General features: G+C 50.0%; 1 protein-coding gene across 1 annotated transcript; it reads left to right on the plus strand.

The window, feature by feature from the left end:
* The first annotated feature begins 17,676 nt into the window (after positions 1-17,676).
* Positions 17,677-105,779, plus strand: LOC128833097 (serine/threonine-protein phosphatase 6 regulatory ankyrin repeat subunit B-like). The gene is made up of 28 exons (XM_054021012.1): positions 17,677-17,949; positions 21,476-21,577; positions 33,326-33,424; positions 48,377-48,490; positions 48,725-48,829; positions 50,462-50,560; positions 55,575-55,676; positions 57,025-57,126; positions 58,011-58,109; positions 60,000-60,200; positions 63,731-63,832; positions 63,925-64,023; positions 66,298-66,426; positions 67,496-67,624; positions 68,359-68,475; positions 69,679-69,777; positions 72,865-73,065; positions 75,825-75,923; positions 82,496-82,702; positions 89,639-89,740; positions 90,930-91,028; positions 91,997-92,143; positions 93,809-93,916; positions 94,779-94,976; positions 95,390-95,596; positions 96,994-98,359; positions 102,645-102,797; positions 105,428-105,779. The coding sequence occupies exons 1-28, from the start codon at positions 17,797-17,799 to the stop codon at positions 105,634-105,636; spliced, it is 4,947 nt and encodes a 1,648-aa protein (XP_053876987.1). The 5' UTR covers positions 17,677-17,796; the 3' UTR covers positions 105,637-105,779.
* Positions 105,780-143,161: the final 37,382 nt, after the last annotated feature.

Consider the following 143,161-nt stretch of genomic DNA (forward strand, 5'->3'; position numbering starts at 1 on the left):
GCTGAAGGAGAGGAAAACGTTTCAGCGGCAAGAGTGGAAAACACGTCCGTGGAGACCTGAAGAGATGAGTCATTATTCTGGCTAGCACGAGCTGCACGGGAGAAGGCGCTTGCGCTGAACTGCTCCCTCTGAATCGTCTTCCTGGCATTCCTAAAAAACTAAGTGCAAATGATGAAGAGAATATTCTTCTTTCTCCAGTACAGTTTCCTGTGGCCACACTGGCTCATCTCTCTACCAGAACGGGGTGAGGTGTCAGCATCGGACCCTGACCGTCCAACTATTGGCGAAAAGTTCTGTGATTGCTGTGTAACGAAGCTGACAAAGTACCCGTGCCAGGTTCTGCCGCAAACTGCTTAGTGCCGTTAGTGACAGCCCATCGCTGAGAGTTACGGATGGCTCTCGTAGTGAGGGAGTTCCCTGCAAAGAGTAGCAGCCATTAAACGCTTCCTCTCGTCCCTCCCTGACTGCATGTGTCTTCGTTTGCAACATCTCCCTGTGGGATTGCTGGGCATGGGGGCCTGTGCACACCTCCACAGAGAGCATGCAGGCTTCAGCCTTGTGTCTGGCCCAGTCAGAGCTTGGTGAAATGATTGGGGGTGGAAGATGCTCGGGGACCTGGCATCTCTAACCTTTGATGAGCTGAATGCAAGAGCTGCCTCCAGCCTATGATGATAATCCCATTGTTCTCGACGGGCTTGAGTCAATGGCACCGTTGAGTCATCGGTGTGAATGAATCTCACGTCCGTGGAGGCTCTGGGCGTGGAATGAAGAGCAGTGCGTTTTATGTGGGCAGTGATCGGTAAAATGAATAGAGAGGAGGATCCTGTGTGTGAGTGAAAAACCTCTCCGCACCTCTGAGATGCTGGTGGTAACAGGTCGGGACTGTGAGATTTTTCAGCAGTATCTAGTGATGTTTGGGTGCCCAAATAGAGACAATTGAAGGGGCCTGGCTCTCAGAAGGCAGCTTCTCAGCCCTTTCTGTACCTCAGGCCCCTTTAAGGTGTTTCAAGTAGGACACCAGAAATTGCAAGAACACTTTTTGGCAAATCATGGCCAAAGATCAGAGGAGCTGCATTTGGGCCGGAGCGCTGCTTGACACGCGACACAATGTCTTAGAACCGGGAGGGATGTACGCAGTATCCAAGTGAAACCACAGTGGGGAATTCTGACAGGACAATGTGACTAGCTGACCTGGAGCTAGGCTAAGACACCAAGTTTAGTGCCTGCCACTGAAGTGTTGTAGGTTCTTGAAGGGCCACGACTGCTTAGGGTGTTGTTACAGCTCATCTGAAGATGACCCACCTGCCAGCATGGTGGATACAAAACAATAGGTTGCGACATTGGTTCACTACTGACTGGGCTGGAAGAAAGAAACCCATTGGATCACCCAACAGATCGTCCCACTGAGCCTAGCTGTTCTTGGACTTTGCCCTAGCAAGCCCAAATCTGCTTAGCTTGAGGGGCTTTGTCAGGCCAACAGCTTGGAGAGGTTCGGCTGCAGGCCAGAAGGGACCGTTCTTCTTGGAGCGCTTGCATATGTCCATTACACTGTAGGTGTGTGCACATGTGCACTGGTGCCAGAGTTTCCCCTAGCGGTACCTGGAGGGGTGGCCCTGCCCACTGCCAAGTTTGTGCTGGTATAAAGGGCAGAGACTGGCTACTCATCCTGTTCCTTCGTACTGTCCGTGGTTAGTGGTGGAAGCATTCAAGTAGCTATTCACCAGGAACACCAACTACCTAATGGTACTCAAAAAGCTCTTCAGATCTTTCTTTTCTTTTATTGTTGTATAATTTGAAGTTTATTTCTTTCGATTTAGCCCTTCTTTGAGGGCTTTTCCAGTCCAGCGGCTCGCCGGACCCCGCCGGTATTGGCAGAATCTACACCAGGAACCCTGGGCTTCAAACCTGATGCAGGCTGTAGGAAGCTCTGCCTGTCAGTGGCCCTTCCTCCCCAGCCTTGCATGTTTGGTAGAAGGCCGACATCAGAGCTAGGGGCTCTATCTGTTGTGGCATCAAGACTAGGACGAAGAAGCTGGGCAAGGAGCACCTCCGATATATCGTCATGTTAGGATGCCATTCGACCAGTGTCAGAGCCCCCTCCATCATCTAAAAGGAAGCTCTTCAAAGACTCCTTCCCAAAGTGTTCCACTGGCTAAATCAGCTGAAAAAGGCCTCAGAAGATCCCTGTCTCCAGGACCATCTTCTTTGAGGCCCAGGGAATCAGGGCCACCAGCCTCAGAAACACAAGCATAGAAATCTGCATCTGGCTCCTCAGAGTTTAGGGTGCAGGTCTCTTCCACAGAGGGTCCTTCAGGTACCAAAGATAGAGCACCTTCTTTGGCTCACTCCTCCCTGGTGCCAACTCACTCAGAGAGACCTGAGCTGTGGACTCCAGTTCCCCCTCAGGGACTGCTGGGCCCAGCTACTTCTCCAGTCGTGGCAGAACAGTCTTCCCCGACCACTGCAGTCAGCAGCCCATGTTGGTACCTACCACGCCGGAGGCTTAGGCCATGGCTAGACACTTGTTATGCCCATTGGTATCACCATCACCTTTGCTTCAGCGTGAAGAACATCACTCGGCACTGATGCAGTCTTCTAGATTGTCGGCATCAGTTCATCCATGGCACCACCTGCCTTTGGCTCAGTACTCGCCCCTTCCAAGGGGCCAGTTCAGGATCCCCCCCATACTGAATATTTCCAGCAGCTAGAAAGCCGTCCATGCTGCCCCCAATAACGCATCCAGACATAGGTCTTGACTGAAGCCCCTGAGGACTTCTCCCGGCACCACATCTCCCTGGTCCTCAAGGGACTCCAAGTTGTCATTGGATTCTAAAGTCGACTCTCAGGTTTCCTGGTATCAATAGTCTAGAACTCACTCTTGTCTTTGTTCTTGTCGCCGGGGCTCGGAGAAGGGTCCATCCAGGGATTGGGCCACTTGGGCCAAGCACACTTGGGGCCCAATACTGTGCCAGTTCCCCCTTGTGGGATTCCTCTGGCTTCCAGATCTACAGCACCTTGTCTGAGTAAATCCCCCAGGAGGCATATTTCCCCAACAGCTCTGAAAGGCTTGTTGGTATGGAACAGCCGCCCAACTCCTGTGCATTTGATTGACCATTGCTAGCTCCGTAACAACCACCAGCACTGCAGCCCATACACGTACTGTTTCCTGATCTACTGATTACGTATTAATGACATTGATTACTTTAAAATTCCCAGTTAATGCTCTGATGCTTGGTAGGTTCTTATCCCAAGATCAGGCTCAGGAGTGTTAGAATTCCTGTTTAATGGGGAACCCTGATGTGCACAGTTGCAACGCACACACGTAGGAAAAGCCTTCTGTATTTGTAATAGTGTTATTAACACAATTAGTAAAGTTACAAACATTCCAACCCAGCCAGGCAGAGATAATACAGAATGTCCCTCGCAGAACAACCTGAAGTGTTAGTTATCATCTTCCCCCTCATCATCACCAGTGGTTGTCATTCTGGCATCTCCCAGGGCACGCGGGCCGGGACACAACTTTTATAATGTGTTATGCTGATGCCATTGTGCCTAATGCATATTCAGTGGGGGATTCTCTCCTTTTCCTAATTTGTTGTTCCTCACCCTACTAATGTCTGTGTGCTCTTTTCCCATAGGTTGCTAGTCCTTTTCTTTCAAGCTTATTAGCATATATGTCAATTAGTTAGCGGGACACTCTTGTGTTCAGACACCTGCTGATGTTCCTAACTTAAAATATCCCAAGCAGGTATAAACGAGCATCTTGTGGTTACCTGTCAGCAGTTTAGTCATTCCAGCGTTCTTTCTTGGGATAGTTTAAGATCAAGGGTTACTCCTGGCTAACTACTTATGCTAAGGTTTTGAGGCTTTATGCCTTGATGAGTTCAGCAAAGCTATTGTCTTACAGGCCTTGAGGCTTGTAGGCTCATTGCATTACTGCCTTAACTTATGCCTATGCTTACCTAGCAAATACCTACAGGCTACGGTACTGCAAGACCAACCCAGGGAGCCATCTCCCTTGCCTCTGCTTCTAGCCTTTTCCTCTTCTTTGGATCAGGCCCTGGTATTGGAGGCATTTGCTCCAGGATTGGATGACTTTAAAGTCTATCAGGAGCTACTCAGGAAAATGGCAGCCTCTCTGGACATCCAAGAGGAGCCTGGAGAAGAGACCACACACAAGGTCATCGCCTTTCTCCATCCCACTGTGGCCGGGAAGGTGGCCCTGCCTAAGAATGAAACTCATTCAGCCAGTCAAAATGATCTGGCAAACCCCTTCCTGCACTCCTCCACTGGCCAAACAAATGAACTGGAAATCCCAGGTTCTATCCCAGGGGTTTACATGGTTCCATTTACATCCTACCCATGCTCATTAGCTGTGGCTGCAGTGAACGAGAGAAGTCATCAGGGCTGTGCTTAGACTACCCCCAACAACAAAGACACTAAAAGGCTTGATTGGGGGGGGGGGGCGGGAAGCAGAATTCCATGGCAAATCTACAATTCCAGATTGCCAAACATCATGCCCTGTTATTGCTGTCTGACTTCTCCAGTGGGGAGATCCTATCCTGCTTTGTCACCAGGTTGCCTGAAGATTGAAGGGACGCACTTTCAGTTGCTGGTGCAGCACAGCCGGTTTCCCTGGACGTAGCGGACTCTGCAGCCAGGACCACGGTGACAGCTGTAACGCTGCCCCGCTCCTCCTGGGTTGCAATCCTTGGGAATTCCTACAGTAATGCAACACACAGCTGAGGACCTCTCTCTCTTTTGAAGGGTTCTCCTCCAAAACAGATGAGGCTTTGCACATCCTAAAGGACTTGAGAGCTGTTCTGAAGTCCTTGTGCCTCTCCCCCCTCATAACAAAGAGGACAAAATATGGTGCCCCATAGCAGCCTAGACAGTAGTAATACCCCGTCTGTCAGGCTGACCAATGTAAGGGGAGGCAAAGATCACAGAGGAAGAGGCAGATGCATTCCACTTCCTCTGGTCTGAGGCCTCCCCAGGCCTTAAAACAGCAGATCTGACTTCTGTGTTAAGGACAGCATGCCACCTGACCCGGATCTATCTGGCCTTTCCCTGCCTTTCTGGGATAGATTGTCCCATTTCTTATATGCCCAGCAGTTCATCTCCTTAGACAAGTGGGTGCTAAGCACGGTGGAACCAGGATATACCTTCCACTTCCCTACTATCCCCTCTTCCTTATCCCACTCCCTCTCCACACACCTCTTCAGAGACCCCTCTCATGAGTCTGTGCTAATCCAAGAAGTGTAGACTCTACATTCCTTGGGAGAGATAGAAGAAGAGCCTCCTCTCTATTGGGGCAGGAGGTTCTATTCCCGATACTGTCTAATTCGCAAGGCCACAGGAGGTCTCAGACCCATCCTAGACCTTAAGAATCTGAACAGATACATGAGGAAGATAAAGTTCCAGATGGTTTCTCTGGCCATGATTATCCCTTCCCTAGATCTGAGAGGCTGGTCTGCTGCCCTCGACTTAAAGGACATTCCTTCTGCATGGCAATCCAACCTGGCTACAGGAATGTCCTGAGGTTCATAGTAGGACACAACCAAAATTCACAGTAACGCCATTCTGCCTGTCATAAGCCCTGGGGGGGTTTACCATGTGCATGGCAGTGCTAGCGACTTATGGGGGTAGTTTGGGGCCGCTCCAGATACCAGGTTCAGGCCAATGTTCATTGTGTGTCTTCAACGTACTGGGCCTGCAACTAAATGGAGAGAAGTCAGTCTTATTGCCTGTCCAAAGGATAGAATTCATTGGGGCACTTCTGGATTTGACAGTCCAGGTTTTCACCAACACCACCCCAGCAGCATTTCATGTGAACGAACAAAGTGCTGCCATGTCCAACAGCCTTTGCCAGAAGGTAGTCAAGTTATGGAACTGATGTATTCAGAACTCGGTCCCTCAAAAAGCCTTTTACCTGCCCTGAGTTCGAAATGGATTAACGGATCTGAGCAGATCCTTCAACTTAGATCACCGGTGGTGTCTCAACGTGAATGTTTCGTCTTGAGTGTTTTGCACAGGGGGTTTTGCGCCCATGGACCTACTCGCGCCCTGGCAGAACAGGAAGCGTCCCCATTTCTGTTCCAGAGCAAGTCACAGCCCTGGATCAATAATGGACGCTTTTCTGTTCCCGTGGGGCAAGGACCTCCTTTATGCTTTCCCTCCAGTGTCCTTGATTCCCAGAATCACTAGCAAACTCCAGCAAAACTGTGGCAGAATGCTCCTGATTGCTCCTACCTGGCCGAGACAGACATGGTATTCAGACCTCCACATTCTGTCCTCTCAGGACCCCTTACCATTGCCAGGAACCAAAGACCTCCTGGCACAGAACCATGGATGAGTGCGACCCCCCAAATCTTCCAATGCTGCTCCTCACAGCATGGCTCATCAGTGCCAAAGTGCGGCGAAAGCGCATTTCTCAACAGCCGTCCAGAACGTTCTGCTTAATAGTAGAAAACCTTCCACCAGAGTTACTTATACCTAGATCCTTTTCAGAGTCACGGCTTTCCAGGAAACAGCCCTCACCTGTAGGTACAGCCTGCACTCCTTGTTCCTAGTTGTATAATGTTGCATTTAGCTGTATTAAAATGCATTGTTTGAATGGACCCAGCTTACCATGTGACCCAGATCGTTTTAGATGACTGCCCTGCCCTCAGAGTTATTTACTCTCAGAAAAAGTTTGACTAAACATTTTTGTTGGAATTTGCTGGTCCGTCAAAAACTAAAGGTTGTGCAGAGGTGATTTGATGTTTGACAAAATTCTCCAACAGAATGCTGCTTGCCAGGCATCTTTCGAACCCAGCCTGATTTCTTGCCAGCTCCCACACCCGACTCCTTTGCTGCCTGGCTGGTGGGTTTATTTCAATAGGAGGGTGGTGAAGCACTGGAATGGGTTACCTAGGGAGGTGGTGGTATCTCCGTCCTTAGAGGTTTTTAGGGCCCAGCTTGACAAAGCCCTGGCTGGGATGATTTAGTTGGTGTTGGTCCTGCTTTGAGCAGGGGATCGGACTAGATGATCTCCTGATGTCTCTTCCAACCCTAATATTCTATGATTCTATGATGAGCATGGGAGATGATCAATTTTATAGCCGCTTTGGTTTCAAATTTACAAACTTTAAGGCTGGTCTCTCTCCTTGCTGAGGATCTTCCCCCAGCCTCCATCCCACTAAGCACTGGCTGGCTTAGACAGCCATGCAAGGTGCTGTTTCTTTTATCCACACAGCGTTAGAGCTGGAAAAGTAGGCTGGGGTGGAATACCAACTTCTTCGCTCCTTTCCTTTTGCGAGCATAAAATGCCCCAACAGGTAACACTAGCGAAATCTAGGAGTGAAGACCACCGTGTCTGTGGTTATTTCATATGTATGTTACAGTCACAGGTCGTACAGCAGCCAGTACTGGGGCCCTTTGTACTAGGCCCGATACACAAGCATAGGGAACTCTCCCTGCTCCTACCAGCTAAAATGACCGACGGTTATTAACATATTAAATACCTCAAAAAACTTGACGACAGTTAGCCTGCCGGTGTGCAGAGGCGGCTGCCTATCATGCAGATGAATATTGTCTCTGTTTCCTTGTATTCCCCCATTGGTCTGTCTATAGCCACCAGCTGTCTCTTACGTTAGCTTGGAAGCTGTTTGGGGTAGGGACTGTCTTTTTGTTCTGTGTTTGTACAGCGCCTCCCACAGTGGGGCATCTACGAACTACAACACTACAACTATAATAAATAATAAAAATCTGAAGCTCAAAAGGGGCGAGACACGCAGCGCCAGAGCTGGGATCAGTGCTCTTCCGCCTTTCGTCCGTTTCCACCACGGGTCCATCCTGGATTCCCACCCCCGGCAGCTTGGGTTAAAGCAAAGCGATTTGCATGCTAAGTCCTGCTGTAACAAAGACCCGCTTGCCCACCCATGCTGCTAGCTCTCCACCGGGGTAGAGGATCTGTGTCCTCGAGGACGCAGCCTTGAACAAAAGCCATGGAACAGACCAAAAAAAAAAGGGACACCGCAATCTGACCTTTGATTGTCCACAGAGAGCTGCCAAACTAAATTGCACTCTAGGCTCCGGTTCTTCCCACTCATTACATCAGGAATGGCTTGTCAGAGATTCTTTTCTGGCTTAGTCAGAGAGCTCACGACCCCGGTGAATCTCATTCAGTCACGGCTCCGTCTGTGTCATTAGCTCTCCCCGGCCGTGAAAGGGGCAATGCACTGACACTCAGCACTACTCCTGGCAGCCAGAAACAATAGCCGGGGTGTGTTACTCCCATCCTGAGCGGGGTCCAGCCACCCGATCAAACAGGGTGGGAATTGGCCTCTCCGGGCAATCGAAGGAGGAGCAATGCTTTAATACCAGCTCGCACGTGGGGCCTGCTGGCCATGGAAGGGTCAGGAGGGCAAACGGCTGGTTTCTCATTCCTGTCCCTTGGCCAGTTGGGCCACTTGAAAATGGAGAGTGTCTGGCGTGCCGTCGTCCGGTTCCACATGAAAAGCTTGGCTCCGTGCTGTGTTTACGGTTTTTGATGTCTGCCTCGCTCCTGCTACTGTCGGGTTTTCTCCTTCCCCCTTCTAACACCAGCCAGCAAAGGAGAATGGGAACTGCACTTGAATTCCCCAGAGCCCCTTTTCTGGACAGCTGGGCGCGGAACACGGGCCGTACCCTTCCTGCCTTCAAGGATGCAGCCAGGAGATCTCCGCACCAGACAATGCTTGTTTGGCTTTGGATGCTCAACAGAGGGATGGAGGCGATGAATAACTGAGCCCAAACCTGCTGTGATCATTCTTGCAGTAGGAGAGCTCACTGCGCTGTCTGTGTCTCACCCCACTCTGCCCAACCTTCTGCGCTTCCCCTTTCATTCTGCTCAGTCCCTTCTGCCTGGGTTCAGGGTCACCCCGTAACCCAACGTTTGCAAAGAGGCTTGACGTGCTCACCTGTGCTCCGTAAGTGCAAAGCATTTACAATATGATGGCCGGTGTGTCTGAGTGCCACTGCCCTCTGCTGGATGGAATCAGAACGGCGCAGCTGGGTATCTGAGGCCTCACATTGCTAACAGGGCTTCTCCTTAATTATTCACTGTTCGTACTACTGAAGCATATGGGAGCCCTCGTCAGGATCCCATCGCGCTAGGCGCTGTACAAACACAGAACAAAAACCCCGCCCCTGCCCAAAGAGCTGACAATCTAGCTCCAGTGTTGGAGGTCTGTGCTCCCAGAGCAGGAGAATCAGTTCGGTCTACAAGGAGACATGCAATCCTACTGTGGGTGCGTTACAGCATTAGTAACAGAAACAGAATAGCATGAGACTTCTACTCTGCCCCTAAGCCAGGATCTTTCTCTCTCTCATTCCCCCTCTGCAAGGTCTGATCAGTCTGAGCTGAACAGGCCCTGTTACTTCGGAAAGCCAGTGTAACGGGGGCCAGGCCGAGCCACCCCACTGCCAGTGCGAAGGAGAGGGGTAGGCAGGGGAAGAATTCAGAGTGACAGCTGATAGTACTGGGGCCAGCTCATGCAGGGATGCCCACCACGGCCCATGGGGCTGTGGGAAGGATCACAACTACATGCTGCCCTTAGACTGTGCCTATGAACCAACCTTGTGCCAGCTGCCTGGCTTCACCTGAAATATCCTCCCTGTTGCACCAAAGCATGGAGGCTGCAAGCCACGATCCCCAGGCTGGACCCAGCGCTGTTCTCTCCTCCCTAACCTGTTTGTCACGTTCATGGTTCTGGTCCCTCCGTGCCCATCAGCGCCCACAGGAGGGGCAGCAGGCCCGCTGTCTGCTCTGTGCATGTTTGCTCTCCGGTGGCAGCCACAAACTGCCTGAATGCCCTTGCACCCCACAGGGGAGCGGGAGACTCCGAGTCACTGCAGGAGCAGACAGGGAGTGGCTGTACTGTCAGATGGCCGCTGCTGCTTTCCTCCGCCGCTGACCCACTGCCACCTGCTGGCACCCACACTGCTGTCCCCAGCCGAGGCCTGGCCAAAGGGCGGCCCCACGCTGCCGGCTCGTTGTGGCTGGCGTTACAAGGCCGCGTTGGGCAGAGCGAGAGCAGGCAGCAGGGAAAGCTCTTGACTCAGCCAGCCAGGAGGAGCGCAGACCGGGCGGGGCCGGGAACAGCTAGCCTGCCGCTTCTTGCACTGCTGAGTTGGTAACAGAGGCAGCTCCGCCTCCAGCCATTGCAAACACCTTCATCTGGGCCCAAGTGCTGAGCTCATGCCTTCCAGGGGCAGGAACTGGATGTGTTATACAACCCCTTTCATCTGCGCCGGGGCACAGAGCAATCGCCAGTGGATGCAGATGCACAGGGGAGAGCGTCACCTACTGGATCAGCAGTACCTGGGCTTTTCGGGGAGAGGGGGTGGGTCTCCCATCCAAGTCCTATTCTGCCTTGAGCCTGCTTATGTTACAGGTCCTGACAGCTTGGCTTCAGGCCATCAGCATCAGCTGTAAGGTGAAAGTGGCGTGGCGTTGCAAGTAAAGGCGCAATGAACTTTCCTTGCAGCACCGCTTCCATCCAAGAAAACTGCATGTGGTTATTTCCATCAAATGAGTTTTCTAAATCTCTGCCTGCCCCGAAGAGATTGGATGAGCCTTCCCCAGTGACGTGCCAAACTATCCGCTCAGAAATTACTGCGATTCTTCAATCCACGATGCAACCACAACCACTCTGACCCATCAGCCGGCTGGCTTCCCGAGACACCTCTCCTGGGACTAGACCGTCACTACTGGGGCAGAATGCTGTTGGGGTTACCCCACCAAGATGAGGCTGAAGGAAAATGGGGGGGTCCCCTTAGTCTGCTTCTCTTTGTGACTGAGCCTAATCCCCCCACCCCATTCCTGTCCAGTGTGTTAAATCTCACGTTCGCCATTCGGTTAACATGAGTTTAACACCCAGAAAGTGCGGCCTGTTAACTGCTCTGTGCGATCTCAGCTTTGCCCTCTTGTATGCAGTGTCCAAATGACAATAGGGTGTTTTGTTATATTGCCACTTGGCTGGTGAAGCTTACTGTTTGCTAATGGTGAATTTCATACCTATGGGCGCTGGGCTCATCCAAACACATACCAGTGAGCAATGTTGTGGTGTTTGCCACTGGCCATTTTTTCTGTGGGACAAGACAAGTGCCAGGCACGAGAGGTCTCTGATTTCAAGACAAGCAGAAGGAGCTTAGGGAAGGGAGAGGGACTCGGCTGCATCCAGCAAGGAGCGGACAGGTACGTGCTTGAATCTGAACGGGAAGGTGTGTGGGGAACGGAATGTTTATTGTGTACGTGCCTAGTTCTACAAAGCAAAGTGATCTTCTCTTCCAGAGCTGCAAGCACCTTGCCCCGTTTCTGATGTTACAGTCCCATCACCCACGGTTGTATCACTGCCCTCTAATTAAATAGTGAATGTAAAACCAAGTTTAAAAAAAGTTCAAGACCTCTCTCACTCACCCACCCTACCTTCCTTCACTGTGATGCTGAGCATTATAGTGCATGGATGCCATCTTCAGGAACTGCGTGGGAATTACACAGATACGAAAACACTTAGCTAGATATCTGCAGTCACCACAAAGATATCCATGGCAGGAGTGGGAACTCAGTAGTTTCAGAGTAACAGCCGTGTTAGTCTGTATCCGCAAAAAGAAGAACAGGAGTACTTGTGGCACCTTAGAGACTAACAAATTTATTAGAGCATAAGCTTTCGTGGACTACAACCCACTGATATGCATCCGAAGAAGTGGGCTGTAGTCCACGAAAGCTTATGCTCTAATAAATTTGTTAGTCTCTAAGGTGCCACAAGTACTCCTGTTCTTCTTTTTGCGGAACTCAGTAGGTTAGTCCCTAATGGGGACTGCACCCCAAATGGGAACCAGCACAAATTTGCTGGCTGTTTTCCTTCTGCTGAGTTAGGATGCTCTGAGCATCAGAGGTGTAAATGAATATCAACCTCCAAGACAGACGCCGCATTTTAGAACATAAGAGCGGCCCTACTGGGTCAGACCCAGGGTCCCTCTAGCCCAGTATCCTGTCTTCTGACAATGGCCAATGCCATGTGCCCCAGAGGGAATGAACAGAAAAGGGAATCATCAAGTGATCCATCCCCTGTCGCTCATTTCCAGCTTCTGGCAAACAGAGGCTAGGGATGCTCAGAGCATGGTGTTGTATCCCTGCCCATCCTGGCTAATAGCCACTGATGGACCTATCCTCCATAAACTTATCTAGTTATTTTTGAACCCTGTTATAGTCTTGGCCTTCACAACATCCTTTGGCAAAGAGTGCCACAGATTGATTTTTTATTATCTTTGTTCTTCTTTTCTCTCCCTCTTTTGTGTGTGTCCAACTTGTTTTGTCTTTTAAGGAACAGGAACAGGATGAGACTGTAACAACAACAGCTCCAGCCCATCTCAACTAACAGTCTCCTCCCTCCCACCCCGCGCCCCCCACACACAAAAGGACAATTATTAACATCTAAAAGACTGGCAAACAAAGGAGTTGCTTTCTAAAAACTTCCTTCAGCTAAAAGGAAAGGAAGCAAGGGATGTTAAAATGAAAACATTTTGAATGCTTCAACTGTTTTCCCTTCTTTTCTGTATCTTTACAAAAAGGTTAAAAGGATTTTCAATGGTGGGTTTGCCATGGAGCTAAGCAGGCAGAGGTCTCTGTATGCCAAACCCCAAAGCCAGTTAACGCTGTTTAATGATGGACAGTAACTGGGTTATCTTAAACCTTTGACCCCATCTATTCTAAATTGATACAACATCACACAGGAAGTCAGTGATACAGCAGGGAATTGAAGCAGGGTGTCTCACATCCTAGACTAGGACGATCCTTCCCCTCTGAGTCGCGTACTTATTGGACAGTGTATGTGTCAGTGCCTTTTAATGGATGAAATCAGGAGTGCTCAACAATGTGACATGGGCCATGTAATGAATATAAAGAGAAGGGTAGCATAAAAGCCCTCCTTGGCAGCTGTTCTAAATTGCTTTATCTGTAAGGGGTTAAAAAGCTCAAATAACCTAGTTGGCACCTGACCAGAAGGACCAATGAGGAAAGAAGATACTTTCAAATCTGGGGGGGGGGGGTTGTTTGTGGCTCCCTTTGTTGTTCCCTTTCCGGATGGAGAGAAAGACCAGGCAGATACCACATCTCCTGAAAACCTACCTGAAATGATCCATTTAAGATTACAAAAATTGTAAGTAAGGCAAGGAAATGCATTAGATTATCTTTTGTTTTAGCTTGTGACATTTCCTTATGCTAAGAGGTAGTTTTATTCCTGTTTTTGTAACTGCGAAGCTGAATCCAGAGGGGAGTCCTCTGTGTTTTAAATCTTTTTATTACCCTGTAAAGTTACCTTCCATCCTGATTTTGCAGGTGTGATTCTTTTACTTTTTTCTTTATAATAAAGTTCTTCTTTTAAGAATCTGATTGATTTTAGTGTCCTAAAGATAAGAATCTGGTCTGTGCTCACGTTGCTAAGGCAGTTAGTCTATATATTATTCTCAAGCCTCCCCAGGAAAGGGGGTGAAGGGGATTGGGGGGATATTTTGGGGGAATAGGGATTCCAAGTGACCCATCCCTGAATTTTTGTTTAAATCACTTGGTGGTGGCAGCAATACTGTCCAAGGACAAGGAAAGGAATTTGTGCCTTGGGGAAGTTTTTAACCTAAGCTGCTAGAATATAAGCTTTGGGGGTCTTTCATGTGAGTCCCCACATCTGTACCCCAGAGTTCAGAGTGGGGGGGGGGAACCCTGACAGGCCATATACTGCTAACAGCTAACGACGAATCTCCTCATATCTAATGTGTTGGGGCCTCCCTTTGGGAGCAGAAAACAATCTGAGTTCTACCCTGCGCTGTGAAGTTCCTCGTGGCCATGGTGTGCAGCATGGGGACGGTCATGAAGTCCTCAGTGGCTGGGAATTTGTCACGGGTGCTGTTCCTATTTATACAGAATCATCAACGGAGGTAGAAGGAAGCTAAAGGCAATTGGGACTAGAACCCAATAAATGTTTGTTTTAGCCGCATGCTCTCGTAACTGTCAGCAATCCTTGCCCAGTCTTAGACTACAAAGCATCAGAAATGTGCAAAGAGTTTCTCAAATGAGCTTCTACTCCACTTCTCCTAAGCAAGAAAATTGTGTGTGCAGCTTATGAAAATCTCAGTTTTTCTCAGTTGCGATGGTGTCACAACTTGGCAGGCCAGATGAACTGATTTGTTGACTGCAATTGAAAAAGCAATTCAGTTGGCACTTCTGACAGAACAGAGGGTTCTGTTTTGCCTCATGTTTTAAGTGTAGCGTGAGTGGGAAATGGAATTTGTTCTAAGTTTTCCTTCTGAAGACCATAAGCACCTTCTGTAAACCTCCAATTAGGGTTGCCAGGCGTCCGGTTTTCGACTGGAACGCCTGGTCGAAAAGGGACCCTGGCGTCTCCCATCAGCACTGCTGACCAGGCCGTTAAAAGTCTGGTTGGTGGCACAGCGGGGCTAAGGCAGGCTCCCTGCCTGCCCTGGCTTTGCACAGCTCCCTGGAAGCAGCCGGCATGTCCAGCCCCTAAGTGCAGGGGCAATCAGGGAAGCTCTGCATGCTGCCCCCGCCCCCAGCGCTGGCTCCGCAGCTCCCATTGGCCAGAAACTGTAGCCAATGGGAGCTGCGGGGACGGTGCCTGTGGTTGCCGGTACCGCGCAAAGCCACCTGGCTGCGCTTCCCCTTAGGGGCCAGACATGCTGGCCACTTCCGGGACCAGCATGGAGCCAGAGCAGGCAAGGAGCCTGCCTTAACCCCACCGCACCACCGACCGGGAGCCACCTGAGGTAAGCGCCACCCAGCCAGAGCCCGCACCCCGAACCTCCTGCCCCAGGTCAGAACCCTCTCCTGCACCCTAACTCCCTCCCAGACCCCCCACCCCCATCTGTTGGGTTTCCAACACTGCAGGGAAGCGTTAAAATATTGATTAGAGCTGGGTGAAATATGTTGACGTTTTGATTGAAAAATGAGCGGGGCAATGTTGATAAAATTGTTTCCTGTTTGCTGACCAGCTCTAATAAGAGTCTCGCTGAATTTTTGCAGTATCATCATAACTTTGCTGTTCTGTTGGGTTTTGCAACCTCTGGTCTTTTGTCCCTTTGGAAAACTCCAGAGCAGGAGCTGGGAGTGTGAAGGAAGGGGTGTGATATTTGTAATGGGTTCCATTGGTGCTAGTACATGGATCGCTGCCATGTGACCAGGGAATAAAGTCTGTTTCTTGCAAACACAGCTGTGTATCAGATGCTTATTCCAGTTCTCTGTTCCAGTTCTTCCCACCATCCCATTATACCTGGAGGTTTCTCCTAAAAGGCCCAGTACTGAAACAGTTAACACAGTTGCTATTTACATAGTCACAGTCGCTAAAACTTCTGTCGTTAAGGGGGGGAGGGCTTTACACCCCTGAGTGACAAAAGTTTTAACGACGGAAGTGCCAGTGTAGACACAGGCTGTGTCATGGACCCAAAACAACAAAAGGATCAACCTTCAAATCCTCCCCTTTAATCACAGTCACCTGTTCTGAACATCCCTTCAAACAAAGAAATGTAACGTAACTTCCTCTTGACCCAGTCTTCTGCTCTGTCCAAGGACTGGCCAGCACGGTTCAATAATCAATAGTATTTTCCACTAATTCCCAGGGATGCCACCAGAGGTCACTGGAACATTTTCTTTTTGAAGGCAACTAGTGTCAATCGTTATTTTCAGTGGAGGAGAACCGAGTCGGGAAATCAATGTGTGACTAAGCTCTCCTGGGGCCTGGTCAGGAAAGAAGAGAATGAAAACCCATTGGATGGGTGTGATCTATAGAAAATCAGCAATTTGGCTGACCGCTAGGAGAGAAGTAGGATCAGGGTCTAGATTGATGATGTAGTAGTATGTGCTCCAGACATAAGACCCCACTAACCTAGTTCCCGCACTGGCTCTCGGTTTACAGGAAATTTAACCTGGCCTCCCATGCCAGCGAGTGGCTGGAGGGAGGTGGAGTGACACCTCTACATTCGGTGCAAATGCCATTATTGGGGTGAATGTACGTAAAGCTAGCGCTCCACTCCTCAGCCCCCCTCCCATCAGTCCCGCCTTTTGGGTCTGCCTCTCTGACCATTCCTGCTTGATCACTTGCCTTCAACCTGAACTCGCGGTGTATCCGAAGCCCTCTCCTTGCTCCTGCCGCTGTCTGTGACTAGAGCTGGCCGGGGAACTAAGTTTCACTTCTGCAAACTGTTTTGACGTTTTGGAAATATTTTCCTCCCCAGGCAGGATGCAAAGCTGATGCTCCAGCATCTTTCCTGGAAGTGAAATCCTGCCCCCATTTCATGTCAGAAACACCAAAACTGTCCCCCAGCTATAGTTTGGTGTTTCCAAAATCAACCGTGCTCCCTGAACGCCCTCTGAATGGAAAGATGTTGCATCCGGAAATTTCTGACCAGCTCTCTCTGTTACTAGTGGCAGCATTGGCATCCTCCATTCCACAGCCCGGGTGCCATCTGCCTGCCTTGCCAAATGTTCTCATGGGTTTAACCCATCCACCCTTCCCCTCCTGCCCCCCCCCCCCCCCAATCCCACTATGCCATGCCTGGTTTATCTGTAACAGCCGGAAATCTAGTGCTACCTCCTGACTCGTATCCAAAATTCTTTTTATTCTTCCCCTTCCCAGATCTCCACATCCTTATATCATGAGCTCCTCCAGGCAGGGACCATCCCTTGTATGTCTAGAAAGCACCTGGTAAATGTGGCTGTTGCCACGGACAGATAACTACTAATAGATACATGCAGCGGGTCCTGGGCTAACTGCCCAGAAACATGCCGCTCATCATGGCAGGTCAGACAGCAGCTCCTGTCTCGCTCGGCAGGGCCCTCTCTCTGTCCCTCTGGAGGAAGGCGAAGCGGATCTACTTGCCATAAGCAAAGAAGGGAGGTGTGAAAAAGATATTGATCGACTGCAAACTGCACTCAGCATTTACTGCCCGCAACAGCTGTGAACACGGATATGCTTTTCTAACTAGTTTTACAATGGAGCTGGATACGTTTATTAACAAGTTTATGTGGGCGGGGTTGCCTGACAGGATGTCCTTTCTAGTCCTATGGCCTGAATTCCTGCCTCCCCCCATTGGAATTAGAAGGCCTGGGAGAATCTGCTGCTGTTAGATCACTTGGGATCATGGCAGCTTTTTCAACAACAAAAAATGCCCAAGAAAATGGTTGGCGGGAAATGGCTTAAAACCCTGGACTCTGAACCCAAGTGCACGTGGGCGAGTTCAGCTCTTGGAGGGTGACCTCTTGTTGGGCCTGTCTTGAGCAAGAAAGGCCAAGCAGCAGCAGTAATTCTTCAAATCCGGCTCACTGCAGGATGGCGATGTTACGCAATCCTCATTAGAATGAGTTGCATTTTTCATGCCCCAGGCCCGTGAACTGGACTGAATTAAGCTCCTGTAGGAAAATCGATAAAGGCAGAAAACCCAACCCCCACCTCGCCCCCCTGCAGGAGGCTGATGTCAAGGTAACCGGGACACAAAGGAGGAGTTAGAAAAGTTTAACTGGAGCCTGAGCTGAAAGGCCCCTCTGATTGGAAGAGTCTGAATCAATAGAGAATAGGGGAAAGGGGGGGGCAATCTGCTGCCCTTACCTCCTACCAAGAGAGAGCAAAAGAACGAGAAATTGACATCGGTCACTGCCTGAGCCGGCTTCTCTCAGCACAGCCGAGGAGAGAAGAAATATGATTCCCTACAAGGAGCCGTGCAAGGACTGACCTTGAAAAGGATCCGATTTGGGGGAAGAGAAGGAAAATGTCCGAGAACAGTGCGTCTCTGAGCCCCCCAGGATTGTTCGCATCTGGCAGCAGAGTGCTGCAGCTGGCCACCAAAGGGGAGTGGATCACCCTGGAGCAGACCCTGAGAGGCATGGACAAGGGGGACCTGGCCGTCTCCCAGACTGACCAAGTAAGTAGCCAACAACCAGGAAGCTGTTTTAGCGTCGGCTTGTGTTATGACAGATACAAAAGAATAAATGGTGCTATGATGATTGCCGGGGGGGGGGGGGGGGGGGGGGAGCAGGGGAAGGCAGTGAGGCTGGAGTCACCGGGGCTAATCATGGTTCTTTCCACTGCATAAATGGCTAGGTGCCTTGGGAGCAGTGGTTTGCCTTTGTCTGCGTCATCTCGTATTCACCTCTGCTGGAGGCAGAGTATTCCACTAGTTGGAACAGGCGGGTAAATCCTGTATTACCAGCATGAACTGACGACCCTGCTCCCATTCTCCTTCCCAGTTGTGGTTCGCACTGAATGGCTTCTCCGTGTTAAGAACAGGGATGTTTCAGCCAGTGGTTTCACTACTATTGTGTGCATTACAATAGCAGGACCACCATGGAGATCCCGGCCCCATTGTGCGAGGCGCTGTGCAAACACATAGTGAGGTGGTCCCTGCCTGGAAGAGTTTCCCATCTAAATAGACACGGCAGATAAAGGAAGCGTTACCGCCCCCGGTTAGAAATGGAGAACCCAGGTGAAGAGCGGTGAGGTGACTTGCCCGAAGTCACACACAATGTCTGATTGAGAGACAGGGATTGAACTCCGATTTACAGAGCCCTAACCCAGAGATTTAGCCACAAAGCCAGCCTTCAGTACGGACAGAGGAGTAGGAATCATTTAATGGGATAGCATTTGTGGATTTAATCTGATGAGGTTCAACAAGGACAAGTGCAGAGTCCTACACTTAGGACGGAAGAATCCCATGCACTGCTACAGACTAGGGACCGACTGGCTAGGCAGCAGTTCTACAGAAAAGGACCTAGGGGTTACAGTGGACGAGAAGCTGGATATGAGTCGACAGTGTGCCCTTGTTGCCAAGAAGGCTAACGGCATTTTGGGCTGTATAAGTAGGGGCATTGCCAGCAGATTGAGGGACGTGATCATTCCCCTCTATTTGACGTGGGTGAGGCCTCATCTGGAGTACTGTGTCCAGTTTTGGGCCCCACACTACAAGAAGGATGTGGAAAAATTAGAAAGAGTCCAACGGAGGGCAACAAAAATGATTAGGGGGCTGGAGCACAAGACTTATGAGGAGAGGCTGAGGGAACTGGGATTGTTTAGTCTGCAGACGAGAAGAATGAGGGGGGATTTAATAGCTGCTTTCAACTACTTGAAAGGGGGTTCCAAAGAGGATGGAGCTCGGCTGTTCTCAGTGGTGGCAGATGACAGAACAAGGAGCAATGGTCTCAAGTTGCAGTAGAGGAGGTTTAGGTTGGATATTAGGAAAAACTTTTTCACTAGGAGGGTGGTGAAGCACTGGAATGGGTTACCTAGGGAGGTGGTGGAATCTCCTTCCTTAGAGGTTTTTAAGGTCAGGCTTGACAAAGCCCTGGCTGGGATGATTTAGTTGGGGATTGGTCCTGCTTTGAGCAGGGGGTTGGACTAGATGACCTCCTGAGGTCCCTTCCAACCCTGATATTCTATTCTATGACCATCCCATCCAAAGGGGGCTGTCTGTTGGAGTGCTCCACATGTGGGGAGCTGCACTGTCTGAGCTACAGAGCATGGAAAAGTGCTGGAGTCTTGAACCCATGTTGCTAACTGGTGCCACTACCTGTAGAGGGCATTTAGCCATTCAGGGTCAAGAGCTTTGGACTTGCATTTAATCTTTATCAACCTGGTTTTCTGAGTGTCACTGCCTGCCCTGTAACCTTGGGTGCCTCACACTGCTTTGCTCTTGGAACTCCCAACCTGGGCCACTCACAGCCAGCCGACAAGCATGCAGGTCACACCCTGAGGGACCTGTGTGCTAGACCGCCCTGGTACAGCAGTTCTGATTCCAGCAGCCTGTCTGCAGCTTCCAGCAGCCTTGGTTACTACTTGCAGGGTGACCCCCAACACACTCCCAGCCCTGAATTGTCCCCAAACGATGTGCTCTGTAATGCCCCCCCTTCTTCAGGACAGTTCAGAGAAATAATATGATTCATTTGCTCCTCTAACCAGACACAACACTCCAGTTAGCCACATTAACTGGAGTTGACACCCACTGGAGTACAAACACAATGCTGTTGGTTTAGATTAACAGCAAAACAAGTTTATGAACAAAAGAAGATGGGGTTTTAAGTGAATTCAAGTATGAGAGAGAAAGTTAGAAATGGTTACCAGCAACTGAAAGGGAAAACACGCCTCTAAAAGTCTCAAACTTAATCTAGCAAGTTTTGGTTCCAGGGTTTGGCAAGATGGTCTTCGAGGCCTGCAAGATGGTGATGGACCCTTGCCTTGCTCAGGATCTCTTCCAGAGGCATAACAGCACAGGTGCCTTTGTCGTCTTAGGTGAAAGAGAAAACATGGGATTCTCTGGCCCTTTCTTCGATAGTCTGGTGAACCTTGGAGTCTTCTGAAGGTTACGCCTCGAAGTAAAGTTTATTCAAGCAGTGAGGAAAGCAGCATGGAGTCTGGTGGTGAAGGAGGCTCTGTGCCCTTTCTTCCCCCTTTATGTTTGCTGAAATGCAAATTATTCTGTTTCCTACCATCTCCTCCCCCTGCTGCCTTGGTGATCCTGTTTGCTACTTATATGTAAATTGGGGTAAACACGCATCCCTTTGTTTATGCTAGACCTGCTTTAAAAACTTTTGCCTAGGCAGGGCTGTCTGGTTTTGAACATGTGCTAATACAGGGGAATTCATAACTTTATGTATAATGTTGCTACCTGCTTTTCACCATGATATTATTCACTAGTGCGTTGTTAGTTTTCAGTTGACACCTCACAAGGCATATTTCGGACAAAGATGATTACTAGGGTGACCAGATAGCAACTGTGAAAAAACGGGACGGGGGGGGGGGGGTGTGGGGGGTAATAGGCGCTTATATAAGAAAAAGTCCCCAAAAACGGGACTGTCCCTTTAAAAACGGGACATCTGGTCACCCTAATTATTACAGTAGTGTGTGGGGCATGAATACAGGGGTGCTTTGGGTCACACAGGGTTTACAGACCTGGCTTAAGAAAAGAAAAGCCCCCAGAGACACATGAGGCAGGCCTGAGGCAGAGTGCTCCCTCAGGACGGGACAGCATGGCTGAGCTGTTCCAGCTGTAAAACAGCTGCCATCTAATGAAACGCCATGCCCGGGAAAGGACACACCCAGCAGTTCTTACAGTCCTGATGGACTCGGCTCTAATCTCAAACTGGACTGAAAAGAATTGTGCTTGAGTCGTTCCATTTTCATCTCTTGGAAAGGTCTCGGAAGGTGGGTTTTGAGGGTAATTGACCGTGTTTAGACAGCACAGTGTGGGCTGGGACCCTTGCTACCTGAGATCTTAGCCTCCCTCCCCATGCACCAGCATAGCAGCTGGGATCAAGTGCTGAAGTGGGGGTTGCCTGAAAGGAGACCTTTCTAAGGAAGAAATGAGCAGCAATAGCCCATGATGACACGGGCACCTGTGAGGGCCAACCTCAGACATCTAGGTGCTCAGTCAGCAATGCCTGTCTTGTCTCCTCCAGGAGTCGGGCCTGACCCCCTTCATGATCGCGGTGAGAGAGAACAGGCTGTCCATTGTCGAGAGGTTGCTGGAGCTGGGAGTGAATCTTTCAGACCAAACTAAGGTAAGAGACCACTTACTATCCAGCTGTCTAGAGCCCTGATGGGAATAAGTGGAGCAGGGAGAGAGAGACTCATGTTAAAGGACTCCATATAGTATGGAGTTATCGGCTACATGACCACTTGGAGGGGATATGATAACTGTCTGGCGATAGTATTCTCATTCATTGTTTGTATTATGATAGCACCAAAGTGAGGTCAGGGCTCCATTGTCCTGGGCGCTGTACAAACCCCTAGTGAGAGACAGTCCCTGCTCAGCGAGCTGAGTAGCTACATAGGCATGACAAAGGAAGAATTGCAATCCCCATTTTAGAAGTGGGGAACTGAGGCCTGGAGAGATAGTGAGTTGCCCAAGGGCACACTGCGAGCTTGTGGCAGAGTTGGGATTTGAACCCCTGTTTTCTGAGAACTTCCCCAGTGCCTTAACAACAAGCCCAGCCTTTCATCTGACCGCATGTGAATGAAATAGACATGGAGGAGGGAGAGGAATTGTTTATGCCAAAAAGCAAGGGACTGAACCTGAGCTTAGGAAAGCATGTGAGGAGCATCAGGAAATGTTTCCTAGCGTTAAGGTCTATTAGGCGTTGGAAGAATCTCCTAAGGAAAACTCCATGGTATGAATCATCTAGGACTGGACTGGATGGAGCAGGGAGGCGTGTTTGTGATGGGAATAATCCTGTAGTAGCAGAGATGTGAGTAAGCAATAGGTCATTTTCATCTCTAAAACCTATGATTAAAGAGTCTGGCAGCTTGTGCCAGCTGGGGGTCATCTGGTCCAAGGCACACTGGCCTTTATTTGTTATGTATTTGTGCACAGAAACAAACATCTGTGTACATCTGTAGACATGCCGGGGAGGAGAGGAGGTAAGGGTCCATGATAAATATTGCGTGGCTCTGCGATTTGTTACATGGGACTCCTCTCCACTGCAGTGGGGTGTCTGTGTCTTTTTAAGTCCAGATCATGTCTGATAATGTTTTGGGTATTTCGTTTTTCAAATGTTTTTGTGAAAAGCCTGCAGTTCACCTGCTCAGAGGGAGAGGGCACTATGGTTTGGCAAGCCGGTGGACATTGTAAGTCTGGCCCTTTGTTTCTAAGGTATTTAAGCACCTAAAGATGTGGATGGGTGGTGTGACGCTTTGGAGGTCCACCCAGACCAGTAAGGGGTTGTGTCTCCACCTGCCCTGTGACCCTGGGGGCTTCTATGCTGGGAAGCTTCGGCTCAGGGCCCTGCCACTAGAAGCTTGCTACTAGCGCAGTGACCTCACCCTGGATTCCATCAGCCTGGTTGCTCCTTGTAAGGTGACACCTACAACCCTTCCAGTCTGGAGTCTCCACCAAGTCGTCCCCTCTGCGTTGTCCAGCCCCTGTCACTGGGCTCTCTCAGAGGCTACCCAGTTCACTGCCTCCAAAGAGCCAGAGCTCACGCCAGCCTGAGAGTTCGGCTCTGGATGTTACCCTTCACTTTCATACATAGCACTGAGATGGGTTTGTAAGAAAATAAACACAGGGTGGCTAACACAGAACATAGGCAGAAGGGCTCCCACGGAAGAGGGACAGAGAGAGGAAAGGTTACAAATAAAACCAACAAAATGTGCTTTCTAGTGACTCAAACTTAATTCTAGCAAGTTGAAACCGTTGCCTAAGCAGTTTCCTTATCAGTCACAATCCCTAGGCCCCAAACCAGGGCACCCAACTGTCCCAGGCTCGATGCGTGCTGTAGCCTATCATCCCCTCAGTGATGGAGGCTGAAATGGCTTTTTGCTTCTGCTCATGTTGCCTAAAACTCATTGTTTTGTCCCTAGAGTCAGGCTGATCTGCTGTTCTTCTCTTCCCATCCCCCGCTGATTCGTATGTTAATTGGGCTTCCATTGTTTTGATTCCATAATGCTTTATTTCCATTGGGGGCTGGCAGATAGCTGCCTTCCCTCGTCTCTTGGTGAAAACCTGTTCCTCCCTTTGTTTGGTCCCAGACTTTAAAGCATAATATGAGTGTCCAGAGTTCCTCATATAATGTAAATAGACTCACTTCCCAATTACATTAATCACCCATGTGTCACCGGCTTTCCTAAAAGACCTTACCCGATACACTTTTATAGTACAGGAATAGTGTGTACAATCAGTTAATTCAATTGCATATTCTTTGGGGTTCAGCCCCCCTGTTCTCCCCCTGGTGTGTCTGGGCCCCGATTGTCACAGCTGCCTAGAGGTATTTTCAAAAGTGCCTGGGCATCTCCTGCTAGGCATCTGTAGGTGCCCAAATAGCTTTACTGCTCTGGCCCAGGTCATGGCAGACTTTGCCCTAATTATGTGTCCTGCTGGATGTGGGTTGTGATCCCCTGTCATCGGCCATGTCAGCACACACTCCCAACAGCCACTGGCCAGGGTCCGGTCTGCGTATGAGGTAACTGCAAGGCCACCCTTTCCCATCCCGCCCCACCCCGGGCCAGGAGTTCCACTTTCCTGGAAGTGCTCATGAAATGCCTTGAGCAGCTAATCTGGACCCATGCTGGGAATGCAAACCCAATGGCTCTCCTCAGCGCTGAAAGGGGCCCCAGGAGTGAGGCGGGCAGAGCCAGCCCCCTGCGTCAGCTGTTGACCTTCCAAGCCTCCCCACTGAGATGCCTCCGGCTGCTTGGCAAGGACTCCAAGGACTTCCAAACAGCAGCAGCATCCCCCAGGGCACGGCTTTCAGTGGCCGGGGGAGAGGGGAGCTGCCTCCACCAGTGCACAGGATGGAGCAACGCATGTCTGCCCTGCCCTGCAGACACCAGACAAAGCTGGGAGCCTCTTCAGATTCAAATGGAGTCCTATTGACCTGCTTAGTGCCTCAGTGACCTGTACAGTTAGCGGCTGTGGAGAGCTGACCCGGGGGGAAGCTCAGAGTCAGTGCAGCTGGAGCAAGGACTGCAGAAACTCCATGCATTAAAAACCAGTGTCTGGTGAGCATCTCTGCTGCCCTCCAGGAGGTGATTTTCATGAAGATTACCGCTCCTGAGCTGTCACTGGGAGGTGGAAAGAGCTAATTAATCCCTGGCATAGGTTGTCCCATGTGCTTGTAGACCCAGCCAAAAACTGAGACCCCTTTGAGGTGGGCTGGCTGCTGCAGTGGGAGCATTCTGAAGGTGCAACATGCACACAAGTTGTCCGAGCGCTAAAGCAACGTTAGGAGCGGATGAAATTCCATTGCGGGAATGACCAGCCCTCTGGGTGTGCTAGGCTAATATTGCTAACCTGGATCTTTGTAGGGGAACTGAGATGCTACGTGACTTATCCCAGGTCACAGCAGGAGTTGGGGCTCGAGTCTGTTCTTGTGACATTAACGTTACTCCTGTGAAGTTATGCTGGATTGACACCACTAGTCTAATTGAGATCAGAATCTGGCCCTCGGTTTCAGAATGAGGATTAGAAGCCAGGCCTGGCTTCTAGGCCTGGTCTCTCACCACTAGGTCAGCCCAGAGACACCCTCCAGAGAAGCCCCAGTAAGAACAGTGCAATTCCTTCACCTGCCAAGCCCCTCTCCTCTTTGGTGTGAAGATTCCTTTGGGGATCCATGTTAAAGCAAGGTTTTTAAGCATTTACTAGTGAGGAAGGATTTTCCCATGTGGGTTTCAATGAGAAGTTTAAAATCTCTCTTTTTTTTAACCCTTCCTTTGTCACAGTTTAAGACAATCTCCTTCAACTCAGGTTCAACTGATGAGGACCATGGTTTGGGGTAGATCTGAGTGGCTTTGGTGGGGTACCTCTCTTGTACGATTATACCCCCCTGCTCCCTTTGACTTTGTCCTGGGACAGGATCTGAGAGTGAAGGGTTTGGTTTGCACCAGTAGCCCATGGAAGTGAGTCTGGGAGGAGAGACCTCAAAGAATATTCCAGCCCCAATGGCTTTGATTTTGCTCTTTCCTGGAGACAAACTTTTCTGAAAGTGGGTTTTCCAAATGTTAGTCTCTTACATTAGGAATCTTGGGTCCTCACTTCACTTCTCTTTGCTGGGAGACCTGGGGAGATTTGAATGGGACTTTGGCAGATGCAAATTCACTCAAAACTCCCTGTTGTGCAGGTCTATGGATTTCACCTATGAGTGTTCCCAGAAAGAGTCATTTCAGTTCATACACCCCGGTATTCACCCTAAAAGCACTCTTGCATTCTTCCAGTCATGGAGCAGAAACAATATCATGTGACTTTATCTGACCAATTGCAACTTGGCAACACAGATTAACATTTGAATACTTGTGGAAAACAGAAATTATTAATCTTTTATAACATTGTGCTACCTAGTGACCACAACCTCAACTAAGACCTCAGTGTGCTTGGGGCTGTACAAGCGTATGTAGTCAGAGCCAGTTCCGCCCCAAGAAGCTTATAACTGAAGAGCTTGTCCACATACAGAGTTACACCAGATTAATTTAAGTGTGATTTTAAAGTGAGTAGGGTTACCATATTTCAGCAAGAAAAAAAGAGGACGGGAGGAGCCCCGCCCTAGCCCCGCCCCTGCCCCTCCCACTTCCCGCCCCCCCAGAACCCCCAACCCTCCCCCCGTTCCTTGTCCCCTGACTGCCCCCTCCTGGGACCCCTGCCCCTAACTGCCCCCCAGGACTCCACTCCCTATCTAAGCCTCCCTGCCTCTTGTCCCCTGACTGCCCCAACCCTTATCCACACCCCCACCCCCAGACAGACCCCTGGGACTCCCACGCCCCATCCAACCACTCCCCACCCCCTGACAGCCCCCCCCCAGAACTCCCAACCCATCTAAACCCCTCTGCTCCCTGTCCCCTGACTGCTCCGATCCCTCTCCCCACTCCTGCCCCCTGACAGCCCCCCCCAGAACTCCCAACCCATCTAAACCCCTCTGCTCCCTGTCCCCTGACTGCTCCGATCCCTCTCCCCACCCCTGCCCCCTGACAGCCCCCCCCAGAACTCCCGACCCATCTAAACCTCTCTGCTCCCTGTCCCCTGACTGCTCCGATCCCTCTCCCCACTCCTGCCCCCTGACAGCCCCCCCCAGAACTCCCGACCCATCTAAACCTCTCTGCTCCCTGTCCCCTGACTGCTCCGATCCCTCTCCCCACTCCTGCCCCCTGACAGCCCCCCCCAGAACTCCCAAACACTCCCCCCGCTCCTTGTCCCCTGACTGCCCCCTCCTGGGACCCCTGCTCCTAACTGCCCTCCAGAACCCCACCCCCTACCTAAGACTCCCTGTTCCTTGTCCCCTAACTGCCCCCTCCTAAGACCCCCCCCAACTGCCCCCCAGGACCCTACCCCCTACCTGTACCCTGACTGCCCAAAACTTTCTCCACTCCCCCCAAAAAGCCCCCCCCCGTTTCTTGACTGCCACCTCCAGAACCTTCCTGCCCCCTGACCTCCTTACCCTGCTGCTCAGAACAGGGTGTTGGGCTCTGTGCAGCCGAGCCGGACACGTGGCTGAGCTCCCCAGCACAACAAAACCCGGTCCCTGGCCCTGCACAACAAAACCCGGTCTGGCCCTGCACAGTGCTGCCGGACTGGGCTGCAAGGGAGCTGCCGGCTCAGAATGCAGGGCGGATCCGGCTCCTCTCCAGCTGCTCCTGAGTCCAGCCCGGGACTTCCCTGCAGCCCTCCCAGCCGCTCGCTCTGCTCTGCGGGGGGGAAATCCCGGACATTGTGAGTGCTTTACAAATTCCCCCCGGACGCTATTTTTAGCACAAAAAGGAGGACATGTCCGGGTAAATCCGGACGAATGGTAACCCTAAAAGTGAGGTGCAAAAGGCTTCCTGGACACTCCTATAGCAGTCCAACTAGGGTCAGTTGAGTTCAATTAAAATCCATTAGGAACCATAAGCAAAACTGAAGTACAGCGTTCTTAAATCAAAATTGCTGCAAGTTTGTGTGTTGACAAGACAGACAATGGTGGGAAGGGGAAAGCGAAGTGACTTGCACAGGACCGCTTAGCAGGTCAGTAGCAGAGCGGGGACTAGAGAATCAGAACTCCTGACTCCCACACCTGTGCTCTATCCACTGGACTACGCAGCCGCCAATAAACAAGCTCAGAAATAAAAATGTCCGAGAAATATGAGTGCATAATAAATAGGCGGCTCCCTGCCCTGACCTATTGCAGGGACAGAGAGACGAGGTGTATGTCAGGGAAATGACATGCTGTGCCTCACTCAGGCAGATCTAGCACCAGGTTGAAGAATAACGGCAAGCGTTTACCAAGCTTGATCTGTGTGTAATAACGTCACAGCCTGTTGAGCAGAGGGCAGCTAGACAAATCCCCTCTCAGCTGACGTTTGTCAGGATCAGCCCGAGCGATCATTCAGAGCTGCTCCGGCGAGAGTCCTTCATGCCTAAGGACAAGATTATTACTGCAGCAGCACGGAAGATGCATTGGAGGCATTTCTTCTGCCACGAGGACCTTCAAGTGCCACAACAGGCCTGCGAGCGGCTGCTTTTGCAGCAACAGTAAATCTCACAGTCCAGCCTTAAGTGCTGCCTTGGAAGGAGATTTCTCTTGAGGTTTGCACAACCTTGGTAGGGGAGGGGTGTGTCAAGAGCCATTTCTTGTAGGATGGGAGGTCTAAGGGAGGGCTGATGGTAACGGACTACAGGAACTGTCGTGTTGGATACAGTCCAGGTCGGAAGCCTTTCTCGGTCGCTGCGAGAAACACCCCCATCCTTGTCATTCAGGCCTGTAACCTGGACGTCCTCTTCAGCTCTTCTCTCTCTAGGGCCTCACATCCAGGCCATGTCTAATTCCTCATGCTTCTTTCTGCATCACATGTCTAGGGTCCAGCCTTTCCTCTCTGTCCACACAGCTAGAGCCATTGTCTAGGCCCTCCTCATCTTACGACTCATCTACGGCGACATCCTCCCCTCTGGCCGTCACAAATCTCATGAGAGATGATGGGTAGGGTGGGGACAGGCCAGGGAGGGCCTTGACCGTGAGGACACTCAAATGCCTGTCACAAAGATCCTTTTCCCAGTTTGTTGCTTTGACCATATCACCCCTTTGCCCGTGAGGCCTACAAAGCACTTGACAGGCCACTGCTCTACTGAGATCGCTGCCCGTCATGCCAGCCACTGTGGTCTCATTGTTTCCCTCATCTGTCTGCCTGTCTCCACCTGTTCTCTATAGTTGTACATTTAGACTGTAAGCTCTCTTGGGTGGGGAATGTCTATCTGTTCTGTGATTGTGCAGCCCCTAGAGCCAGGGGGCGCTGGTTCTTAGGTGCTATCATAATATACATAATAAATAATGGCAGCCAACATGCTTTTACTGCCCAGAGTTGTGCTAGTCCTTGGCCACTCGCCAGTAAACAACAAAATGCAGCCAGCCCTGTGGAGTAGGAAGCAGAGGCTCGCTTCAGAGCCAAGGTTCCCCTGGGCCAGCCTGAGGATCGGGGCTCCCCCTACTAAGGGCCCCATTATTGAGCCCAGGCCTGCCAGGTCCTTAGGCAACAACCGTAGTGGCTGTATTACGGTAGTGCACTGAACCCGCTACTCCTCCCCAACAACCTTAGTGCTAAAGGCCTACCGACCACAGCCATGATTGGATGGACAGGCAGCACTCTCATTGGGTACCTGGACCATATAAAGGCTCCAACAGGAAGAGGAGGCTGTCTAAGCAACAGACCATTGCCTGCTGATTAGACTGTCTCCCTGACCCTACTTTGTTGCCCCTGCTGACTTGCCTGACTTCCCCTTCCCAACCCACTGCCCCTGCCCCTCAGACAGGATCTTCCAGCTACTGACCGCTGCGAGAACTCTGACCATTGCCCCCGTCTGCTTCTGAGCCCAATCAACAGCCCAACTACCCCAGCGCCCACGCACACTTGACTACTGATCCAGGTGGTCCCCTAGCCGTCCTCAGCCACTGGGCATGACATGAGGTTATTCCTGGAGTGTCTCCCTCAGTTTCTCCTTGCTTTCCCTGCTCTCCGTTTGCTCCCTCACTCTGTCACCACCTTTCCTCTTTCCCACCCAGAACCACTCAACTTCCCATTGCCCCATTCCTGACATAGAATCAAAGAAGCGCCGGGCTGGACGGGACCTCAAGAAGTCATCCAGTCCAGCCTCCTGCACTGAGGCAGGACCAAGGTAACCTAGATCATCCCCCACTGGTGTCTGTCCAACATGTTCTTAAAAACCTCCAATGACGGGGATTCCACAACCTCCCGTTGAAGCCTCTTCCAGAGCTTAACTCCTTTTATAGTTAGAAAGTTTTTCCTAATATTTAACCTAAATCTCCCTTGCTGCAGCCTAATCCCATTATTTCTTGTCCTACCTTGAATGGAGAGCAATTGATCACCATCTTCTTTATAACAGCCCTTAATGTATTTGAAGACTGTTATCAGGGCCCCCCTCAATCTTCTTTTCTCAGGGGTCAGGTTTTATAAACGTTTTATCTTTTGTGCTGCTCTCCTCTGGACGCTCCACATCTTTCTTAAAATGCGACACCCAGAATTGGACACAGTGCTCCAGCTGAGGCCTCATCAGCGCAGAGTGGAGCGGGGCAGCTACTGCCCATGTCTTACACACGGCATTCCTGCTAATACGTCCCCAGGTGATAGTCACCTTTTTTGCAGTTGCATGGCATTCTGGGCTCCTGTTTCAATTTGCGATCCACTATGACCCCCAGAACTTTTTCACCAGTGCTACTGCCCAGCTAGATAGTCCCCGTGCTGCAGTTCTGTAGTTGATGTTTCCTGCCTCATATAGTACTTTACATTTGTCTAGCTTGAATTTCCTGACCTGGCTGTCTCGGTGCCCGGTTCTCACCTTCCCCTGGGTTTGGGAGCAGCAACGTGCAGGCAGGGCACAGCTCCTGAGGCTAGCCCAGAGTTGGCTGGTGGTGGGAGCAGGCAAAGGGGCTGGTGGCAGAGAAGGAGGAGGCTAGAAGAAAAAGTGAAGCTCCCTCAGGGAAGATGGGTTTTTTTCCAGTGAATGCTTGCACTGGGGGAAAGCAGTGGGAGGCTATGGAGACAGTTAAGGCTGTGTCCTGTTCAGAGGGAGGGAGAGAGAGATGATTTTGGGAGTCCCGAGGATGAGGGTTAATAGGCCATTTTTCTGTCACACTCTGCCTTTGAGTATATAGAAAACGCCTTCTCATGCCTGGCATGCTCCTCAGAGCACTGAACTGGGATCCAGACCTAGGTTCTAATCCCAGTTCTGCCACTGGTCTGCTGGGCGACGTTGGGCATGCTACTTTAACCTCTCAGTGCCTCAGTTTCCCCATCTGTAAATGGGGGTCATGATACTGACTTCTTTAGTACAGCGCTTTGAGATCTAGGGATGAAACGCCCTGTATAAGAGTTAGATGTTGTTGTTGTTAGTGCAGATTCATCCCAAGGGCCTGAGCTTGCCCTGCAAACCTAATGCAGCAAAATTGTCCTTTCCATTGAGGAGACCTGATGGTTCCCTGCCAGGCTGTTTTGAACAACCCTGGCTCCTCAAGCTGAGAGACAGCCTGACTTCCCTGGCTCTCGTATTGCAGCTGCAATTACAAAACATTACTATATTAAGGAGAGAAGAGTCAAGCTCCATGCAGCCAGATGGCCAGTGGAGGGACAAAACGCTTAATACCGAGGCCTTGTCTACACTTATCCTGTAAGTCGATGTCAGTTACGCTAGTTAAGGTGCGTAAGTTACATAACTTATGTCGATGTCGCTTACGTCGACATCAAGCGGTACCTACATCAGTCTATGTCAATGGAAGATGCTCTCCCATTGACATAGCTGCCGCCTCTCATTGAGGTGGATTAATTAAGTCGACAGGAGAGCGCTCGCCCATCGACTTATTGAGTCTGCACCAGACCCACTGAATCGATTCCGCTGCATGAATCGCAGGGGCGCCGATTTAGCCCGTAGTGAAGACAAGCCCTACATTTGGCAGATACAGGGATTGGATGGCTCCCATGGTCTGAGGATCTAGGAAATGCTCCGATTGGACGATGAGATCTGAAACCCTTGCGCTTATGTAGACCGTTGGCCCAGACCCTTTATTCTGTAAGTAATTTAGCGACCTTAATAAGGTATTTTAATTTGGGGGTTGGCAACAGCAATAAACAAAAATGGCCATCGTCTCAGGATAGTTGGTAGTTTTGGGGTGAGGAGCATTGATTTATTTGATATTCATGTGACGGTTGTCAGGTGAATTTCTTTTCTCTTTGGTTGTCCCATTGTGAGTTAGACAGGGAAGGTTAAGTAAGTTTAGAGGTAGTTATCTGATGATGTGTTTTGTGATTGTATTAGTTATTAGCTATTGGAGGTGGTTAATAAAGCCCATACATTAGAAAAGTGGTTTTGAATCCATTTTCTTTAGCTAAGCGACAAGGAGGGGCCATCGGACTACCTAGAATCTTGGGTAGGTTAGAAACAGAACAAATCATCTTTTATGCTTGCAATCTTTGTATTCATTGTTCTCATAGGCTAAATCAGTGAATGTTTGAGTGCATAGGCCCCGATTCAGCAAAGCACTCAAGCGTGTGCTTCGATCTCGCTGCCTTCAATGGGTCTTAATGCTTAAGTGATTTGCTAAATTCAGGGGCCTTGGAGATCCTTGGGTGAAGGGTGGTATAAAAGGGCAACGTATGTTTATTATTTATGTATTGCAGTGTGGAGATTTGCCCAGATGATCTTTGTCTAGCAGCTCAGTTCTTGATATAGTTTTCCATCAAAGAGATTTTCCCCTCTGTTAGCTGGTTGGCCACCAGCTAATTATTTTAGTAGCAATGGCTATGATTGGTGGAGAGACTGTGGGTTGGGATTGGGTTTTTGTTGTTTTGTTGCGGGGGAAGGGCATTGTATTCAGGACATTGATTGGCATCAACTCTATTGGTAGAATTGCCAGTTATGGAACGAATCTCTCTGGGAGTCTGATATCACTGTTAACAGCTGAGATGCTTGGCTGGCGAAACCACTGTAGAGAGTTCCTGGACCTGTAACTTAGGGTTTTAATGCAGTTCTGGTGATGGCGATGAAAACTGGGAGGCTGCCAGTAAGCATGCACTGCAAGTTGCTTTTTTGTAAGTAGGGCTCAGGACTTAAGCCTCTAGGTGGTTGAAATCTGTCCTAGCTCAGAACTGACCCAAACTAGTTTCCATCTGCCAACTGTTTGAGCTTGGAGCTCTCTGGCTTATTCCCTGTTAACAGGTGTCCCCACTGCACAATTTGTGATCCTCAACTGGCCCCCTAATTGATAGAGACTTCAATACTTGCCCTCCCTGCATAGGTGTGGAGACTAAACTACCCTTCCATCCCGAGGTACAATGTCAGATGCTCAGATATCACAGTGATGACTGCGACATAAATGCCTAGAGAGACAGTCAAGGTGGGTGAGGTAATACCTGTGATTGGACCAACTTCTGATGGTGAGAGGGACCAGCTTTCAAGCTACACAGAGCTCTTCTTCAGGTCCGGGGAAGGTTTCAAAGCTAAACACAAGGTGGAACAGACTTAAGCATAAGGAGTTAACACATATTGCAAGAGACCATTCAAGGTTGACGCACGGACACAGCGTGACAGATGGTCCCTCCAGGCCAGTGTTGAGGCAGGTTAGCAGAGCTGGGTAGGAAAGATGTCTCTATACTGAGTCTTTTCAGTAGATAAACAGAGCTCTTCATGCTGGTGGGCTGCCCATCTGGTGCCTTTCAGCACCTGTTGGTTGAGAGAGGAAACCCATCCCGGCAGGACTGAGCAGTTGAAACTACGCTGGTGATGTCAGCTGCTGCTGAGGTTTTTAAGGTGTGTTGCTAACTGCTCTTTCTCCGACCCCTTCCAGAATGGCCGAAATGCTTTACATGTGGCTGCTGCCCACTCGAAGGAGGAGATCATCCGGCTGCTGCTGGCTGGAAAGGCAGATCCCAACGTCCCTGGAGGGGTATGTGCACGTATGGGGGCATGGTAGGGAGGAGCGTCGTTGCCCTTGAAGTCTCCGCTTCCATTTCTTCAGCCGAATGGTCATTCCCAATGGGGATGCGCCTGAGACTGGTTCTTGCCCCACTGCCACCATTTGTTTAAAACAGATACTGGCAAAAATATTGGGGGATAGCTCAGTGGTTTGAGCATTGGCCTGCTAGACCCAGGGTTGTGAGTTCAATCCTTGAGGGGGCCATTTAGGGATCTTAGGCAAAAATCTGGGGTAAAAATCTGTCTGGGGATTGGTCCTGCTTTGAGCAGGGGGTGGGACTAGATGACCTCCTGAGGTCCCTTCCAGCCCTGAGATTCTATGATTCTATGAAAACAAAGCGCCCACGACACATTAGACTTGGAGTGAGTCTGCTGCATTGCTATTGTGCTGCTCGCTGTTCATACACCGGAACCACTTTGCCCTTCTATAGCATTTCCCACTGTGGATCCCAGAGACGCTGTGATCCACTCTGTGAAATACGTGGGGAATTCCTGCTTCAGACCACATTCCTCTCCAGCCAGGCTTCTTCCCTACAGGGTATTCTCCAGGCTGTTTCAACTGTCCCAAGCAATGGGGTTCCTGTCGCTTCTCTAGGCAGGACCATTTCGCAGCCAAATAGATCTCAAGATTGAGAACTTCTTGCCCACCCCTCTTCCCCCCCCCCCCATTCAGTCCCCTCCCTTCCCCAATCATTCAGCCTTTGCTCAGTTGGAGCCCATTAGTGCTCTCCTTATGCAGGGTTTTCTGCTCCAGGCTGGCCTGGTGGGCCGAGCTTCCGTCTTCCGTCCACCTGACTGCAGGGGAATTTTTTCCACTCCAACAATAGGGGAAACACATCCAAGAAAAATGACTCTTGTGTGCAGGCAGCTGTTTGCATGGACTGGATTCCAGCTTCCAGAGGACGGGTGCTTTCCTCCTCGATTGTGTCTGCTGTCGGTTGTGACGGGAGGGAAACGCTCCTCTGCTCTGTTATCTTCCCTCTGGCAGCGCGGTCAGAGGTGTTCCAGATGCAGCCCAGAGAGCTCTTTTGCGCTGTTTCCAGGCAATCGTTACATTGGCCCTGTCATAACTATAAAGGGAAGGGTAACAGCTGTCCTGTGTACAATACTATAAAATCCCTCCTGGCCAGAGACTCCAAAATCCTTTTCCCTGTAAAGGGTTAAGAAGCTCAGGTAACCTGGCTGGCATCTGACCTAAAGGACCAATAAGGGGACAAGATACTTTCAAATCTTGGGGGGGAAGGTTTTTGTTTGTGTTCTTTGTTTGGGAGTGTGTTCGTTCTCGGGACTGAGAGGGACCAGACATCAATCCAGGTTCTCCACATCTTTCTAAACAAGTCTCTCCTATTTCAAACTTGTAAGTAAATAGCCAGGCAAGGCGTGTTAGTTTTCCTTTGTTTTTCTCAACTTGTAAATGTACCTTTTACTAGAGTGTTTATCTTTGTTTGCTGTACTTTGAACCTGAGACTAGAGGGGAGTCCTCTGAGCTCTTTAAGTTTGATTACCCTGTAAGGTTAATTTCCATACTGATTTTACAGAGATGATTTTTACCTTTTTCTTTAATTAAAAGCCTTCTTTTTAAGAACCTGATTGATTTTTCCTTGTTTTTAGATCCAAGGGGGTTGGATCTGTATTCACCAGGAGTTGGTGAAGGGAAGGAGGGGGAAAGGTTAATTTCTCCTTGTTTTAGATCCAAGGGGATTGGATCTGTGTTCACCAGGAGTTGGTGGGAGGAAGGCGGGGGGATGGTTAATTTCTCCTTGTTTTAGATCCAAGGGGATTGGATCTGTGTTCACCAGGGAATTGGTGAAAGGTTTTCTCAGGGCTTCCCAGGGTGGGAATCTAGAATTGGGAAATGGTGGCAGCCGAACCAGAGCTAAGCTGGTAGTTAAGCTTAGAAGTTTTCATGCAGGCCCCTACATTTGTACCCTAAAGTTCAAAGTGGGGATCCAGCCTTGACAGGCCCCTGTAAAGGTCTGTGGTACTAATATATATAAATAAAAACCTGTAAAATTGGCTCAGGTCTTAAACAGCCAGGGATGCTCTGCTCACCCTCTGATTGACAAGGTCTCTCTGGCCCTGTCTCTGGTTGAGTGTGGGATGACTCAGAGAGAAATACAACTACTAGATACTCTCCTAGCACTGATTGCAGTACTGGGAATTAATCTGATATCATGGATCTTTAAGCCCTGAGTGCAGGGGCAAGAGAACTGGCCAGCCCTCCTTCCCTTCCTGAAGACCGCCTTTCCCTCCTCAGCACTCATTCACTCCTTCCCCCAGCCTGCTTCGCTCGCCCGTTCTGTCTGCTCTGGCTTCTGGGTGCTTAACTTGCTGCCCCTCCTCCTAGTTGCGGACTAGGCAAAAGACACAGGAGTACATTGCAGTGACTGGGGGTGGGAGGCGGTTCCAGCCATGGGGAATGGGATTTGCCTGGGCTCTGCCTGCCAGGGGTTCTGGCAACGGGGAAACAGGTTGCATGGGGGAGTGCATGGCAGGGTTTGGCAGCAGGCAGCAGGTTGCATTGGCAGTACATGGAGAAAAAAAATGTAAGTGGAAATCAAGACATGAACTGGGAAGCCAGACTCCATGTCTCTTGGTAACTGGCCTAAAGACAAAATAAACTCAAGCACCACTCCCCCACCTCCTGTCAGACCTCTCTCTGGCCCACTCTGTGCCTCTGTATTTTCCATGGCTGCCTGCAGCCTGCTGAAGTGCTTTAGAATTTGTTCAACCAGGAGACCCATGGGAGTTTCCATAACACATGCACAAAGCCAGACTCAGTGTGTGCAGAAGGGTCCCAGAGGGAGTTCATCCAGAAGTCCCTCTCTAGCACCTGCGCTCTCCTTAAAGAGAGAGAAGTTCCCCCATTTCTTCAATGGGCAGCAAGTCCTAGCCCCAGAGCACTGAGCTATTTATCAGGCACCCTTGGCACATGCTGGTCACCGGCTGTAGCTATCTCGGTGAGTGTTTTCGGTGTCCAATAGATGGAAGAGCATTGTGCCAACCCCACAGTTATCAGCTTCCTTCCTTCGTGAAGCTCCTTCAGGGAGGGCCACCAGCTGCTATTCTACTCACTGAGATGGTGGCTTCCTGCTGGCATTTACTCTTCCATCAGTCCTGATAATCCCGATCCTCATCTAGTGGCGAACATTGACTTCAGCCACTTCTTTTCTGCCCGCTGATTTCTGAGCCGTCTGCCTCGTTTCCAAGTTTCCTTTCTCTGGCCCTCCTAGTCTGTCCTGCCTCTTCTCTCCTCCGTGTTACAATCCACCCACAGAGCTCTGGCTAGTTCCATCTTCTCCAGGAGACGGGGCACTTCTGTTGGCTCTGTTCAATGGTTCCTAGTGTTCTCCCTTTCATGTTGGTCCTATGCTTAGGTCTGTCCCTGCAGATATGTCCCAAGGTATGTCTACACGGCAAGCTGAAGTATGGTGCAGTACAGGCAGATGCACTGGCACTAGCTTCCCCTGGGCTAGTAATAGCAGTTAAAACACAGGCCCTGGGCTTCAGCACAGGTTAGCCGCTTGACTATGAGTCTGGGGTCCCCAAAGGCCCTGGATAGACATACCCACATCCAGTCCAGCCTCCTGCACTGAGGCAGAACCAAGGAAACCTAGACATACCCCAAAGGCCCTAGACCAAATGAGGCCCGAGGCGAGGAGGGTCTCTGGCACCCCTCCTCCATTTGTTAAACTTTTGAACATCTTACAGCACCCCGAGCCCAGGCCCCCCGAGCCTGGCATGCCAGGCGGTCACCTGGGTCATCTGCGCCTAAATCCAGTCCTGTGTCTATCCATGCTGCTATCACACCTCAGACTGCAGTGTGGGCATATCCCCGAGTCATGGTAGCCTGGGATTCACGTACCGTGGAAAGAACTATTCTGTCTTTTGAGAACTCCTAGGTGGGCTGGACATGAACAAAGAGAATTTCTGAAACCTCGGGAAGCCCTGTCTAGAGCTGGTTGAAGCCTTTTTGATGGAAGAGTTTTCTGTCGGAAAATGTAATTTTGTCAAAATCTCAACCTTTCATGGGAAGGTAGCAATTTCCACTATGTTTTTGACTGAAAAAAATTGAAATGATTCATTTGGACTTTGTTTCATTTTAATAATGTCAAAACATTTTATGTAGACTTCTATATTATATTATAATATTTCAATGTTACATGTATAATATTTTGTATTGTTTTGACATTATTGAGATGAAATGTTTTGATTGTGAACTGAAATTTTTTTGGAATATTTTTTTCTTCATAATATTTGGAATTTTGACTTTTCATCCCCATTCCAGATTTTTTTTTTTTTTAAATTCTGCTTTCCAGCCAGTTCTTCCTTTCCCAGCCCTCCCTGGGGCTTCATATACAAACTAGGATGGATTTTGCTTTCTCTTTCAACCTTGTGGTATCCCAGTTCTGTGTAGATATGACAGTGATTGGCTCTTTGTAAATATCTAATGCATAGATTGGATTGCTAGTGAGTCTACCACAAAGGGTAAGGACAAAGGCTGTCTCTTGGACAAGGCAACACCAGACAAATAGGTTTCAAACCTCCCTAGAGCATTCATATAACAGCATAACCTAAGGGCTGAATTCTGCATCTTTCCCAACCACACATGGATGCTTCTTTCTCATCGCTCCCTTTAACTGTAAACAACAAGAGCTCTTCTCTTCCTTGGGCTCACTTGGAGGGGAAGAGTTAATACATGAGGGAAGAAGGGGGTTGTGCTTTTGGTTTTTTAGGGTGCTCAGCTGGGACTCTCCGGTTGAGGTTAGAAGGCCAAGAGCCACGTTTGTTGTTCTCCTTGAAGCCCTGTAACTCCCAGTGGAGCAGAGGACTTTCTTCCTGCTCTCCAGCCGACACATGGCCGACTGCCCCAGGCTCTGTTGCCTTTGCTGACCGTGAGTGAGTTCAAAGCCTACACATCCCAGCTGTCTGCGATTAGAACAGTGATTAGTTCAATAACACAGAGGGTCCCAGGATGCTTCTCTCAAGTGGAACAGGGGGAGGAGGACCCAGTTCCTAAATCTGGAGCGAGAGAGAGAGAGAGAGGTAAGCAGAGTCAGAATGAGCTCTCTCCTGACATCTGGTGGTGAGCTGTGGAAAAGGACTTCAGGGGCTGATCTCGTTTGCATGGACACACCCACCCTGCCTAGTATGATGGGACTGCTGGCCCAAATGGTCACTTTGGCTGCTGTGGGATCCCCAGTATCTTCGTTATTGGGGCAGGAGTAGTAAAGTGTTGTTATCCTGGTTATGTGAATCAAGGACAGTAGAACTGTACTTGGTATTTTATAATGGAGGGACTTGCACTCAACTAAGTAGCACTCGCTAGGCAAGGGGCATGGGTTCCAAAACCCAGTGAATTGAGAGAGGCTGGGGACAGGTATTTGTACCAGTCAGTGTGGGCCCCTTCTGAGGGCCTTAAACACCATTTTGACTCTGCCTATATCCAGTGTGCAATAACAGAGCTAATTTTGACTCCATGAGGAGTCTTGTTACATGCTGCAGAGCTGAAATCACTGATATCTGGGTCTAAACATTAAATCTACTTTGAGCTAGTAGTGTACTAGCACCAAGGCTCCCCTACTACCACCTAAAATCACCTAGAGCTGAAGTCACTAAAAAGCCGAGATTGCTGAGAGCTGTGTTAAGTGCAGTGGGACTGAAGACAAGTTGGTGAGCGGCTAGCAGAGAGGAGCGGATAGCGGAGAGGTGAGGCGGGCGAGCGGAGCGTATAGCAGGCCAGCTGGTGGAGCAGTTTGGAGAGGTGTGGTGAACGGAGTGGATAGCAGGGCGGCTGGTGGAGTGGCGCGGAGAGGCGGGCGAGCAGAGCATATAGCAGACTGGCTGGTGGAGCAGTTCGGAGAGATGTGGTGAGTGGGAGCGGATAGAAGGGTGGCTGGTGGAGCAGCGCGGAGAGGAGAGGTGAGGCGTGACGAGCGGAGAGGATAGCAGGGTGGCTGGTGGAGCGGCGCAGAGAGACGTAGCGAGCAGAGCGGATAGCAGGCGGCTAATGGAGCGGCTCAGAGAGGTGGGGCGTGGTGAGCGGAGTGGATAGCAGGGTGGCTAGTGGAGTGGTGCGGAGAGGTGAGGCATGGTGAATGGAGAGGATAGCAGGGCGGCTGGTGGAGAGGTGTGGCGAGTGGAGAGGATAGCTGGGTGGCTGGTGGAGCGGTGCGGAGAAGCGTGGTGAGTGGAGTGGATAGCGGGCGGCTAGTGGAGCGGCGCGGAGAGGTGGGGCCTGGTGAGAGGAGTGGATAACAGGGTGGCTAGTTGGAGCGGCGCGGAGAGGTGAGGCGTGGCGAGTGGAGAGGATAGCAGGGCGGCTGGTGGAGCGGTTCGGAGAGGTGTGGCGAGCGGAGTGGATAGCAGGGCGGCTGGTGGAGCGGTTCGGAGAGGTGTGGCGAGTGGAGTGGATAGCAGGGCGGCTAGTGGAGCGGCGCAGAGAGGTGGGGCGTGGTGAGCGGAGAGGATAGCAGGGTGGCTGGCGGAGAGACACGGCTGGCGGTGAAGACTGCAGCAGAACCCCACGGAGAGGCCTGGCAATCGGCCATCAAGCCGAGAGCGGAACATGCGAGATGCCCCCACTCCATTCCCAGGCCTCCATCCACTTCCACCCAGGCTGGGAGGTAAACTCTGCAGAGGAACTTCTGAACCCTGGGGGCTGCACTGACCAAGGTCAGAAACTGTGAGTGAGGTGACTGTTGGGTTGCTGGACTTAAGACCCTGAGGGGAAAAGGACACTGCCCAACTTACTTGGGGGAGGGTCTTTTGCTCATGGTTTGTGTAATGAATCCTGTTTGTGGTGTTTCCCCAACATAATGCCGCATTGTTTCCCTCCTTTATTAAAAGGATTTTGCTACACTCAGACTCTGTGCTTAAGAGAGGGGAAATATTGCCTCCTAGAGGCACCCGGGGGGTGGTATGTAATTGTCCCAGGTCACTGGGTGGGGGCTCCAGCCGGTTTTGCATTGCGTTATTGGAACGGAACCCCTAGATACAGAACCCGGCCCTTGTTGCTGCCAACTCAGACAGGCAGGAGGGTTACAGATACCTAGGGCCTTTTCGTGCGGGTTCTAATACCACCCTCCCTTCTCTTTAAAGCCCAAAATGAGCTGCAGCCTGGATCCCAGAGCTGGCCACTTGCCTGCATTCCTGAGAGAGCTCCTCTGGTTTCCCCGGTGAAGTCTGTTCTTACCCTGAACCTGCATTCCCCTGCTCGGTTTTGTGAGCTTAGCCAGCCAGTGAGGATGACAATAGTGAAAAGGAAACAACTTTCCTGACCTTCAGCGGTGCAGCCCGAGAGACACCGGGGATGGACCATTGCTGAGTTATTTATTCACAGCACAGAGAGAGCTGTAGGGTGGATGGGTTACCTGGTACAGGCAGTTTGCACTCATGTCTACAAGCTGTTAGGCATTCACGTGTCTTGGTGCTGGGTGCATAAAAAAAAGTCAATAAACACCTCAGTATAATATGCTTTTATGTCCCCCTGGTGAGTAACTGATTCCAGCCATCTCATGCTGGGCACTGTTCGCCCTGGTCAGTCTGCGGATGGAGGACCTCCCGGGCACTGCAGGAAGGGGGGCTGGTGATCCAGAAGGAGGTGCTCTTCCCTGAGCCGAGGATCCATTGTGGCATTGGGTGACTGCCACTGGAGGTGGGAAGGGGGGAAATGTGACTGGGGTCTCTGCCTCTCCCTCCATTTATTCGTGACCCTGGCTTTTAGGGAAGGGAATGGGAATGAAGGAGGGGGAGATGAGCATCCGGCACAGCCTTGAGCCGCGCCTCACTCTGCTGTGCTGTGTCCCTTACATTTACAAACAACAGCCTTGCAGAGCTCCGAGACCTGAACCCAGATCACTAAGCCAGCGGGGACCAAAAATTGTAACCGGCTGCTGTTTGTTCTCTCACTTGTGTTAATCGACCTGGGAGGTCAGTCAATCTGTCTATTCATCCATGTCTCGCAGTGTTTTATACTGCTGCCCATCACTACAATATCCGAGCACCTTCCATGTAAAATTGGTAGCAATAGCCATGTCCCTAGTGGACTTCATGGAGGTCTTAGTCCTCTTCCAAGCTACCACCACTGGTTTCCTTGTTGGTGCTCTTAGCAAAGACCATGGAGGCTGACCTACCCTGCCCCTCCAGACCAGGGCTGAGGTATCTTGGCTTAGAGAATCTGCACAGGATCCAACCCATGTTGTACCTATTCCAAGGAGAGAGATCCCATCTAGGGTCACCTCCAACCTGGCACTGGTGAGATGGGAGACACTGAATTCCTCTTCCATTGAGTGTTGCTGTTCACTTCAGCCTAAGGTCCTAAGTTCTCACTCTGTGGGTGCCTGGGATGGTGTCAGCAGAGGAGAGAAGGGGGAAGGCGAATCCCAGGCATCCCCGATGGCTGGGGTGGGGGACACAGACACATACATGTGTACTGGGGGATGGGGGGGTTATGGTCATGGCCGAGGAGGGATCTCAGAGGAACACCATGTGTCATTTTGTGTAGGGCCAGGTAATCCCTGGGACAGCCCTGCTTCAATGTGATTTCTGAATAGCCCCCGGTATGGCTCTTTGTTAGTGAAGTAGGTGCTGGGTTGGTAACCCTGCCGTCTGACATGATTCATCAACAGGACAGGGGCAGCAGCAAGGCTGCCTTGATCCATGGGCAGCATGCGAGAGCCGTTCAGGCTCATTTCCTTTCAGCGCTTGGCTCTAGCTGCCCGCTGGCAGTGCCAGTTGGGACCAAGACCTTTCCCCCTCCGGGACTGAGACCAACTTTCATTTGCTCATGGACCACCGCACAGGTTTCCCCCCTCCCCCCCACCCCTGCATCCTAATGTGTCTTTAGGGAAACAAAAATCCTCTTTCTCTTATTAACAGTGCCCCCGAGCTGCTCATTCAGAGGGGTAGACAACTATGCATAATGGAGCCATTGTTGGGGCAGATTTCCCATCCTACCCCAGGAGAAATAATTCCCCTGCTGCTTTCTCCCAGGCCTAGTTAATCGGGCATTGCCACTGACGTTCAGCAGCATGGTGGCCTGAGGCAGCCCTGTGAAAAGCCAGCAGGCAGGTCTGGAGCCAGGGGCTGCTGTTTGGAGCCTTGCGTCCCTCGTCTCAGGGCCAACCTCTGAGGTTAACGCTGGGCATAAGGGAAGAATGGGCTCCCGAAGAACTGGGCAGTGAATGTGAGCGGGAGTCATGGCGGTAACAGGCAGGATTCTTCTCCCCACTCCCAGGGAGCCCTCGCGTCAGTACCCTGGTTCTGGAAGGGTGCCAGCAGCAAGCCTTGCTCAGCCACTTCACCCTGGCGGCCTGCCCACGCTGAGCCGAATTCAGTCGTGCTCTTTGTCCCCTGAAGGACTGAAAAGAAACGAGGGACAGATTTGGCGATGGGTTTTGTGAGGGGAAGGAGCTTAAATACCAGACAAGTGCCTTCGGGCTTGTCTACACTAGAAAGTCCTATTGCTTTAACTATACCGGTATCATTAAAGATGCACAAACACCACACCCCAGTGTGGACAGTTATATCAGTATAAAACTGCTTAGATGTATAGCTGTTCCCGTACAGGAAGGGAAATCGCCATCACCTTTATACTGGTATAACTGGGTCTATACTACGGCTTTTACCTGCATAAATATATCAGTAAGATATCACACCTCTAACCAACAGAACTATACTGGGAAAACTTGTTATGTGTAGCCGAAGGCTTAGAAATCTAGTTTCGCTCTAGTTAGATAAAGATAATGAACAGAGCACTCCCTAAGGGAGTCTGACCCTTCCCAGTCCCAGGTTGCTCTTGGAACCCATCTTCCTAACAGACAAGTCATGTTTAGGGTTACCATACGTCCGGATTTTCCCGGACATGTCCGGCTTTTGGGGGCTCAAATCCCCGTCCGGGGGGAAATCCCCAAAAGCCGGGCATGTCCGGGAAAATCGGGAGGGAGGGAGGGAGATAGGGCTCGGCCGGGGCCGGGGGCATGGTGCCGGGCCGGGAGCCGGGCCGGGAGCGTGGTGCCGGGCCGGGGTCCAGGGGCGCGGTGCCGGGCCGGGGTCGCAGTGCCGGGCCGGGCTGGGCGTGGGGCCGGGCGGGGAGCCGGGGGCGTGGTGCCGGGCCGGGGTCCAGGAGCCGGTCTGGGGTTGCGGGGCCGGGAGCCGGTCCGGGGGGTGCGCTGGGCCGGGGGGTGCGCGGGGCCGGGAGCCAGTCCGGGGTCACGGGGCCGGGGGGCCGGGCCCGCGGGGTTGGGAGCCGGTCCGGGGTCGCGGGGCTGGGCCGCCGGGGGGTGCGCCGGACCGCCGGGGGCCGGCAGTGCTGGGCGAGCCGGGGGTGGGCGGCCGGGGCCGGCACCCCAGGGCCCGAGCCGACCCAGGCTGGAGCCGCCGGGGGGGCCAGCCTGGGCCGCACCTCCTCCCCCCACACCCCCTTACCTGCTTCAGGCTTCCCGCGAATTAAATGTTCGCGGGAAGCAGGGGAGGGGGCGGAGACTTTGGGGAGGGGGCGGAGTTGGGGCGGGGCTGGGGGCAGGGCCGGGGCCCCGTGGAGTGTCCTCCATTTGGAGGCACAAAATATGGTAACCCTAGTCATGTTACTTCAGGGAAGAGGGTTCAAAAGACCATCACAAGCTCTGACCAAGAGTCTTCCTCAACATGGTGTGCCTGCCAGGTCAGGGTTGACGTACAATGACATGGGGCAGCTGGGGGATGTTGCCCTACTGGTGTCCATGCTGTCCCGTCTCTGCCGTCAAACCGTACGGCTGGAGTCTCCCAGGCTGTCAGTTCAGCACCTTTCACCAGCAATACATTTACACAGGGCAGGAAGAGTTCCTTTATTAGAACAGACAGATGGTAACTAGCAGGGGAAACTGAGGCATGGCCAGGCCTCTTAGTCTAGTACTTCCCTCCTTATGGGGGGCAGGAGTAACGTGCCCCACTGGTCCTGCCTCCCACACCTGTCACCTCCTCATTGAGGGCCCTGTGAGAAGCAGGTGCCAGTGGTGTGGTGCAGCACTTCCAGGGGTATTTATTGTGCGCTGGGTCCACTGAAAAGTTTTGTAGGGCGTCACCTGCTCTTGTGCTGAGCCCAAGAAGCTGGGTGAGATGAGGCACTCGCTGGGAAAGAGGCATCCATTCAGGACTCCGGCAGAGGCCCAGGCTGCGCTTCAGGGGGACCTCTCCTTACGCAGGGGTTAAATTCTGGACCCTTTCCATGGCCAAGAGCAGGCGAGGGGAGCAGGGAAAGCAGCCCAGCGTGATCAAGGGCTGTGCTGAGGGTTGGCACCTGCCAGCTGGCACAGCTGAATGGTGGCTGTGAATGACCAGAGGAAGGCAGGCTACTCACGCAGCGCTAATCCTCCCCTATGGAGGTCACCCCCCACTGCCTTTCTGAGCCATTGTTGTTGGGCCCTCTGCCCTTCCCCCACACTTGGAGCAGCAACGAAGGGAAGTGGTGAAACAGTGTTCAAATTCCCAGGGAATGCGGGGGTGTCTTTAATATTCAGTTTGAGCGTTCACCTTTGTTCCACTTAGGATGTCTCCTTGGGAAATGCTAATGCACAAAGCAGGGCCCAGCAAGCCATGCCTGAGAGGGCTGTACTGGTAACTGAATTAGCTAAGTGAAAAACCTTGAGCCAAGACATTTGCATGGGCATCTTCTGTCCTATGCCCTGCCAAAGCAATATCACCGGGCTGCCCGCATTCTAGCTGGCTGCATTATGTTAGAAATGAATATGGTCTATTGCAAACAAACGGTGGCTCCATGCATGAAGTTTGGAGTGATTGTTTTGAAAGAGTGATGGATGAGGAGAACTCAGTGGAGGAATTAAGAACATGTCCACCAGACTCTGGGGCATGATAGATTGCATTCTAGAGGAAGAGCTTGCAGAGGCACTCTAAGAAAAGGGAGAAAGCACGTGGGCCGGACAAAGTACCGGGGAGATGCAGTGGCATCATTGGGAAGGTATCAAGTATCTTACAGGTTTGTTTAATGTTATTCTTAAGAAAGGGAAAATGCCGGATGAATGGTGTAAAAGCTTTGTGATGCCTGTTGTTAAACATAAAGGCAAAATCACACTGAGTGCCAATTATTGCCCGGTTAAGCTGAAGTCACATGCTATGAAAGTAAGGGAGACGATTACGAAAAGTGTCTATGTTAAATGGTTGGAATTTGGCAAGGCCAGTATGGATTCATGCTGGGAAGGAGCACGACTGATGCCATGTTTGTGCTACGAATCTTCATGGAGAAGTTCAGAGAACAAAAGATGGCCACTGGGTCTGGTCTTTGTGGACCTGGAGAAGGCGCAGGCTTATGTACCAAGGTGTCCATGGCAGAGGTGTGCCAGAAGGATATGTCCATCTTATCCAGGATATGTATGGTGGAGTGACTCTGTAGTCAAAACTACCTGGGGCTCCAGTCGAGAATTTCCAGTCGATGTCGGCCTACATCCGGGTTCAACATTGAGTCTCTTTTTGTTTGCGGTTGTCGTGGCTGTGATAAGTGAGAATCTACGGGGGGAGCTGCCTTGGAACACATGGTTGGTTGATGATTTAGTGATTCGTGCGGTAGATCATGAGACCCTGCAAGCCGACTTTAAACCGCAGCAACATCGTTTGGAGTGGGCTGAGCTTAGAAGAACATAAGTAAGTCTGAGGCTGTGATAACTGCGGGAGGAGGGCTCCTCATAAAGGAATCACTGGCAGAGAGCTGAAAAGCATGAAAGAATTTAAATACCTAGGCTCCGTGGTTGCTGGTGATGGTGCCATTCTGAGTGATGCCCAGTATTGTACTAACCCTACCTGGTGCAAGTGGTGGGAGCATGACCCCGGTTGTCTGGGACAAAAAGATGCCAATAAAGGTAAAAGGTAGAGTGTATAGAACTGTAATTCGACCCATCTTAATGTATGGGACAGAATTATGGCCGGCCAGAGGGAAGGAAATCAATATGCTCGCCACCACGGAAATGAAGATGTTGAGGTGGTCAAATGGTTGGACACTCCCTGGTAGGTTGTAAGGGGCCAAATGTGTGTTGCTCCAGTTGCAGACAAGTGGAGGGAGGCTAGGCCACACTGCTGTGGGCATATCTAGCAGAGACCTGAGAGCTGTATTGGTAGGATGGCTCTTGCAATGATTGTGGACACAAGGTGACCAAGGTGGGGGAAACCAAAGACTCAGTACATGGATCAGATATCAGTGGAGCTCTGAGAGATCAATCGGCACAACAGCCTGGTGTATGATCATGAGTATTGGAAGACGGCTATAAAAGTCACTGACCTCGAATGGGAAAGTGGTCAGGAAGAAGACGACGACAACAACGGCCGTTAGCTGGGGGGTTTGGCAGCTGGGAAAGCACGGGAGGTGGTTTAGGAGGTAGCTAGCACCTGGATACAGTGGAGGGCTTTGGCACTCTGGAGACGACACAGCTCTTCTTTCCCTCCCCCTTGTGTGGAGAGTTGGAGGAGACTCAAATTTTTGTGGACTAAGGCTTGAATTTAGAATTTCCAACCTTGACCTCAGCTGTCTGCCCCACTCCAGTATTCAACCCAGCCTTTGCTGGTGCATAAATACAACTAGTTTAATCATGTTGCTATTTGAATTGTCACTGGTAGGCTTCAGGGTCAATCATGTCAGATGAAGGGTAGCAATTCACATCCCTCCGAGCTATTGTTTCATGCACATTTGTAGGCTTGGGAAGAGGGCACTGCATCAGTTGACACATGATGGGAAAGGTTAATTCGGAGCCCAAAGGGCTAGAAATGTGGTTGTGTTGCAACTGAAAGCCCCTTAGGTTCTGCAGCAGTGAGCTGACTTTGTGACTGCAGAACCACAGAAAGCCAGACGTCCTGCCGGCAGCTTGCAGAGCGGCTGTGCATGTTGGAAGCATGCTGGAGCGTGTGCTTCTCTGTATAAAGCACATGCATCTTGTGGGTGAGACTAACACAGAGATCCTGCCCACTGGCCATCAAGGGGGGTCCCCTTGTGCTTTGTGTAGGAGTAGAGTTGTTAGCTTCAGTGTCCAACGCAAGCATGATATTCATGCTGCCTACAACTCCCCTGTAGTTTCCACTCTGCATGTATCTTCTCTTCCCCTCCTCAGTTCCAGAGCACCGATGCTGGGTGGTTCCACCCCATAGGCAGCTCTCTAGCCCATATATACACATACGCGAGCTCTGATCAGTGCTTTGAGACCCTTTGTCTGGAAGGCACTACTCCAAAGCCCATTGGAATCGACAGCGAGATGTCTGGGTCTGGATCAGGCTTCATGTGAATCACCATCTCTGGCCTCTCTCACGAGGTTGTCATGTGGCTTAAGCACTTTGGGATCCAGGGATGCTATAGGAGGCAAAGTGTTTTCCTTACGTCCAGCTGCCCCTCACTACAACGCACTGTGCTACCTCGCTACCCTGAGCTGGGCATGTCAGTGTCATGGCCACACCTGAAACAACCCAAGAAAGCCAGAGCAGTGGGTGTAGGGGAACAATGACTCCATATCTAGCGCTCGCCTCCCTTCGTAGCCCAGTGCCATGCTAGGATCGTAGCGCCCAAACGTCCTTTACAACAGTCACAATGATCTGAAGCCCCCTGTGAGAACTCCTTAGCAGCTCCCCCGGAAAGTGGCTCTGGCTGTTCACCGTTACCCCAATGACTCATCCCCTGGTGCGGTCTCTTGCCCGGTGAGTGAATTGCTCAGCTGCATCCGAGGCAGACTGCGTAACTGGAGTGCCGTCCCTAGGGAGGGGCAGTTCTGCAACGAGAGAGCTGCCCCTCGGCTTGGCCCCTTTCGGCATCCGCATCCGTTGTTATTTCTGTGGCCCCAGAGGTGTGCGTGGGGCTTTTCAGGCGAAGAAGAGATTAAAGGAGAAATCCGCAGTCTCTGCCCCCTAAGCATGTTAGTCTAAATCTGCCCCTTGCCTTCCTTCCCCATTGCAGCCCAAGGTGCAGTTGCCTGTTCATTATGCAGCCCTCCGTCCCATTGGGGCTGTCGGTGTGATGCAGATGCTGCTGAAGGCTTCTCACAAAGATGCTAGACTGAGCCAAGACCAGGTGAGCAGGGGCCTTTCCCTATACGTGACGGGGGTAGTGAATTCTTGTAACACGGGCCTGGCTTGGAGGCCAGACTTGGCACTAAGTGAATGCCATGGGCTACGGGGCTGGACCAGGGCAGCCTGAAACGTGTCTCTCCCTCTCTATGTCTGAGGCCCACGTTCCCTGGGGGTGCTACATGAAAGGTGTCACCAGCCCCGCCGAGGCTTTGCTTTCCTTCTGCCCTCTCCGCAGGACGGCCGCACTCCTCTCTTTCTTGCCGTGGAAGCTGGGAATCTGGGAGTCTGTAAGGAACTGCTTTCCACGCACGCCGAGGCCCAGCTGAGCGCACAGGAAAAGGTACGGGACACACGCCCAGCCCACCGCTGACACCGCAGCACGCCCTCCGGGCAGTTGGTTTTGTGTCTTCCTCACTGCTGCATCACCAGAGGCTGGAGAGATCAAACTCTATCTAAGAGCTAGCCTGAGTCCTCTCAACTCACTCCCCATATGCCACTCACCAGCCTTCCAATGGACACACTTGGGGCCAGATCCTCAGCTGGTGGAAATCGACGTAGCTCCATTGACCCCAATAGAGCTATGCTGTTTTACACCAGCTGGCGCTTACAGTCCGTCAGAGGAATAAACCTCTCTGCAGATTTCGTGCCTGTTTCCTGCTCTTGGGCCTCCTCTGCCGGTTCTGAAGAGTCCGTTAACATCTATGCTATGGGCAGACAGGCGAGGAGACAGGGAAAATAGCTTGTGTTCATTTCAGGCCCCATTCGGGGGCATGGGAAGGGGGACTGGTGTTTGCCAAATAGAAAATTTAGGGGGTTAATAGGGAAAAAAAATAAATGTTATTTTCAACTGTGCGTTAAAACAATACAATGAAGAGCAGAAAGAATATTCGGAAAAGTCTCCCAACGTAGCAGCACCATTAGGTGCCTTGGTGTCCGAGGACCCCAGGTCTGGAATTGTAGGCTGGGGTTGATATGTATGGGTAGAGCTCGGGGGGTGGGGGTGGAAATGGAATTGCAGACAATTTGCAGTCGGGCAGGGCTGTGTGAGGGGGGCCCTGTGGAGTAGCTGGAGGTGCTGCAAACTAGGAATGAGATGCATTGGTAGAGCTGTGTGTACGTGAAGCTTGCATGATGCCTGTCCTCTGAGTCAGAGCTGTGCCCTTCGAACGCCCAGAACAAGGTAACCTTTCAGTATTCTGCAACGGATCTACTAAGCAATTCTCCAAAGGGAAAACCTGAACATCTGTGCGGTGGTGGCACCAGTGGCAGATTAACAGGCCTGTGCCCAGGGGCTCCGGCCAATTTTGGGCCCCCAGGAGTGCCAGAATGTGTGTACAAAGGGGAAGGGCCATCAGCATTGGGACTGTGGCCCCACCCCTGCTCCTCCTCTTCCCACCGAGACCCCACCCGCTGGCCAGGCTGGAAGCCAGAGCTGGGCTGTTGTAAGAGTTGCCCAGGGAGCCTGAGCTGCCGTGGGGAGCTCCAGACCTTCCACTTTCCCTGGGTGGGGTGCTGGGGTGCCCAAGAACAGGCCCCAGCCCATGTGCCCCTCTCAGGGCAAGTGGAGGGGGCTCCCCACAGTGGCCCAGGCTCCCTGGGTGGCTCTTACCAGGGCCCAGTCTGGCTTCCAGCCTGGCCAGAGGGTAGGCTCTCGGGGGAATTGGAGGAGCAGGGGGAAGGGGCCCATGGGAGGTGTGGCGAGCTAAATGTTCTTTATGCTCAGGGCCCCAATAAATCTTAATCTGCCTCTGGGCGGCGGGAGTGTGACTGGAGCAATGTTAGCCACAGATAATGGGTGACTAATAACCAAACATACAAAAGACAATGCCAGTATTCAATGAACCAGAGTAATATGTTCTATAGCTCCCGAGGTATCAGGGTTATTGGGGATAGTGACAGGACACAAATCAGTCACAATTTTCTGCATGATTGACGATTGATTGATAGGCAAAGCGTTGCTTGTTCATTACAGAGATACGGGGACACTGTGCTGCATGCAAGCTGTAGGAAAAGAGATGTGGAAGTTACCAAAATCCTAGTGGAGTATGGAGCTGTGGTGGATTGCCAGAATGTGAGTATAAAATACGCAAAGCTTGGTTTTGTGAGCACAAGTTTTGCCTTTGCTATCATCAGAGCTGAGCAGAGTCCCCGAATAGGTGATCAATTGTAAAAACAAATGTTGCTTCTCTCTCTTTGTGACTCCTTCGTGTTTGCTTTGTACAAATACTGGAGTGATTAGGTTTCACTAGCATGAATCCTCACAAGAAGCAAGTTTTATGCTCAGTTCCTAAATATTTTCTAAAAATGAATTTCAAACTAGGTCTGGTTTTAATTAGAGCTGTGAGGATAACAGATTTTTCAGTTCACAGGCAATTCCGAAAAATCAGGGAAGGAAATAGTTTTGGGTAAACCCAAAAACTATTTTAATAAGATGTTTCAGCAAATGGAAAAGACAAAAAAAAAAAAAAAAGTTTGTTTCTGGTCAAACAAAACATTTCATTTAGACAAAATGGAAACATTTGGTTCCAGTTAAACCATTTTACATTTTTTTGATTCTTTAAGAATATTAAAGGAAATTTTTAAACAAAAAGTAATTTCAAACCCCAAAATGGAAGAGTTTCATTTTGAAAATGTCTAAATGCATTTTTTGTAGAATATTTTTGACCGAAACAATTCACTAAAATCAATACAAATTCACAAAATGTTTCAATGTTGCCAAATCCACATTTTTCACTGAAAAGAGGTTTCAGGCAAAAAAATTTTTTGCCCAGCTCTAGTTGTAATATTCAAAATCTGTGTAGTATTGGTTAGTTACATAAGTCATCCAATCACAGAACAGAAAGAATTTCATGTGATTTATGTAACAAACATTCATTGTGAATGATTCCTATGGGGGACGTCAAAGGATAAATTCAAGAAGGTTGTGATCTGCTAATGAAAGCTCAAGAAACCAATCATTACTTATGAATTATTTGCTCAGTTCTATAGCCTACAACCTCGGATAACCAAAGGCTTTGGGGAAAGATTGGTAGTTATCTAATGAAAGGTCAAGATCAAAATGATATGCTGAGTATGATATACTGAATAGTCACAAAAAGAAGAACAGGAGTACTTGTGGCACCTTAGAGACTAACAAATTTATTAGAGCATAAGCTTTCGTGGACTACAGCCCGAAGAAGTGGGCTGTAGTCCACGAAAGCTTATGCTCTAATAAATTTGTTAGTCTCTAAGGTGCCACAAGTACTCCTGTTCTTCTTTTTGCGGATACAGACTAACACGGCTGTTACTCTGAAACTGAATAGTCAGTCCTCACCATACGTGCCATTGGAAAGTCAGTGCTACTGTTAGTACCCAAGAGAGGGCAAGCAGAATCTGCCTCCCCACACCACAGGCTGTCCAAGTTGTAATATAACATTACATTCAAAATTATGTTCTTTGATATTAAGGTAGAAGTATGTTCAGAGGCAGGGCATTCCCAAGGCTAACTGTGTTCCAGCAGCATCACCTTGGTCACTGTGTACTTCCTGTCTATTGAACACAGTCAATAATACTTTAAAATTTACCTTTAAAAAAGAAAACTGGAATAGAAAATACTACATTTCGGCTGTGTGGTTGCTAGATATTTCAACCTTCATGTTGCACTAGCACTAGATGGCAGTGGTTTATATATAATTTTCTGAATCCAAAGCAATCCAGAGCTATTGCCTCTGGTGGGGGCGTGGGGGGGCGTTCACAAACTCTATGTAGCTTCACCAATGGAGTTTAAAGTCCTGAATCCAAGGCATAAGCCAAAGGTTCTTCAGCTTTTCGGCTTTCTCTCCTGAGACGCTTTTAAACTGTGAAGGCTCCTGGACTTGCAGCTTTAACTTGAGGTTTCTTGAATCAAAAGTTCCTTGACATGGAAGTATTCAACTAGCTGAGTTTACCAGCTCATTAATAGACTAAATTATCCTTTAAAAATCCACCCTGTAACTGCATGCATGCTGAAAATGAATTTACTATCGATGATAGAGATAATGTGCCTGTATGAAATTAGTGATGTTAAATGTTTGCAGCTTTAATACTGAACTAATTTTCTTCACGCTTATTTTCAAGTCTCCCTGGCCATGACTGCACTAGGAATCTGTTAGTCTTTAAGGTGCCACCAGACTCCTTGTTGTTTTTGCACTAGGAACATTGATACAAGTTGATTAGCAACAGAGCAGTTGCATCATCACTTACCAACAGTGTAGGTGTGATGCCCGCCATGTTGGCATCATAATATACTGGTTGATCAAACCAGTGACCTCCGGAGCTAAAAGCCTGAGTAGCTATAGCTTGAACTAAAGAGGCAAGGCTCCCTAGCCGGGGCTGAAACAGACTCCTATCCTCTGGATCGGGCACAGAGGTTTTCCCGTCCTGCGAATATTTTCGAGAGTTCAAAATTTGTCCTGTCTCGAATTGGGATGAAAAGTCAAAATCTCAAAAATGTTCACGAACCAAAAAACTTGCTTTTTTTAAATTTCCATTTTGGGTTATTCGAAACACACATTTCAAAACATTTCAATTTCGACTTTTTTCACCGTTTCTCCAGTCTAATTAGCTTAAACTAGAAATCAAAATGTCATTTTGTCCCTAAAAGTCGTTTTGAAACAGAATTTTCCATTTAGGAAAATGTTCAAATGAAACATTTCAACAACTCGGAAACATTTTTCTCAACATTTTTCCAAGTCAGGAAATTTGTTGAACCTGACCCTGTTTCACAAACAGTTTCAGTTTTTATGAATCAGCATTTTTAGATGAAAAATTCCTGACCGGCTCTCCTCACCAGGGGGTTACATAACCACTAACGTAGACAGGACTCTGGAGTTTTTGACCCTGGTTTCAAAGTTGTGGGACCCCTGTTTCATACGGCTTCCAGAGTCTGTAATCAAATGGGGATGATGGAAGAGGTGGGGTTGTTGTTCTTCAACCGTACAATCTTTGTGTGTGTCTCTCTCTCTACGCTATGGATTGAATCCTTCTAGCACCACCATTGTGAAAAGGGTCTAACTATGGTTGTTACCAGTGCAGTTTCACGTAGTGGGGCTAAGAATCAGTGAGCACAAATGAGAGGGGTCCATCACTCTTGTCAGGTTCACAAAAGTCAGGGATTGAGGCAGACTCTGTGGGTAAGGGAAGCGTGTTACCAGCTGGGGGCCAATAACCTTCCCCCAAATTATTCGTTCTCTTCCTTGTCTTCTTCTCTAATAAACCCAAAGATGCAGAAAATAAGGAAAACACCTGTTCCAAAGAGCTGTGCGATCCTTTGCGAGGTCCTTTCAGGGATCCCAGAAGAAAATGGTCTCTGACAAGAAGTTTATTTTGCATTAAAACTTTCAGGACTAACTTAAACAGTCAAATAAACAAAGCAATTTTGTAGAACTGCAAGGCCAAAAGGTCCTGGGTTATTTATAAAGGGCCCTTAAGTGAATTAGGCAAAATGCCAAGATAAATCTAGTCTGCCAGCATTCCAGAACCAGGCCAGACTTAGCACTAGCACTTGTCAGCTTTGTGCTGAAATATATTGAAAGGCCCATTAGAGTTCAAATCCACCTTCTCCTTCCAGCGTTTGGCAGAGTAAGGAGGCTGGTTTTAAAAGGAACACATTGATTCGAAGGACAGGTTCCAATGTACAATCACATGTTTACAAACATACTCATTAGAAATGGTTCAAATGACCAGTCGAACAACCCCTATTGATCGTGTTCTCTGGTCGTGTTTCTCTTTGGCAGGAATGCAAGTGCCATTTTCAGTTCTATATTTTCCCCAATAGTTGACGCTATCAACTTTTATCAGAATTATGTGGTTCGGTGGTTCTCAACTGTTCCACACCAGCACCCCAGGTTAGCTAAGAAGGAGAGTGGACCAAATTCAGTGATTAATCCTGGTCACGTGCCACCTGAGGCACATGGCGCATACGCTAAGAAGACCCCAGGTTACAGCAGAATAGATTCGGGGACTCCCTTTTATCTAGCCATAAAGAAAGGGAGGGTGTACAAGACCCGCTGAGACTTGTTCACATACCTCCCCATGGAGTTGAGGACTTGTGACCTAATTAAACGCAGTTCATTGGGATGGCTTCTGAATAGATGTAACTGAGCGAAGAAGTCCACTGTAGTGTATGCTGGAAGCTCTAGCACACCTACTGCCCAAGGAGAGTCTGCTTTAGTTGGAGTGGTGGGATCTGGACTTTTGGAGCAGAAGGCTCCAAGTTCCATCTGTAATTATGACCCAGGAAGTCCTCAGCAGAGGGTCATAGATTCTTTACATAATACAATAAAAGGAAAACAATGGAAGGAATTAATAGGAGCTGGTCTCTGTCAGTGTCACAGTGTACTGGTTTTCGAGGCATTGAGAACATGGGAAATTGCCCAAAGGAAACCACGAGAGTAGGGGTAGATGGTTATCTTTGGGATAATTCAGGGACCATCTTCTTGTTCTGTGTTTGTACAGCGTGTAGCATAGTGAGGTCCTGGCCCACGACTAGGGCTCTTAGGTGCTCCGGTAATACAAATGATCAGTAATAATTCAGAGTTGATCTGCCCCTTGTTGAAAGCCTGATCCAAAGGTCATTGAAACCAATGAGTCTTTCCATAGGCTTCAGTAGGCCTGGGGTGAGAGACCACCGCCAAGAGACTCGTGTCAGGCTGAGAGATTGTCCTGCCTGAGCTGCAAATACATCCTATTTGCTGGAAACCCGTTCTCTGTTTGCACACAGCAGGAGCTGGGTCTACCCAGTTCTGGAACAGTGCTGCATCTCTGAAGGCTGATCCAGCCTTGTTTAGGCCAGATCCTGATCTCCAGACCGTAGCAGCCCCAACGCTACAGGAAGCTACAACCTCACTATCTCCAGGCGTGGTACAGTGACAATGGTTAACCTGGTGATGTCACACTAGGAGATGAAGCTTTTAGGGCAGATGAGTGATGCTTTAGTGCAACACAAGGTGGCCATCTCAGGTACCCAAATTCTCCTGCCCAGTGGGTTATCTGCTTGGGCTAAGGGTGGAGCCGCTGGGCAGCTCAGTTACGCTACACCCAGGACATTCTAATGCCCTTTGTTTTAGGATGAAGGTCAGACTCCTCTACATGTCGCTGCGTGGGAAGGCGATGAAGCCCTGCTGAAGTTCTTCCATCACTGCAAGGCCAATCCTAACGTAGCAGACAAGGTGTGTAAAAGGGGGCGGGGAGTGGGAACTGGCTGACTTAGGGAGTGCTTATTGGGACCACGAGTCCCTTTCTTCTGCACTTCAATACTAAACTGAGAGGTGTAATAGACGGGTGGATGGATGGGTCAATACCGTCAACCAACAGCGCATACAATGTGCAGCACTGCACCATCAGGGTAAACTGCCATTGGCTCATCCCAAGATGGAGACACGGTTACTTAGACATGCCAGAGAGCTGATTAACTCTTTACGGAGCATCCTGAGGGCCCTGTTTGGGTAATTTTGGGACAGCTAGTGGTGTGATATACCTGTGAAACTGGCGGACGCAACACGACTCCTTGAGAGGCACCTTTGATTATAGGGCTTCTGGTGTTAATGGCCTGGAAGTCCTCAAACTTGCATCTGCCTCAGCAGGCAGACAGTCCAAACCAGGAACTTCCCTCCACTCATTAAACTGCATGGTGCTGACGCAAGTGGCTCATTCTCCTCCCCTCCCCCATCCAGGCAGGCAGCAGCCCTAGGCAAGATAAGGGAGAAAAGACTTTCAAGGGCCCATGCCAATCAGCCCAGGAGAACAGCCTTTCCCCTCTTCAGTAAGGACCTGTCTTTTAACTGATTCAATTCAATGAAGACAAAGAGGCACGAGTTGTTGAATGAACTGGTTGATCCTTCATGCAGCTGACTCTGCATACGTCATTTGAGCCTGGTCTACACTGGGGGCGGGGGGGATCAATCTAAGATACGCAACTTCAGCTACGAGAATAGTGTAGCTGAAGTCGGCGTATCTTAGCTCGACTTACCTCCCATCCTCACGGCGCGGGATTGACGGCCGTGGCTGCCCTGTTGACTCTGCTTCCGCCTCTCGCCCTGGTGGAGTTCCAGAGTCGACGGGGAGCGCGTTCGGGGATCGATTTATCGCGTCTAGACGAGACGCGATAAATCGATCCCCGATAGATCGATCACTACCTGCCGATCCAGCAGGTAGTATGGACGTACCCTTGGTTTAGCAGTGCTGTGTGTTGTGGTGGTTTAAATAAATGTTTGGGTGGGCGGTAGTGCTGGTAATAGGTTGGCACCCTTGGCAGGTTGAAGCCATCTAGCCAATGAGAAGTACCCCAAGAACAGCAGTCATGCCAACTTTCCCCCAACTTCCACAGCTTCCGATCCAGGCTTACCCTGGCTAGACAAAGTGTCGTAGAGGCAGATGTTGATCCGTTCCAGCTGAGGGTACGTTCCGGTTAGGCTTGCACACAGGCTCTCTCCCTCCCAAGCACACATTACACTTGCAAAGAAATGCCGGCAGCTCCAGCTGCTTCTCTGGAAACGCTGCTCTCTTTGATGGTTGCAGATGGACCGGTCCCCCTTGCACATTGCTGCAGAACGAGGCCACACCAATGTGGTGGAGTTGCTGATGGAGAAGTTCCACTCCAATGTGCTAGCTCGCACTAAGGTGAGAGAGACACCCACACACCATGTTCCTCTGAGTAGCAGCTGAGCGTATGGGCCAGAGAGGACCAGGACTGGTACCCACTGTTTGGTCGCGGCTCGCAATCTTGAGCTAGACAAAACTGGCTTGGAAATTAGGCCCTTGTTGCCTTAGCTTGGAGCCACACAGCCTCGGCATGTCTATTCACATACAGTGCTGGGAAATGAAGTGTAAAGCCAAGGAATAGGCCGGGTATTAGCCAGCTTTCTCAGTCAGGGGAGTGCAAGTGCATTTCTTTGTCAGGGAGTTGGTTTGTTCAAAGGCGTTTGGGTTGTGGGCACAAAGGTCGCAAAGCTCTAACTGGAATCCACGTGGAAATGTGACATGGGGACACTTCCGTTGTAATACACTGGCTGCGCGTGCTGCCCTCTGGTGGTGGCCCATGGAGCGGATAAAAGCCCTACTGCCAGCTGATGAGGATTCGCCATCATCTCAAGTGAGAGAGGCCAGTGTTTGGGCTGATTTTCTGTTCCATCCCCAGCACTGCCTGTGTCCGCTGTAGCTGTGATGAGCATGTCGCCTGTAGGCCCCCAGCCCTCATTGTAATGTCAGTCACAAGCAACACAAGTGCCAGTGCATTATGACAGCAGCCCAGAAGGTCCCGTACGCCAGAAAGAGCCTATTTCCGGTGCACAGGTGGCAGGGGAAAGCAGGAGACAGCTGTGGTATAGGAATACTATACTGATGAAATTGGAGGGACAAAGGGAGATGGGGCTGGGACATTAGGAGGGGAATGGGAGGCAGGGTCCTTATCTGACCCACTCCACCTTTGGGACTTTTACCCAGCTTCTTGCCTAGCCCAGAGATTCTTGTCATCCTTACTTGCTGCCCATCTTTGCTCCCTGCAGGACGGCAGCACCCTCATGCACGTTGCCTCCGAGCATGGGCACCCGGACACCGCTCTGGCTTTTCTGAAGAAAGGAGTCCTGCTGCACATGCCCAATAAGGTAACTCAGCACGGAGAGTCAGGCAGGGCCAATGTCAGCGGCTACAGCTGCTCCAAAACGTCCGGCTGAAACTTGGATTCGGGGGGATGGAAAACGCCTTTTCAACCAAAATAGAAATGTTCATGAAGGAGATGCAGTGGTGATGTAGCCGTGTTGGTCCCAGGATATTAGAGAGACAAGGCAGGTGAGTTCATAGCTTTTATTGGACCAATGTCTATTGGGGAAAGAGACAAGCTTTCAAGCCACAGAGTTCTTCTTCAGATCTTCGTCTCTCGAATATCCTGGGACCAACAGGCCCTGAAGAAAAGCTCTGTGTGGCTCGAAAGCGGGTCTCTCTGCCCAACAGAAGCTGTCCAATAAAAGACATTACCTTGTGAAAAAATATCACGTTGGTTGAAATTTTTCAAAAGATTTTTAAAAAGCTTAATTTCAGTAGAGGAAACCCCTCCCCCCCAATTGTTTATTATTTTCCCTTGCTGGAAAAAATGAGGGAGTGGAAGTTTTCCCCCTACTTTCTCCCCTTCATTTCTAACTGGAAACGTAAAAATTGAGACGAGAGGTTTATTTCCCACCAGCCTAGCAACTTATGGTCTCATAAACCATCCCAGACTGTAGCATGCCTGGGGCAGATGCCATATATCAGATATCAAGTATCAGGGGGTAGCCGTGTTAGTCTGTATCTACAAAAACAACAAGGAGTCTGGTGGCACCTTAAAGACTAACAGATTTATTTGGGCATAAGCTTTCGTGAGTAAAAACCTCACTCCGAAGAAGTGAGGTTTTTACTCACGAAAGCTTATGCCCAAATAAATCTGTTAGTCTTTAAGGTGCCACCAGACTCCTTGATATATCAGATATGTGAACTGTGTGGCAGGGCTCCACTCAGCTGTCACTGATTTAATTATCAAGGGGTAGCCGTGTTAATCTGACTGTTAGTCTTAAAGGTGCCACAGGACCCTCTGTTGATTTAATTATGTGGCTTCACACAAGTCATTTAATAGCACTCTGCCTCAGTTTCCCCATCTGTGAAATGGGGATAATAATTTCTACCTTTCTCCTAGGGAATGGTATAAGACTCACTGATTCCAAACGTGCTGAGATCCTGAGTCCCAAGATGCTATAGGAGTGCAACTTGTCTATTAAACTGTTTCCATTAAACTGTTTCCAGCTTTACTGCTGCATCTTTCCTTCCCAACTGCCTTCTTAGCCTGGAGTTGCATCTGCTTTATTGAAACTGCATTTCCAGTCCCAATAAACCTTGCATAAAACAGGCTAATGTTGGGGAAATATATTCACCTCTGGCTGTCCACACACTCCTCCCCCCAACAAAATGATATTTTGGGGGAAGGGAGAAAATTTCACTGAACATTTCAAACCCAATGAAAAATGTTCACTTCTTCGTACATTTTCCCTACCTTTTTCTGACGAGCTCTGGAAGCTGCCGGGTGTCTCTCATGCATAAGAAGGGTGCCAGGAGCAATAGTTCAGTATCACCAGGACTTGATTTACGGAACTGGCAGAAGTTTTTTCTCATTTCAACACAAACTTTCATCCAAATTTTGATGACAGTCACCCCCAAATTACTTTCATAATCCCCCCTTTGTTTCCCCACCCAGCTTTCTATATTCCCGCTTCTCTGAGCCACAAAGAGCCAGAGTAACCCCCTGACCCACGTGTGTTGTGTCCCCCATCTCATGCCTGAGCCACGGTGGATGTGAGTCTGTCACAGCCCCAGCTACACAGAGTGGTCGTACCAGCTCCTACGGCACAAGTGATGCCCCAGTCCTCTGGCAAACTGATTCGCCCCGCACACGTTAAGGTGTCAGAGTGGATGTAGTGAGTGCGTGCTGAAAATCCTAGTGCCAAGGGAACCGGTTGCCTCTCTTTCAGAACGGGGCGCTCTGCTTGCACGCGGCAGCCAAGCGGGGCCATGCTGCCGTGGTGAAGGCCCTGCTGCAGAGGGGGGCAGAGGTGGATGCTCGAACCAAAGAAAACTACACGGCCCTGCACCTTGCTGCCCAGCACTGCAAGCCGCTGGTGATACAGACTCTTCTGGGCTTTGGGGCCCGAGTCCAGCTCAAGGGAGGCAAGGTAGGGCCGAAACTTGGGATGTGATTCCTCCTTGCAGGCTGTGTAACCTTAGTTCCTGCCTTCACAATCCGTGCTGCTTTTTACTTCCTCCGCCGTAACAATACCGTGGTATTCCCAGTCCCCCCTGGCACCCAAGTGGGTTGTGTTTTCAATGCCGTATTTCAGAGGGGTACAGACTACTTTGGGGGCTTGGCTAGGATTTCATTCACTGACACAGTGCTCTGCTGCGTCCAATTTGCGCCGATCGGTTTTAGAAAACCAGAAGGCTACTCCAGGCTCCCTCTGAACCCGGTTGTAGTGTTGTTGCAAACGTACACCAGGTGGCGCGACAGCACCACCTGCCAGCAGCGTTTTCTGCACCAGGAAAGAAGGGCTAGGAAATGTGCCTGGGCTCTGCAGGGACTGGCTAACACGTTCCCTCCCCAGCTGGGGTGTGAGAGCCCTGAACACACAAAGGGAAACTCATTTGAAATGGGACACCCTGGGATGGATTGTTGCTGGCTGGGGGTGGGGGGAAGTTATCAGTGTGTATCCCAATAAAGCTAATGGGACCGGTACAGACAGCTCCTCTGGGCTGGAGATATTCCTCTTTATTTGTATGATGCTGGAACAAATACATGCTGTACAGATCAGTTAAGCACCACTTTCGTGGGACACAAGAGCCGCGAGCCATAGTGCTTATGAGGGATAGAGGTTGTTAGGGATTTATAACAAGCAGTGACAGCAAAGCCCCTAAGAGCGAGATCTAGAGGCGGTGGAATATTCTCCCAAGGGAAGTGGCAGAGGCTTTGTAGCCAAGAATAAAAGATAGTACCGGTAAGTATATTTGCGATACAGAGGTGAAATATACGTATTCATTAGTATTGTGACACACGACCTAGAGCCCTGTAAAATATTCAGCTGAGCCACACAAGGCTTAGGCCTGAAACAGGTTGGCACCACTATCCTGAAAGATAACCTGGTGCCGATACAGTGCAAGATCACAATAAAAGATGTTAAGTGCCAAGGTTCGGGAGAGCAAGAGACTGGAAAATATGCCACAATGTACCAGTTAATACTGCAAGATATCCAAAACTAACATTTTGGGGAATTTTCTAATAACCTCTAGTTACTATGGTAACTCATTGATGTAGATGTTAATGACAATAAGGGGGTAGCCACTGAGAAATGGGACACCCGTAAATTAGTGGGGTGTGGAAGTATGGATAACTCAGGATAAAAGGTGTTGTCAGGCCTGTGTGCTGGCTGGGGGCGGGGGAGACACGTGAGGAGATGGCAGGACACAGAGCTGGCGCTAAGCACAAACAGACTGAGCAATTGCTTAGGGCCCCAAGCAGCTCAATGGGGTCCCCTATTAATTATGTGTTGGGGGGGGGCAAAATATTCCTGCTTAGGACCCCAAAGGGGTAGCACTGGCACTGCCAGGATGACAGCCACAAATTATGATGACGACAATGGGAAAGATAATGACTGACGCGCCAGGAGATATGTGTGATCAGTCATAAAGCTAAAAACTCTGTCTATCTGCTGCTGGATTTCAGTGTTTTGTGGCATTGTTTATCAGCATAACAAAATTGTTAATAACGCCCGTGTAATTACTTGGGAAGTTTCTGGGTGTCACTGGCCTCCGTGTGCTCCTGGGGTCTCTCATTCTGACGATACTGTGAATAATCGACATGGGAGACATTTAAAAGTAGCCTCTGCAAAGCACTGAAGAATGTGGAATCCGACAAGTTTGAGATGGAAGGATCTCTTGGGTCATGGGGGTTTAAACTGCAGCAAGGGAGGTCTAGGTTGGACATTAGGAAAAAGTTCCTAACTGTCAGGGTGGTTAAACACTGGAACAAATTGCCTAGGGAGGTTGTGGAATCTCCGTCTCTGGAGATATTTAAGAGTAGGTTAGATAAATGTCTATTAGGGATGGTCTAGGCAGTATTTGGTCCTGCCATGCGGGCAGGGGACTGGACTCGATGACCTCTCGAGGTCCCTTCCAGTCCTATAATCTATGAATCTATGAATCATCTAGTCCACACGTGCCGTAGGCAGCAATCCCGCCATGGCCCAGACAGAGCTTTGCCATCTCTGACAGAGCTGGGACTGTTTTTTCGGTTCAGTGGCCAAACCAAACCAAAAAATCAAAAACAATTCCATTTAGTTTTGTTTTCCAGGTTTTTACCTTTTAAAAAAATGTCTCTGCATTCAATTGAAGTAAGATTCAAAAGGGAAAGTTGTTTTGAATTGAAAAGTCAGAACATTTCATTTCCAAAACTTCCCAACAAAACATTTAAACTTTTTCAGAAAATTTTTGTTGTTGTTTTTTGCGACCAAAACAATTAGGCAAATTCAACACAAATGTGGAAAATGTTTCAGTCGATCTGAATCTACATTTTTTCACTTAAAAAAAAAAAAAGTTTTCCTTGAAAAATTTTGCCCAGCTCTAATCTTTGTTTTGTTGCGATTCTCTTTGGTTTAATCCATGCAGCTCTCAGAAACCAGGCTATAAAAAGCAGGCTGAAACTAGCAAGGTAGCCATGGGGATCTTGTAGGTAGGGAGATGACGCTAACCTTCATCAGTCTGATCCTCACAATGACAGAAATCCCTAGTGGTTTGAAAGCCTGTCAGATAAAATAGAATTACAATTTATTTACTAATTATGAGGTTTTATCTTGGAAAGAAAGTGCTAACTGGGTTGGGTTCCAGGTGGTGTAAGAGCTTTATACATTCACCTTTGACTTCTGGATACATGAAATCATATAAATATAAACCAAAGCCACCAGATCTGGGGTTTTAGAAGGGAAAAGAGCTCCTCCTTCCTTGATGATGACTCCCCCAAGCCTTGAGGGGAGGGTAAGGAAGGGTTGACTGATTATTGTAGACCAGTTCGGATTTCAACGTGGCACTCCCATGCCTTGCAATTGACTGTGGTCTCTGCACCAAAACATCTCCCGAACTGATGCAGTGTCATGATGTGAGATGTCCTGCCATGGTGTGGTGATGATGCTCTAATTCTTCAGTGACATCATCACAACAAGGGCCAGATAAAAAACGAGCGGGGGAAGGGGGAATGTGAACATTTTCTCAAAACAAAATCAAAATTCAGAACATTTCTGCCCATGGCTCAATGACCTTGTGCCGTGGGATGAGGTTTGAAGGTGGCAACCCTAGAGCAGGGGCAGGACTGGCTGTCAAGTAGAAGGGGTTCATCCCACTCGATCTGGACACTGGAGCTAGGAGAGGCTAAGAAGACTCCAGGTGTCCCGGGGAGACTGAGATTGACATCGTGGGCTCTGAGGAGTGTATGAAATATACCAGACCTGATTCCACCTGGCTTTGCACCTGGTGTGCTGGGTGGGTGTGAAACCTACCCGATCAGAAGGGCAGCGTGTTGCCCCCATGCTGTGCCCCCTTGCACAGGGGTAAGCGATGACGCAGGGTGCCAGACAGCAAGGAGGCTCAGGTTGAGTGGATGTGATAAGAAAAGCCAACACCATTCCACAGGGCTCTGAGTCCTCGTCTGTGTCTCCCTCAGGCCCAGGAGACACCTCTGCACATCGCAGCCCGCATCCGCGAGGGAGAGAAGGTGGCGGAGATGTTGCTGAAGAGTGGCGCTGACGTCAACGTGGAACAAGAGGTAAAGCATGCGGCCACATTCCTGAGGGCAAAGAGGGAGGGGCTGGATCTTGCTGGCACCTCACTCATTTCAATGCTGCGCTTTGGCTGCAGAACGGCGAGACGGCCATGCACGTCGCAGCTCGCCACGGCAACCTGAGGATGATCAAGGCCCTGATCGAGGAAGGAGGGGAGCTCACCTTGCAGTCCAAGGTAGGTGGCTCCCAAGGCAGCCAAGACATACTCAGTCTCTGCCTCATGTCCCAGGAACCTTCTGTGGGAAAGACCAGGATCACAAGACTTGCCAGAGCAGATCAGACTGTTGGCCCACCAAGTCCCAGATGTTGCCCCATCAGGAGTAGCCATACCTGCATGTGTTCTGAGCACTTGCTCCAGTGCACCCCCCACAGCTGGGACCAACCAGCCCACGGTGGGCCGGAGATGATAGTTTTTGCAACCTGTCTTCTTTCATTGGGATTTATGTCAGAACTAAAATATGTCTGAACATTAACATGCACAAAGGGTTAGACCAATCTGTCAAACAAACCCGGATTGCTCATTCTTTAGCAGTTATGAGGCCAAGGAAAATAACCAGGTGATGGAGTGAGCTGTGAATACATTGGCCTGTCTCTTCTGGCTAGCTGGGCTCACACAGGAATTAGGTTTTAAGTGTTTCAATGAGCTCGCTGGTCTCCCACTCAGCTCTGTCGCTCCGCTCCGTGCAGCTGGGTCGGACTTGGTTCGATGAGCGGTGTCTGATCCGGGGAGACCCCAGGACTGGATGATGGAAATACAAAGCTAGGTGGGCAGGAAGCCTGGTCCTGCTTGCCCTGCTAGGCTCAGCTTTCACCAGTGTCCTCCGAGCCCCATTCGCACGAGCATTAAAATTCACCCCCAAAACCAAATGCACCCAACTGCCTTCTGGTTCGTGGAGAAAGCTGACCTAAAAAGGCTCGTAGCCCTTGGGTTTGTGCCCTTTTGGCTTCTCTCTGGTTAGAAAGGCAGCCTGAAAGGGTCGGGCGTTTGCTTTTTAGTGTCTGTTTTTAACCTTCGAAATATCACGAGTGTCAGTGCTGCTGCTCCTTGATTTTGCTGGAAAATCCCTTCAGCGGTTCAGAGCATGTTCACGGTGAAGCAGCTAAACAGGTGGCGGGAGGTGGATATTTAACGAAGACTGCCTTTCTCCAGACGGTTAATTAGCTATTGACTAGAAAGAGCTGCTGTCAAAAACAAGCCAGAAAAGACCTTGAAACAGTTTCTTCCCCTCTCGATTGCTCAACTTTACTCTCTTGACTCTTGTGACGTGATCATTTCTGTAGCTGTCCAGTCACCATAGAGTCTTGAGGGGCAGACAAAACCTGTGGAAAAAATAAATAAGAGAGCTTGGGGGACTATTCAGGATTCCTTTGTCCCTCACAAAGTTTTGTGTGGTTTTTTTTAAGGGGGGCATTAGCCCAGTATTTTGTGTTTGTTTGTTTTACAGGTTGCTTTTACTGCCTCACAGCTAGAAAGGCAGATGTGGCAGAGATCAATCCTGCTTAGCGCTTGGGTGTGGAGCCAATAGGAAATCCCTTGTATAGACTCAGTAACCATGTTCATACTAACGATTGCTCAGCCTGGTGGGGGAGAGTCATAGACAATGATCCTGAAACTCAAAGGACCTTAAATTTCAGGCAGAGTCCTTAGCACGTCTGTACCATGTAGGACACCATCCACAGAACAACCTCTGTGGTACACACTCGAGCCATATGAGACTCTGCACTGTCAGTGGATGGCTGAAGGGAACTGAGAGCTTAAAGGAATGGGGTGGTTTACCCCTTTAGCCTTATTCGGGCTATAGACCTTGAAGTGCGGAGGCTGAATAGGAAGGAGTTTAGAGTCAGGCTTGAGCAGGGCCGGCTCCAGGCACCAGGCAACCAAGCACGTGCTTGGGGCGGCACCTGGTAAGGGGCGGCCAATCTTGGGGTGGCGGGGGGCAGCGCGGCACGGCACTCGGCGGGGGGCGGGGGTCCGGCGGCGCAGTGCTCGGTGGAGGGTGTTCGGCGGCGCGGCACTCCGCAGGGAGGGGTTCGACAGCGCGGCGCTTGGCGGGGGGTGTTCGGCGGTGCGGTGCTCAGCGGGGGGTGTTTGGCGGTGCTCGCGCAGGGGGGCTTCAGCAGTGCAGCGCTCCGCGGGGGGTGGAGGTGTTTGGCGGCGCTCGGCGGGGGCTGTTCGGCGGCGCGGCGCTCGGTGGGGGGGGGTGTTACGACGAGGCAGCGCCTTTTTTTGCTGCTTGAGGCGGCAAAAAAGTTAGAGCCGGCCCTGGGCTTGAGGGATGGTTCTCAGCATGTAGCTGGGTCAGCTGTCTCCTCGCCTGGCACGTTCATTCATTTCTGGGTGGAGAGAGGGAATTGTTTTATATCGTGGTGGGAGATGGCGTGTGCAGTACCAGAGACAGCCCTGGAAGCGAGGCAGCCACCCATCTTAATGCCCCTTTCCTGCCGGCAGGCCGGAGAGTGCCCCCTACACATCGCAGTGCAGCACTGCCACCTGCCCGTGGTGGAAGAGATCCTCAACTACCTGGCCACGGAGAAGAGCCACGCAGAGGCCGCCGCCTGCGTCAACCAGGAAAACAAGGTGACCAGGAGTAGAGGGAGGGGCCTGTACGTGAGACAGACCCAATGCCTGAATGTCTGGAGATGTGAAACAGAGCATGCTATGTACGTGGGCTGGGGGCGGGGTGACATGGTATGGGGGAATGAACTCCTCCTAGCTAAGACACAGAAACACCTCTCAAACTTGTCACCCTCTCATGGGGAGAACCAGAGGTGCTCGCATTCAATCAGTGACCCTCTCCTATGGCGAGGCAGAGGGCTACATGGCAGAGTCCATGTTCGTCTGATGGGCACCGGGTGAGAATGGCAACAAGCACCCCGTGCCCACCCACAGCGTGATGGATAAGGCCACAGGACTAGGCTGATAAACTGGGCATCAACTCAATTAGCAAGTGGCATTGTAAGGTGGCTTTATTTGTAGGACCCTCCACGTCCTCTGAAGGCTCCCTTCCCACCGCTACCCTCCATTGGGATGTCCAGTCCCTTCCAAGGCTGGAAGGTGTGGAGCAGAAAGCTGCTTTTCAGTGGTGGTCCTAGAAACCACTTCTAGGGTCTGGGTCCACCCAAACTGCCACACTCTGCCCAGAAATCCTCCCACCCTTTCTCGTCCCCTCTCGTCTCCTCTCCTCCCCAAACTGTGCTCTGGTCCTGATCCAAATGGAAAGACTCTCATTGACATCCGTGGGCTTTGGATCAGACCCTACAACAGCGGATCAACCCCCACATTCCTAATGAGCTCATTGGAAGGCTTGAGGCAGAAGGGCCAACTCCTGCTGGCTGGAGCCCCTCTGTGGCGAGATCAGTGACCTAGCAAGGAAAAAGGCCGGTTTTGGCTAGCACTCATGAACATGGGAGAGCCTTGAACTCAGGGTAGGATAAACTGACAGTAGCCTCCATGCAGGGGAGCTGTCGATGAATAGGGATGAATTGGAGGAAGCTGGCCAGCTTTCCTTGTTCGCAGGGCATGGTTTCCTGTGCTTGCCCAAGCTCTGTGCCCGAGTGGTTACAGAACAGCGCTGCGTGATAGCGCAGTCAGAGGCGCTGGGTGAACGTGCTGCTTTGCTTGTGTTTTGGCTCGTACCCTTTCGCAGGCAGGGGAGACACCCCTCCACCTGGCTGCTGCAGTGAAGAAGGACATGGTCCACTTTGAGCAGGAGGAGACCAAGATCATCGCCATGCTCATGGAGTATGATGCCGACATCTCCCATACCACGCGACTAGTACGTACGCGCCTGGGGCTCCTAGGGGAGAAAGGCTCAATGGATGTATGCCATCACTGTTGTTGTTATAGGCGTTTGGGCCATCTGCCGAGCTCCTTCCAACAGACTGATCGGAACTTCAAAGTTAGCAAAGTCGGGGGCATGGGTTTTCCCAGACCTATGAAGCTGGAGTTTATTCTGTCTTGTTTGTCCTGAAGGTTCCTTGCAGAAGGGTCATTTACTCAGTGGGCTGCATGGGGAGTTATTGGCAAAAGCGCCACTGTCCTTGTTAAAGCAGCTTATGTGCTTAGCTCTCTTGAAAACAAGCCCCCACGCAATCGCTTGGATACGGCTTGGCTTAGCTGTCAGACTTTAGAAAATAGTTACAAACAAAACTGTATATTTATGACACACATTTATATTTCTGTGCGTCCAGATGGATCCCAAAGCACTTCCCCCATTATAGATGCACCGCCCCACAGAAGCGCAGCCCCCTCTGAGGTGGAGCACCTCAACTGGAGAAACAACCGGTGCAAAGCATGCTGCACCATAATGGAGAGGAAAGAGTTTTGGTTAAGGACCCCAGAGCAAACCCTTCCCTTCATGGTCTATGCATAACAGGCAGGACATTTGTTTTTAAGGTGTCCCCAAAAGTTCTCCTTACTCTTGAGCGGGTGGGTGGCAAAGTTGTTCAGGCTAACGGGGTGCATGGAGAGAGGTTTCTCAGAGTCCCTTTGGTTGTTTCTGTGTTGCAGTCCCTTGAGACCCCTCTGCATTACTGTGCCCGTGTGGGCAATGCGGATGTCCTGCTGGAGATGCTTAAGCACATTAACACCAGCCGAATGCAGCAGACCATTAACAAGCAAGCCAAGGTATTTCCGTTCTGGGCTGGGACCTCATCCCCTGCATCTCTGAGGGGAGCATTTCCCCAGCAGGAGCAATGACCAGAATAAAGCTTAGCTTGGGAGAGTTCAGTTGCAATGTAAGCTAGGTGAGGGAGTTCTGCTCTGCACTGAGCAACCGGTGCAAAAATCTAGACCTTGTACCCTTTCTCACCTTTAACTTTGAATGACCGGGGAAATGGTAAATAGCCAGCATGCCCTGATGATGCAAAATCCTTCCCAGCTAGGCGAGTGGCAGGCTATATTCACTAGTCAGCAGAGAGAACCATACCCACTAACCGTAGATAACCGCATGGTGCCTTGACTCTACAGTTCCATGGGATGGTTCTTGGGGTATCCAGAGCTTTGAGTCCCCTGCTTACCCCCCGCCTGCAGCATGCGAGAGTCTGGCTTGTATGCTCCCTAACAACACCGGCCTGTCAGCCACCCAAGCACTCTCCTCCAGGCTATGCCTCCTCTGTTTTTGCCTGGCAGGTTAACGAGGTGAACCCCAGTCCCTGAGTCCCCTTGGAGCATTCCCCTGTGACACTCAGCTCCTGACACTGGCTGCTCAGAAATCCCAGATCCTCTGCACCCAAAGGAGCCATATGCCCCAGTTCACCAGTTTTACCTTTAACCACTGAAATAAAGAAGTCTCTGATGGTGTATTGACTTGGAAATGTCGGGGGACGGGTTGGCCCAGGGGGATGGTGATGGGCTGTGGACTCATTTGCCCCTAGGCTGGGTGGGTAGTGGTGAAGAGTCATTGCCATCTGCTGGCTCTTTGGCCGACATGGAGTGAGCGGGTGGCCTGAGTCCCTTTCTGAGGAGATGGGTGGCCATGTCACAGAGCAACCGGCACAGCTGGTGTTAACTGACAACCATCCCAGAAGAGAGGGCGGAGACTTACTGGATGGTGAGATTGAGGTACCATATGACTGCCAGAGGCGGGTCCCTCCAGAACGCATCGGCAAGGAAGGTGTGTGAGGAAACTGGTGCTGCCATTGTCTGTGCTGTACCCGTTGTGTGGCTACATGGAGCTTCTGTCACTCGGGCTGCTAGTCCGGCACCTTTCACCACCACTGAATTAACAGCATTTCTGAACCTCAGAGAGTGCTGACTCTCCAGGGCTGTGACAATAGCAGGGAAGGGACAAAGAGCTAAGCAGGCCCCGTCTCTCCCTCCCTTCTCTAGAATGACTGGTCCCCGTTGCTGGTGGCGGCAGAGCGAGGACACACAGCGATAGTGAAGATCCTGCTCCAGCACCACGCTCGTGTCGATGTCTTCGATGAGGTAGGGGACTGGCGCCTCCTTGGTATCACCACAACCCTAGTTTTCAGAAGGGGCGTGGCTCTCTGTGTGCGTGCAGGGGCTGTGGGAGAAGGAGGTATGGCTGAGGTGAGCTTAAATAAGGTATTTTACACACAGTATAATACAGTTTAGCATTCCATTACATCTCCCCCTTTAAGTTCTACATTCCTACTGTGACGTTGCAGTCTATATGATTTTATAAAAATTTGATAATGAGTGAATATAATGTAACTGGAATATGCTTCATGCAAAAGGTCTCTTGTAAGGTATCATTACAAAGCTTATTGTCTACTGAGTGTGATCATCCTATTTGTATAAAGGTATCACTCTTGTATCTGAAACTAGAAATATGAAATATAACTCTGAGGGCCTATTGTAATTATGCAAAGTGTGGGCCATTAATGGTGGTTTGGAATCTTAATGGCTCCCTTCAACCAGGACAATTGACTGGATGGCTCTATTTGCAGGCAAGCCTTCCTGTGAGTCAGGCTGGGAGGAATGAAAGCTTGGGGTCTTACAGTGACATGTGATCATGTCACATGAACTGGAATCCATCTTTAACCTGGTGCTTTTCCAGTGACGGGGGGCGGGGAGGCAGTGGAAACCCAGAGGGAGTTGGGCATCTGAGTGTTAAAGACAGGAACACTTCTGTTAGCTGCTTTCAGGTCCCAGTACAGATCCTGGGTCCCAGTACAGATCCTTGGGGGACAAAGCTATTTATCGCTCTCCTTTTGTTTCCTGTCTTTTAACCAGTTACTGATCCATGAGAGGACCTTCCCTGTTATCCCACGACTGTTTCCTTTTAGCCTTTTTATCTGATTTGGCTACTCTCTTCATGTCTTGCCACTTTGGAGACAGATTTTTTTCCAAAGTTGGAGCAGTAGTTCTGAGTTGTCTTCCCATCAAGAGCTGTGCTGGACTATATCCAGTAGTTGCTATTGATGTTGATCTGTAAGTCAGAAGAGCAAGGAATGGATCTTCCTGCTGTAGGATTTTCTTGGCTGTCTGTACTGCTCTCTCAGTCTCTTCTTCGCTTGTGAGTAATGTGGACAGCTAGTAATAGGATCAAAATCATATTTCATTGGGAACGATTTATGTTCCGCTGCAGTGAATTGTGGTCCGTTGTCTGTCACTAGTTGTTCTGGAATACCGAAATGAGCAGAAGTGAACCTCATTTTCTCAATAACTCCGCAACATGTTATGTCTTCCAACTACATTATTTCTACATACCCGGGAAAACTGTCCACAACTATTAGGTAATGATGTCTTCTGAATTCACATACATCTGCAGCTAGTCTCTTCCAAGGTCTCCCTGGTAGGGGTGTTGTTATTAAAGGTCCCATGTGTTGTGTTTGATCTGTTAGTTATGCAGTGTTCACATGCAGAGACTTTATTCTTTGTCCTTGCTGATGTCCAGCCAGTCCTTTTACCGAGCGTAAAGTGACTAGAGGAGCATGAGGTCAAACACACATAGCTCGTTGGCTTGTTCATAACCCCCACTGCCTTAGAACTCCCTTCTCCCAAGAAGTCTTTTCAGAGTAGCCCACCCAGGGGAGCAATCTAAATCCCATACCAGTCATGAAATAAACTTTATTCAAATGCAATGATCAAGAAACATGTGAAGCAAATACCGTAGATGATTTGCTCTGCCTGGAAAAACTATGCGGCCATCTTTCCGGCCACTGTCTCCTCTACCCCTTGCCAGCTAGCTGTGCTTTCAGACTAATTAGTTTGTAAGCTCCTTGGGGCAGGGACATGATCTATAACACACGGGATACCTATGATGCTATATACATGTATAAGGATTGTTACTCTGCAGGCAAATCTCTGTTTGGCTTCGTACTGTTCTGGCCAGAGAGGGTATTAAAACTCTTTCTTGGTGCAGTAAAGCTACTACAATAATTTCATATGCTGCAGACACCCCACAGTGACCACACAAACTCTGACACCTGGGTAGTGGGGACTAGAACCCATATCCTGCAGCTCCAGAAGCACAGGCCTCTAGCATTTGATCTAAAAGAAAGCTCCTTCAGCTGCTAGTAGTAGTAAGTTCTATGTGCTCTGTGGAGTCCAGCCATTGGAGGGCAGTATCTATCTAAGGGCTTGTCTACATTACCCTCTGGATCGACGGGCAGCGATCGATCCAGCGGGGGTCAATTTATCGCATCTAGTGCAGACGTGATAAATCAACCGCCGAGCACTCTCCCGTCGACTCCGGTACTCCACCAGGGCAAGAGGCACAGGAGAGCGTCAGCCAACAACTTACCGCAGTGAAGACACCACAGTAAGTCGATCTAAGTATGTCGACTTCAGCTACGTTATTCACGAAACTGAAGTTGCGTAACTTAGATCGATTCCCACCCCCGCCCCCCCCAGTGTAGACCAGGCCTTAGATACTTACTTGGTTCCCATTGCTCCCGTATCTGAGCATATCACAACCCCCTCTGAAGTAGGGCACTGCTATTATCCCCATTTTACAGGTGGGGAACTGAGCTGCAAAGGGTTTGTCTACACTGCAAAACAAACCCATGGGAGCAAGACTCTCAGTCTGGATCAACTGACTCAGTCTCAGGACTCTCACTCTTGGGCTAAAAGTAGCAATGGAGATGATCGGGCCCAGGCTTTGAGACCCACTCTCCTTGCTGGGTTTCAGCCTGAGCTCAAACCTCTGCACTGCTATTTTTAGCTCTACAGCATGAGCCCAAGTCAGCTGACCCAGGCTCTGAGACTCACTGCTGGGCAGACATATCCAGAGAGAGTAAGCAACTTGCCCAAGGTCACGCAGGAAGTTGTTGGTAGAGCAGGGTCTTGAACCAAGGTCTCCCGAGTACTATCTAGCACCCTAACCACTAGACTATTCTTATTATCAGTCCTGCCTTTACACAGACACACACAACACTTGCTTGACGGCTTTGACTATGGCCAAAAATAGTCACGCAGTGATGGTTTCATGGCAGAGTATTTATAGTGTCCGGAGCACACAGGAAGGCCCTGCGAATGGGAGGTGATTGAAATCCACGGTTCCGTGGCCCATCTCCGCAGCGGCTAGCTTTGTGGCTTTGTTTGCAGCACGGGAAAGCAGCTTTGCACCTGGCCGCAGAGAACGGCCATGACCAGATTGCAGACGTCCTGCTGTGGCACAAGGCCTTCGTCAATGCCAAGACCAAGCTGGGCCTGACACCTCTTCACCTCAGCGCTCAGAACGGCTACAACCATTTAGTCAAGCTCCTCGTGGAGACTCACCTGGCCAGCATTGATGCTATGACCCTGGTAAGGAGTGGCTTATAGGCATGACCAAACTGCACGTGGGTAGGAGTTTGGCTACTAAGGTGGCTTTCTGAGTGGAGACGATTGCCGAGTGAAATGTTACACAGTGAGCAGCCTTCAGAGTCAAAGGGATCAGACCAGTACGCAGACAGGGTTTAGGCTGTATCAGATTAGGTTGTATTAGGTTGTAGCTACTTATGCTCACCATTACTGACTCTGCTCCTTTATTTGGTTTATTCCCTGTTGTGTCATGCCACGTGCATAGACTGTTAAGCTCTTTGGGGCATGGAGCATCTCTGTGATATGTGCGTACAGCGCCTAGCACCATGGGACATCAATCTCTGATGGAGGCCTCTAGGTGTCCCCATACTATACTATTAATAAATAACAATAGTGGCAAAGAAAGCCGTAAGGGACCAGCTTTCTAGGCCCAAACGCTGTGACTGGCTGAAACCAAACAAAAAACTGCCAGATGTCAGGGCAATTTTAAAGAAAAAGACACATTTTTAAGCAGTAGAAACCCAAAGGGCTGCTAATGCTGATTCAGAAACAGACGTTTTCAGTCTGACCCAAACAGGTTTTGGGTGCAAGTGCACGGATGGACATGAAACCCTTCTGTAAGACTTACGTAGCAAGGACAAAACTAAACCCACTCGTGAGCCTCTGAGGGATTCCATTAAAAGCTATCCTCACAGGGCTTCAGTTAGATACTAAAGGCCCAAATTCTCTCCTTGGGCCCTTTGCCGACCCTACTTCAATCACAGCTTACATCTCGTTAGGAATATTTGTTCAAGTTTTCAGGTAGTAAATAAATGGCTCAGGTGCCCAGGCCCAGCGGTGAGGAGGCACAGAGTTACATAAAAATGGCAAAAAGGGCCTTGATCGTACCACCAACCAAGCCTGCTTCCTTCCCAAGGCCAATCACTGGGGTGCTTGGGATAAGTTTAGAACTTCAATAATGTGAACCTCTGTCGAGGCTCCTCGAGGACAGGGGCAATTACCAAAATAAGGGCTGCGGAGCTAACGGCTGTTAGGAACAAATGTATCCGCTATGTATGCATACCACCCTCACCCTTGGTAAAAGGGCCAGAGTGATGTAAAGGGGCCCTAAAAGTCCCTTATCTGGCTGGGGGAGCAGTCCCCTGGTGCAGGCACTGTGGAAGATGGTTGTAAGGCTGCCTTTCGAGGAGGATCCCCCCCACCTGCAAACCCTGCCGTAGGAGGTGTGCAAGAGGCAGGTCTGGGAGCCGGAAGGATGTGTTAAGGGTGGTCCCACAGTATACAGTGCTGAGGAGACTCTAGGCAGTGTGATGGCCCGTGGCAGCTGGGGAAATGACTTAGACTGGCTCCCATGGCTGTAATGCTGGGAGTCTCTCCATTCCTTGCAGCCAGGGCCGGCTCCAGCAAGCAGGCGCTTGTGGTGGCCAACGGAAAGGGGTGGCACGTCTGGTTCTTCGGCGGCGAGTCCCTCAGTCCCTCTCAGAGGGAAGGACCTGCCACCAAATTGCCGCTGAAGAATGAAGCGGTGGCAATAGAGCTGCCGCCGAAGGGCCACCGATCGCATTCTCCCCCCACCCCCCGCCGCTTGGGGCGGCAAAAACGCTGGAGCCGGCCCTGCTTGCAGCAGCCCAGGATATGGAGGGCACGAAGGTGGCTTAAAGTCACAGACGACCTTCCTCCCCCTGGGCTGTGAGTTCTGAGCTGCGCCTCTGAGAAGCTCAACACAGAATCGTATCCACAGTACGAGAAAGTACGTGGGGACTCTCCGGAACACTTCAGTTTAAGCGTCCCAAGTGGATGAGATGTCATCAGGGTGGAGAAGTTGTTTGGGCTTTGTCTGGACCAGGCCAGTGGGTGCTAACATGTTGGGAACAAGACAAGGCCCCCTGCCTTTAACACATGCTAAATTGGTTGGGTTAAAGCCACGGACAATCTGGGATTTTATCAGGGCTGGCCTTAGGGAAAATGGCACCCTGGGTGAACTTGTATTTTGGCATCCCAGCCCCCACTGCTTCCCCAGGCTCCCCCCACCCAGCCAGCCACCCAGCCCCTCTGATCCCGCTGCCTCCCTGGGCTCCCCCCCCGACCATGACCCCGGGCCCTGCTGCCTCTCCCCAAGCTCCCTTCTGCAGCCTCGCACCCCAGGCCTGCCCCCTTCCTTGCCTCTTGACCGTGGCGTCCCCTGACCACGGAGCTGTAGGTGGTCGCCCATGTCACCCACCCATAAGGCCAGCCCTGACTTGAATCTGACTGGGTTATCATGTGTTAAAGGCAGGGGGCCTTGAATACACCAGGTTCTTCAAAGGTGTTTATTAGCACGTGCTAACATCCCTCCGTTAAATCCTAGACCTCGTCTTCACTGGGGAAAGAGGTGTATTGTTTGCCAACATGAGGTAACGAACACGAGGTAAATCCTAGTGGAGACAAGGCAGTGTGTGGCTTTCACGTGTTAGCAGGTTGAGGTACAAACCCTAGGCTTCTCCAGAGCCTTCACCTCAGTCTGCTAATGGGTGGAAGCTACAAACTGCCTCACCTTCAGTAGGATCTTACTGTGTGTCAGCTAACACGTGGTAAGAAAACACCTCTTTCCCTAGTGAAGACACACCCATAGGCTTTAAAAGGCCAAAAGCAGTGTCTGCCCCAGAGCAGGCATCCACGTGCACTCGGATACCTATAGGACTGCCCTCTCTCCTGGTGTTGTGTTGTCTCCTTGGGGGAAGCCGGCACTTGCTGAAGTGTGTTTGGCTTTTCTTCCTGGGCAGACCAAGCAAACCCCTCTGCACCTCGCTGCGCTGACCGGCCAGCTGGACGTGTGCACCAGCCTGCTGAGCATGAGTGCGGACGTCAACGCCACCGACATCGTAAGTCTCTCTCTGCTCTCCCCCGCAGCGAGGCACTGCAGCCTGCACCGGGAATCGTGTTTCATGAGCTCTGTTGAAGCAAGCACATATCTCGGAGCAAAACATCCTGCAGTTCAGAAGGTCCCGCTGCTGCCGCTAAAGACACAATTGTTTCCTTTCTCCTTGAGTTCCTCAGGCTCTTTCAGTCTGGGTCTCATTGTTACCCACGAGCCTTCTCTCCCCATCCCTGTTTGATTGTTGTTTTCCTTTGCTGATGCCGTTAAGGGAGTGGGACCCCATGCCACGGTGGTTGGGTGCCTGATGCCCCTTCACCAGTTATCCATATTCCATCAGCAGAACACCAGCTCCTAGCCCCAGGGCCTAGAAATCTTTTAACTCCCCCAGACCATTACACCTTGCTCTCCTATTGCCTGTGCCTTCCAAGAATTTACAGGCGTTGAGCTGAGGTGGTGTCATCCCCATTTGGAGGCAATGAGATGAGGCACGTAGCAAGTTGTCTAAGGTTTGGGATTATAGCCCATGTCCCCTGAATCTCCGCTCTGTGCCATAGTCATTAGATTGTCCTTCCTCCCCAAAGGAAGCCTCACCACTGGGCACTGCATGCTGCCATCCAGCTGGCTCTCCATAGTGTATAAAGAGCAGGGCATCCCATGGGTTGTAACCTTCAGGAACCCTGCTCCCCTGCTCTGTTTCTAATCTATTGCTGAATTGAATTTGATCAGCGCTTGCAACTGGCCCCTGTCAGATGGCAGAAATACCCCATGAACCACTGTGCCACAAGAGCCACCTTCTGACTCCTCGGGGGGGGGGAGGGGGGACTTGGTCCTGCCACTGACTCGCTTTGTGACCTTGGGCAAGTCACTTGACTGCTCTGTGCCTCAGTTTCCCCATCTGTAAACTGGGGTCAGGGATCATTCAAAGGGCTCTTATGGGGCTTAATTCATTGGAGTATGTGAGTTCCTTCAATGGAAGATGAGCTAGAGGTGCGACGGCTTGTTATTGAACTGGGGGGATGCTTACACCTCCCCACGTCTGTGTCAGACGTCACTTTTCATCGCTCACTGCTCTGCTTTGTGTCCTACGCTGCTTTTTTCCCCGCATACGATATTTTATTGCAAACATTCTGTGCTGGCTTTTACGACCGGATACTTCACTGGCTGGCCTCTTTCCACTGCTGATTCCTGTCATTCTCACTATCAGTTCCTCTGCTAAAAATAACAATCAGGAGCATGCTGGAGGCGCCGTCTTACCTCTTGGGGAGCAGGAACAGTCAGGGGCCCCAATCGGTATAAGTTGCTGTTATTAATAGCGCCGTAGCTTAAGAGCATGTTCAATTGCTACTTTATCTTTTCAAAAGAGATTTTCTGTCGTTCACCAAGATCCTCTTGGCGTAGGGAAATTGGGGGATTATGTGGGAGCTGATTCCAGTTCTCTGATTCAATGGCCTGGTCTGTGCCTGCGCTGGCATGAGTTAGAGCAGACTAGGGGCTGCACTGGCTTACACCAATGACATAAAGGATCATCTCCTAGCTGAGGATGGGGGAGTGGCCTAGTGCTCTGCCCTGCCCTCACCTGACATGCCCACTTTGTCCTTCAGTATACGCTGTTTGCTGGGGGAGGCGGGTGATACTGCAGTGGAGCTGGTTCCGCCAGCTGAGACCTCCCTCTCCTGCTGGAGGAATTCTGGCCAGAATTTGGAGAATGTGACCAAAAGAGGCTGGCTGGAGAGCCCTGGAGACTCAACTCCTGCGTATTGACGCAGGACTGGTACAGCAGGGTTAGCCAGCATGCACACTGCCCCATACCGCTGTGCCTTGAGTGTAACCTGGAGGAACTTCCTCCCCTGGGGAGAGGTTACATTGCTCTCCGTGGCCCACTTAGTCCTTGAAGCCTCTGCAGAGCCCCTCAGCAAAAAGGTCAGTCAGCGCTAATCATATAGGAATGGTAACGGCTGATCCGCCGCTATTGCTGAGCTCCCGAAGGCCCCCACTGTGAAGCAGAAATAATCCGGTTCAGGTACATGGAATGTCCACCAAGGTCCTGTTTCCACTGCATTCAGGGAAACAAACAGCAGGCAGTTTCCTTGCTCTGAAATCCCCCGTCTGCCTTTCCAGCAAGCTCTGTGCCCAAGAAACTCTACTTCTGCTTCCTCTCAGGGCCCCACTCACAGCTGCTTCCCTTGGCTTTCTGCCTCCCATAAAAACAGCCTGCAGCTGTTACCCTCCCAGATCCGGGACCATTTTAAAACTGGAGTTTTATTAAATTTAGTATCCAAAAACAAACACGCACAGTTCGAAGAATCCCCAGTGCGGCTGAGTCCTTCTGGAGCACACCAAAAATTCTGCTGCTGTCATCTAGGCGGGCCCCTTTGACCTCCTCAGCTGACCTTTGGTCCTTAAAGGGACAGGGCGTAGATGCATCAAACCCTGACATGCCCTTATGAGTGCTTACACAACCAATATCCTAGCCCCAGCATTTGCAACCAGAGGAAACCCCTCAGTCCACTCAGCACAGCACCACTGTGCACCATAATATTGCCGTGCTGTGCCACGTCCCTGTGTGTTGACACGAAGTCGGAGGAGGCAGACATCCCATTTTAAAGAAGCAGCCACCCCCGTGCTTAAAGTCAGGGGGAGGGGAGATCACAAGGAGTCACAGAACCAGCAATCAGTATATATTTAAGTCGACCTGGAACACCGAGGGGTGCACATTAGGCACTGTTTTACCAAAGTTGCTGCTCCCAGATCACGACAGACCCCCGCGCACACACACTTTCTTCAGACCTCTTTAAGCACGGGCAGACCCAGTTCTTACCATTAAAATCTAGCTCTAAACTCACCCAATGTTCTGGGCTATGCAGAACCCGGCCCGTCTCCAGTAATGTCAGGTAAGATTCCATGCAAGGTTGGGAATAGACGCCGTGGCAAGGCACATTAGCACTCTGTTAGCCACCGGCCCGCTTGGTAAATAGCAACGGCTGACGCGTAGCCTGCAGTCTGTTTAGTGAAGACGCACTGATTGCAGAAACTCACACAGGCGCTGCCACGGCCTGTGTGATACCCGTGGCAGTGCAGGCTTCCTTCTCCGCCTTGCATGCACACACACGGCCACCGATGTCCCTCGCCCCTGTACTTCTCAGCTGAGCAGCCGGTGGTTTAGCTGCTTGCTAAACCCCTGCCCCTAGTCCATCTGCACCAGCAAGTCCTGCTGTTGGCTAGCAACGGCTCACAGGGGAGTCAGTCCAGGCAACTTCTATTGTACCGTAGTTCTATGCTGCAGGCGGTACCGGGTTTACCGTGGCGCCATAGCACTGAGCCCACACTCAGCAGGGTCCAGACGGTGGCCCCGCCTCCCCTCCCCACTCTGCGTGTCTCAGCCAAGTGGTGGTGGGGAACAGTGCCGGGGGGTGAGGGCTCTAACTGGGCGGGTGCTGGGCTCCGGGGTGGGGCCAGAAATTAGTGGTGAGGGGTGCGGGCGGGGGCTGCGGGTTGAGGCAGGGAGTTGGGGTGTGGAGGGGTGAGGGCTCTGGGGTGGGCCTGGGGATGAGGGGTTTGGGGTGCAGGAGGGGGCTCCAGGCTGGGGTTCAGGGTGTGGGAGGGAGCTCTGGGCTTGGGCAGGGGGTTGAGGGGCAGGAGGGTAAGGGCTCCATCTGGGGGTGTGGGCTCTGGGGTGGGGCCGGGGATGAGGGGCTTGGGGTGCAGAAGGGGGCTCCAGGTTGGGGGGGAGGCTCAGGGCTGGGGCGGGGGGGGTGGGGCTCAGGGTTGGGGCATGGGCTTATCTCCGGTGGGTCCCGATTAGCATTGCAGCAGGGCTAAGGCAAACTTCCTACCTGTCCTGGCTCCACGCTGCACCCCAGAGCAGCCAGCAGGTCCGGCTCCTAGGCCGGGGGGCAGGATTTTCGGTGCGCTGCTCTCGCCCGCAGGCACTGCCCCCGCAGCTCCCATTGGCCAGGGTTCCTGGCCAATGGAAGTGCAGAGCCAGTGCTTGGGACAGGGGCAATGCACGGAGCTCTGGGGCCCCCCCGCCTAGGGGCTGGACCTGCTGGCCGTTTCCGGGGCGCAGCATGGAGCCAGGACAGGTAGGGACTAGCCTGCCTTAGCCCCGCAGCACCGCCGACTGGACTGTTAATGGCCCAGTTGGCGGTGCGGACCAGAACCGCCAGGGTCCCTTTTCAACCGGTGTTCCAGTCCAAAACCGGACACCTGGTCACCCAGCTTCTGAGAGATCCCCTACCAGCCAGCTCAGCCCAGCAGACAGGGTCAGCTCCCAGCAGCTGGGTGAGTGTGACTGGGGGGGCAGGGTGTGGGGGAATGGGTCTCTGGGGTGTCTGTGTGGGGGGGTACTCTTGGGGGAATGAAAGCAGGTCCCTCTGCTGCAGAAAGAGAGGGAGAAGCAGAGGGAAGTGCGGGGTGGGGGGGTGTGACTAGGAATGCCCATGGGCGTAGTTTGGGGGGCATTGCCCCTAACAGAGTTGGGGTGGGGGGGACACATGGGGGTCACATATCACTGCCCCCCCATTTCTGCGAGGGCAGAGCTGCCCCGCTGAAAAAAGAGGGTGCCACTCAGCTCCACTGACTTTGCAGCTGGATGCCACCTTCTGCGGCCTAGTGCTGGTCGTGCTCCCCTTCTGTGTGCTGGGAGCCGTCCTGTGGTAGGGCAGGGCAGGGGACGTGCTGGGGGAAAGAGGCAGTGAAGTGGGATGGGAAGGGGATGGGGCAGTGGGGAAAGGGCACAGAATGGGGAAGAGAAAGGGATAGGAAAAGCGGGGGCAGGGAAGACACGGGAGCCCGACACACGGCATCCCCGTGGCAGCAGCTGGCGCTCCCCTGTTAAGCAGGCCCATCAAACCCCCACCCTGACCAGCCCCACCTCTCCGATGACCCTCCCAGACTCCCACCCCACTGAGCCCCAACCAGATGCACTTGGACACCCACCCCAATGAGCCCCCCCTTACACCCGGACCCCCTCCCCCATTGAGCTCTCCACACCCAGACACCCCCTGCTGAACCCCAACCACCTTCACCTGGACCCCCCTGCAGAGTCCCATTCCCCCTGCACCTGGAACCCCCCAATGAGCCCCTGTGCATCCAGATCCCCCACTGAGCTGCCTGCACCCAGATTGCCCCACACAGAACCCTCTTACCCCCACCTGGATCCCCCCACACTTAGCCCCTCTGCATTTAGATCCTGCTGCCGGGCTGAGCCTGCCTGTCCACACCTGGGGCGCCTAGCGCAGAGGGGCAGGGCCCCAGGGTGTTTCTGGGGCAGGCCTGGCCCTTACGCTGTGTCAGGGTCGGGTGCAGCCTCACTGCCGAGCCCCTGTTCTGGGGTTGTGCGGGGTACGGGGAGGCTGCAGGGTGATCTCCCACCTCCATGCAGCCAGTGGCTGATGCTCCCCACTGTCATGCTGGAGCTTCCACGTTTATTTCTTGACAATTAAAACTTGCAGAATTTTAAAATACTGTGCACAGAAATTTAAAAATTTTGATGCACAATTCCCTCAGGAATATGGAGTGGTGTGCAACTGTTATGGTGGGACTGTGAGGAGGGTGGGGGGAGCGCTGGGTGGGCAGTGTGGTGTGCAGGGAGCTGTGTAGTTGTGGTGGGAGGTGAGTAGGGGGGGTCTCTGGGCGGGGGTGCGCTGGGCATAGTGGGTCCAGGGGGGCGCTGGGCATAGGGATGTGCAGGGGAGATCACTGGGCATGAGGGCACTGGGCATAGGGATGTGTAGGGGAGGTCACTGGGCATGAGGGCACTGGGCATAAAGGGGGGGCATTGTACAAGGGGATGATGTGCTGCGGCATGGGCCCGCCCCTGAGGGAAAGGGGCACACTGGCGGCGCAGGGCTGGGTGGACCAGCGTGCCTCTGGTGGCTGCTGGTTTGTAAACAGTCCCCTCGCGCTGGGCGGAGCAGGGCCAATCCTGCCACACCATGCCCCATAGCCCCCGGGTGGTCCCTCACTCTGGGGACCAACTCCCCCATTGCCCCATGGGGGCCCTCAAAAGTTTAATCCGGCCCTGGCTGCAGGTTCACAGGTACCGTAGGGAACAGTGTCAGGAGCCAGAGAACACAGGTAAAATTCCCCTCCTGTTTTTGATTTTGCTAATGCCTAAAGCAGAGAAGGGACTTTGTGCCCCACAGCCCCAGCCCTGCTTTGGCCGCTGAATGAATGCTGCCATCAGATGATGCAGCAGGTACATGGGATCTTGAACAACGGCCTTGGCAGGTTAAAATGCGTTTCCATTCAACCCTCACAGCTGTGTGATTGATTTTGTTTTCAGTCTCCAGCTGCCTGACCAAAAAAAGGCAGATCTACCCCCGAACGTGACCCTTTAGGTACAGTCCAGGTGGCCGAGGGTTGAACTTCCAGTCTTTCTGAGAGAAGCCTTTAATTTTGGGAAATGTTTGCCCTTCAGGTCTGAACTTGTGAGTTTGAAAAATGACCCCCCTTTCGCCCTGGCCTCTAACCTCTGACCAGGCGCACCCCAGAGGAACCGAGACACAACCAAGCCCTGACGCGGTTCACTGACACGCTGGGGTCTCACGGTGCCTGGCTCTGTTTTCCCCTCAGCATGGACAGACGCCGTTGCACCTGGCCGCTGAGAATGACCATTCGGAGGTGGTTCAGTTCTTTCTGAAGCACAAGCCGGAACTGGTGACCTCTGCCAACGTGGAAGGTTCAACCTGTGCCCACATAGCTGCCTCCAAAGGCAGCGTCGCTGTGATCAAGGAGCTGCTGAAGTTCAACAAGGTGGGGGCGACCACAGCACGCAACAAGGTGAGTCCCTGTGGCGGTGTCCCCTTGCTATGGGCCAGTCCAGCTGGGCAGTGTCACACAGAGCTGACCCGAGAGTCTAGATCTGTGCCTGTTCTGCTATCCCAGAGGGATTAGGAAGAATGTTAATGCAGGAGTGAGAGGGGTAAAGGGAGAACTAGCCATGGACAGTCTATGGGGTGATTCTGAAGCTGGTGCTGGACCTGTATTGCACCTCCTCTCTCCCGTGTGTATGAGAGCTCAAGCCGTGCCCAGCTAGGATCCAGAGATCCACACCATTCTCAGTGCCTCCATTACGCATGCTTAAGGCTAAGATTTTATCACGGTTATTTTTAGTAAAAGTCACGAACTGGTCACGGGTGATAAACAAAAATTAACAGAGCCTGTGACCTGTCCGTTACTTTACTAAAAATAACTGGGGGGACGGGGCTATATGGGGGAGGAATGGAGTCCCATGGAGGGGGGGGCCGACAGGTCGAGCGCCCCGCCATGGTGGGGGAAACAGCCCCAGCTCCAGTGGCCACAGCAGGGGGGTGCAGCCACGGGGGGCTCGCAGCCCCCTTTCTGAAGCTGGCCACAGCTGTGGGACAGGGGTGCACAGCCCCGGCTGCAGCCCCCGCCAAGCCCCGGCCGCAGCATAGGGGAGGCACATGGCCCTGGGAAGCTGCGAGGGGGGCACACAGCCCCTGGTGCAGCCACCAGGCAGGGGTGTACGACCCCAGCTGCAGCCCCTGGTGAAAGCCGCGGGGCTGGGCACACAGCTCCGCCTGTAGCCCCTGCCCCGAGCCTGGGACACGCGGCCCCGGCTGCAGCCTCTGGCGAGCCCGGGATGCCGTAGGGCTGGGGCGTGCGGCCCCGGGTCAGCCTCCTCCAAGCCCACAATGCCGTGGGGCTGGAGTGCACGGGCCCGGCTACAGCCCCCTGGCAGAAGCCCTGGGGCTGGGGCTGCAGGGTCCTGGTTCCAGCCAGCCCCAGTTGCAGGGCAGGGACGCACAGTCCCGCCTCCTCTTCCTCCTCCTGAAGCCCTAGAAGTCACGGAGGTCTGGCAAAGTGACGGAATCCGTGACCTCCGTGACTAAATCGTAGCTTTACGCTGCATGGCCACGCTATCGGAGTCTTCGCTCCACGGACAGCGAGCATCCCAGTAATAGTCATGACAAAATATGAGATGGCAGCCACGGAACACTATTATCTTACTAACCGTGGCTGCCTCAGAAACGCGGAGAGCTTGTATCCGCCGCAGGAAAGGCGGGACAGCTGACGCACCCTCTGGAATCAGCTCTCCCCCAGGGTGGGTGCAAAGAGACAGACACGAAGGAAGCGAATAATCCCAGTCACTGCACATAACGTGATACTTCATCACTTTGCTTTGATAACATGGACCTGAGCCATACATTTGGGATCTGAATCTAACCTTCCCCAAACTTCGTGAGCGTTGGGGCCTGGCTTGTTGGTTTGGCCCATTATGGAGATAGGAACCAGCTGGGAAGTTCAGATCCAGCATCCCAATGAGCATAAATAGGGGAACCTCTCTGTCTTCCTGCCAGCCTCCCGGAGACACGGGGGCCTAGACAAGATTCTAAAGGGAATGTGCCTGCAGGTTTTAGTAAGCGTGTTTTCCCCTTCCCCTGTCTGCTGGCATTGCGACAACGGTCAGCTGGTTTTCAGTAATGCATCAGTTGCATCCGCCCCCTTTTATTTATTTAGTACAAGGATGGGCAAACTTTTTGGCCTGAGGGCCGCATCGGGTTTCGGAAATTGTATGGCGGGCCGGTTAGGGGAGGCTGTGCCTCCCCAAACAGCCAGGCATGGCCCACCCCTGCCCCCATCCGACCCCTCCTGATTCTCGCCCCCTGACGGCTCCCCAGGCCTCCTGCCCCATCCAACCCCCCTGTGCCCTGACTGCCCCCAGAACCCCTGCCCCGACTGCCTCCCGCTGCCTCATCCAACCCCTCCTCTCATTCCTGACAGTCCCCCCAGGAATCCCCCCCCATCCAACCACCCCTTCCTGTCCCCTGACTGCCCCCCGAATCCCTGCCCCTGACTTCCCCCCGCTGCCCCATCCAACCCCCCCCTTCCTGACTGCCCCCATTCAACACCCCTGTTTCATAGATTCTAGGACTGGAAGGGACCTCGAGAGGTCATCAAGTCCAGTCCCCTGCCCGCATGGCGGGACCAAGTACTGTCTAGACCATCCCTGATAGACATTTAGCTAACCTACTCTTAAATATCTCCAGAGATGGAGATTCCACAACCTCCCTAGGCAATTTATTCCAGTGTTTAACCACCCTGACCGTTAGGAACTTTTTCCTAATGTCCAACCTAAACCTCCCTTGCTGCAGTTTAAGCCCATTGCTTCTTGTTCTATCCTTAGAGGCTAAGGTGAACAAGCTTTCTCCCTCCTCTTTATGACACCTTTTTAGATACCTGAAAACTGCTATCATGTCCCCTCTCAGTCTTCTCTTTTCCAAACTAAACAAACCCAATTCTTTCAGCCTTCCTTCATAGGTCATGTTCTCAAGACCTTTAATCATTCTTGTCGCTCTTCTCTGGACCCTCTCCAATTTCTCCACATCTTTCTTGAAATGTGGTGCCCAGAACTGGACACAATACTCCAGCTGAGGCCTAACCAGCACAGAGTACAGCGGAAGAATGACTTCTCGTGTCTTGCTCACAACACACCTGTTAATACATCCCAGAATCACGTTTGCTTTTTTTGCAACAGCATCACACTGTTGACTCATATTTAGCTTGTGGTTCACTACAACCCCTAGATCCCTTTCTGCCGTACTCCTTCCTAGACAGTCTCTTCCCATTCTGTATGTGTGAAACTGATTTTTCCTTCCTAAGTGGAGCACTTTGCATTTGTCTTTGTTAAACTTCATCCTGTTTACCTCAGACCATTTCTCCAATTTGTCCAGATCATTTTGAATTATGACCCTGTCCTCCAGAGCAGTTGCAATCCCTCCCAGTTTGGTATCATATGCAAACCTAATAAGCGTACTTTCTATGCCAATATCTAAGTCGTTAATGAAGATATTGAACAAAGCCGGTCCCAAAACAAACCCCTGTGGAACCCCACTTGTTATGCCTTTCCAGCAGGATTGGGAACCATTAATAACAACTCTCTGAGTACAGTTATCCAGCCAGTTATGCACCCACCTTATAGTTGCCCCATCTAAATTGTATTTGCCTAGTTTATCGATAAGAATATCATGCAAGACCGTATCAAATGCCTTACTAAAGTCTAGGTATACCACATCCACAGCTTCTCCCTTATCCACAAGACTCGTTATCCTATCAAAGAAAGCTATCAGATTGGTTTGACACGATTTGTTCTTTATAAATCCATGCTGACGATTCCCTATCACCTTACCACCTTCCAAGTGTTTGCAGATGATTTCCTTAATTACTTGCTCCATTATCTTCCCTGACACAGAAGTTAAACTAACTGGTCTGTAGTTTCCTGAGTTGTTTTTATTTCCCTTTTTATAGATGGGCACTATATTTGCCCTTTTCCAGTCTTCTGGAATCTCTCCCGTCTCCCACGATTTTCCAAAGATAATAGCTAGAGGCTCAGATACCTCCTCTATTAGCTCTTTGAGTATTCTAGGATGCATTTCATCAGGCCCTAGTGACTTGCAGGCATCTAACTTTTCTAAGTGATTTTTAACTTGTTCTTTTTTTATTTTATCTGCTAAACTTACCCCCTTCCCATTAGCATTCACTATGTTAGGCATTCCTTGAGACTTCTCGGTGAAGACCGAAACAAAGAAGTCATTAAGCATCTCTGCCATTTCCAGGTTTCCTGTTACTGTTTCTCCCTCTTCACTGAGCAGTGGGCCTACCCTGTCTTTGGTCTTCCTCTTCTTCTAATGTATTGATAAAAAGTCTTCTTATTTCCCTTTATTCCCGTAGCTAGTTTGAGCTCATTTTATGCCTTTGCCTTTCTAATCTTGCCCCTGCATTCCTGTGTTGTTTGCCTATATTCATCCTTTGTAATCTGTCCTAGTTTCCATTTTTTATACGACTCCTTTTTATTTTTTAAATCATGCAAGATCTCATGGTTAAGCCAACGTGGTCTTTTGCCACATTTTCTATCTTTCCTAACCAGCGGAATAGCTTGCTTTTGGGCCCTTAATAGTGTCCCTTTGAAAAACTGCCAACTCTCCTCAGTTGTTTTTCCCCTCAGTCTTGATTCCCATGGGACCTTACCTATCAGCTCTCTGAGCTTACCAAAATCCGCCTTCCTGAAATCCATTGTCTCTATTTTGCTGTTCTCCCTTCTACCCTTCCTTAGAATTGCAAACTCTATGCTTTCATGATCACTTTCACCCAGGCTGCCTTCTACTTTCAAATTCTCAACGAGTTCCTCCCTATTTGTTAAAATCAAGTCTAGAACAGCTTCCCCCCTAGTAGCTTTTTCAACCTTCTGAAATAAAAAGTTGTCTGCAATGCAGTCCAAGAATTTGTTGGATAGTCTGTGCCCCGCTGTATTATTTTCCCAACGTATATTTGGATAGTTGAAGTCCCCGATCACCACCAAATCTTGGGCTTTGGATGATTTTTTTAGTTGTTTAAAAAAAGCCTCATCCACCTCTTCTACCTAGTTAGGTGGCCTGTAGTAGACTCCTAGCATGACATCACCCTTGTTTTTTACCCCCTCTAGCCTAACCCAGAGACTCTCAACACTTCCGTCTCCTATGTCCATCTCCACCTCAGTCCAAGTGTGTACATTTTTAATATATAAGGCAACACCTCCTCCCTTTTTCCCCTGTCTATCCTTCCTGAGCAAGCTGTACCCATCCACACCAACATTCCAATCATGTGTATTATCCCACCAAGTTTTAGTGATGCCAATAATGACATAGTTGTATTTATTTATTAGCACTTCCAGTTCTTCCTGCTTATTACCCATACTTCTCACATTTGTATATAGGCATCTAAGATACTGGTTTGATCTTGCCTCCCAGTTTTGTCCTGACCCTCCTTTCTCTCTGCCAATATAGTCCACACTCCCTCTCATTTCCAACCCATCTCCCAGGTCTCCATATTCCCCACTTACCTGTGGGCTTTGCTCACCTGTCCCCATCGAACCTAGTTTAAAGCCCTCCTCACTAGGTTAGCCAGTCTGTGTCCAAATAGGGTCTTTCCCGGCTCAAAAGGTGAACACCATCTCTGCCTAGCAGTCCTTCCTCGAATAGCATCCCGTGGTCGAGGAAGCCAAAGCCCTCCTGGCGACACCATCTTCGCAGCCAGGCATTCACCTCCATGATGCATCTGTCTCTGCCCGGGCTCCTACCTTTGACAGGAAGAATCTTTCCCACCCTCTGACTGCCCTGACCCCTGTCCACACTCCCGCCCCCTGACCACCACCCTGAACTTCCCCGCCCTTCATCCAACCCCTCCCCCCCCCCGCTTCTTGCCCCCTTACTGCATTGCCTGGAGCACCAGTGACTGGCGGTGCTACAGCCGCGCCGCCCAGAGCACCAGGACAGGCAGCCGCGCCACCCAGCTGGAGCCAGCCATGCCACCATGCAATACAGAGCACCGGGTCAGGCCACGGCTCTGTAGCTGTGCTGCCCCAGGAGTTCGCAGCCCCACCGCCCAGAGCATTGCGCCAAGGCGAACTGAGGCTGCAGGGGAGGGGCCGGGGGTAGCTCAGGAGCCAGGCAGGAGGGTCCCACGGGCCAGATGTGGCCTGCGGGCCGTAGTTTGCCCACCTCTGATTTACTATGTAGCTAAGGTAGGTAGGGCTTTGCTTGCATGGGAGGGTATTTGCAATGTGTCCTTTGCAGTGAGGTCGCTGGCAGGTCTCTTTGAGCCCTGTTTGTCAGGCGAAACAGAAGAGTGCTGAGATTTCAGTCACAGTTCCTAAGAACCCCCCTCCCCCCTCAATTTAAACGCAGCTGTTTGCCCCTCTACACTTTCTTTGTGGCCTGCATGAAGAATCGTAGGTTGCATCCTTAGGGCAAATTAGCACTGAGAAGACCCAGGATTGAGGCATTTGGAGGAGAAGGCTGTGAGAGAGTCCCACGTCGTCCTGATGCTCTGTGTCGTTGTGTTGTTATATGCAGGGAGCTCTGGTACCTCCCTTGGCCCTTGCCTCTCAATCTTATATGCTGTGATCCTTGTGAGGTGAGCCCCACCACTAGGGTGACCAGATCACACAGGTGAAATATCGGGACGTGGGGGGGGTGGAGCAAAAAAAAAAAGAAAAAAATGGCCGCCGGAGCTCCACGCCCTGCCCCCTTCCCCTCCCCCCCCCCGTACCAGCATGCCTCCGCTCCATCTCCACCTCCCCCCTCCCTCTAACGGAAAAAAAAAAAAAATGGCCGCCGGAGCTCCACACCCTGCCCCGCCCCCCCACCAGCTTGCCTCCACTCCATCTCCACCTCCCCCCTGCCTCCAGCACTTGCGCCGCCATACAGCTGATCAGCGCAAGCCTGGGAGGGAGGGGGGAGGAGGAGGAATGCGGTGTGCTTGGGGAAGAAGGGGGGCCAGGGTGGGGGTTTGGGAAGGGATCCAATGGGGCAGTGAGGGGGTGGGACTGGGGCCGTGGGGCCAGGGCGGGGATTTGGGGAGGGATCCAATGGGGGAAGGATGGGGCGGAGTAAGGGCGGGGAGGGGCGCGCCCCCTCTCCGGGCTCCACTCCACCTGTGGGCGGAGGCAAAATATCGGGACAATTCGCGTCCCGACCGAAGGTAGGTCAGGACGTGGGACAAATAAGCAAATATCGGGACAGTCCCGATAAAATCCCTACCCACCGCCAGCTTGCTCTGAAGCTCAGACAGTTGGGTTTTTTATGCCCAAATAAATCTGTTAGTCTTTAAGGTGCCACCGGATTCCTTATTGTTTTTGTGGATACAGACTAACACGGCTACCCCCTGATACTTGCACATGGTTAGTTACCCAACCGGTCTGTCTTTGTGTTGCAGACAAACAACTCCACGCCCCTGCACCTGGCAGCTGCTGGTGGACACGGCGAGGTGGTGAAGGTCTTGCTGCAGACGGGAGCCTCGGCAGCGGATGAGGACGGCGTATGTACCAAGGGCTCTGCTGGGCAGTTCCCAGTTCAAAATGCAGATGGTGTGAACGCAATGGGTGATGGCTGCCCTCTTTGGCTGACAGCTTTGGCCCTCTAGAGTCAAAAGCATGAGCTGCTGGGGGCTGTAACAACTCATCCTCCGTAATCAGCACAGAGGGGACTGGTAACACCCGCTTGCCCATGAGTGCAAATGCCCCTCCTTCATTTCAGGGTGCATGCTCAGAAGGAGAATCTCTCTTTGGCAGGGAAAGGTGCATCCACAAACTTTACATTCACATCCTTGTGTCTCTCCTTGATGTGCACCTCTGTGAATGGGGCGCAGGGGGCCCTTTGGGGAAGTACTAACGTTTTGCTGAGATGCTAAAGTAAAAGCATCTCTATTCTTGTTCTTTCCATCTCCCCCCATACCCCTAGTGTGTCTCTTGTAGACTAGTCCCAGGATGGTGCCATGCAGTGATTGTAGCGTGGTGAGTTGTTTAATTCAGGGATGAAGGGTTAAATTTCTCTGCCCCTTTCAGCGGAAGGGCAGTGATGTTTCATTTATAAAGAACCAGCCTCCTCTTTCTTCGTGACTCCTCGGACAGTTCCAGGCTAAGGTAGCTCTCCATCCGGTGGCCCATTGTCCTGAATGCCCAGCCAGCCTGTGACACCTTGAATTATACCAGCGGTTCTCAAACTGTGCCGTGACTCCCTTTGAATGGGGTCACCAGGGCTGGCTTAGACTTGCTGAGGCCTCAGTCCCACTGCCCAGGGCCGAAGCCAAAACCCGAGGGCTTCAGCCCTGAGTGGTGGGGCTCAGGTTACAGGCCCCCTGCCTGGGGCTGAAGCCCTGGAGCTTCAGCTTTTGCCCCCCTGCCCAGAGCGGTGGGGCTCAGGCTTTGGCCTCCCCACCCAGGGCGGTGGGGCCTGGGCAGACTCAGGCTTTGGTCTCCCTTCCTGGGGTTGTGAAGTAATTTTTGTTCTGAGAAGGGGGTCGTGAAGTTTGAGAACCCCTGAATTATATCATCATACCATGGAGTTGGGCCGTGCTGGGAGTGTCAGAACCTCAAAGAATACGAGTAGAGCCCAGGAGGCCTTTCAAAGGCTCTGTCCCTCACCCAGACTTCCTCCGTTGCTGTGACAACACTCTGGGATTTGCACCAGGCCTTGCCTTCTGATGCTTTTCCTCTGCTCCTTATTAGGAAGGAATGACGGCAATTCACCTGGCAGCCAAACATGGGCACATCAGTGTCCTGGAGGCCTTAAAGGGCAGCGTCTCCTTGAGAATCACCAGCACCAAGGTGAGTGCGCGGCCGCTGGCTTTGCACAGCAGGGGCCTTGCTGCCTATGGCGTGGGTGTGGCTGTGCTGTGAAAACAGCCGCTGTTTGGACCCAACTCAGGTGGTGTTTGTTGTAACTGGGTGAGAGGTGAGTGTCAGGACCTGGTTGCGTGTCCAGCAGAGAGAGGGCCACACAGCAAAGCAGGGAAGTGCCTGGGACACACATTATTGGTAATGGTTAGTCCCCACTGGGCTGGACACTATGTGTACACCTAGTGAGAGACCGTCCCTGCCCCAACGCACTTGCAAAGAGCCCAGGCAGACAGAAGGTGGGAGAAAGGAAGCATTAGCATCCCCGTTGTGCGGATGGGAAACTGAGGCCCAGAGAGCGCGAGATGAGGTTTCCAAAGGTGACTAGTGATTTTGAGGGCCTCAATTTTTGAATGCTTTACAGGGGCCTAATTTTCAGAGGGTGGGTGCTCAGCGCTTCCACAAAATCAGGCTTGTTTTCGGGCTCTCAAGCTGAGCACCCGCTAATAGAGAGATCCAAAATTGTTAGTCCTTTTTGAAACCTCGGCCAATGGCAGAGAAGGGACTAGAACCGCACACTCCTGGCGCCCAATCACATCCCTTAACCCAGGGCCCGCCTTCTATCGCTTTGTCAGGGGTCGTCTTTTCCTGATGCTGCCCAGAGCCTTGCGGAGTCAACTGTGGATGCCAAATGCAGAGGCTGCTTCCTGAAATGTTGTGTATCCCCAAAAGCTCCTTCTCCTCTTCCAACTCTCTCATTCTTTCCTCCCTTTCTTTGTTTTCGTTCCTGTCATTCTCATGTCTTCTGTGACCTCTCCCTTTTAACCTTCTTCCTTCCAGCTGTCAGGCATGTACTGCGCTTTGATCGGATGCTAAATGGGAGCGCTCTGGTTCATTGAAAAGAGCAAATTTCGTTTGTTTTCCCTGAACTGTGGATGTGTTTTTCTTTCCCTTCCAAGACAGGATTTACTGCCCTTCATGTGGCAGCTCATTACGGCCAGCTGGACTTCGTCCGAGACATGCTCGCCAGGGGATTGGCCGCCATGCGCAGCGAGCCTCCCAAGCTCACCTCCGCAGGACAGCAGGTCAAGCAGCAAGGCAGTGAGGTAAGACAGCAGCCAGCCCCGGGGAGAGATTAAGGGACAAGCCGACACATGGCATCCCGAACCCACTTGTCTAGTTCCGTGGAGCCAAATAACATGGGGGCTCGTGTTACTGGGCCATTTGATTTCACTGTGTGGTGGGCCCAAGTCCTCTCCCCCGTAGACAGGCTTGGCAGGGGAGTGCTCTGCTGCGGACTGAGTCCCCCTCCCTGCTGCTGCTCAGAACTGCCGGAGTAGTTTCCACGTCCGCTGGAATCTTACTCCCTTCTCTGCTGTGGCTTTAGCCAGTGAACCTTCTTACGCCCGACACACACTCCTGGGCGGCCCCGTACCTGGATGGACCCCAGTCCCCCCTCCCCACCGCCCCACCCCCCACACACACACAACTCCCTGCGTCATGTCACTGCACTCTGTGGAACACAGCTGCCCTGGTTCCTCTCTCCCTTGGGCCTAGGGAGCGGGGAGAAGGATTTACCCTGTATTCACCCTGGGAAATCTGCCTTTGCCTCTTCCCATCTCCGCTCTCCTTGGTTAGGATTTGGCTCCACAGGGAGGCCTTTCAAAGGGCCAGAAATGGGAGGCCTGCACGACAAATTGCTCCAAGGCCCTGATTGAAAGGGATGGGCGGTGTGTGGAACTTGCGAGGCATAGAGGCCATGATGGTGCAGCCCTCAGTCCCACGGCGCCACTTGTTCCAGAACTGGGGGGCGGGTAGATCTGGTTGGAATGTTCTTGCCGAAAGATGCTGTTTCAGGGAAGCCAAAACATTTTGGTTTCCACGATTTTCATCAGGAGGGTTTTGGGTTGGAGGCCAGATCCTGGGCCTGGAATTTGGGAGATCCAGATTCAAGACCCGGCTCTGTCTGAGTCAGTGTTAACTGGGATGAAATTCGCTGCTCTGAATCAGGCACAGCAGGAGTTGTGCCTGGGTCTCCCACAGCAGTGTCCCAGCCACCGGGCTATAGTGATGCAGAGTATCATAAAACCTTTGAAAGGTTTCGGGCTTGTTCCAGTGTGTAACGAAAACAAATTTGGTAACCTCAAAAGTTGCCACAACGGAGTTGCCATCCTCCAGCTAGCTCAAGGGGCAGGTGAAGGCAAGCAGGTATTGGAATGAGCATGCCCCAGCAGCGTAAAGGTTTAGAAGTGCCCTAGTTCCTGGTCGCATTTGATCTGCTCCCCAGGATTGTCACACACACACACCTTCGGCGTAGCTCGTGTGTGTGGCGCGGCCTGTCCTCAGTGACAGGAGCAAAAAAGGCATGAAAGCTTCACTGCCGGCCAGGCTGCAGGCCAGGGGTGTTGCCCAAATAACATCCAACAACACTCACAGGCAGCATGTTCAGGGGACAGCAGGGGTTGTCGGTGAGGGACTTTGGGATGGCCAGCACGAGGCCTAGGCACCCTGAAGGGGCCCAGCGTGATGGTGCATGTGGGGAGGCTGCAGCCAGGTTGCTGACTCTTCAGGGCCTCAGAGAGGGAGGAAGGTAGATCATCGTGGCCCGCCTGCAGGTGTGAGTCGCACAAAATGGGGAAACAGCTGCTCTAGTTTCTGAGTTGTTCGCACGGGGAGGGGGAAAGTGTCTGGGAACTGTATTGCCCTCGCTGTATGCCCAGGAGTCTGGGGCATCAGAGGGGCCCTGCCGCCGTCTGTATGATTTATCTCAGTCAGGATTCACGCCACTGCACCTGGCTGCCCAGTCGGGACACGAGAGCCTGGTCCGGCTGCTGCTCAACTACCCAGGTGTGCAGGTGGATTGTCAGACCAGCCTGCAGGTAAGAGGCCAGCCACGCTCAGTGTGGGGCTGTTCTACTCACATGGGGGCCACCATGCTCTGAGCTGGCTTAGCCCAGGAGAAGGCTGCAGCCTGTCATGGGGGGCGGGCGGCTTTGATTCTTGCAGCGTCACATCTGGGGTAACCGTCTCTCCGGGAAGCTTCCACCTCCCACCCCAGAGGCTGCTCTGGCTCTGTGCTAGGTGGGAGAAGCAGGACCCCGGGGTGGTCAGGAGGAGAGTCAGTTTGGATGCACAAGGCCCACAAGAGGAAGAGAGGGTTAGGGCGAAGGAGAAGACACAGAGGGCAGAGATTCAGGGAGGAGGGTCCATGGTGCAGAGCGTATCAGAGCCAACTTACCCTGCTGTGAGGACGGCAGCAAATTGACCTCCGGGGCTCCCCCGTCGACGGCGCTTACTCCTACCTCCGCTGGTGGAGTACAAGCATCGATTCGGGGATCGATTGTTGCATCCCGACGAGACGCGATAATTCGATCCCCGAGAGATCGATTTCTACCCACCGATTCAGGTGGGTAGTGTAGACGTAGCCAAAGTGCTACTACTGACCAGTGCCGGGTTGACAACCGTAGAGACAGCTCTTCCCTCTGCAGAAGAGGCTCCTGCAATGGAAGCTTCGTAGCCCTTGGACAGGAGACCCCAGCCCTGTTCTGGAGGGGTCACCTCTAGCTGTGGAGGGTAGTTCAGTCTCCCTGACCCCGTCCTCAGCCTCTGTCCTTGCTGTAAGAGAGATGCCTCTCATGCCAAGTCTGACAGTGACTTCAGGTGACCTTATTAGGTCCCATTAGTGCCATCCTGTCCCTGTGCCAAACGCTGTAAAATACTAACCAGCCCACTTGTGCTTAGGGCTCTATCCCTCTCCACCTGGCGGCCCAGCATGGTCACACCGCCGTCGTTGGGCTCCTTCTGAGCAAATCCACCTCCCAGCTGCATCTCCGAGACAAGAGAGGGCGGACATGCCTCCACCTGGCTGCAGCCAATGGCCACGTTGAGATGGTGCGGGCGTTGCTGGGCCAGGGAGCGGAGATCAACGTCACCGACAAGGTACAGCAGCAGCTCGCACGGTCGGTGTTAGCCTGCTGGAACAGTGAGAGGCGGTCACACTTTCTGTGCAACCTCTTCATGGAGAGTCTCGCACCAAGCCTTGATCGAGGGCCAGTGCCATGAATGATACATGATGCCATGGGGGGGGGGGGCGCTACACAGTATCTCCAAACCCTACGTCCTGAATTCTATGGTTCCTAACAGCAGCATGGTTGTCTGTTGACAAAAGCTGGCAGCCAAGTCAGCTGCCCAGGGATTTCCAGTGTGCCCATCACTTGAAAGTTATGAAAGTTTCATGCAATTCTGGTTAAAGGTGATTCCATCCCCTCCTGCATCACTCCCTATTACGTGACTGCCTGCCGCCTGCGGTCAATGAATGCTGCATTTTCACTGTACATCCTTTAATTCCACAGCAAGGCTGGGGCCCATTGCACTTTGCTGCCAAATCAGGTTTCCTGGCTAGTGTCCGGCTGCTCGTGGAAAGCGGTGCCACACCCACTCTCGAGTCCGAAGAGGGGAGGATACCTATCCAGTATGCAGCTGCTGAGAACCACCAAGAAGTAGTGAGCTTCCTGCTGAAAAAGAACACCACCACCTTGAAACTGATTGAGGACAGGAAGGTAGGGGAGACCCTGAGCTCTGGGGAGGTGACGTGGGCAAGCCCTGAGCCAAGACTCATATGTCCTACTCTTGTTTGCAAAATCCTCAGCATCTACACTGTGCCCTTATGGTGCAATAGCATGACTGGGATCCCAATAATTTAGGTGTTTATAGTCATTGGTCACATCAGTGGTAGAAATGGCGATGGGGTTCCCGAAGCTCAGAGCCATATGTTGCTGAAGACTAGAGCTAGGCAAAATTTTTCAGCCAAAACATTTTTTGTGTGTGAAAAATGCAGATTTTGCAATACCGAACTGTTTCATGAATTGGTGTCTGTTTCACCTAATTGTTTGGTTTGGGGGTTGGGGGATTCTGAAAAAATCAAAATGTTTCATGTTCAAAATGATGCATTTCAATTTTTCAGTTGTAAATGACTTTTTGTTTCAAAATTTCCTTCCATTTTATTTTTAAAAATTCAAAAGTGTAAAAAAAAACACTCAAAATTGAAATGAAACATTTTGATTTTATTGGAATGAAACATTTTGTTCAACCCAAAATGAAAATGTTGTGGACTTCTGAATCTGCAAAAATTGTCTTTTTTGGTCTGATCTGAAACAATTTGTTTTTTAACTTTGTCAAAATTGCCAATGAACCTAAAAATCTATTATTCACCCAGCTGTACTAGAACCAGCTTGACCAGGGGGTTGATCTGGTCGGAGACACCTCTCCTCTGTTTCTAGAAGCTGAAAAAAACATCACTGAACATTAGTTCTACATATCCAGCATTTATATGATGAGCCTTCTTCAGCCCCAGTGAAGATATGTGAATGTTCCCGGCATTTTGGAAATATTCCTCTCAAATTGGATTGTTTTTTCCCACATTGCTATTTACTAAATCCAGAGTTTAGGTGTGGCCTCTGAGCACAGAATTTGGAGTTCTAATCCTAGCTCAGATGATGAATCCTTTTGTGACCTTAGGAAGTCACCTGATCTCTGCCTCAGTTTCACCATATGGAAAGCGGTGGTGATGATACTGCCCTACCCGGGGATGTGTTGTGGGTCAGTCAATGTTTGTAAAGCATTACGCATTGTTGTTGTTACTTGCATTACAGTAGCACCTAGAGGTTCCTTGTGCCAGATGCTGTACACACATATAGGAAAAGATGGTCCTTGCACCGAAGAGCTTACATTGTAAATAGACAAGATAAAGAGTGGGGGGGAGGACAGTATTGTTATACCCATTTTACAGAAGAAGGCTTGAGACACCAGAGAGATTCAATGATTTGACCAACGTTGTACAGCAAGCTTGTAGCAGAAGTGGGAATTGAACCTTGATCTCCTGAGTTCCTAGCCAGTGCCTTAAGCACAAGACTATCCTTCCTCTTTCTGTTATTAACTAGGGTGTTTGTTTTTCCAGTTTATCTTTGACCTTATGGTCTGTGGGAAGCTGAACAACAACCAGGCGACTGAGGAATTTGTCCTTCACTCTTCTGCTCCCCTGGACACTGCTGTCAAGCTTTCCCGGGCCTTCAACATGGCTGCCCTGAAGGAGAAGGAACGCGCCAAAGACTTGCTGACTGCTGCCAAGTACACTGAGAGCATGGCCACTGAGCTCCTGACGCTGGCCTCTGGAGGTAGAAGTGCTGGCTACCTTCTCCGTGCAGTGGATCACAGAGGCACTACCATGCTGGACTCGCTAATTGAATGTGAACAGAAGGATGTAGTAGCGCATCCAGCAGTGCAAAAATACCTGACAGAAGTCTGGTATGGCAGCCTGAAGTGGGCCCCATGGAAGATCGCCCTTTTGTTCGTCTGCTTCCTAGCATGCCCCCCCATGTGGCTGGTTTTCTCCCTACCCCTGAAACATAGGTTCAATAAAATTCCTATCATGAAGTTCATGAGCCACTTGGCATCTCATATCTTCCTGCTCATCCTGTTCATCCTAACCATAGTGTATCCCCCTATTAGCCCCATCTATGAAGGTCACATGGTGCCATACTGGAACGAGTGGTTGCTCTTAGCTTGGCTGCTGGGGACACTAGTCACCGAGCTCACCCATTCTGGAGAAAGGGCTGGCCTGGCTTGGATCAGAGTGTTCGTCTTGGGCTTCTCTGCCATTGCTTTCCTTTGCCATTTGCTGGCCTTGATGTTCACCGGCACCGATCGCTTGCACTGCCTGTTTGCCAGGAACATCTTCCTAGGGGTGGCCATGACACTCTCCTTTGTGCAGTTCCTGGAGTTCCTCACCTTCCACCACCTCTTTGGCCCTTGGGCTGTCATAATCAGGAACCTCATGAAGGATCTCACCAGGTTTGCAGTCATCCTGGGCTTGTTTCACATAGCCTTCACCATGCAGCTGTCGTCCGTCTACCAGCCAGTCTACCCTGAACCAAAGACCAATCTCTCAGCTGCCGGTGGGAACGCGACTGTGAGCACCATTATCCAGGACCCCGTTGTCGTCATGGTCACATTATTCTTCTCCTTGTTTGGCCTCGTTGACCCCGAGTCCCTGCCCTCACTCACCAGAACTCCCCAGTTCACTTTTGTCATCATCCGCTTTGTGTTTGGGGTCTACCTGATCGTGACCTTGATTGTGCTGATCAACCTGCTGATCGCCATGATGAGTGACACCTACCAGAGGATACAGGCCCAGTCTGACACGGAGTGGAAGTTTGGCAGGGCCATGCTCATCAGGGACATGACTAGGAAGTCTGGAACACCTTCCCCCTTTAACCTCTTCACAAATCTTCTCTATTATATCAAAATACTTTGCAAACACAAAGGTACAACTGCTAATTTATATGTAGATTGTGTCACAGAATATTTTTACTTTGCAGTCCTAGGCATGTTCCCGAAGCCTATAGAAGAAATGAAATGGTTGAATGTCGGCAGCTGTAAGAGTTTTTAGGGAGACCTTGGAAAGTGGGAGCAGTGGCAGTGCCTGGATTTATTTAAGGTCCTCACCGAGGGGCAGCATGTGCTGCGTCAGGCACCACATTCATGGCTTCGTTCTGTCCTCACTTACAGTCAAGCAACTCCTTTGAGGCAGAAAGTAGAACATGAGTCCTTGGTTCTCTCTGTTGCTTACATTACAGACTAGAGTTGAGTGGGAACTCAATTTTTCAATATGTGGGAAATTCTGTGAGTCTGAACAAAATTCCATTCCAAAATGGAACAAAAACAAAATAATTCAAAATTTTCTGGAAAACAAAATTATGGAAAAAAAATTCATTTCAGGTGAATCAAAGCGTTTCATTCCAATTTTGACATTTTTGTATACTATAAAATAAATTTCTAAATGAAAAGTCATTTCAAAACAAAAAATGCAAACATTCCATTAAGCAGTGTCAAAATGGAATGTTTCAACCTAAATCCAAATCCTTTCTTTTTTCTTCCCCAAAACTAAACTGCATCAAAATTGACACATTTATGGTGAAATGATTCACTTTCAACGAATTGATATTTTCCAACAGAAAAAGATTCCATCAGAAAATTTCTTTTCTTACAGCCCAAATACCCTCTAGGCGACCCAACAGTGGACATCTAGTCTGGAGGCCACAGAACCTCGATATTTCTGATCGAGCTCACAATATTATGAATGTTGCCACAGTGCATAGTAACTTTATACCATTGTACTACGTTCCAAGCAACGCATCAAAGCACTTTCCACTCATCTACACCTAAATGTGGGCTAGTAGTGTGCAATATAGACGTTTTGGGTACATAGGCAATGATCGCCTCCAACAAAAATATCTTGCCAATGAAGACAGATGGCTCTCTGATAGACCCAGGCAACTCCTGGTCCAGGCATATCATTTGCTAGGTGGCAAGGTGGGCAGTTAGTCCCTCAGAACTTAGACCTGTGAATTTGGAAGGAGAGGAAAACTATCTACTCCACTCCCCCAACCCATATTATCACATATAATGTTCTATATGCTGACACAACTTTGCCCTCCGCCCCCAAATTTTTCGGAAATGACACCCCTGCCTTGGACATCAGTGTGGCTAGATGGGTGGTAGGGTAAGTGCAGGAAGAATGTCTCCAAGTCTAATGGAAACTGTTACTTTCCAGGAAAGGAGGCTAAGAGTTTTGTGATGTATGTCCTCTTAAAGAGACACTGCTCCATTCCTTCTCACAGACATACAAGAGAATGGGGTATAAGTGCCCTCACATGACCTGAGGCTGCTGTATTACATCTCCTGAGAGATCAGTTTTAATTTATTTTAAAATAAAGGGTTGGGGGGGTATACATTTTTATTCTACTGACACTCATTACATTGGGAATGTTTCAGAAATCATGGTGTACTTGCAGTGGTGGGTTTTTCATATACATAGCCCTTTCCTACATGAATGTCACATGGACAGCTGCAACTCCCCCTTCTCCCCAAACCAGAACCAAGCATGCATCATTTAACCAAGTAGCTAATCAACATAATAGTATTTTATTTCCCAAGAAGCTCTGGAAACAGGATATATAACTGTAATCCCAGATAAAAAGGATATCAAATTGGAGTTAAGGTTGAGCACATGTTAGTAATTTAAGGGTAATTACAGGGATGTTGTAATTATCCCAAAACCAAGCATTACCAATCCAGGAAATTCAGTTAAGGTTAAATTTAAAAGAAATTCAGTTATGTTAAGGAAACTCCAATGCACAGTTAAGGCACCCAGACAACGTTAACTCCGCCCTGTAGTGACACGTGGAATAACCATACAATTAGGATTAGTGCATAATAGAAATCAGTTTAATCTTTTCTATAAGACTAAGGCTATGTTGAACTCTTCCCCTTTTTTTCCTCATGATGCCACTATAGGGCAGAACTAAGAAACTAACATCAATAGTAAATACAAACAAAAAAGCCTTAGAAAAAGAACATGTAGGCTGTGGAATTGTTTTGCAGTAAGAAGTTCTATTGCTTGAGACATTAAAATCTAAACTGGACTAGGCACTTGAAACTGAACTGTTAGAGACAATCCTGCAGGGATATGTGGACAAGATGAGCTAATAAATCTTCCCCATCTCCAATTTCTGTGCTTCTATGAGAAATGTAATCCCAGGAGACTGAGGGCCTGATCCTGAGAAGTGAAGTCAATGGACTAGACTTCACCCTAGGCAAACCTACTATAAATAGGTCTTATCAGGGCTGTTACTGGCATTGGCCCCGTTCTCAGTCATTTCAGACCCTCTTGGCATTTGGAGTTGTGATTTTCCAGCATTCCCTTCCATGATTTTCCCAGTTGTCTGGTTCAGAAATGTGGCTCAACGCGTAGTACCTCAGGGCTGGCAGAGGGACAATGTCCTACAGAGAGGAGCAAACATCTGAAAAAAATATTCTGCTCCGATGAAAATCTAACTTCTCTGTGTTCACTCGCTCGCTATGTTTAAATTGGGTGAGTGTACCCAGAGAGTGTATTCATGGCGGGAAAGTTGGTGTGAACGACAAATGTTAAGTGAATATGAGAAGATATTTTTGGAGAGTGAATTTTGCAATCGCAATGCTATGTGTTACACTCATCCTGACAGAGATCAGAAGCATTGCTGTGTGACCTATCTAAACTAACCAGATATCAAACTGCTGCAGGCCAAGAATTATTCACCAAAACTAATTGACAAATAATATCTAATAATGATTAAATTCAAGAAAATTGTAAGCCGCTAGTGGACAACATGCAAATGGAGAAGGAGGCTAAAATCAGTGAATGTATTATTATCGCTTCTTGGCTCTCTGTGAGCTGAGGGGTGAAAACATTATCTGCATTTGTCAGCTCTTACTTCAGGGTGTTAGCACAGGGCATGCTAAATTGGGAAAGATATTGGACAATTTTTTTTATTTTTTAATTAAAAATGGCTTTTTTGTCAAACTGGAAATTTCCATGACAAATCATAGAATATTAGGGTTGGAAGAGACCTCATGGTCATCTAGTTCAATTCCCTGCTCAATGCAAAAAAAAATTTTGACCAAAAAAATCAGTTTTGTTTTTTTTTTAATGAAAAGCCAAAATCACCAAAATTGAAAAAAATCAAGGGATTTGGTAACTGAAAACCAAAAAAATTTCAAGTCAGATGAAAGTTTTCAGTAAAACCAACTATTTTTCCCCTGTCTGCCTGAAATCTTTCATTTTTTGAAAACTGTAAGCGTTGAGGGGTTTTAACAAACAAAAAAAACCCAACCAACCCAAAACACTGACAAAAATTGTTTTTTTCTTTAAATTTCATCCAAAACCAATTTTTTTTCTGAGGGGGCATTTCCCAAAAAGCTCTATAAAATTTACAAACTTGGGTCCCTAAAGGTGGCCTCCTAAAAATCCACATTTAGACACCCAAATAAAAGCTTTTCTTTAGGAGCCTAAATGCATATTCATGAGCTGAACTGTAGGCACCGGGGCGTGAAAATGTTGTCCAGTGATTACGGTAATCCTCAGATGTGATCTGACTCTTTTTCAGGGCCAAAAATTAAAGATGAATAAAGTTTTTCTATTTTGAGGTCAAGGAGAGGGGTAAACCAGTCATTCCACTCCTGAGTATTGGCAATCTTTCCAATATGATCGTTCCAACACCGCAGCTGGGCACATACAGTGAAAAAATAAATTGAAAACAATCAGTAATAACGATTTGGAGCCAATAATTAATATTTCTCAAGATAACTTGAACAACTCTCTGCACAATTTGACCTGAGGCCCTGCTATTGCTGAGATATTTCCAATCTCATCTCAACCAAGTAGCACAGAAATCTCATTGGAGGCCCTAGTCTTTGGAGAGGTCCACACTCGGAAGACTCATGTAAGCCTTGAATGAACATCCCAACTTTGGCACTCCTACCTGAACCTATGATATGTTCAAAGGTTGTCTGTCACTAATTTGCTGTGTGAAGATGGGAGGGGGGTTTATTGGTATAGGGGGTTTATTGGTATAGACTATATGTATCTCACGTACCAGCTAGCACAATTGTATCAAAAACAGACTAATAAGACAAGCATGGGAAAACGTGAAGATAAATCCTCATTGTAGAGGTTAAGATCCTGTTTGTACACAATCCTACTCATCTGAGCTTCTGTGCTCCTCCAAGGTAAGCTGTGCTCCACTGAACGAAGAGACCTGATAAACGAAGAGGAAGACCTGGACAGCACTTCCGACACACGATCCATCAATATGCTGGCTCACACATCCATGGGTTGGATTAGGGTTGCTGCCAAGAGGATGACACAAGTATCACCAGAAGGTACTGACCCTTTGCTGAGCCATATGCTAGAAATCCACAATAGACCGCCAGAAGGGGACCAAATTATATAGGGTGCCCCAGTAGGGTGCACCTCTGACACTGAGCAAAGGAAACCATATGCTGATATCAGGGGAAGGGGCGTCCTAATCAGGAGAGCTATTTGATAATGGAATGGAAAGAAGACCCCATTGCTGGAGGATACAAAACGCAGGGAACAATCCTCCACTGGATGATTTAGACACCCTAATGGGTCTTTGCTATTTCCTTGATTCTAAATCTTTCCCTAGGAAAGGTGAACAGTTGATCTTTAATGTACCTGTTGTTTTTTCTCTGTACTTCTGGGATCCTCAGACTGTGTGGTTGGGCTGTTGCCATATGTCTCACTTCTGTTATTTCTGTACGGCGTCAGTACCGTTGGTGCAAATAGCCTTTTCCTCTGCAGCTCTTGTCTTCCTGTATCCTGCAATTGCCTTCCTATATCTCTCCACCACACTGATTCTCCGTATTGGTTCATGTAGCTGGAAGAGTCTCTCTTCCCCCCCCCTTATCTACACATCTGAATTTTTTGTCCCCCTTTGCTGTCCTTTGTTGTTCCACTTCCTAAGAGTATTATCCATTTTGGGAAATATTGTGGCTGAAAGGTGCTCCGCAGAATGAACTTCTGCATGTGCTACCATATCTAGGCACAACAGAGCGCCCTAAGGATGGAGTCATTACTCTGCCTGTCTTTGCTTTAATGCTGTTGGTTCAGACACTTAGGAGTCAGTTTTCAAAGCAGTGGGAGGGAGGGGGTTTCAGCCAGTGCTGCTTATGTTTTGTCTGGAGAGGCCAAATTGTACATCAATGTAACACAACATTTCACTAACACGACTCTCCACAAAGGTTCCTCCTCCCCCTCTGCTGTTATCTAGCTTGGCTTGGAACTTACAGTGCTGTTGGAGGCGGCTGGAAGGGAGGTTTCTTTTCAGTAGGTTAGGCCGACCCTATGAGTTTGAAGAGAGGAAACCAGATATTGGCAAATCGGATAAACACGATAGAATTCCATGGCCCATTCAGAATGAATTTGGGGGGGCGGAGGGGGCACATCTTTGGTGAAAGGGAGCCTCCCCCTCTTTCATTGCCTTAGTGATAGAAGAGGATGGGGTGTTTCCCTCTCTCACTGTACACTCACCGGGAATGGGTTCAGTATGAGAGAGTGCCTCCTACCTCGGCCGCAGGGCCATTCTGAGCCTGCTCTATCACAGAGACAGAGGCGGGACGGGATGGATTCGGCCTTGCAGCGAGAGCATGTTTCACAGAGGAAAATCAGAGATGCATTTATTCTTGATTCATATTTGTTTCCTATGAGCTGCTGCCTCCGCCTCACCAGACTGGACTAAGACCAACTTAATTTGCATAGCCACTGACAGCTTTCAGTCTGATACAGGCGGGATTTGAACCCATAAACTAGTGGTGAGAGGCTCTATCTCTATTTACCAAACCACTGCTCCCTCAATAGGAGCTTCAAGTGCACGTCTGAAGGCAGAATCTTTTCTGTAAGTAATCCCATTAAATCAGATGCAATCATTGCATTAACTACAGAAAATTAATATTAAATATATAATTAAATTAAATTAATGGAGATATCCTATCTCCTAGAACTGGAAGGGACCTTGAAAGGTCATCAAGTCCAGCCCCCTGCCTTCACTAGCAGGACCAAGTACTGATTTTGCCCCAGATCCCGAAGTGGCCCCCTCAAGGACTGAACTCACAACCCTGGGTTTAGCAGGCCAATGCTCAAACCACTGAGCTATCCCTCCCCCCAACACATCATACAATTAACCCTAAGTAACCTATTTCATTGGGTAATTTAGTAATTTATATAAGTTTATTTCCTTAATCATGAGAACCTACGAGTTTAAGAAGTCAGTAATCTCAGCAGCTCCAAATAATATCAGACAATATATTTTAAGCAGGGGCGGCTCCAGGCACCAGCGCACCAAGTGTGTGCCTGGGGCGGCCAGCTGCGGGGGGCGGCCTGCCGGTCGCTGTGAGGACAGCAGTCAGGGAGCCTTTGGTGGCATGCCTGCGGGAGGTCCCGCGGTTTTGGTGGCAATTCTGCGGCGGATACGCCGAAGCCCCGGGACCGACAGACCTCCTGCAGGTGCGCTGCCGAATCCGCATTACCAGCGGACCTCCCATAGGCGCGCCACCAAAGGCTGCCTCACTGCTGTGCTTGGGGCAGCAAAATACATAGATCCACCCCTGATTTTAAGACACTGAGTTTGTGAGGGTCCATAAACAAACACATGCAGACACCACCATTGCCAACTAATCTGCACAGCCCCAGGATTGAACTCTAGATCTTTGCTCCAAAAGCAGACCTCCACCACCTGAACAAAATGGGAAGTCCCGTTACCTTTACAGCAGTATTGTGAGATACTCTTTGTAGTCCTCCAGCCACCAGGAGGCGATATAATCACACTTGAGCAGGTCTGATTTCATCCAGGAGAGGATTATGGGGTCTGACACTTATACTGAACCAACTCCGCCTGTTAGAGGGACTCCAAAAAAAAAAAAAAAGGAGCCTTGTGCATGGATGGGTGACTTTCTCCTCTTGCCCTCTTAGCCATCTCTTGTTCTGTCCTTAGGTGGGCACATTCGAAGCCCTCTGCCAGCAGGGCCGCTGCACATTGAGGAGGCAATAGACTGGCACAGCGTGGCGCTCCGCTATTACTCCTTGAAAGGGCGGATGGACAGAGCACTGTTGGAGAGGGAATTGTCCATGCACCATGAGGAGAAGAGGGGTGTGCAGCCCATCCATCTGCTGGTGAACGGCCAGGACGTGTGCAGAGTCTAGCCTGTTTGCACCCAGCTCCCTAGTACCAGCCATTGCTGTGACGTGGGTCCCCTCTGGGCTGTCTGAATGCAGTAGGGCATGAACGGCGATGTGTTGTATGTCCAAACGGAATGCAATAAAGATAATTTTCCGTGTTTCCTCCACGTCCAAATCCGTTGGATTTTTGTACTCGTGATCCTCCCTCTGGGGCCTGATCCTGAGAGGTGCTGAGTGTCTCCGGCAAGGTACATCTGTCTGGAGCCTAGCACCGAGGGGGCTCAGCACTTCAAAGGATTGGAACCTAATATGGGGATTCTGGCTGGTCAGCCACGACCTTCTCCAGCACCCATAGGAGGTACTGGTCATGCTACATGCCCTCAGGAAGGAAGTTTCCCCTGAAGGTTTGGATTTGGCTTCTGGTTTCTCCCTGCCTTAGTGGTTGTGGCAGTTTTACTGTGCCTATTCCACAGGTGGTGGAGAGAATCACTGGGCTATGGGGACAGCAATCGGACTAGCAGGACAGCTCAGGCTAGAGAAACGCTCTCCTGTGTAAAACCAGTCCTAGCTTCACTGCCAGCTGCCGCATAGTGAAGAATTGCATTGTCCTCCCATGATGCAATGGGCTAAACCGCTTTCACAGACACCCCCGGTGGGCAGAGGTGTGAGGGCTATAAATCCCCATCTCCACCCCCTACACCTTTGCTCAGAGGTTAGGCACAGCAGCAATCCACAGTCATTCCTGAGGGCAAGGACTATTGGAGGCTAATGGCAATGGAAGAGTGGGCCAGCTAGGAGGATATTCCACACAACTCAGCCTGGGAAAGGGTGTAGCTCTGGCCTGCTGCCCCCTGGTGCTCCCAAAGTCATGAGCCCAAGTCACTTCCCGTGTAGGAGTGCTTCTCTGCAGCCTTGCTGCCACGGGGCTCTGGCTTCATGGTTGCAGTGTAGCCCAAAGAGAAGAGACAATAGTACAGTGAAGAGAAATGGAAGGTGCAGACCCACGTGCTTCAGGATTCCCCCCTCACCGGGCAGAGATGCAGACCTGCTGCCCAGGGGTTGTGCCACCTGGAACCTGCATTTCATCGAAATCCATTCAGCGACTGGGGCTTACCAGTGTAAGCAGCTACTCCGGGGAGAAGTGACATGAATGTAGCTGGTAAAATAGGGGCCCTGAGGATAGTAGGGACTACTGGTTAGCACAAGGGGGCAGGGAATCAGGACTCCTGTGCTCTGGTCCAGAATCTTGACACTTAATCCCAGCTCTTAGGCCGGTCACTTAACCGTTCTGTGCCTCAGTTTGTCTGTCTGTAAATAGAGATGACAATCACACCTCCCTCATGGGAACGCTGCAGAGCGCTGAGGTCCTGGGAGAGCTGGCGCTTTGGGACAGATCTGCGCTCTCATTGAAATCAATGGCCAAAAATCCATTGATTTCAGCGACAGCAGGGCTAAGCCTTATATAAGGGTAAATAAAGGTTGCAAGTTTTTGGCTTCTATAAATCTGCACTCTTTCGTTGGTGGTCTGTCTGAACAGGCTTTGTATGAGCTAACCTCCTCTCCCATCCCCACAAGCAGCCAGGCTGCCTGTCTGTGGGTGGTCAGGACAGCGCCTGCATACCACCGAGAATGGATGCCGAGGAGACACTCCGTGTGCGAGATCGCCGTGCTGTGCAGGAGGAGTTCCAATGTGCTGAAGTCTCCAGGATGAGACACCACTGGGGGGGGGGGGCAGCGCGTGGCTTGCTGAGAACCGAAATATTGGAAGTATTCAAGAGTTTGGGCAGAAGCAGGAAAGCATGCTTAGGCACCTCCCCGCAGTGCTCCTGGTGAGTATCTGAGTGTGTTGTGGGTCTGCACTTCACAGCTCATAGGGACTTCAGGAACACAGTAATACAGCACTACAGGAGTGCCCCAGTAGCTATTATTATAAGTAAGCTGGGATGGTTGAGTGGTTGAGGCACAGCAGGGGGACTCAAGAGCCCTGGGTTTAATTCCTGTCTCTGTCACTGACTTTCTGTGTGACCTTGGGCAACTCACTTACTCCCTGCATTTCCCATCTGCAGCATGGGGATAATACTACTGCTTGTAACTGACTTGTCTACATACGGTATTTGTACACTGCAAAAAAACAGCCCCGTAGCAGCGAGTCTCAGAGCCTGTGTCAACTGACTCTGGCTCACGCTACAAAGCCAAAAATAGCAATGTAGGCGTTCCCACTCGGGCTAGAGCCCCGTCTTTCAAATCCAGCCGGGGGGAGGTCTAAGAGCCTGGCTCCGGCCTGAGTGGGAACATTTACACTGCTATTTTTAGCCCTGTAGTACAAGCCCAAGACAGTTGACCCGGACTCTGAGTCTTGCTGCCGCAGGTTTTGTTTGAGGTGTTTTTGCAGTATAGACGTACCCGTCAAGCAGGGGTGACCTGTTGCTATATATCTGTACAGCACCGAGCATGCTCAGCTGGTTCCAGGGTTGCCAGGTGTCCGGGTTTTCAACTGGAAAGTCCACTCGAAAGGGGACCTGTGCAGTATCCGGTCAGCACTGCTGACTGGACCCCAAAAGTCCAGTTACCAAAGTAACCACAATTGGCCTCTGCCACCGGGAGGGCGGGAAGAGCAGCTGCTGCTGGAGTTGGAGGGATCCTGACAGTGCACTGCACTTGTGGAGCAGGGCCAGGCTCGCTGCCCATGACAGCCCATCCCACCTTCTCCTCCTCCCAGGGCCCTGGCTTTCTCCGGGCCCTCACTCCAGGGACAGACACACCTCGCTGTGCTCCAAATGGACAGGCAGGCAGGCTCCACGTCAGCTCCTCCCACCTGGCTCTTCAGGTGGCAGGTGAGTCCCAGGAGAGGGGGGAGTAAGTGACGAGGGCCTGTAAGGTTCGGTTATGCAAAAAGGGAAAGTTGGCTACATTACCTGGTTCCCTAAGTGTTACTATACTATAATACAAAATAGCAGCACCAACCCCATTATGGGGGCACACAAAACTATCCTCAATGAGGAGACATTTTCATTCCAAGCCCATTTTTCTGGGGTGCTTTAACTTTCTGGGGATAAACATTATCTTCTGAGCTGAGTTAGGGAGAACTTAGGGATGTAGAAATCTCGTCGACGTCACGGTCTCCTTTGAGAACAGGACTCCGGCATTTTGCGAAGCCCGAACTCGTAAGCTGGAAAAGTACGCCCCCCTGGCTGACACCCTGAGAGTGAAGGGCTATAAGGTGCAGATTGACGCCCTGATTGTCGGAGCCCTGGGCGTCTGGGACCCCTGCAACGAGCGTGTGCTGCGGACCTGCGGGATCGGTCGACGCTATGCACGTCTCATGCAGCGCCTCATGGTCTCAGATGCCATCCGATGGTCCAGGGACATCTACATCGAACACATCACCAGCCATCGACAGTACCAGGAGACGTGAGCCAGAGTGACATCGTTCTCCCACTACGAGAAAGGGACCAAGTGACCTTCTCCGTTGGATCATATGAACTGGAACCATAAACTCCCTAAACATTAAATCTCACCAAATGAGGGTCAATCCATCCTCATCATCATATCAACTCATTATACTCCACACCCAAACACAATCACTCTATGAACTTCATACCCTCATATCTCAATATCTGTGCTTTGACCCATCAACCTTTTACCCCCAATTGGGGATATTGCAGATTATGTGTTCCTCATGCCACCTGATCTTAAGCCAAACTTTGCACCCTCGATAATCTGGATGTTATTCCCTGATAACCAGAAACTTCTATGCTCAAACTCTGTTCACAATTTTTTTTTAACATCATCTTAATAAAATTTTAAAATGGGCAATGACCTCCTGGGTCATCAAGTCCATCCCCTGCTATCACAGGCTACCCCATCATATAACCCCATTCATAAATATATCCAGCTCCATCTTCAAACTGGTTAGGTTGTTGCCCCCATCCCCACTCCTGTTGGGAGGCTGTCCCAGACCCTCTCTCCTCTGATGGTTAGAAACCATGTTTTAATTTCCACCCACAATGTATTCATGGCCAGCGGTAGCTGACCTATAGAAAATCCACCATCTGTTTGAAGAGCTATTCCCCTGTGATTGCTGGCAATTGGAGGAAGCGTTAGTGCCCTGTTAAATCTCTAGTGTGAATCAACAAGCCTCTTGAATAGCTAGACATTTGAAAGGTTAAGAAAACTGCCCTTTTTTTTCCCACCAGAGGCTAAATTTTTTCTGAAGAGCAGCCTAGCCTCTCAGTGTTAACGTCTTATTTCAGGTCAGCATCCCTGCTAACGCCATGAGCAGATAAGCGAAGCAATTCTTTTGGTATTATTCCATATAGGACCAGATCCTGCCACACTTAGGTTGAGCCGTATGCACTGAAATCAAGGCTAGGCTCCGCTCTGCTTATGTCAGGCTTCCTTAGAAACAAATCTAACCAGTGAATGCCTTTAGCATGCTTATGAGTGTCGAGAATCACCTCTCGCTTGCGAATGTTTGTGAGCGTAGCGTCATTGTTGCTGATTTATGTTCTGAAAGGGGCCGTGTTTCAGTAACAATCCTGTTACAGTCTCATACCACGTTTACAGCAGTGTAACACCATTAACTCAAAGGGCACTTAGTCGGGGCCAAAGAGCCGGCCTATTTTTAGTATTGGAAGCCAGACGGCAATTGTACGGTATAAAGAACAGGAGTACTTGTGGCACCTTAGAGACTAACCAATTTATTTGAGCATAAGCTTTTGTGGACTCTACAGCCCACTTCTTCGGATGCATATAGAATGGAACATATATTGAGGAGATATATATACACACATACAGAGAGCATGAAAAGGTGGGAGTTGTCTTACCAACTCTGAGAGGCCAATTAAGTAAGAGAAAAAACTTTTGAAGTGATAATCAAGATATCAAACTGTCTGTACTGAGCTAAGAAGTGTGAGAATACTTCAATGGGGATATAGATTCAATGTTTGTAATGGCTCAGCCATTCCCAGTCTCTATTCAAGCCTAAGTTGATTGTATCTAGTAATTGGCCTCTCAGAGTTGGTAAGACAACTCCCACCTTTTCATGCTCTCTGTATGTGTATATCTATCTCCTCAATATATGTTCCATTCTATGCATCCGAAGAAGTGGGCTGTAGCCCACGAAAGCTTATGCTCAAATAAATTGGTTAGTCTCTAAGGTGCCACAAGTACTCCTGTTCTTTTTGCGGCTACAGACTAACACGGGTGCTACTCTGAAATTGTACGGTATGTTGCCTTCCTGAGATCCTTAGGGATGAATATCAGTGGTCTTATCATCAGTCCCTTTTTCACTCTCCACTGCTCACTGCCATGATACAGTCTGTGACAATACTGGTCTCAAATGGGCCAGAGGGACAGTCTGTGTCAGTCAGCAATATGCTGCAAAAGCTGCCTCCAGCTGGTAAAATACATCCTCTCCTACTCTGTCTAATCTCCAGCAGGAGTCTGTTAACAGGGAGCCAGATGATCCCGTTGTGCTCACCAAAAAGGAGCGGGTACCCACAGATGCCATTTTAATTTGTTTGGGTTTTTAAATGTGGTTTGTATTGTTGCCCTTTTGCTGAGCTGCCGCAGACATTGGGTATTTGTAGCTGGTCAGTTTCCTATTGGAGAAGAAATTGGCGATGCACAGTCAAGGTATTTCCTAGTGTGATGTTTGCTTACAACATGTGCCCAAGTCCCATTTACCTGGAATAGAGGTGGACACAAATGGCCCATGGGAGAGTGATTTCATTTGGCAGTAACCTCAGTGAAGGCACCACTACCCTGTCACCAAGAAGTTCTATGAAGGTATTTTAACAGGGCAATTTCCTGTAATATCCTTGAAAAAAGACTTATTAAATTAAGTTTCAGTATCTTTGGAGTCCATTGTATTAAAAATGCAAACATTATGTATTATTGTGGGATTGTATTAATGTCTCTGCGGGGAGACGTGGCCAATGGGGTGTGGTCTTAGCCTCAAAAGACTATATTGAACAATGGGACAAACAAAGTTAAGTGGGACTCTCAAGGGGAAGATGAACACAAATTTATCCCCGTCTAGCTTTTGAAGTTATACACTTAGGAGTGGGGCCTTTGTCTGCTGATCACCTGTTTGATGAAGACACGGTCAAAGGACCAAGCTGTACAAAGGAAAGAATGAGCTATTTATGGGGGTGCTTTTTCTGAGCAAAAGCTATTATGAACTGGTAACCTAAGCTATTATGAACTGGAACGGAAAATCCCCATGGTGGGATTTGAAGGACTGGCACCTACCAGAGCCCTTGTTGGAGTTGGGGTGATCTCTAGTAAGCTTGTTAGCATGTGTGTAGGTTCGTTTATTGCTTGTAATGTTTTCCTCTTAAGAATAAATGTGCTTGCTTATGTAAGCAGAGTCTGAATAAGCTCTCCCCTGACATCTAGTGGTGAGCTGTGGAAAAAGACTTCAGAAGCTGATCTCGTTTGCATGGACACACCCACCCTGCCTAGGTGCTCAGCATGATGGGACTGCTTTGCCAAATGATCATTTGTGGCTGGTGTTGGATCCCCAGTCTCCTTGTTATTGGGGCAGGACTAATAAAGGGTTGTTATCCTTGTTGTGTGAATTGAGGGCAGCAGAACTGTACTTGATATACCCCAATGGAGGAACTCACCCTCAACTTAACCACACTCGCTAGGCAGGGAACATGGGTTCCTCCAAAGCCCAATGACTTGAGAGAGGGGACAGGTAATGGGACAGGTGGTGTGGGTTGATCCTTCCTCTTCCCATGGTATAATAAAAGAGATAATTTAGACTCAATTGAGAGTCTTGTTACATGCTGCAGAGCTGAAATCACTGATCCTTTGGGACAGTGTCTCTATTGCAAGAGACTGCCCAGTGTGCACCAGCAGTGTGGATCCCCCACTAACAGCTGAACTCAATGAGAGCTGTGTTAAGTGTCGTGGGGGGACGGACCCTGAAGACATCTTGGCACGTGGCCAGCCCGGAAGCTGGTGGAGAAGTGCGGCAAGCGGCCAGCCAGGTGGCTGGCAGAGAGGCGTGGCTGGCAGGGCGGCCGGTGAAGAGGCGTGACCAGTAGGGCAGCTGGCAGCAAGGGAAGGCAAGCGGCCAGCTGGCGATGAGGCACGGCAAGCGGCCAGATAGCGGAGAGGTGTGGCCAGCAGGGCGGCTGGCGGAGAGGTGTGGCCAGCAGCCTGCAGAGCCCTGCAGAGGTGTGGCAATTGGCTCTTGGAGCGACGAGCAAGTGCCCAAGCAGTGCAGCATGTAAGGTGCCTCCTTACCCCCCCTCCACACAGGGTGGGAGGTGAACTCTGGGTCTGCACTTACCAAGGACAGCAACTGTGAGTGGGGTACAGAGAAGGGACGGGCATGTTAAAGGGACTTTTGGGTTGCTGGACTTAATACCCTGAGGGGAAAAGTATCAGGGGGTAGCTGTGTTAGTCTGTATCTACAAAAACAACAAGGAGTCTGGTGGCACCTTAAAGACTAACAGATTTATTTGGGCATAAGCTTTCGTGAGTAAAAACCTCACTTCTTCGGATGCATAGAGTGAAAGTTACAGATGCAGGCATTATATACTGACACATAGAGAGCAGGGAGTTACTTCGCAAGTGGAAAACCAGTGTTGACAGGGCCAATTCAATCAGGGTGGATGTAGTCCACTCCCAATAATAGATGAGGAGGTGTCAATTCCAGGAGAGGAAAAGCTGCTTCTGTAATGAGCCAGCCACTCCCAGTCCGTATTCAAGCCCAGATTAATGGTGTTGAATTTGCAAATGAATTTTAGTTCTGCTGTTTCTCTTTGAAGTCTGTTTCTGAAGTTTTTTTGTTCAATGACAGTGACTTTTAAATCTGTAATAGAATGACCAGGGAGATTGAAGTGTTCACTTACTGGCTTCTGTATGTTACCATTCCTGATATCCGATTTGTGTCCATTTATTCTTTTGCGGAGGGACTGTCCGGTTTGGCCAATGTACATGGCAGAGGGGCATTGCTGGCACATGATGGCATATATAACATTAGTGGATGTGCAGGTGAATGAGCCCTTGATGGTGTGGCTGATGTGGTTGGGTCCTCTGATGCTGTTGCCAGAGTAGATATGGGGACAGAGTAGGCAACGAGGTTTGCCACAGGTATAGGTTCCTGGGTTAGTGTTTCTGTGGTGTGGTGTGTAGTTGCTGGTGAGTATTTGCTTCAGGTTGGGGGGTTGTCTGTAAGCGAGGACTGGCCTGCCTCCCAAGGTCTGTGAGAGTGAGGGATCATTTTCCAGGATAGGTTGTAGATCGTGGATAATGCGCTGGAGAGGTTTTAGCTGGGGGCTGTATGTGATGGCCAGTGGTGTTCTGTTATTGTCCTTGTTGGGCCTGTCCTGTAGTAGGTGATTTCTGGGTACCCGTCTTGCTCTGTCAATCTGTTTCCTCAATTCCCCGGGTGGGTATTGTAGTTTTACGAATGCTTGATAAAGATCTTGTAGGTGTTTGTCTCTGTCTGAGGGGTTGGAGCAAATTCGGTTGTATCTTAGGGCTTGGCTGTAGACAATGGATCGTGTGATGTGTCTTGGATGGAAGCTGGAGGCATGTAGGTACGTATAGCGATCAGTAGGTTTCCGGTATAGGGTGGTGTTTATGTGACCATCACTTATTTGTACTGTAGTGTCCAGGAAGTGGATCTCTTGTGTGGACTGGTCCAGGCTGAGGTTGATGGTGGGGTGGAAATTGTTGAAGTCCAGGTGGAATTCTTCAAGGGCCTCCTTTCCGTGGGTCCATATGATGAAGATGTCATCAATGTAGCGCAAGTTTCCTCACTTCCCACCCCTTAGAAATATTGCCCCTTAGAGGCACCTGGGGGGGGGGGGCGTATGTAATTATCCTAGATCACTCGAGCCGGTTTTGTGTTGCGCTGTTGAAAAGGAACTGCTAGACACTGAACCCAGCCCTTGTTGCTGCTGGCTCCACCTGGCAAAAGGGTTACATTTAGAAAGAGCTGGGCACTAACTTATAACTGTGGGCAATTGCGCTGTTCATAGCCTCTGCAAAGCACAGACGCTGGCTGTTTAGATCATCTGACTTGCTGGAAATAACACAGGGTAGGCAGGGAATGGCGCAGGCTTGAAAACACCCTGGTCAGCAGGCAGAGAGATGCAGGTCTCTGTCCAAGAGAGGTGACGTTGCTGGACCATGGAGGGTAACTACAGATGCAGGTGCCCTGAACTGCGACAGGTGTGTTTACGTTGCAGTCACGGGGTGTGATTGCAGCTTCGTAGCCATACCGAGGTAGCTTTAATCTAGCTAGCTCAGGTCCCAAAGCAGGAACGCCATGGCAACGTGAACTAGCTACCTGAGTGCTCCGGGGAGGTGGGGTTGTACAGCCTGTGCCGAAGCCTGTGCTGCCATGCGTTCGCTGCTCTCGGCCTCTGTCTGCTTAACACACACGGAGCTTTTCCTGCCTCAAGCCCTTGGGCTTTTCTCCACTAGTCCAACACTGCTCCCCCAGGACTGCGTGGTCTTGCACAGTGCACATGAACCTCGCCTTTGTGCAGCTGCTTAACCACGCAAGGAACCTCTCAAAGGTCTGACTGCCCATCCAGGCCAAGGGGAGCGTTTTGACCCACGCAATTCCCTGAACAGCTGGCTGGGTGCAGCCACTGCACGGGGCCCGGCCCTCTGCGTTTAGCTCGTTCTCTGCAGAGTTTCATGCTCGGTGCTTGTGTTCCTGAGGACGCTCACCATGTATGACATCAGCACCGTCGGCCATGGCTGTATTTCTATGCACTCAAGTCTTTTACTGAATACAGTTAACCTATGGAAATAGCTTCCTTTCCCCTGACCCCCGCACTTGCTGCAGAGTTAAACCTCTGTGCTCGTTTTATTTCAAACGGTGTAAATCATGTCAATTTGCAAACAGCCCCAAATTCAGCCCTGCTGGTCCTGTCTCCATTTTCTGTTCCTCCTGATCCTTTCCTGGGCAACCCCAGCCACCTGATGATTTCTCCTGGCTAGAATAAGCTGGCAGAGATATTCCCCCCTATGGCAGGTCAGGGAGGGTTCTCTGAGGCTGAATCCCACCAACAGCAAACACGTACGCGCATCTCTGTGCGTCTGTCAGCTTTTCACATTCACGTTAACTGTGTAACACTCCCAATCACCAGTTGCTCATCCTTGCTGCTCGTGTCCGTGGGCTTTAATGGAATATAATAGTCACCAATTAAGGCAATACACTTAAGGGAAATAACATCTGTATTTGTTTGGGAGGTGATGTTATGCTTTATCCTGACCAAATGCAGGTCTTAGGCAACGTTCCCTCTAATTTTTGACAGGCCGTGTGCGCAAAAAATTTCTTCTGTGCATATTTTTGTGCTTCTTTGCACATTTTTGTGCACGTGGTGTTTTGCCGTGTGCACGGTGTTTAGGATCTGTGAACGCGCACAGCTTAGAGGAACAGTGGACTCTTAGGGCCTTTCCTAGGATCACAGCCTAGCACAAATGGACACACAACAATTCAGATCCATCTAGCTAGGTTTTTTTTATAAGGTTACCCGTCACCATGTTATGTAAAGCTACGTCTATATCATGAACAAAGGGCACTGGTCTAAATAGCGGTGTAGCCACAGTAGCCTGGGGATTGGCAACTAAGCCACGCTGAGTATGTACCAATGGGTTTCAGGCAGGTTTGTACTCAGCAAGGCTCCTGTGCTACTGTGGTGATATTACTATTCATACATGCACTAGCTTGGTGAGAACTGGCTTGAGTATGTGTACTTGAGCAGAGAACTCGCACCTCTAACTTGTAGTGTAGACGGAGCCTGAGTACAATAGGTTCCAGTATGAATTTGCTGTGGGGCTCTGGCAAGAACAGTTTTTAAAGCCTTCATGGAAGAAATCATAGACGTGCAGGACTGGAAGGGACCTCAATCGGTTGTCTAGTCCAGTACCCTGCACTCAAGGCAGGACTATATAATAACAAACCATCCCTGACAGGTGTTTGTCTAACCTGTTCTTAAAAACCTCCAATGACAGAGATTCCACAATTCCCTCGGCAATTTATACCAGTGCTTAACCACCTGACTGGAAGTTTTTCCTAATATCCAACCTAAACCTCCCTTGCTGTAATTTAAGCCCATTGCTTCTTGTCCTATCCTCAGAGGTTAACGAGAACAATTTTTCACCCTCCTTCTTGTAACTACGTTTATGTACTTGAAAACGGTTATTGTGTGCCCTCTCAGTCTTCTCTTCTCCAGACTAAACAAACCCAGTTTTTTCAATTGTTCCTCATAGATCATGTTTTCTAGACCTTTCATCATTATTGTTGCTCTCCTCTGGACTTTCTCCAATTTGTCCACATCTTTCCTGAAATGTGGCGCCCAGAACTGGACACAATACTCCAGTTGAGGCCGCATCAGTGTGGAGTAGAGCGGAAGAATTACCTCTCATGTCTTGCTTACAATACTCCTGCTGATACAGCCCAGAAGCAACAGTGTTACACTGTTGACTCATATGTGCACTTAAAAGGCATCAGAAGAATTAAGTTAAAAACAAAATTACTTTAAAGGCCCAATCCTGTATGCAAGCAAAGCTGTCACTGAAATCAGACCTGATGTGGGTAACACTGGTCTACAATTTTTGAGAAGTCGTCTGCTTCAGAGATAAAATGTGCTATTTATTATGTATTTTGGTGTGCTGAATTCAAATATGACAATTAAAACAACTGATTGGCTACTGTTTCTAAGATATTTAAGTTTTTACATTTTATGTCTATGTATATTGTGTAGATAGTAGAGTTTTAATCATAAATTGTAAACCTAGGTCTTTTCATGGGTTTATGGTTGCTTTACATGATAATATTTCACCTGTCCTGTTTATGTAACACTTTAAAAATCAGCAAAAGGGTTATATAAATAAAATTTATTATGAAACAAAAGGCAAAAAACTATTATGTACATAGTTTAGTCCTATTCAGTGTCTACTCGGCGCTTCTTGGCTTGTCTTTTGTATTCATTAAATGGAGCATCTCTTGTCACTGTCCAGCAATAGTCTGCAAGCACTGATGGGCTCCATTTGCCCTGATAGCGTTTCTCCATTGTTGCAATGTCCTGGTGAAATCGCTCGCCGTGCTCGTCGCTCAGTGCTCCGCAGTTCGGTGGAAAAAAATCTAGATGAGAGTGCAAAAAATGTATCTTTAGTGACATGTTGCAACCCAGGCTTTTGTATGCCTTGAGGAGGTTTTCCACCACCAACCTGTAGTTGTCTGCCTTGTTGTTTCCGAGAGAATTTATTGCCACTAACTGGAAGGCTTTCCATGCCGTCTTTTCCTTGCCACGCAGTGCATGGTCAAATGCATCATCTCGAAGAAGTTCATGAATCTGAGGACCAACAAAGACACCTTCCTTTATCTTAGCTTCACTTAACCTTGGAAATTTTCCACAGAGGTACTTGAAAGCTGCTTGTGTTTTGTCAATGGCCTTGACAAAGTTCTTCATCAGACCCAGCTTGATGTGTAAGGGTGGTAACAAAATCTTCCTTGATTCAACAAGTGGTGGATGCTGAACACTTTTCCTCCCAGGCTCCAATGACTGTCGGAGTGGCCAATCTTTCTTGATGTAGTGGGAATCTCTTGCACGATTATCCCATTCGCAGAGAAAACAGCAGTACTTTGTGTATCCAGTCTGCAGACCAAGCAAGAGAGCAACAACCTTCAAATCGCCACAAAGCTGCCACTGATGTTGGTCATAGTTTATGCACCTCAAAAGTTGTTTCATGTTGTCATAGGTTTCCTTCATATGGACTGCATGACCAACTGGAATTGATGGCAAAACATTGCCATTATGCAGTAAAACAGCTTTAAGACTCGTCTTCGATGAATCAATGAACAGTCTCCACTCATCTGGATCGTGAACGATGTTGAGGGCTGCCATCACACCATCGATGTTGTTGCAGGCTACAAGATCACCTTCCATGAAGAAGAATGGGACAAGATCCTTTTGACGGTCACGGAACATGGAAACCCTAACATCACCTGCCAGGACATTCCACTGCTGTAGTATGGAGCCCAACAGCTCTGCCTTACTCTTGGGTAGTTCCAAATCCCTGACAAGGTCATTCAGTTCACCTTGTGTTATGAGGTGTGGTTCAGAGGAGGAGCATGGGAGAAAATGTGGGTCCTGTGACATTGATGGTTCAGGACCAGAAGTTTCATCCTCTTCCTCTTCCTCATCTGACTCAAGTCAGAATGATTCTGGTGCATCAGGAACCGACAGTCCTTCTCCGTGGGGTACTGGGCGTTTAGCTGATGGAATGTTTGGATAATGCACAGTCCACTTTTTCTTCTTTGACACACCTTTCCCAACTGGAGGCACCATGCAGAAGTAACAATTGCTGGTATGATCTGTTGGCTCTCTCCAAATCATTGGCACTGCAAAAGGCATAGATTTCCTTTTCCTGTTCAACCACTGGCGAAGATTTGTTGCACAAGTGTTCCAGCATATGTGTGGGGCCTACCTCTTGTCCTGATCTCCAATTTTCCAGCCAAAATAAAGTTGATAGGCTTTCTTAACCATAGTGGTTATACTGCGCTTTTGTGATGCAAAAGTCACTTAACTTCTGCTATGTTTGTGGTGATCTGCACTGTTCACATAAGTACGAGGCATCTCTGCTCACTTTGGCTAAACAGAAATGTGTCCCTTTGCAAAATCAAACACTGACAAATAAGAGAGCACGACACTGTATGATTTCTAGAGCTGATATAGGGCAATTTGTTCAGCAGAGTGATGTAAGCTTCGTTATGATTGCATCATCCATAACTTTTAGGAATAACATGATGCAATTCATATCATGTATGACGCAATACCAGCTTCAGATTGCATCATTCATTGTTTTGCCTAAAAAGCAAGTACTGTCCAAACCTAGTCCTAGATTTATTCATAGATCCAGTCAAAGATGTATTTTAGTAATTTCTGGTTTAAATTGAGATCCCTTCCCTTTATAACTCACTTATCCTCCGCCATTCCCAAGTCAAGGGTCGTATATACTGACCCAATAGCATATCTTGAAAACTAGAGCCAATCAACAATTTTAAGCATCATTTTCATTCTCAGTGACCCAGAATTAGTAAAGTTTGACTACATTTATTTCAGAAGCATTTTGGCTGTAGAGCAGTGTAATTGTGACGGGATCCCTGGGGTACACTCTGAAACTGTGAGACTGTTATGCCCCCTTAACTCTCCAGTCTGGGCTGTGTCTCACAATGCTTTGCCAGTGACAAGCCGCAAACCCCTCCAGGCGCTGTGATCACTCAGCCATCGGTATGTGGAGACACACACCCAGCTAAATTGCACCCAGGTGCTCTAAGCCACTAAGACACCAGCAAATCCCACCAGCCCACAGCCTTGCACCCCAAAAATATACCGTCTTACACAGCACAAGATTTCCTTGGACAGTGCAAGCCCATTAATTAGTTTGCCACTCCAACAAAGCGTAGTGGACATGCAATAGCTCTTGTTAACCAGAGCTGAGATTCTCCAAGCATTTCAACCAAAAACACGCTGTTTTCGATAAAACAGATTTACGAACCACAGAGAGAGAGAGATTTTAAGTGGCAGGCGTAGAGATCAAAGTTGTTTACATGAGAAATAAAAATAAAATCACAGTCTAAATTCTAAAAACTAAGCAAGAGTTGAATCAAGCAGTTTCTCACCCCCACTGGATGTTTCAGGCAGTTTCCAGTTCTTATTTCGGGTGACCAGACATCCCGATAAAATTGTGACTGTCCCGCTTTTGAGGCGTTTGTCCCGCGTCCCAACCGAAGTACGGGCGGGACGCCATTTGTCCCGATGTTTTGTTATGGGCGGTTTTTGTGTGTGTGTGTGTGTGTGTGTGTGTGTGTGTGTGTTCTTTACATTCACCCGTCCGGATCTTCAGTGGCAATTCAGCAGAGGGTCCTTCAGTCGCTGATGGTCTTCGGCCCCATTTTGGCGGCGAGTGCTTCTGTCTTCGGTGGGCAAAGTTTATTCCCCTCTACCGAATTGCCGCCGAAGACCCAGGTGAGTGTAACAATTAAAAAGGTGCCCCCCCGCGGCGGTCCCGATAGTTTCCACTTAGCATCTGGTCACCCTATTCTTATTACACAGGTGGAATTTCCTTCTCAGCCTGAGACTAATCTCCCCAGTTCAAAGTCTGTGTCTTCCAGACGAGCTTCTGGGGGAGGAGAGAGGCCTAGTGATGATGTCACTGTCCCTCTTTTATACTTTCTTCCAGCTGTGACATGGGAGTTAGGGAGCCCCCGTTGTGGTTAAGGCACTGGACAGGGATTCTGGAGAACTGGGCTCTGTCTGGCCTCATCTGCAAACTCCCTTGTGCCTTTGGGCAAGAGACACAACCTCTCCGAGCCTCAGACCTTTCTCTTCTGTTTGTATCCCTTTCGCCTGCCTTTTGTCTGCCTTGTCTATTGGAGGCTTCCCAGAGCAAAGACTGCCTCTCGCTGTGTTTACACAATGCCTAGGACAATGGTGCTCTGGTTTCACTAGGGGCCTCTAGGCATGATTATACACAAATAATAATAATTAGTAATGTCACTGGCTCAACTCTGGCCCTCGCATTAAAGGCTGTGGACCTTGGCTGAGTTGGGTCTGATGCTAAAAGAAAAGGGACCTTGCTGTCAGTTCTGGCAGCTGGAGTCCACCACTGGCTATTTCTGTGGTTAAACTGTTTAAATCAAGTTAACGGAGTTACAAATTCACTTTCAAAACAGCCCTCGCAGCCTGAAGTGTGAATCCAGCCCAGCTGAAGATGCAGACTGGGGCTCGGGAGTGTTTAGACAGGAGTGGGCATGGTATAAGCTATCCAGATGCAACCCATGTGTTCTTCCAAATCCCGGAAGGAGGCAGCGTTTGCCGGGTCCCTAGATCTCCTGCATTGCCGTGGGATGGCTGTTTAACACTGCCCTGTAAAGGGCAGAAAGCTATCACCCTAGGAAAAGGAGCGACGTGATTTCTTTTATTCCTTGGCACCACCTCGCCTTGTGGCAGGTGCTGCTGAAGAAAAATGCACAGTGCAATTCCCGGGGGTCGAGGCTGCAGTAAAAAGGATTAATGAACGGTGCTAATGCAGACAGCATCTGAATACCGCACAATTCGGATTGTCCCTGAGCCAGAAAAACATGGAAAAGGGTCCTGCTCCGATTTTTAGCTGCAATCTGGCCCTGACGCAACTAACAAGGCAGATTTATAAAGTGATCCAGATACTTGAGGTTGCTGGGCGAGTGGGCAGGAATCAGCAGGGTGAATCCAAGAGAACAGAAGCTTGTGTGAGGATGATCCCAAGAGCCTGAGATAGGAGCCAAATGATGTCTTCTCCAGCACTCTTTACACCCAAAGTCATGGGTTCTAGGAATCTACAACCACCCGGGTGTGTGTGAGAGAGAGCGGAAGACACAAATATACCCCACCTCCTGATTCATGATGGGCTGGCTCCTGGCTGGCCTTGGGGAAGCCAGAGACACGTGTCCCCAGCTCCTGTGTAATCAGCTATCCTGACTGTGCACACACTGAGGTCTAGGCACGGGGTCCAGAAAAGCTGACTACAAGAGCAGAGTCATCTCACGGAGCCCTGAATTGCGCCAAGGTTTCCAGAGGGTCTCCTAAGGCAGTGGTTCTCAAACTTGTTCCGCCGCTTGTTCAGGGAAAGTCCCTGGCAGGCCGGGCCGGTTTGTTTACCTGCCGCATCCACAGGTTCAGCCGATCACGGCTCCCACTGGCTGCGGTTCGCTGCTCCAGGCCAATGGGGGCTGCGGGAAGCGGTGCGGGCTGAGGGACGTACTGGCCGCCCTTCCCGCAGCCCCCATTGGCCTGGAGCGGCGAACCGCAGTGACAGCCACGGTCGGCCAAACCTGTGGATGTGGCAGGTAAACAAACCGGCCCGGTCCGCCAGGGGCTTTCCCTGAACAAGAGGCAGTCCAGCTTTGAGAACCACTGTCCTAAGGTCATTACAGAATCAGAGCGGAGATGTATGATTTCTCTCAGCCAGCACGAAGACAGACTAAGGGCATGACGCTGCTGTCATTGATGCGAATGTAAAGTGCGTGTAACTTCACTGTAGTTAATGGAGTAACACCAGAGTAAAATGGGTGGGAGCTCAGAACCAGGCCCTTCGAATTGCCTGCAGGCAAGTAATGAAAAGAAATGCAGTTGAAGTCTGACAGCCATCAATACACTGCCTGTTCCTGCTCCCACTCCCGTTGGTGTCTGTGGAATAACGCCTGTCGATTACAGTGGGAGAAGGATCCGGTCAGAATGGTGTCGTAGTAATGGGTACATGTCCCCCCCACCCCCCGCCTCCAGGGTCCTTTTGGTACAAGATAGAGCGACTGTCATACTCCAATGTGTACTTACCCCAAAGACAGCTCATCTTTCACAACAACCTGGGAAGAAATGATATAAAGGCTCAGAGTCTCTGCTGGTACAACTGTGGGGATGCTGTGTCGGCAGGGGAATTGGACCAAAGCCAGGATGGTGCTTAGAAATCTGAGGCAAGCCCACTTTACAGGAAGGAACGGTGTCATCTTTCCCCACGCATCGGGGCCAACGCTCCAGCGCCCTGATCTGCGGCACTCCCGGCTTTGCCAGCTCTCGTGAGCAGAGATCCCCTAAGGGTGACATGTGGTGGGGTTCCGTGATGTAGAGAGGAAGCGTGATCCAGTGGTTAGGGCACTGGGACGAGGTGTTCGCGCCACACTTGCCCTGAAAGGCAAGTTAGTGCAGATTGTTAAGGGAGCTAATTAACCCAACCAGCCACAGGGGAGAGGAATCAGGTGGCCAAGCAAGCCCCTGACTGAGGGAGGGAGCCCAGCTGAGGAGGAAGGAGCCAGGATGGGACTATAAAGGAAGGAAATTGGCAGCAGAAAGGGCTGCTGGGAAAGTCTGGGAGAAGGCAGGTGCAGCAGGGCTGGCAAACCCCAGAGAGGGGGGAGTGCCAGGTGGTAGGACAGGGCTCAGGGAAAGGCAGAGGGAACAGACCTTGACTGCTGGCTTAGAGGGTCCCTGAGCCAGAACCTGGAGCTCTCGGGTTCCCCTGCCAGCTGAGGGAGCAGCACTATGAGGCAGTGAATGGGAAGACTGCCTGAGCCTGTTTGAGGGAAGAGGCTTTCCAGCCCCAGACAGGAAAACCATTTGGTATCCTGGCTGGAGGGCCAAGTCACCAAGAGGCAGCAGCCACTCGTGGAGCCGCAGACCCAGAGAGAGAGAAGCGGAGAGAGAGTTTAGTCTCACAAAGCGAAGGCTGAGGGGGGATATGATTGCTCTCTTTAAATATATCAGAGGGATAAATACCAGGGAGGGAGAGGAATTATTCCAGCTCAGTACTAATGTGGACACGAGAACGAATGGATATAAACTGGCAGTGGGGAAGTTCAGACTTGAAATTAGATGAAGGTTTCTGACCGTCAGAGGGGTGAAATATTGGAACGGCCTACCGAGGGGAACGGTGGGGGCGACGGACCTGTCTGGTTTCAAGATTAAATTAGATAAGTTTATGGAGGGAATGGTTTAATGGTAAAACATAATTGGTGGGGAATACCGAGCAATAGCAGGTACATAGTATAATGACTAACAAGGGTCAGGCTGGAGACTCTTGCCTACATGCTCGGGGTCTTACTGATCGCCATATTTGGGGTCGGGAAGGAATTTTCCTCCAGGGTAGATTGGCTGAGGCCCTGGAGGTTTTTCGCCTTCCTCCACAGCATGGGGCGGGGATCGCTAGCAGGAGGGTTCTCTGCCAATTGAAGTCACCAAGACACAGGATTTGGGGACTTCATCAGCAGAGTCAAGGGAAGGGTAGGGACGGTTTTGTGGCCTGCAGCATGCAGGGGGTCAGACCAGATGATCATAATGGTCCCTTCTGACCTAAAGTCTATGAGTCTATGAGAGCATGCAACCGCAGAAAGAGGCATTATTGCGCTCATGAGCTATTCCCCGGAGTGACCAGGAGGAGGCGCCATCCCTGCAGTGAGTGGCGCACCCCTGTCACAGGCACTAACCTAGGACTTGGGAGACGGGGGTTCAAGTCCCTGCTCTAGGAAGATTCCCTGTGTGACCTTGGGATTCAGTCTCTGGGCAGTGAAATGGGAGCGTTAGTGGTTCCCTAACTCACAGGGGTGTGGTGAGGATAAATCCTGTTATGCTTGGGGTTGGGTTGAAGCTGGTGGGTGGTAACAGTCACCTGTCATCCAGGATAAATATAAGCAACAATCAAGATCCTTTATGGAACTAGATAGCTCAAACAATAGGAGTCACCACCCAAAACACAGGCCATGCTGGGCTGGTAGGAAAAGGAGCTGTGTGTACTCCTGAGGGTGTTCTCTGCCAAAAAATTACAAATTAGGTGCACACTAGTTTAAAATTCTGCCATATTCTGCAAGTTTTATTTGTCAATAAATAAATGCAGAGGCTCCAGCATGGCAGTGGGGAGCACAGGCCACTGGCTGCACGAAGGTGAGAGATCACCCTGCAGCCTCCCCTCCCCCAAACCCCAGGACACAGACTCAGTGGTGAGGCTTTACCCGACCCTGACACAGAACAAGGCCTCAGCCTGCTCCAGAAACACCCTGGGGCCCTGCCCCTCTGCGCCAGACGCACCAGGTGTGGGGCAGGCAGGCTCAACCAGGCAGGATCCAAGTGTGGATGGGCTCAGTGTGGGAGGGATCCAGGTGTGGGGTGAGAGGATTCGGTGTGAGACAATCTGGGTGCAGACAGCTCAGTGGGGGGTCTATGTGTGGGGGAATCTCAATGCAGAGAGGCTTGTTGGGGGGGGGGGTTCCAGGTGCAGGGGCAGTGGGACTCTGCAGGGGCTTCCAGGTGAAGGTGGTTGGGTCTCAGCAGGGGGTCCGGATGTGAGGGTCTCAGCAGAGAGGTCTGGGTGCTGGTGGAGTGGGGCTTGGTGTGGTGGGGGTCTGGGTGCAGCTAGTTGGGGGTCAGTGGCATGATGGTCTGAATGTGGGGGTTCAGGGTGGTGCAGGGGGTGGGGCTCATCAAGGTGGGGGGTTGAGTACAGGGAGATCAGTGGAGGGTGGTCTGGGTGCAGGGGTGGGGGTCTGGAGGCAAGGAGTCTGGGTGCAGGAGGCTCCAGATGCAGGAGTTCAGGTTCAATGGGGTGGGGTTTGGGTATGGAGGGCTAGGAGGGTTCTCAGTGTATGGGGTGAGGCTTGGCGAGGGTGTCTGGGTATGGGAGGTCGGGATGCTCGCGGGTTGGGCGGATGGGGGAGCAGCTCCCAGTACAGTGACCCCTCCCCCCGCAGCTGAGGAGCAATGTGGGGCAGGAAGCAGGGGAGGATGCTGATTTCCCTGCTGCTGGGGGAGGTTTGTGGGGCTGGATCTGGCAGCCCCAGCCACTCCTGGCAGGGAAAGAGGAAGTCCCATCCCCTCCTGCCTCCAGCCAAGCCAGGACTAGCAGTTGATCCCCCACACCTAGACTGTACTGGGGTGTCCCCAGCCCTGCAGTGATTTACCTCTCCGCCGGCTGCTCCGGGTGCCTGAAATAATGTACCTGCATAGGTAAAGAGTGGTACGTGACTGCTCTTGCAGCTTCCCTTTGCCTCCCTGTCAGAAAGTCATTTTTCTGTGGGGAAGCAAAGAAATCTGCGGGGGACATGAATTCTGCACATATGCAGTGGCGCAGACTTCCCCCAGGAGTATATGTGGCAGAGGGGTTTTGCCGGATGTTGTCTGATGGAGTTATGTGTGTGTGAAGACGGAGCAAGAAACATCTGAGAAGTAGGAAGGAAGCACCAGGCACAGTCACAGAAGAAGTGGTAGCATGACCCTGAGGAAAAGTGAAGAGAGTGAGATTTTTGGGAAAAGGTCTGGCTGGAAAAGTGGCTTGGAACTGTGAGCAAAGGAACTGTGTCCCGCTGTTTGATTCCTGGTGCATTCAGGGAAACAGGACTTCATACAGTCTTTGTAAATAAACAGGACTGCATCAAAGAAATACCTGACTCCAGCATCAACATCTCCTCCTGCCAGAAACAGCCCCAATTTTGGCTAAGCACTTGTGTCATAAGAGGCAACAATACATTGAAGATTGTGATGTGCTTAGATAGATGGGGCCATATAAGTACCTAAGGTAGGTATGAGATGGACAGGGATATATGGTGATTAGCCTTTGTGATTTCAAAATAAAAAATTCCTTCATGGTGCCTGAGTCGTCTGTTATTTTGTGATTCAAACATAAAAATATGTTATGAGGCTCAGCTCGACATCAGGAGCAAAGGCATTTGCATCACAGCAGAAAGGTCAGATAACAATGAAAGACAATGGGAGTCTGGCACCAGATGAACATGAGTGCAGCCAGGGGTGGGGGAAGAACCGAGTGACTTTTCACTGTCTTTGTAAATGTCTCCCCATCCAGCTCCCTGATGGAGAAGATCAGTCACAGAGAGCCATCCACCCTGTGGAGAAGACGCACGGCTGTCTCAATCCAAGCAAGCCCCAGATTTCAAGGTCTCAGGTATGATCAATGCCTTGTGATTCAGGGCATGGATTCTCAATCTCTCTTGGTCTCTGACCCACAAAATGGCTGATGAGATCTTCCCATGTCCAGCCATCTCATGGGGGAGGTTAGGTCCCAGGATGATTTCTCAGCCATTTTGTGCATGCCAGGTCAAATAGAGGTGGGGCGCTGGTGGGGAGCAGTGGGCTGATGCTGCTGAGTGATTGGGCCCCTTGTTCTCCTTTGACCCACCCACTGGCTGCTTAAATCCAAAGCTGGGGGTGTGCTATTCCAAGGGATAGCAAAGCCGGCTCCACAGACACTCAAAGGGCTGTTTCTCCTGCCCCAGAACTGAGCCCAGTGTGGGTGGGGAAGAGCAAGGAGTTACTCTGGGGTCTGCTGGGGTGGAGGCAGAGCAGGGCACCAAAATCCATATGTAGGTATCTACACAAGTGCCCTGACTTCTGGAGGTGCTGAGCACCCAACGGTGTCACTGACTTGCTCAGGAGTTGTGAGCACTCAGCGCCCCTAAACAGCAGGTCACTCCGACTAAATACAGACGCTGACTCTCCGCAGCCAGTTTGTAGCCCTGGGCCTCACCCCCCTTGTGATTCAGTTACAATAATACAACCACCTCCCCTCCTGCCCCCCGGGCTTAGTTCATCAGTATCTGCAAAGCATTCTGCGAGCTTCGAATGAAGAGAGCTATGAAACCACAGATAATTAGGGGACTTAAATCCAAGGGCATTTACTCTGCATCAGGCTTCTGCAAATCACTTGACCCTCTTCAGAACCTATGAAAACAAACACCAATGACCTTAGATACACCTGCTATGGCCACAGCCCCCTCAACTGAAAATGAGACGACGTTTGAACGTCTAGGGGTCAGAATAACTAATGTGGTGTTAAACACACAAATCTGAATGTTTATCCTGGTGTCAGCTGGGAAGGGGGATGCCCTACTGCGAGCACAGGTGTCATGCTGACCAGCTGAACTGATGTTGATTTCAGCCTGTCTCTATCTGCATTGCCTGCAAAGCCGTGTCCATTAATATGACTCCTCAAGGTCATATTCTAATGTGCCCTTGCTGTCACTGAAGACTAGCTCTCTGTCAACCTGGTTCTCCACTGCCTTGCCTAGTCAATTGTGCACAGTGGGTGTACAATGCTACCCAATCAGAACAGTTGTGTGTTGTTGTTGTTTAAACCCATCTTGCATATGTATAAATGACTGCACAAGGTGCAAATCAGGCCTGGGACCACAACAGGAAATATACAGTGTGCAAGACCGGTCCTGTACACTCTATAAGCCTTCTGCATGAGGCATTCCAGTTGGTTAAGCATTCGGGCTCAGGCCCCTGTGTGAGTCCAGTGCATTCCACATAGACCAGGGCACTGTGCAGCCATGTATGTTATTTCCACATCCTAACAGTTCTCACACACACATTTCATCGCCCTCGAATGGCACTGGCGATGCACATTTCTCTCTGTCTCTTTCCCCCAAAGCAATGCATGTGGCTTCCCAGACAGCTGTGCAGAGGAGCTGAAAAGCTTGGGAAAGAAATGCTAATGTGCCATACGGTCAAACTCATGCCACGCTTCTGAAGGTTAAATTTATACACAGCGTCTCTTTCAGTGAGAATGTCAGTGAATAGCACATGAAATTACTGCCCAGAAAGGGGTGGGTGTGTTTGTATAAACTGTGGGAAATTTGACTGTGGATTTCTTCTCTTTACTGATCTTGCATCTGATTCTGAAGTTTACTTCTTTGCATGTCTTGTTTCTCTTGTTCAGATATATGTAGATGTGAACAGATGCAGAGTCGTATGTGCTGACTGGTGGTGGTGAACCCTTGAAGGTATTCTTCCAAAAGTGCTGTACTCTGACTCCACTGAAGTCAATGGGAGATTTGCCAGTGACTTCAGTGGAGTTAGGATTTCACCCCGGTCCCTTCCCTGCGTGAGTTTTAGCCCTGATGGGCCAAGGGAAGAGCAAATAGCAGAGAGGGCCTGTGGGGTGAGAGACACGCTATAGTGATCAGGTCGTGTGCTCACTCATATTAGGAAGGATGGGTACACCATGGTGCCTCGGCTAACTTTGGCCATAAGTATTATTATTGCCTCACGTCTTGCGGGTATTGGAATAACTGTTTGAGGGAGGGATTGAGGACGGGTTGGCAGAGCAGAGTGCAGAAGGCACTTTGTGCACAAAGAACAGTGTGGAAAAAGACCCCACTGGCGGTGGGGCAGGTGAGCACTAAAGCCACAACCCCGGCAAACCCCAAGTCTTGGGCTGCTGATTCTTGGTGGATCATTTGAACTACCCCAACAGAGACATGCGGGCTTACCCAGCTCAGCTGCATCCACAGTCTATCCCCACATACCCATGAAGGACTGCTCTAAAGCCCAATGAACTCCCTGAGATTCGCTGTGAACTGCAAAGTGCTGGTTTCTAAAATCCTCCGCTCCTGGCCATGGCTTACATTCCTACCGCGAGTCCCTCTCCTGTCGGTGCGTCTCAGCGTGCTAGGTGAGATTTAGCCTGCGTGTTTATGAACATATAGAGGGCTACCTATGATCACCATTGTGCTTAACTGAGACCATGTGGACAAACAGCATCCTCCAGGAGAGAGGGAAGGGGTCATTTGGACTTAGAAGCACCAGCTGAGTCTGCCAATCAGATCTCTCTGGGGAAAGAATTCTATGCAGGGGAAAGGAGGTCAGAAAGCACAATGGCCTGATTCTCCATTGCCTTGCACGTTGGGTCATCATTTACCTCTGCAAAGTGGGTGTTGAAGGCTCCATGATGCAGAGGCTCCTAGGCAAAGGGTCCCCTGTTCTTTTGCAAACAACTCTTACCTCAGGCCTGACAAACTCACTACACCTAACACACGTCTTACAGAATATTTATCTATTCAGAGTCACATATAAGGTATCTACTGAAGGCATGTAACTTGTCAGGATTCATAATCATTCTGAGAGGCATGTATGGGTAATACTTAAGGAATAATGTATTTGTACGAAAGCCTGCTTTATGGATTTGGAGTAAAAGTTAGTCATGGGGAGCAGGGGGAGAGGGGAAATATATCTCGATGATGGCCTATTCAAGCAAGTGGGAGTTGTCACCTTGCCCTGGTCAGCTGATGATGTAATGCAAGGTTCAGTTATCTAGCCTTGTACCATCCCAAGATTTTTGATGGAAAACCATCAGAGACAACTGCAAACCATCAAAACCGCTTGGAGATGAATATTCCAACAGACAAGGAATCACCCTGCCTATGAGTGATTACAAAAGACAGTTTCAGAATAATAACAGAGGGTGAGAAAAAGCACTCAATATCCTGTCACTAAAGAGACATCTTGGGGAACAGGGATGTTCTCGTGCAAGATTGGAGCCTGGTTCCAGCGAAGCCAGCCAGCTCTGCAAGAGATTGAACTTTGGGGGGGGAAACCTACTTTATTAGCTAGGAAAGGAAATTATTCTCAAGTATAGACCCAGGTTCAAATCTGATGGTATTGTTTGGAATTGTAACCAGTTGTTTCCACCACTTTCACTTCTTTCTAGTTTCCTCTCCATTCTTTCTTAAATAAACCTACTTTTGTTCTATTATAAGTGCTGTGTGATTTCCAGGAGTAATGATCCAAGGTAAAACTGGGGGCAGAGGATCTGGTGTTTCTGTGAGTACCCAGTGTCAGGGGTTGGATCTCACAGGGGAATGTGCAAGGGGACTTGGGGATTGGGGTGCACCTCTTGTTAACTAGCAAGATGAAGACAGGACTGACAGGGCTCCGAGGACAGTGCTGGAGGAGCTGATGGGCTGGTGGTGTTAGGGACCTAACACCCAGTTACCACAAGCCAGACTCCCTCACAGTGAAGGCAGGGGTAATAAGGTGAGTCACTGTCCTGGGAACCCTGAGAGCAGTCACCAGGTCAGGTAACATCAAACACCTACTTTGTACGGACGTACGTGGCACTGAAGGGGCAGGGCAGTGCAGAATGCAGCCAATCACCACAAATATGCCAAGAATAAGGACGGTCCTTCTCAGGGCTTGTCCTGTGCTGTTTCTCCATTGAAATACAGTGCCAGGGTGGCAGCCCTGGGATTCTTTGATTCATCCTCGAAACAGGGAGAGTGTGGGCGGCAGCAGCCGTGCAGACTCCCGTGCTGACCTCTCCCCCCGCAGCCAGCATGAATCATTGCTCTGGAGAGACTCATCCCAGAGAAGAGCCAGGGGACTCTCCTCTCCTCCCTCCCCCTCCCCCCACACCTCATCATTCAACTCCTCCTAGTTCCCTTTCTTGGGGCAGAGGAAGCCAGAGCTACTCAGAGATGGAAGCCCATGTACTTCACAGAAACCTAGAAGATCTTCCCTGCTGGACCCGGAGTCTCTGAGAACAGCAGCCTGCAGCTTTTCCTCTGCCATGATTCACTGCTCCTCTCTCACTGCTCTTCCATATATGGGAACCTTGGATTTCCTGTCCTGGGAAAAACAAAAGCTTAACAGTGGCTTGTTAGATGCTTAGATCTCCTGCACCCTCTCACATGCTCCCACATGTACACAGCTGCACTCGTCTCTACGTAAGCACACACTCGTGCAAGGACACGTGCTTGAGTGCACGCGTATGTACATGTAACCCTTCTGCCTGTCTGAGTTGGCAGCAACAAGGGCCGGGTTCAGTATCTAGGGGTTCCGTTTCAATAACGCAATGCAAAACTGGCTCGAGCCCCCACCCAGTGACCTGGGACAATTACATACCACCCCCCTGGCGCCTCTAGGAGGCAATACTTCCCCTCTCACAAGCACGGAGTCTGAGTGGAGCAAAATCCTTTTAATAAAGGAGGGAAACAATGTGGCGGCATGTTGGAGAAATACCGCTAACAGGATTCATAACAAACCATGAGCAAAAGACCCACCCTCAAGTAAGTTTGGCAGTGTCCTTTTCCCCTCAGGGTCTTAAGTCCAGCAACCCAAAAATCACCCAAAGTCTCAAAAGTCAAACACCCCAAAAGTCTCTGTCCCTGGTTAGTGCTGCCCCAGAGTTCAAAAGTTTATCTGCAGAGTTTTACCTCCCAGCCAGGGTGAAAATGCCCCCCCCCCCAGGAGTGTTAAGGGGCACCTTACATATGGGCCAAGGCTGACTGCCCCACCTCTCCCCTGCCTCTCCATGGGGTTCTGCTGCAGCCTTCACTGTGAGCCACTCTGCAATATATCTTCAGGCCCCCCCAAAGCACTCAGCAATTTCAGCTCTTAATAATTTTAGCTCTTTAGTGATTTCAGCTTGTAGCAGGTGAGCCTCAGTGCTGGTACACCATTGGCCCAAAGTGTATTCAGTTCAGCAGCCTCTAATTAGACTCCTAATGAAATCAAACTAAGCTCTGATGTTCTACAGTGGGGAGAGGCGGAGATGCAATTGGTGTTTTGGGAGCTTCACGTACCCATGCCTGTCCCCAGCCTCTCTCAATTCACTGGGTTATGGAACCCATGTCCCTTGTCTAGCGAGTGCTACTTAGTTGAGGGTGAGTCCTTCTGTCACAAAACGGTTCCATTGTCCTTGATTCACATAATCAGGGTAACAACACTTTATTCTTCCTGCCCCGATAACAGAGAAACTGGGGATCCCACAGCAGCCAGTGTGACCATTTGAGCTGCTGTGGGCTCATGCTAGGCGGGGTGGGTGTGCCTATGTAAACAAGATCAGCCCCTGAAGTTCTTTTCCACAACTCACCACAATTCACCACCAGACGTCAGGGTAGAGCTCATCCTGACTCTGCTTACATACACGTGCACACTCATGCTCGTTGTCACACGCCCCATGCCCTGTCTTTCTCTCCGCTCTCATTTCCAAATACACACATGGTCTAACACACATGCGTGCACAAACACACACACACAGACATAGATACACATTGTTGCAAAACACACACTCAGCAACAGTCACACCAAGCCCAACAGACACACCGAGCCCAGCAGCTTATATTTATTTCCTCTGGACTTTGTGGCCGATTTCTTCATTTGTCTCCCTTAATTTTGCTGGAAGATGCCTTTGTATGATGAGAAACACCCGGCTAACTCCGCCTTTCCTCTCCAACAGTAGATAGCACTCAACTTTCTTTCTGCTCTTTATTTTTGGCAAACACAAGATAGCCAGCATCATTTTATCAAGCATAGGGCTGAATAGAAAGTCAGGCTAAATGATCCCAGAGGGCCCCTCTGGCCTTGGACTCTATGATTCTCCCCCTCGGATAAGCAGAGGAAGCCCGTTAATTTCAATGGCGTTGCACCTGTGTACACTCGTGGAAAGCACTAAGCGCTGGCCTAGCTCTGCTCCCGGTCAAGTCAATGGGAGTTGGGAGCAGAATTTAGACGACTGCTGAGTGCTTTGGACAATCTCACCCAGTATGTCTAACCTCCTTGGATATGAATGTCAGGCCACCAACAGGTGAACTTAACATTTGGGGTCTCTCTCCGTCCCTATCTAAGTGAGGAACCTCTTCTGGGGCCGTAGCAATCTGTGCAGTTCGCTTGTGCACTGCCTTATCCCTCCAGCCTGGTATGGGGATTCCAGGACTCCCGCTTCTGCAAGCCTCACTCAGAGGCTTACACCTCCAACTGAGCTGGCATGAACATGATGTGTAAAGACACGTTAGTCCAGTACTTAGTGCCCAAGGTGGCCAGTCAAGAATCAGGGCTCCACCATGCTAGGCACTGTATGGACACTTATTAAAAACACAGGCCAGGCCCCAAAGATTTTACAATCTAGATTACAACAGTACCCAACAGGTGGATGAAATAATCCAATGGGAGGGAAGAATTGAAGGACAAGGTAACAGAAGTAGGGGAAAGGTAGAGGACAAGATAATGTGGGGGGTGGGGAGAAGGCAGAGGGAAAGCTTCTGATGCGCTGAGACCATTTTCTATCATGCTGATCAATATTGTCTCATTGTTTCCTTGTACTCCACCATGTGTTGCCATTTGTCTGTAGATTGCAAGCACCTTGGGGCAGGAACTACCTTTTTGTTCTGTGTTTGTACAGCCCCTAGCACAGTGGGGTCCTGGTCTGTGGCGAGGACTCCTAGGCACTACAGTAATACAAATGAATAATAAGTAGTAGTGGAGGACAAGGTAACAGTAAAACAAGCCTATCTTACATAGTGAGCATTAGTTATGGCTCACCACTAGTCAGCTACCCGTGTCTTGTAGGCCTGGGGGCAGAAATGAGTGTGAAGAATGGGTTGGACTGGAGATGGGGTTAGGTGGATTTTTGTGGGAGAGCGCTTCCTTTACATTTTTTTAAATTTTGAATTGCTCTCAGCCAATCCTGAGCTGGAACCTCGTTCTTCACAGAGTAAACTGATCATGGGGAACGTCAGGCAGAGGACATTTTGCCTGCTTCTCATCATGCTGTTGAAGGGATTGGAGTATGGTGCACACCCACCATCTCCCCACTCTTCTGTGGTACGCAATATTGCCTAGCTAGGACTAACAGTTATTTCCTGGGTGCAGTGTACTGAAAACTGTGTTAAAATTACAAGCTATCACTTTAAATTCTAAGGATTTTCCTAGTCCTTGCAGGGTAGGGGGCTCTGAGGGAAGCCTGCAAACTGGGTCCTCAGCAGTCAGTCTGTAAAAGCCAGTCTGATACAAGGTGGGGGGAGTTGGGTCTCTCGCTGCCTTAGGGAGCAGCCTGCTTTGTTTCTCTCTGGTTTTGGTTGGTGTGTATTAGGGTTCTGGATTCTAAGACATAAAGTAGTGTTACCCCCTTCCAGGAAGAGTTTTTATATTTTGTTTCTAACTGTGTATAGGCCATGAACATAATACTGGGTGACTCCACTGATCCCTTCGTGGTCTCTTCTCACAATCCACTATGGAAGCAAGAGCCTTCTCTGCAGCTCCTGCTATTAGGAATGGCCTTCCTGGATCTGTCCAGCTAACTGACCCCCAATCTGATTTAAAATCTCACATGAAAATAAACATTTGCTCCTTTGTCTTTAACTCTGGCATTCCCTCCCTCTCAGCTGTTATGGGTTATTCATCTCCTGCAACTGTGGTGTTTAGCATGTTTCCTAATCTGAATTATACACAGTAAAATTGCAGTGAAGTCAGGATTTTCCCCCCTGTTCTTTGGGACTTTGGAGTTTATTTTTTCCCATCTTCTGGCACATGGAGTTTGGGGTTGTTATTTTGTTTCAAGCTTAGGGGGAAAAGTTAATTTTAAAAAAATTTAAAAATACAGAAAGGAGAGAAGCAGCAGAGCCACCCTCAACCTGGCCCTGTGGGAACTACCTAGGCCGTGTCTTGCACTAGATGACTATGATACATAATAGCAACGTGCCTTCCCTATAGCACCTTCTGTGCAAGGAGCTCAGTGCTTTACAAACACCAACATCTGGACAAGAGTTGGGAGGTGGTAGAATCCCCATTTTGCAAATGGGGAAACTGAGGCATGGCACAATTAAGTGATAAATTCAAGGTCACTCCACAAGCCTGGGAGATTCGGGGGAAGGGAGCACAGATTTCCTTCTCTCTGAGTCCTGTGTTGCAACCACAGGGCCATCTTTCCATCCAGAGGGGAAAGCGTGAAAGAGAAGAACCTCGAGAGGGAGAAGAGACTGAAGAATGAAAGAGGGGGATGCAGTAGCTCTCTGGCTGGACAGGTTGCAAGACACTTGTCCAAGTTTCTCCTTCTTTCTCCTGACCTGCTGTGTATGGGAAGGATCTCAACGGGTGTCAGACTTTCCAGCTAGCCCAAAACAATTTACATTCCCCAGAATAACTCAGTAAAACGCAGGGAGAAAGAAGGGTTGAAAAAAGCTGGCCTGGCAAGAGATTCAGGAAGAGGAAACAGGAAAATCGTCCTTTACAAACATACTGGATGGGTGATGAAGATCCAACAAAGCAGCCCCTGCAGGAAAGGAGGTCGACCCACCATATTAAATCCAGCGAGTGACTTTCTGCCCCCAGTTCCCAGCACAGGTTCCCTACACCTCACAAAGGGCTCGAGACCGATTGCAAGGCGGGGGGCGATAAGTAGGAAAGGAAAATGTGCCTCTGCAACATACCCAACTGTTCCACCCGAAACGTCCCTTCCGGGCTAAGCAACAAGCCTCATTCGGTGGGGCTGGAGTGTCAGTAACTCATGCTGTGTTTGACCCTGAATGCCTTCTCCTTTCTGTTCTGTGTCTGTATGACAACCTATGTAAGCAGGAAACAGGATTAGGTACAGCAGTGTAACAAGTCAGGGAGATGTGGACCCGATCCTGGCAGGAGATGAGCACCCTTGCCTTCCCTTCAAGCCAACGGAGGTGCTCGGCTTGTGGCAGGATCAGGCCCCTGATGAGCAGTTAATAGAATCTGCTGAAAGACGGGAGGATAAAGAACAGGCCAGGCTGACAGCAACATTGACACTGGTGTTTTCCGATCCAGTGAGTGAAACAAGCCGAGATGAAAACACGTCATTTTTCACCTTTTCTTCTTTGCTCAGCCAGAGAGATTTCTTCCCCTTTCCGCCACGTGCATGTCCCGCCGTGCCTCTGCTAGGAGGTTTGAGCTCAGTTAGCCCTGCAGGTTTTCAAGGCCATGCACTGCTACAGACTAGGGACCGAATGGCTAGGCAGCAGTTCTGCAGAAAAGGACCTAGGGGTTACAGTGGACGAGAAGCTGGATATGAGTCGACGGTGTGCCCTTGTTGCCAAGCAGGCTAATGGCATTTTGGGCTGTATAAGTAGGGGCATTGCCAGCAGATCGAGGGACGTGATCGTTCCCCTTTATTCGACATTGGTGAGGCCTCATCTGGAGTACTGTATCCAGTTTTGGGCCCCACACTACAAGAAGGATGTGGAAAAATTAGAAAGAGTCCAGCGGAGAGCAATCAAAATGATTAGGGGGCTGGAGCACATGACTTATGAGGAGAGGCTGAGGGAACTGGGATTGTTTAGTCTGCAGAAGAGAAGAATGAGGGGGCATTTGATAGCTGCTTTCAACTACCTGAAAGGGGATTCCAAAGAGGATGGATCTAGATTGTTCTCAGTGGTAGTAGACGATAGAACAAGAAGTAATGGTTTCAAGTTCCAGTGGGGGAGGTTTAGATTGAATATTAGGAAAAACTTTTTCACTAGAAGGGTGGTGAAACACTGGAATGGGTTACCTAGGGAGGTGGTGGCATCTGCTTCCTTAGAGGTTTTTAAGGTCAGGCTTGATAAAGCCCTGGCTGGGATGATTTAGTTGGTGTTGGTCCTGCTTTGAGCAGGGGGTTGGACTAGATGACCTCCTGAGGTCCCTTCCAACCCTGATATTCTATGATAAGGTGGAGAAGCCCGTCATTGTGCATTCTGGGCATCCCATCCATACCATGCCCACAGCATCCCCAGTCCCTTCCTCCTGCATGGATCCCACCTGTCAAGAACTCAGTCCCTGTGTGGGGTCCTGGAAAGGGAGGGATGATGCTACAGAGGCAGCTGAACCCTCTCCCCCAACACACACATTTCTGCGGGAGATGGGGGGATACCCATGCATGGACAATCCCCCCTGAGCATGGATCTGGGGCACATGGCTGGGCCCCATGTAAAACCCTTGGGATTTGGTCCATAACCATTATCTCTGAAACTTGGGAATGGGCCTTTTAGCCCAGAGACTGGTGATGAATTGAACGCTGTTAAAATTATGAAAAATCACTTTAAATTCTCAGGAGGGTTCCTGGACCTGCTTGCAGGCTAAGGGGCTCTGTAGGGAAGCCCGTGATCTGGGTCATTCATCAGTCAGTCTGCAAAAAGCCAACCTACAGCAAGGGGAGCTTGCCCCTCCACCTTAGGGAGCGGCCTGCTTTGTCTCTCCCTGCTTTCGGTTCTTGTATGTTAAGGTTCTGGATTTTAAGAAATGAAGTCGTGTCACGTTGCAACATTCCAGAAAGAGTATTCTATGTTTTGATCTAACGTCTCTGTTTGTTTGCCATGAACATAACATAACCCAGGCTATTTCATGACGCTTTCCTGCTCTTTATATTCCAAGTCACCAGTGGGTATGTGTGACCGCAGGATGTAATGCCAGTGGTCTGAGGACTAAAGGATTTTTTTGCCTTTCACATTTTCTCAGAAATATAGTCCCTCTCGACAGTTTTTTCAGATTTTCTAAAGGGACTGTAATCACTTCATGAAATAATTACACTCCTCTGTGTATAGAAAGCTAGGCTTCCATAAACAGCAAACTGTGCGGCTGTTTCCACATGGGATGGAGCCAAATTTCCCATATTATTCCTCAAAACATGAGTTAAAATTCAAAAGCAGCCTGGATTGCTCAGGGGCTTTTTAAAGGGCTAGAGAGCCTGTCACCTCTCGGCCACCAATTGAAACGAAGCCTAGGCTGGTAGGGAGTTGTTACCATGTGGCTGTTCAGTGGCCTGTGAAACGTAAGTGTGGTAGCCTCAGTCTGGTTCCCAGTGGTCACATGTCAAGACCACCACAACTAGAAGCCTTGTGGGCAGACACAGCTGGGAGAGCAAGACTGAATGCGCTACACAGAGGTGTGAACTTTCTGGTTTCCCCTGGCGTGCTTGACCCCCGCTGCACCCCAGATCCCACTCCCACTCCACCCTTTCCCCCCAAGATTCCCACCCTGCCCCTGCTGCACCCCCACCCCACCTCTTCGTGCCCCATTCCACGCCCTCCCTCAAGCGCGCCCCAACCTCGCTCCACCTCCTACTGCCCCCCAGAACCTCGTACACACCTCTGAAGAGCTGATCACTGATGGGTGGGAGGCACTGGGGGAGGAGCTGATCGGTGGTGCCCACAGGCGGGTAGGAGGAGAAGGAGTTGATTGGCAGGGCCCACTGGTGGGTGCTGAGCACCCACTATTTTTTTCCCCTGGGTGCTGCAGCCCCGGAGCCCCATGAAGTCGGCGCCTATGACTACGGAGATTGAACTCTCCAGCAGTGAGAGGCAGGGCAGGATCCAGACACCATTGTGCAAGACGAAGAGGGAAGCTTGCACAGACACCAGCCATGCTTCCTCTGTACGGTGAATACATGACAAACATCATGCTCTAGGCCCGTTGTTCCTTCTCCTTTGACTAACATTAATTCACACCGTGTTTCTTTTCATTCAAAAGGAGCTTCCTCCAATAACAACCAGGAAGGATGAAGGGGAAACCAGTCACTTTGATTCAATATCACAGCGACTTAAGTCTCCATTCCCCCTCTAATGTGCCCAGTGGACTGAGCATTTTAGGCCAAGGTTTTCAGAGGCGCCTAGTGGTTTATGGGGGCCTCAATTTTTGGGAGCCCAGCTTGTGACGCTGTAAAGAAGTGGGGCTTTTCTGAAAAGCAGGCCCTTTTTAGGTGTTTCACCCAAAGGTGGAGGCCCCCAAAATCGTAAAGCTCTTTTGAAAATCTTGGTTAATCTTTCATGACACTCTCCTCTTAGTCACGGTTGCTAAAAGCACATTCGGATTCCATGTGAGCTGACACTTTGGCCGGTTCTGTTTGATTCGGCACTTACTTATGATTGAACCATGCTGCACTTGTGACTGTCACAGTGTGTAGCTGTGACCCAAGCACCCCAAGCTGGTAATAGCCAGCGGCACACAGTTACAAGCCTATACCCACGGCCTTGCCTAGACATGCCCAGATGGGCACGTTTCCCCTGTGATCGCCATCTTCACAATATTTCCCCAAAGGGGGCCATGTGGTGTCTGCCGAAAGCTAAGAACTCTCTGGTTGTCATGGTTATTGCGAGACGTACATATGGAAAATATTTGAAGAGTTGTGTAACATGTAGAATAGTGCGTTCCAAAGCTGCTGGAGGTGAAACTGGTCACCGGGGGCAGGGTGGTTCTCCGAGCTAACTCGGTCCAGAGTGAGAACAGTTGACATCTCTCAGCCCCGCCCAGCCAAGTGTTGACAGCCTAGACAAGGTGCAGGCTTTACAAAGAAGCCCAAGAAAAAGACCTGGACTAGGGGGACAATGATGGGTGAACTGAAGTTCCTGGAACACTCTGGTTATGAAATGAGACAAAACGTCTGGAACTGTAAAATAGGAGAAAGAGGGATACAAGATGGGATCCATTATGGGGGCGACACTGCCAGGGTGAACGTCTCATGCTGGACCAAGGGCTGGACAGATGGACCTTTGGGTGAGAAATGCCTTGTTAGACAGGAAAGACTATTGTTAATAAGTACAGGGCTCAAATGGCATTTTATATTTTACTTTTATCTGTAGTCATGTTTCCAATTCTCATCCTGGCTTCTATTTGACTTAAGCTTTGTCAGATAGACGTCTATTTTACTATAGACATGACTATGTGCTGTGTGCTCAGGAGAGTGTTGAACTGCGAATGTGTGTGCATTGCGGTGTCCAGAGGTCGAGGGAGTGGGCACTCTAGTATAATAAAGTGGGGTGTACAGGACCTGCACCCCTGGGCCAGAGCAGAACTCTGGGGCTAGTGATCTCTATAGATTTACCCACAGGTTCTCTGCTCTGCCCCAAAAAAGTTGTCTCCAATGCAGTCCAAGAATTTGTTGGATAGTCTGTGCCCGGTTGTGTTATTTTCCCAACATATATCCGGATAGTTGAAGTCCCCCATCACCACCAAATCTTGGGCTTTGGATGATTTTGTTAGTTGCTTGAAAAAAGCCTCATCCACCTCTTCCACCTACTTGCGCCCAAGAAAGGTGATGCAGACATAAGGAATAACCTGCCCACCGGGGAAATTTCCTCCTGACCCCCAATAGTTGACTTATCCCTGAAGCCTGAGATTTTGTATCCCTGGCAAACCTCTCATGGTTTTTTTCCCCCCCCAAAGTTGTTGCCTTTTTTATTCTTGCTATTGTAACCCTAGATGTTCCAAGCCCCCATTTCTAATCCTCATCCCTTCCACTGTCTGTAATGTTCATGCTCAGAGCGCGATCACAGAGAACATTGCCTTATTTCAGACACCAGGGGATTTGACTGGTGCGGTTCAGCTAGTCCAGAGTGAGCCAAAGTGGAAATCTCACAATGGAGCCCAATTTGCTGGCATCCCCAGCCTGATTCACAGATCAAAGCCATTTAGAGATACTGGGATAAAACTGGACAGTGCTGCTAACGCTTTGGAGATTTACCCATCACTAGTCATCAGTTAGCCTCTTTATCTCGTCTAAGTGAGCTTTTTTACCTCTCTCTGCATGAGAATTCAATCTCTGGGCTCAGGGGACCAGCAGCACAGCTCTCTTTTAACCAAAATAAACTGTGCTGGCACAAATTCCCATTTTTCGAGATAGATCATGAAAATAAAGAGAAGTTCTTTCCATCCCTCCTCTAGTCAGCATGGGTTTTGTTGGGAAAGCATCAACCACTGGAACCTTCAACACCATTGCGACCCGAGAGTATTCTCCTATTTATTTCCTCATGAGAGACATTTCTGTAGTCGGTGGAGATTTATAGGTTGAAAACAGCTGAGATTTTCCATGGCTTAGACGCGTAAGGACAAAGAGGGCTTGGGGGTTCGAAGTTGTAAAACAGGACTTGGCCCATGTGAGTTAAGAACATTTGGGACTTTAAATCAATATTATTTTTCCATCGGGTGGGGGAGACTCTGCAACCCCAACAGCAGGAGGAATCCACGGTTTGGACTTTCAGGAACAACAATAAAGCCCCAGCCCTCGGTAAGCTCTGTTAATGAAAACAAAGCATCGGTTCAAATTGTATTTACAAGTTGGATTCTGCCGAACACTTTATTCCTGTCAAACACTAAGAAGCCAAGAAATATCAAAGTGGCTCATTTAAGCATTTTGGAAACTCGCCAAAGGGTTTCTTCCCCCGTCCCCCACCCTCTTAATTTGGAGTAAAAGCACCAATTACAATAATCCCATTGAAATGCCTCGCTCCGTCCCTCCGGTTATTTTAACTTTAGACACAGCACCACTCTGCAAAGCTGCTATGTTCCCACTGCCCGAGAGTTATGGGAAAAAGCTATCTTGGTCCTATTAGGAATGCGTCTTGCGTCTCTCCCTTGTTGCCTTGCTGCCTTTGGAGATGCCAGTGGATTCAGACAGGGTTGCACAGCCCTGCTGAGAAGAGACAGCAGATAGGATTAAAGAGAACCTGCCAAGGGGGAAAAAATGTTAGGGTTGTGCCATGTTCTTGGTGATGGATGTCAGAGACGGGAAAGGGATTTATTCTGCCTGGTTTTTTACCTTTGAAATTCAGATCTCGTCTCACCTGGAAGATTCTATGGTCTGGTCTGCAATAGATACAGAAATTCTCCACCATTATGAATCCCAGTTGAGCAACACCCGCAGAAAAAAAAGGGGGAGTGTGAATTAGTGGTGATGTGATTGATCACTTCTCTGAGGTGGAGGAATAAGTCACCATGGTAAGGCAGCAAGCCAAAGGCACGGGAAGCAGAGCAATGGGCATAGAGATTATCTCCATTGACTGGCTGGTGTCAGAGCTATGTATAGGAATCTCAATAATGCTTGATTGTTGAACAGTTCTACTGAGGGGCAAACAGTGAGGTGGCAAAATTTGCAGATGATACAAAACTACTCAAGATAGTTAAGTCCCAGGCAGACTGCGAAGAGCTACAAAAGGATCTCACAAAACTGGGTGACTGGGCAACAAAATGGCAGATGAAATTTAATGTTGATAAATGCAAAGTAATGCACATTGGAAAACATAATCTGTACTATACATATACAATGATGGGGTCTAACTTAGCTGTTACCACTCAAGAAAGAGATCTTGGAGTCATTGTGGATAGTTCTCTGAAAACATCTACTCAATGTGCAGCGGCAGTCAAAAAGCAAACAGAATGTTGGGAATAATTAAGAAAGGGATAGATAATAAGACAGAAAATATCATATTGCCTCTATATAAATCCATGGTACGCCCACATCTTGAATACTGCATGCAGACGTGGTTGCTCCATCTCAAAAAAGATATATTGGAATTGGAAAAGGTTCAGAAAAAGGTTAAAAAAATGATTAGGGGTATGGAACAGCTTCCATATAAGGAGAGATTAATAAGACTGGGACTTTTCAGCTTGGAAAAGAGACAAATAAGGGGGATATGATTGAGGTCTATAAAGTCATGACTGGTATGGAGAAAGTAAATAAGGAAGTGTTATTT

Source organism: Malaclemys terrapin, chromosome 2, assembly GCF_027887155.1.
Source record: "Malaclemys terrapin pileata isolate rMalTer1 chromosome 2, rMalTer1.hap1, whole genome shotgun sequence".
NCBI classification, from domain to species: domain Eukaryota; kingdom Metazoa; phylum Chordata; order Testudines; family Emydidae; genus Malaclemys; species Malaclemys terrapin.

What these genes read in the sequence shown, in the direction of transcription:
- LOC128833097 (XM_054021012.1), top strand. Translation starts at nt 17,797, where the DNA reads ATGTCCGAGAACAGTGCGTCTCTGAGCCCCCCAGGATTGTTCGCATCT. An exon ending in GCATTGATGCTATGACCCTG is followed by an intron (nt 73,066 to 75,824) that starts GTAAGGAGTGGC and finishes CTTCCTGGGCAG; the next exon opens with ACCAAGCAAACCCCTCTGCA. An exon ending in CGACCACAGCACGCAACAAG is followed by an intron (nt 82,703 to 89,638) that starts GTGAGTCCCTGT and finishes TTTGTGTTGCAG; the next exon opens with ACAAACAACTCCACGCCCCT.